The 144,179-nt window shown below is 41.7% G+C and overlaps 2 protein-coding genes and 1 long non-coding RNA gene across 5 annotated transcripts in view; all 3 read right to left on the bottom strand.

The window, feature by feature from the left end:
• grid1a (glutamate receptor, ionotropic, delta 1a) overlaps window positions 1–28,479 on the bottom strand; it is a 319,169-nt gene extending 290,690 nt beyond the window's left edge. For both annotated transcript variants that reach the window (XM_049599667.1, XM_049599668.1), the window contains exons 1-2: window positions 27,992–28,479; window positions 26,250–26,405 (exon numbers count right to left, since the gene is read on the bottom strand). In XM_049599667.1, the coding sequence (XP_049455624.1) occupies window positions 26,250–26,405; window positions 27,992–28,070 (235 nt within the window). In that variant the 5' untranslated portion in view covers window positions 28,071–28,479. The remainder of the gene's footprint in view (window positions 1–26,249; window positions 26,406–27,991) is intronic.
• Window positions 28,480–60,733: 32,254 nt separating this feature from the next.
• Window positions 60,734–92,877, bottom strand: LOC125903058 (uncharacterized). 2 transcript variants are annotated; one of them, XR_007451236.1, is made up of 3 exons: window positions 92,784–92,877; window positions 60,864–61,010; window positions 60,734–60,753 (listed from the first exon to the last, which is right to left on the bottom strand). It is a non-coding gene; the product is annotated as an uncharacterized LOC125903058 (long non-coding RNA). The 2 variants fall into 2 exon arrangements; XR_007451235.1 differs by lacking the exon at window positions 92,784–92,877 and adding an exon at window positions 91,627–91,855.
• A 26,748-nt stretch (window positions 92,878–119,625) lies between these two features.
• wapla (WAPL cohesin release factor a) lies at window positions 119,626–141,452 on the bottom strand. Its single transcript, XM_049600604.1, has 20 exons — window positions 141,171–141,452; window positions 140,099–140,512; window positions 139,199–139,913; window positions 137,684–137,991; window positions 137,285–137,415; window positions 136,106–136,201; window positions 135,339–135,500; window positions 133,621–133,757; window positions 132,594–132,705; window positions 130,863–131,093; window positions 129,621–129,732; window positions 129,375–129,472; window positions 128,981–129,057; window positions 128,269–128,444; window positions 127,173–127,288; window positions 126,821–127,051; window positions 125,805–126,021; window positions 122,842–122,930; window positions 122,621–122,716; window positions 119,626–121,642 (listed from the first exon to the last, which is right to left on the bottom strand). The coding sequence occupies exons 2-20, from the start codon at window positions 140,484–140,486 to the stop codon at window positions 121,577–121,579; spliced, it is 3,558 nt and encodes a 1,185-aa protein (XP_049456561.1). The 5' UTR covers window positions 140,487–140,512; window positions 141,171–141,452; the 3' UTR covers window positions 119,626–121,576.
• Between the last annotated feature and the right edge of the window lie 2,727 nt (window positions 141,453–144,179).

Here is a 144,179-nt window from a genome sequence, read left to right as displayed (position 1 = left end):
TGGCAGAACACCAGTACTTTATTCTCCCTCGTAAGCAGAGAGGGTTTTAGTTATTTACACAGGCTGTATATCTGCACCAGACAGAGCGAAAACTGCCAGCATCCCATGAATCAGAGGCAGCTCATGCACAAAGTATAACATGGTGGAATTAATTAGCATCAACTCAATTTCTGATCTATGCGATACAGGCAGAGCTAGCTTCCAGGTAAGACCTCTGACAGGCTTTAGCATTACCCACAACCCTCAGGGAAATCGACCCCAGAACTAATCCATACGAGCAGGGAGGTACATGATGAGAAAAAATGCAGAAACAGAGCACACCATTAGACAGAGGAACAGAGAGAGATATAAAAAACGTAATGAGAAAACAAGTGGAACTGGATCTTAACATTTAGTCTATAATGAGATCCCCCCTTGAGACCAAACATGGGCAAAGGAGAAGAAAATGTAAAAATAAACATGCATCAACAAGAAGCAAAGTGTAGCGCCACTCGCTCTCTCTTCTTGGCAGGGTCAACAGTGTTCAGCAGTGAAGAAGGAGAACCACAAATAGGTTGGCGCCTCAGAAGGCTGCTTTTACTAACTTTGTGCAGTACATGTTAGAAGCGGGGGGGGAAGTGCTGCCAGGCAACTAATCCATTTTTCCGTTGATGAAGGAAGGAGTCATCCACCTTTTTTTGGCACAATTACCAGGTGTGATGGAAAGGTCACGCTCGTCAGGTTATATCTTGTCGTTTGTAATGAAGCATGTGAAGTAAATACCAAAGAGGTTGTAGCGCCACTGACTGACTGTGATGATTGGACGCGGTGAGTGAAATGCTAAGCTGCTTCATTGTGGGTGGAGGGGCCATTTTTTTTAAACATCAGAATCCGCTTTATTTGCCAAGGGTGTTGACACGTACAATAAATTTGACTCTGGTTTTAAGTAGCTCTCAATGTGCCTCCACACTGCTGTGCCAAGAGCAACTTATACAGGAAGAAATGTGGACATAAGACAATAAGTTTAAACAGTACATATATATTTATACATACTTCTTCATTTGTCTTTCTGTCTATAGCAGAGATTTGTAGACAAAGCAAAGAACTGCTTGTCTTCGTTAAGTCTAAATAACAAGGTGCATTACTTCTTATTTTCTTTGATATGCACCAATCAGCCACAACAATAAAACCACTGACAGGTGTAGTGAATAACACTGTTCATCATCATGTTACAGTGCATTGGTCTACTGGGAAACCTTGGATCCTGGCATTCATGTGAATGACATTGATCCACGTGAATGCAGTGCAGACCAAGTACACCCCCTCATGACAACGGCACTCCCTGGTGGCAGAGGCCCCCCATCCCAGCAGGACAATGTGCTTGCCAAATGCAAAAACTGCTCAAGAATGGCCCAAGGGAAGTGAAGAAGAGCTCAAGGCGTCAATCTGGCCCCCAAATTCTCCAGATCCAGATCTGATCAAGCATCCGTGTGACAGGCCAGTACCCCACCTTGCAGCCCACAGGACTCAAACGATCCACCACGAATGCCCTGATGCCACACACAAGAGGTCCTGTGTCCATGCCTCAACAAGTCAGAGGCCCCAGCATGGACTGGATTTGACTCTGACCCATTGAGGTATGTACACAGGACCTCAGGGGTACCGGCATGCCCCATAGATGCTTGGTCGGATTGGAATCTGGGGACTTTGGAGGCCAGGTCAACACCTTGAGCTCTTTGTCACGTTCCTCAGGCAATTCCAAAGCAGTTCTTGCAGTGTGGCATGAAGCATTGATCTGCTGAGGGGGCCAATGCCATCAGGGAGTGCCACTACCATGAGGGGGTGTACTTGGTCTGCAACAGTGTTTGGGTGGGTGGTGCATGTCAAGTGACACCTACATGCAACATCATTGCAGACTCTCCCTGACTGCAGTGCCTCCCCCCAGCAGATCAATGCCTCATGCCACGCAAAGCTGCTCAGGAACTGCCTGAGGAGCATGGGCCATGCCCGTACCCCAGGGGTCCTGTGTCCATGATTTGACAGGGCAACACCGAGTCCAATTCACAGTGGGGCCTTCGACCAATTTAGGCCTGCACACAGGACCTCTGAGGATGTCCTATGGTGTCTGGCACAAGGGCGTCAGTGGCAGATCCTTTGAGTCCTGTGGGTTGCAAGGTGGGGTAGCGGCACATCTCATGGATGCTCAATGGGATTGGGATCTAGGGAATTCGGAGGCCTCAAGCTTTTTGTCACATTCCTCGGGCTAATTCTGAGCAGGTTTTACAGTGTGACACGACACATTGTTCTACTGATGGGGAGGCACAGTCACATGGGAGTGCCACTGTACTGTAGGAGGTGTACTTGGGCTGCTACGATGTTTGTGTGGGTGATGCTTGTCAAGTGACATCCACATGAGGACCAAAGGTTTCCCAGCACAACAACTGTAACAAGACGATAAATATTCACTTCATCTGTCATCATAACTGAAAGACCAGAGATATGTTTTCTTACATGAATGATCATAATTTTCCTACATAAATATAATGAATGAATTCCATTTCTAACCCTACATACATGTACAATTGCAATTTGAGGTTGAGGCCAGCATGACCACAAGGCTTTTTTCCTACACACAGAAACAAACAAAGAACACAGTTTAATTTATTATGCAATGTAATGTTAATGGCATCATAAAAAGCTCTTTATTGCAGCACAGAGCTGTCCAGTGTGAATGTTTTACACTGCCTGGCATGTACTGTGCATTCATGTTTCATAGAAGGCTATAATCTCCTCCTGAAATATCCCATATGTTATAAAAGGGAACTTCAAAGCTTCTTTATTAATTGTAGTGCCTGAACTGAGGAGTCCAGTGATTTGTGCTGAGTGGATAGAAAGACACCCCTTCCTTTGATCATTACAGCTTTTAGGGGAGGGAGGTGAGGTCATTTAGAAGCTGGAGCCCTTCGGGGAATTAAACGAGGGAATCATCAATTCAGACAGCACGGTCAAATCCTGTTGCTCAAACACTGCTGATCGGACTTAATCACAGGATCGTTACACTGTGAGCCTGTGATGAGTCCCGCAATGAGCCCAGCATTGACACCCAATCCTGATGAGGACAAGGCAGCTCCGGGGTAAGATGAACAGAACTTCACGCCCTATAGGCACAAACTCCTCTGCAGGGTCCACTGACCCTCTGTGTGAAGAGACCTACGCGTTAACCTACCCTGTCTACAATGAGCAAATGCACACATCATTAGAGAGACAGTGGTAGCCTCAAGGTTCAAGGAGTGAGTTCATGAGATGAAATCCTCAGGCAGAGAAAGTAGATGAAAGTGGATCTCTTTTACTCTGAAACTGCTGCTGTGACTTTTAGCACCTGGGTCTGAAAAGTGAACATTTTGTAAACCAGAAATCTCAGCCAGCTGTTGGGTCATCATTATTTTCTGAAGTATTGGACCCCCACAGATATATATGGTAACTTTGTGCTATGCTTTTAAATAAATAAAAAAAAGTATCAGATTATTTAAATGCCTAAAGGCCAAATGCTTTTATAGTTTCTGTTCAATTTTCACATATTTTATGACCTATGATTATGTGACTTTAGCATCCAGAACACTGTAAAAAATTCTGACATTGCTATGGTTGAGGTTTGGTTTAGTTTAAACACAAGTATGACTTGGTAAAGAGAAGACAAAGATCGAGGTTATGGGACCTCTGTCATCATGGTTAAACTACTTTGAGTTAAGGATCAACTGTGGTCATAGTAACTGGAAGTGAATGCCCTTTGTTGACCCGTCCAACCACCCACAGTTAACTGAAAAATCCCAAGCTAATTTTTGTCAATTCTGGAGGTCAACCACAAACAATGTTCTTTGCTTTTTTAACTTGGAGGTTATTGAAGTACTGATAAGCCTCGGAGCTTTTCAGATTGTTAATGGCTTCACAGTCCATAGCAACAGGATCAGTAAACTAGCTATCCATGCTAATGGACTTTGGCATAAGGCTAGGAATGACATGGGTAGCTAAGTAGGACCATTAATTTATACAGCAGAAACCTGTGTAAAGATAACATAAAAAGATCATACATATGATGATATGATGATATGATTCTGCTTAAACTTGATTAACGATTAAAATTATCAGTGTCTCTTTGCACCTGGGTGCGAATAGTCCCACTGCCACTATTCGGCTATTTACACCCATCCCTATGACGCGTTATCATGGATCCCTCTGCGTATTGTGATGGTTAGTGGTCATGTTGTCGAAGTTGAAACGAAAGAGGTCACAGTTAGGGCCAGTGCCAGCCAATCTCTGATATTCTCCGAGATTTAAGTGGTAAATTCAAGATAGACAAAACTCACAAATGTACTGCCAGAAAGTCAGGTGATGTGGTATAAAGAGCGACACAGTCCATACAGGAGGTAACATGTGGTGATTGAAAGGGTAAAGCATGGGACTTTCACACAGGTGGCTGGGGTTTGAGTCTTGTGGGAGTCAATGTTTGCTTCTTATTTTTTAGACTGAGGGTGCTTTCAGACCTCGAGTTGTTTTGCTTTGGTCCAAATCAGGGACTAATGTTGTTAAAAAGCTGTATTGATACCAAGAGTTGGTTCGTGTTCTCACGGCAGCATTTACAAGCGAACCAGATAAGATGCCTTGCACGAGGAAGCTGCTCTTGATTGGTCAAAATTACCATGTGGGAAAAAACCAGGAAGTTAACAAAACGTTGAAGAGTACACTTGCGAGAGAAATGTGACACTTTCTAATGTCTCAATGGAGGGACAACTACGCAGGTTGATTTTAGCGCTGGTCATCGTGGACTATATTGCTGTCATTGTTCATTTTAGTCAAACCATACAGTTTGAAAACGAGGCGCGGCTCCAACTAGAAAACAATGTTTTGATGCATTGGATGTGCTGAATGTGCATATTAAGGCAGTACAGGAGGAGGTGCGCATTAATAATCCTCCAGGACTGTAACATGCTCATGTTTAACCCAAACAATGTGTCATGTGACTGCAGTTGCTTCAGATCCAGGTCGGAACACGTTCTCACCATAAATGTTTGTTTCTAACCGGACCGAGACCACCTCTTTGAGAAGGTCTCAGTCCGTTTGTTTTGGAGCACATCCGAGTGTTCACATCTGCCCAAATGAACCACACTTAGTGGGCAAACAAACTTGAGTTTGATTGAGTTGCAGGTGTGAAAACACCCTTAGTTGACTTATTATTTTGCTGGTGAATGCACACTGTGCACATAAACATTGGCAAAATAGCTTCACAGACCAGTTCATTTTATCGTCATATTTTGACTTTGCTAGGATGCCCAGGACTATACACCCAGATTTAATTAGCCACATCGGCTATTTAAAACCTGTGTGCAATATGACTGGTGTCTTCAAACACCTGGGTGCTAATAGCAGCTGCCATAAAATAAATCATCACCCAGAATGAAAATGAATGTGCTCCAAAATTAAAAAACAAAGCACCATAATGTTGAGGTTTATATATAACTGTGGCCTGTATCCAAAGCAAACGTTGCACATTCTACATTATTTATTGAGCCATATTACTCCCGGCGCCACTTTTATTGAGGTACCTTTGATATTTAAGAACCTAATAACACCCCTCTTAAATTCGAGGTCCTTGGGTAAGTAATAGTCAACCAACTCTGATCAATAATCAACAATGCTCAGCTTGTCCAGGGTCAGAAAGCACCACAGGATCTTCAGAGCCCTGGTACTGTGGTATTGTTCTCCCTATTTCAAGCCCAACATCGATCCTAACCAAAACCAGTGCCAGGTGTAATCCATTTCTGCTGAGAGCAGCTCCTACAAAGTTTTTAAAGCCTCTTCCTCTTCAGCAGCACAGCAGCGGGATAAACTCTATTCATACTGCACATACAGTCAGAAATACTGCAATAGGGGGTGACATTAAGAGGCAATAAAAGAAGCTGAGATAGGCTGTGTTGGATTAGAAAGGGTGAGAACAGCTATGATATGGGTTAGTTTAAAGGGATAGCAAAAGCTAAAACGGCATTGACAGCACAGAAAATTGAGGATTGAAAGGCATTACAGGACTACTGAGATTATTGATGACACATTCCAAAAGCCTTTCCTATTCAGACCTCGTGCTCTGATACGTAATCAGAGATTTACGCTGTTTAAGGCAAAAATCCTAAAAGCTATGTGCCAGTTCCTCACTAAGGGGTGCGGGGAGGGGGTAGTGTGGGGTGGGGGAGATGCCACTGAGCCTCCACACCAGCACACACCCAGCCAAACACATGCATTACTATTTGCAAACACTTTAATGAACACCAACAGCAGCTCAATCCTGATCTGGCTCATAACAAAAGCTGCTATTAGCCCCTTAACAAATGGACTTGATGCCATGCAGGAATTTTCAACCTAAAAAAAAAAAAAAAAATCCTCTCCAAATGTTCTTAACCCAGCGAGAGCAGCTTGTCTCAATGCTCTCTGAAGGTAAAGCAAACAGAGCCAAACAATTAACCATCGCAAGCTGCCCCGAGAAATATTAAACATGGATAATGTGTTGATTTTGTGGCTATTGGGGTCGAGGTCGACTCTGATCCCGGTTGAATCACATTAATATTGTTCAGATCTATTTCAGGGAAGGCACACCAGCATTAAAAACAAATTTAGCTCAAGTACTTAATTCCACTTAACTAACCAGAAAAACTAAAACAGATGCGCGGTCTCAAGAGATATAGTCACGCAAATTCTGCTGAATTAATGACAAACTAAACCAAAGAGCAGTGAGCCCTTGAAATACTGACACACACTGAAATGTTTCCATCAAGAAAAGCAGAGGAAATCCCAGCAGTCACGGCCATGCAGCAGCTTTGACTTTCAGCCTGATGTATTTTCTCTCCTCTGGGCCAAGAAGGAAGAAAGGGTCATTACTGCTCCCTCGCTCTCTTCTTTTTTTTTTTTTTTTCCACGACACAACAATGCTGAATATTGCCGTCACTAATCTCTGATACCATCTCTGTTTCAGACACAACACAGGATCACATTATATCAAGCGTTTGTGAAATGAGCGTGGCTAATTTGAAGGTAAAGAGGGCACTGCTCAGTATGCGGTCATGATGACAAATAGAATATGAATTCCCTCGCGAGTCGGAATTGGCATTTCAAAAAAAAATAAAAAAAGAAGCTCCAAACATTCACCTCAAGTGACTGATTTTATCATGCAGTTCAGTTATCGAGAGGGAGAAAATCATTGCGCCTATAACGGATGTTTTAAATGATAATGCCTCTCTCGCGCTTCTGCATGCGCCTTGATTTTTATCTCGCCAGCAAATGCAACACATTTCCACATTTCCGTTCTTGTGTCTGTCGGCCCGGCTTCACCCTCGGCAACAGGTGGATGGGGGAAATTTGTTCTCTCGAGTATAGGGAGCAGTTGCCATATCAACCGATGTACTGGATCAAGGCTTTAGATTGCTCAGTCCAAGTGCAATCTGATATAAGACACATGGTTTAACAAGAAGACAGTGTGGTGCATCATCACCGGCAGCATAGTGGTATCTTGACATCTTGTTATGTGTTTTTTTTGAAGAATTGAAATTCATTAACATGCCGCCAATGCAGGAACAAGCTAGTCTGTTGTGCATTCACACCCACATCCTGTACACACACACACACACACACACACACACAGACAATGAACTCTCACCAGCAAGCTTGTTATAAAAGCACACACACTGTTGGTCCTGGAATGACTGCATTTGTGTCCAAGAGTTTCCATTTTTGTGTAGCTAAAAGCAGGCTTTGTTATGGCAGTGAGTGGGCATGCGGTGAGTCAGTGAGGGACAACTATACAATGGGGAGATGCCTCGTTTTCCGAGCCACTCTTCCTGGTTGCACGGCCTGCCAGGGCGTTGCTAGGAGGAAGCAGGCGCTGCCAGAAATGATGACATCGCCTTGATAGACATCCTCCTGCTGTCCAAGAGAAGAGGGAAAAGATAGAGAGATGATCTGAAATGCTGCCACCTCCTCCTCCACCGCTGTTCCTCTCCTTCGCCCCTCAAGGCAATCTGCTTCTCTTCTCTTCCTACTCATCTCTTTTGTATATTTCCATAGTGCCTTAAGGGCATCCTTTTTTGATTGTGATACTGTTGTTGTGCTGGAGAGATAAGCCTCTACATACTGAAAGTTTTTGTCCTGTTCCCCGTGTTTGACCTCATGAAAATGTAGCTCTTCGAAGCATTTCATTACGTTTTTTTTTGTTGTTGTTGTTGTTGCCCAGGACACAGTGTTTGCTGCTTTGCCAATGGTTAAGGCAACGAAAAACGAAGGCATTAAGTGGCTGAAAATCACCAGAGCCAATCTTATTTTAGCCCGGGGGCGGGCTGGTTGTTTGTTTTGCTGTGTATATATGTGTGTTGGTGTGTCTGCCATTGTCCAATTTCTACCTGGATGGAGTCTTAGACACCCTGTTACTAAGTGCACCATACCTAAGGGCCAACCACATCATCATTTGGAAGTGGGTGGGTGTTGCTTTTTCCAGTGTGAAATGTTCTTGTGCTCCTTTCCCTTATCTTTCTGCAAACTGACTGTATGTGAATAATTGCAAAGGAAAAATCTGCTGTTTGAACTGAAGCTATGATCCCATCTGGTCATTTAAAGGCCAATTTTTATGTTGTTTGGATAAGATGAAGCTAAATCCTCCTTCTCAAGGCATTAGAGAATAGACCTGCAGGTTTTTCCCTCTTATTGGAAAACAGAGGAAGATCCTCCTCAGGCGTGATGCTTGATATATTACTCTTTTTCAAGAAGCATGCAGAGAATCGGGACAGTGTGTCTAATATATACATGGAAGTCATATAATGGATGAGAAAATGCATTATGCAATTCCCTTATGTGGGTGTCTCGGCATATGCTTATAATATTTAAAGCCACTTGTCATGTACCCTCACATCCTGAGCTCATATTTGAAATGTATGCAGTTATCTGGAGGACATGACTAACCCAGGTCAGAGGATCACAGGAAGTTACCAGTTTCTAATAACTGACCTCCTTCTGTGGACACACTTAAAAAGGCTCTTTGCTCTGCATGGTATCTATCATCGAGTTATTTTAGGCCAGCATGGGGTCAGTTATTTATAAGTCCAGCGGGACCAGCCCTCTGAGGACGACAGCGGGTTTCAGTTTAAATATAGAATGGATGGAAATGATGAAATGATTAACAAGACTTCCAAATTAGTTTTAGTGGATAAAACGAGAGATTTCAACAGAACTGGTGTGACAACCTGGTGGTGAAGCTTCGACAACAACTGGCTTTGTCACAAAATCTAACAGTGACAACTTACAGTTACCATGGATTTTATTGTAGGGGACATATGACAGATGAATGCACTGGTCAATTTTAAGATTTTGGGCCATTATGCTTCCAAACATGTCTTCCTTTGGACTTGTGGAAAGGAAACATCCAAAATACAAATTATTTATTGTAATTCAGAGCTATGTTCTGGAAATGTATGCACATATTTCATTAGATGACACCTCATTTGCATATTTAAGCATAAAATTTGTCAAGAAATGTGTTGAATTTTGCAAAACATAAGGCCATTTTTCCCATTTTTTTGGCAAACTAAAAATCTCTCTACCAATACCTTCCAGTTTTATTCCTATCTATATTCTGCAGGTTTTCACAGGCGGGTTTGTTCATACATCATTTATAGCCTGATTTATATAACATTTTAGTCCTAAAAATGTGGCAAAAATTGATTTTTCTTTGCTGCTGGTGACAGTACTTTCTGATTCATGGAGTGATAAAAAGAGATATCCAAAATTCCCTCAGTAAAAACCTTTGACTTTGATGTGTCAACAAAATGAAACAAGAATTTTGAGCCTGACCTTATCCAATGTTCAGATTTCTGTTCAGGACATGTATGCAACATACATGACTTCAACGCAACGTCACTCACTGCTGTAACAACAGCCACGCCCCCTTTTGGGTGAAAGTTTAGAACTCGACCTGGGAGAGACGCGAGTCGCGGCTAGGAGTTCATAATGCCGAAAAGTTGCTGCGTCGTTCACTGCACAGCAAAAAAAAACAAACAAAAAAAACAGAATTGCGATTTTCTTTGCTCCCGGATAGAGTGAAGAATGGGGAAAGAAGAAATCTGTGGTTCACAGCCATCAAACGGCAGGGTACAGACGGAAAGCTGTGGGATCCAGCCAGTCACTACACCTAACGTTACGTCTGTGGCAGGCACTTCATCACAGGTTAGTTGGCTAACGTTAGCTAGCTAGCTAAAGTCAGTTGATCTCAACAATAACATGAGATGTTCAAAGCCAAGAAGTTAATTCTAATGAATGTTAAGTAATGAATCGATAGGACATGAATTGAATGAATGAATTGACGGGGTCATTCGTCCACACAGAGGCTGGCAGCTGAAAGGGCACACACCTCCTATCATTTTCACTTTCTTGTCGTACCGAAGGTGATCAGGACCTCTTAAACTCTCTCCATAGCATGTAGCCTGACTGGCCATTTCATCCAAAGGAGAAAGACTCAACTGATTTGTTTATATTTACACTTTATGTGTGTTTCTATAACCTATGACATCACTAGTGCATGACCCGTTGTAGTTCGTTGTAGTCCCATTGAAGTTGTGTATAGATTTGTTGTTTTTGTTTGTTTGTGTTTTGGTTTGACTTTGATTTGGAATCCATAAAATGAGCCAGACGTCTTCTGTGACTATAAAATCCAACATTATCTTTTTAAAGATATATTTTTTGGCTTTATATATTCGCCTTTGACCTTGCAAGGGTAACAACAATGTATACGTTAGACATTAGAGTACAGAGAGAGAAACATTAGAGTATACATTAGATTGGAGGATATGGTGATAAATAAATACACTCTCAGCGAGTTACATCGCTGGTCTAATCGTTCTGAAATAGCTGTGCCAATCAAAGTGATGCATGATGACAATAGCTTATCAAATATAGAAATGGCCTTTTCAGTTTCACTATAACTCCGTCTATGTCTGTCTGGACTTGTTAGTATTTGGAGGTAGTGTTAGTTGGAGCATGAGGCCAAGCTAGAAGCATGAACCTTTTGAGCCCCACAGTGACACACAAATATATGTCAACATTCAAGGAAAGGCACGCAAAGATCTACCAAACCTGCTTGGCACGCAAAAGATACTCAAACACACAATCAGTTACATAGAGAGTAAAGGATATGACATGTACACTGTTATTATTTACACAGTCCAAATGTGCTTTTCATCTGTTTGTGGGAAAAGTAAACATGCAGTGATTGAAGTGACAGCGGAAAACTGTGGCTCCAAAATGCTTTGGATGCATGTTGACTGAGGGAAACAAAATGACTGCATGTCTCAGGGTAACATGATAATGCGAGATGATGAACCTGCTGTCTCTTATTCAAGTGAAATAAAGAATCGTTTACATTGCCTTGGGTTTGAAAAGACTTTGAGAAGCAAACAGTGCTTCTCAAAGTGAAATAAAGAATCGTTTACATTGCCTTGGGTTTGAAAAGACTTTGAGAAGCAAACAGTGCATTAACACAGCTTCATCACCTCTTCCCCGCAGTAAAGTGATTTTCCTTAACATGTGCAACCTTCATCCAGCTGAGGTAAAGAAGAAAAAGTGTCTGTAGCCCAGTCGGCCTTACAGCTGCTTAAAGCTTCTTCTTTTATACTGTGACCATGGGTCAAGCTTTAAAAAACAACAACAAATGCTCAGATAGTGAAACGATTGTGAGTGTCAGCACACTTTCTACAAGGTACACAAAACAACTGACTGAAAATCTAGTTCAGCCTAATAAATGCTCTGCCATTTCTCCTCTAATCATCATGCTGTAACCTGTGACAGGCTGTTATGATACCACAACTATTGCACATTCGCATAAATGTAGTTATGTAGCAAGCGTCACGCAGGTTTACATTACCAAAGTTTACGATAAAAATCACTTGACAACACCGACTCCCGTGTGCGCATGGCAAGAGAGGAGAGGGAGACGCTGTGCTGCTGCCAGAGGAGCCGCTGAATGAGTTCCCTCTGAACGGTAAGTCACTAAAAGAGTCTGAGAAGTCCGGGGCTGTTCATGAAACATTCAGGACGCCACAGTTTATTCCACACTACTGAAGCTGCTCCTCTTTTTGGAACCAACGCGGAGTCGGTAATAATTTTGCTTTCAGTCATGCTTGTTGTTGCCATGGGTAACAGTATAACATCAACATGTCAACAAGTATCACAATATGAATTTTTCATATCATTAAAAATAATACCAGTATTATCGTGAACAAGATGATATGGCACACCCCTGTTATACAGAGTACGCCCCCTGTGTTCAACACAAGTGAAATGCATCTCTTTACAGATGAATAGAAACACTAAAGCAGTAATGGCAGAAAAGTTCATTTGAGAAGTATAAAAAATGTGTTTCCCGACATCCAATCATGTACGCATGGAGCAGCACAGAAACTCAAACAGAACCAATGCATAGCGACAAATAAGTGTGAAGGCTGGCCTGTCAACTGTGTTTTGTGAAATACGTAGTTACTTTGCATGCAACCTGCATTTCACACTGCTAGCATGCACCCAGTGTCAGCTAGCAAAACATGCTGTTGAACTTTTCACTTCAAAAAAATGTGTAAATAGAGCTGTATTATATTTATCAATCTGTTAGCTAATTTGTTTATGTTAAATTCCAGTGGCACAGTGCATACAGTCTGTCTGAAATCTGCAGCAAAAGTTAAATTTTTACAACATACTTGAGGCAAATTATGGACTGACAAAAAGAATGCAAGGAGGAGATCATGGAGGTTCTTGTGTAAATGAAATGAAATTAAGTGTAATGCTAATGGCAGCTGTTAGGCTACATATATATATATATATATATATATATACACACACACACTCATACTGCCGCAACACCATTACCCTACTGCATAGATACTGATTTTAAATGTGGATAACAAAAGTCATGTTTGCACAAATGGGTTAAATCTGTCTTTGCATGTTATGTTATGTGCTTTTATGTGCAAGAATTTTGTACTTCAAGTTCATGCATTTACAGCTGGATCCATTTTTATAAACAATAGTATTTTTCACATTGCACTGTTCTGTTTTGAACATTTCTTTTGGAAGTATGTATTAAATATCCTGTTGGATTAGTTTTTTCTACTGCTTATTTAAATCTTATTAAAATGGTCAATTAAAACCTAGCTGACACTGTGATACTGTTAAAGGGTCATTTCACCCAAACTCTCTTATGACATCTAGACCTGCAGACAATTTGTGCTCAGTTTTTGAGAAATCTCTTTACACTTTAATTTGACACATTAACACACACACTGATGAGGGTGACATATTAGTGTTCACACTTTGATTTATTTGTTATCTATATATTTTTAGTCACACCAGCGCTGTGGTTCTAAGGATGACAATGCTGGTCTCTCAGTCCATCACTTTGGCCAGACTGAAATATCTCAATAACTACAAGATTTGGAGCAAACATCCACCGTGCTCAGAGGATGAACTTCTATTATTTTGCTGATCCTCCAACTTTTCACCCAGCACCCCCACCAGGACAAATACTTTAATTATCCAGTGAAATATCTCGACATCTACTTGACAGATTGGCCCAAAATTTTGTACAGACATTTGTGGTCCTCAGAAGATGTATCCTACTGACTCTACTGATCCTGTGAAATTTCCTCTAACGCCACCATGACATTTGTGGGTTTTTTTTTTTTTTAGTAAAATATCTCCACAAGTATTGGATAGATTACCATGAAATTTAACAAAAGTTTAACTTATTTTAATGACATTTAATGAAATGACACTGTCAAAGAAAGAAGAGTCCAGGTTGTGCTCCTAGCTCAGTGCTTAAATGTCAGTGCACCGTGGAGTGCTTTTGTGGCTTCAGCTGACAGCAGCGGTGGCGGTCACAATGGACCATAGACCAAAGTAATTTGCAATATTCATATATGCATAGTATACTCCCTAGCTTAAGGTTAAGCATGTTTGTCATTATGAAGGGGTGTCATATTTTAATAAAGCACTTTTGTAAAGAAAGATGCTCGTCGTCAGTTGGAGGAACACAGCCCCTTTGCTTAATAAATAAACAGACCGTTCTTATCCCTGGTATTAGATGTGATAAGTTGGTCACGTTGGCACAGTGTTGGGTGTTTGTGCTGAATGAGGCCACCTAATTAAATACTCTTTACATTGAGATAATTAAAGCAAAAAGAGAGATTCATTGAATTCAGCGGCGTGGGATTTCAAAAGCTTGTTCCAGGGATGATTAAAATCCAACAATGACGGCTTGCTTTGATATGACCTACGGTGAACTCACGTATTTGTAACGGGTGAGTACAACAGGAATCAGGCCTACACATCCGACGAGTGCTCGCAGGATGATTTGTCTTGATGTGGTAATGTGATGGATGAGGTAACACAACAAAACGTGGCCAACTTACTGTAGTACTGAAATACGTACTCAGCTCATTTCCGAAACAATAGCAAATTAATTATCTGAGACTTATCTCTTTATTTTTGAGTGAGACAGATGATCTTCGGGGCTCTAGTCTGTTTTTCTTACTCTTGCAATAAACTGAAGAAGTGCCTCTCCACATTTACAGACAATAACATTTTAAACATCCCATGAAAAAGTACTGTTACAGTGAGAGGGAAAACAGTCGATGAATGAGCAGTGAGACGAGTGAGTCATGGAAGTAAGAGTGATACTGCTTGAGACGATTTTCACTGTAAAATGCTGTAAAAGACTTATTCATTAGCCAGACTGACTGAAGTGAAACTTAGGATGCATATTTGACCCAGTTTTCGGTGACGCCTGCATGTTTCGCCCTCTACACTCTTTTAGGCTTTCACTCATGAGGTTTAAGCTGGGTTTTGATTTCACTCAGAGAGGGCTTACACACTAGCTTAGCCTCATCTTTGGATAAAATCCATGTTGCCTGGGCATGGTAGAGGACCCATGGCAGTGAGAGAGAGTCAGAGACTCAGTGAGGAAGACTGAGGAGGGATTCTTGTGACAGATGGTCCCACTCGGTATCCGTGTCTGTGGGCAGTAATGCAAACAATGGCTCCCAAATACATTTTGGCATCTCTTCATCAATGAGGCTAGTGAGCCGAGTCCACGGTTTCGATTGACTTCGCCCCTCTTGTCTTCCATACGGCCCCGAAATTTCACAGCCTCTGCTCTTTTTTCTTCCTGCATTATCTTCCCCTCTGCCGTCTGCCATCTCCATCATCCCGCTTTCTCCCCCATCATCACGCTCGCTCACCAGTTCACTCTGCTTCACCCCTTTACCCTCACTAAGAAACTCCTGTTCCACCCCCTCTCCTCACCCCCTGCATCTTCCTCCTCCGTCTGTCTGAAAAGAGTGTGAAGTCGGAGATAGCCGCGCAGCATTTCTTTGGCTGACTCCTGTTTAGCCTCTAATAGGATTTACTTGGAGGCTGATTTTCTGCTCCTTGTCTTCCTTCCTGGAATGAAGTCTTCATGCCGCCAATGGTGCAGGTGGTGGGTAGTAAATTATACACACTTCCCTTTGAGCTAGTCAGCATCAGAAGTGAGTGGAAGGAGCCATCCCCAAACTATTACACACGCTACCTCTCACCAAACCGGCCCCGTTTTTCAAAAACATCCACAGACACGAACCCACGTCTATAAAACCACGACAAACGCTCACACACATATCACAGCATACACATGTAAAGGCATATATTCATACCTCCATGCACAAAGAAGCAAATCCTCTCCTGCCATTCATACACCCACTCTACCTCCGCCACCCTCATCTCAGCAGCTCAATAAAGTCGAAGCATAACAGTGTGCACAAAGAGAAATTATGCTACAAACGTGTGGGACTGCGATGTATAACAACGGACTGGGGCCGGGGGCCTCATCAGCATCAATCTGATTGGACAGGACATCTCTCTCTCTCTTTCTTTCTCCATATCTCAGTCTCACTCAGTCTCTCTCGCTCTAACAGGTAGAGTAGTATTGATGGCCAATCCCCAGCGGTGGTTGGGGGCTGTTTGGGGTCGTGGCAAAGCACTAACATCTGTCACAGTGTTCTCTACAGCTCGTTATAAATCTGTCACACCAGAGAAGACAGGAACATGAATAAGACATGGGGCTGGGAGACCTGTGAATGGGAAAACATATGCTGTGTGTTCATGTGTATGTACAACAGGCGGCATGTTGAGTTATGTGCGGCATGAGCGCAGGTGGTCTGATAGCCATACATTCTTTGCTCTTTTAGTCATTCATCGTTCATCAGATGCTGCTGTCATATTGTAAAAATCAATACAGGTGCTAAATGTCTTTCAAACAACAATTACGGGGACAAGCCAGGATGAATTTGGTTGCCTGCTAGTTTGATGTCATTGTCTGACAGTGCTAAATGACCCAAATAGTTCTTCTGATGCCAAATTTAGGAGTCCTGTGTGCACCATGGGAGGAACAAACAGTCAAAACATCAATCAAGATTCGTATTCAAAATGTATCCGCTTTTCAAATGTGTTTTTCCCGCATGTGTCCTTCAAAAACAGACAGCCATCATACCACACCAGAAGCCATTAGTCAGCCTTATACACAATGACCCCCCAGAACATCCTCAATCAAACGTGCCAGAGTGAAAAGCGATGAGAATACTTTGAAATCAGCCCTCAGCTGTCTGCCAGCGAGGCAGCATGGGGAGTGTGATGAATGCATAAACGCACAAAGGCCCAACGTGACTGCCACTCTCTCTAATTAGCTCAATACAGTAATTCTGTTTACATCACACGCCAAACACTACTTCCCCATTTCCTAAAAAACCTGCAGGAAAATCTGTTGAAATATTACAGCGAGCAAAGCAGCACATTACTCTCTCTCTCCATATTTATTTATTTATTCATTTTTGGGACTCTGTAAGAACTTGTCTCCACGCTTCTCAACAAGACTGGCCCTGTTTACTGAAATTAAAAGATTACTAAAATCCCTGCTCATGGTGACATTTAGCACGGTGCCGATGATTCCTTTGAATACAGATCAGACGTGGCATTTAAGTGAATTGACTTTTTTCTTGAAGTTAATCAGCGGACCAAGCCTTCTGACTCAAAAGCCAAAATCACTCTCAGTCTCCACTTTTTTTTTTTAAATAACTGGATGCTTGTCTTGAAATGTCTCTGTGCTCCTTTCAAGAGGAGTCTGAGAGCTGCCAAATGAGACATCTGTTACAGATGTTGAGACTATGTGACACAGAGGTATCCCCCTGCAGGAGAGGAAAACTGACCGGCTGTTCCTGTGCAGCACAGAGGACAAAACCTGTAGGCCTACTACGCAGATCCAGCATTTAACAGCCTTGACCTCTCTGTGTCTCTCCCCTTCTGTATTCATCTCTCTCTCTGCAGCAGCTGCCAGACATTGCTGACTCTGGCTATTCTAAAAGAAAAGCTGGAGGAATACATATTCTTTCGTGTGTCTGTCAGCTCACAGTGGACTCCAGGTCCCATAGGGCCTCCCCTATGTCATCCACACTGTATGGTGTCAATGGCACAGGTATAGAGGAACAAGTAGAGGTTTGTATAATCCATAGAGCTGCACTGGTAGTTACATAACAGTCTCAGTGTGACAAAAAAATGACCCATGCAACAACAAAAGTAGGTTTTTGCCTTTAAAATATCTTCCACGAGATAAAATGAGCAGTAAAGCAGCAGACTGAGCAGTGAATGAGTATATCTGTGGTGTACAGTACGCAATCAGCAGGGGACCAACACTAAACATACAGTAATGCGATAATATCCATATCACTTTGCAAAATACAATAGCAACACATCTGAGCCCTTTGATGTTCTGTTAATCACACATTCTTTGTTTCAGTTTTTCACAACGAATGCATGAACAGTCCACACGAGCCCAGCGGCAACGTGGGCATCTCTCACTGTGTTATCATAGGCTCAAACCAAGCGGGATGGCACAAATTCAAGACACAACTTCTCAGGTCATCAGGAGGCAGAACATCCATTTCAAGTGTGTATGTGTGTGTGTGTTCATGTGTCTCAGTGCTCATTCACCCGATTCAAAATCCGAACAAATTCTTATCTGCTGTATATTTGATATGGCAGATAAGATTTGCATTGCAATGCAACAGCAAAGCCAAAGGGAATGGCTCAGTGTGAGTGTATAGTTTTGAATGGTGGATGCTTACTTAATGGTTTGTATGTATTGAATATCGCAGTGCTTACCAACCTCAGATGAACTGGGACCTCTTTATCAACACTACCTGTTTCGTTCCAAATGTTTTTATTTGAACTGAGACTAAAATTGATGCAATTTAATACATTACTATACAAAAGTGGATTTTGTTAGAATATTTTTTACATACAAGGCAAAGTCCTCTGCCCTCAGTGTGCATGTGGGTGCAACCTAGTTCAGTCAGGAAAACTTTAGTCGAAGAAAACTTTATTTCCATTTGCAGTATTATATTTGGACTTATGGCTCTGTTCTGGGGCCTCTCTGCCTTTCCTCGGGCCTATGCAGAAAGCCTCTTCCATTGGCCTACGTGGAAAGCCTAAGGCGAAGAGAGCACACCTCTCTGCCCTCCCACGTGCAAAAATGAGGAAAGCCTATTGCGGAGACAGCAAACCTCTCTGCCCTTCCATGCGCCGACACGGACAGCCTAAGGCAAGAGAGCAGCAGCAAAGACCCCCTGGGAACAGAACAGAGCAGCATCAATGACAAACAGAGATGACATTGATAAGTCAGACACAGCATGAAAAGGAGGAGCTGGGGTGGAGGCTGGCTGCACAGCAGCTGGCAGTGGAAGCAGCAACAGTAGGCAGGTCAGAGCAGTTTAAATAGGGCGCCCTGAATGAGATTTGCCAATTGGTTGCATAGAAAGGAATCATGTGATCTATCAGCTGACTCCCTACCATCAGTCAGCTGCTCCATCAGTTGATTGGCCTGTTTGAGATCAGCTGATGTAGCTGAAATGTGAGCTGAGCTTGACATCATGTCCTGCCTGAACTAAGGCTATGCTCAATTTCTATGGGCACAGGAGGAGCCCTCTACTTGGTAATTCTTTCCTCCTAACAGCAAGCACATGATCAACCACTGAAATTTGCTGGCCGATCAGGATATGCCTACCCAAATATGTGGGGACCCCACAGTACAAAAGGCAGTACACAATGCGTCTGTCATCCTATACCTTCTTCAGCGAGCAGTGTAGGCCTTAAAGGACTGCTGATTTGCTAATAGAACAAGAGTTACAACATCGTAACCTTCATTCTATCTCACACAGACTCCGCCCTCTATTGGACTCTATGAGTACAGTAGGTGGAGCCTGATAAATGATTGCCATATTGTGACAAAACATTACCTAGCCACACTGATCCTGACTACTAAGCAAATAACCATTGCTCAAAGTAACAGGATGGGGACAGCATTGTGTATATACTGCCTTATATACTTGGGGGTAGGTATTCCGGAAGGCACGTCCTGATTGGCTGGCTATTTTATGCAAATTTCAGTTGGAAAATGCATGCTCATGATTGGAGGAGAGTGCTACCCATAGAGTCCAGTAGAGAATGGAGCCTGTGTGTGGTAGAACAGTAGACTTGTTGACTAATTCATATTATGAAAATGAATTAGTATAGTAACACATTTCACAAAAGTATAGACAAGCTGTTAGAGTAGTCACACTGTGCAACAAAGCTATCACAGGATTTACAACACAGTAATTCTTCAAGTAAACATACACAAGAGTAAAAGCCAGCCGAGTAAAAAACACAACAGTGATCCAAACTACTCAAAATGACAGCAGGCAGCTAGCACAGTGGCTAGCTTGGTTAGCAGTAAGATGAAAGACTAAATTCTACTAAACCACAAATCAACAATTTCAAAGGAGCTGCAATAAAAGGAATAGCTACAGATAATATTCCAACAAGGGCATTTGGGGAGTAGATAAAATGTGTCTGTCTGTCAATATTTGCCTGGACTCAGATCAGACAAAATGGTAGATGTAACAATGTCAGTTAAGCTGCTATGCAACTGTGCCAGTAGTGGTTGCTAGTAGCAACAATCATCTATTCTTGCTTGTTTTCATCTATTTATTTATTTGTTTTTCATGCCACTACTGAACCACTTGGAGTGACAGGTGCAAGACGTTTCAACCATTTTACATCACTTTTCATGTTAAACTGATAAGACAGGTGGGTAAACTGTCCAACTGGTAGGAGGCCCTGGGGCAGTACCAGAACACGCTGGGACACGAGGGATTATATGTCTCATCTGGCCTGGGAATGCCTTGGGGCCCCCCAGGAGGTGCTGGAAAGTATTACTGGGGAGACGGATGTTTGGAGTTTCTTGCACAGCCTGCTGCCCCCCCGGCCCGGCCCCTGATAGAGGATGAAAATGGATGGATGGATGGATTTTCATGTTAGTGGGGGGCATCTCCTGTAGAGTCAGCATATCACAGCTGGTAGCTGTGACAACATATATAATGAGGATCATTCCTCTTAAACACAATATGTATATATTCTAACCAAATCATATTTTTCAAACTGGCTGAGCTCATCTTTCCAGCTCCTCTTTGGCAGCTGCAGAGGTAGCCCCGCTAGTTTGGAAATTGCTTTTGTCATTATTATTTTGTAATGCCTGAAATTAGTAAGACTCCACCTTTCCAACCAATTGCTCCTAAATGGGAATTAAGAAAATTTCCTCGCAACACACTGGACCACCAGTGTGCAACCAACTAAAGGTTAACCCTACACGGATGCTGAGTAGTGGGCCTCACATTGTGGAGGGATTAAATGGTGAAGGGTATACCTCTGCTGCAACATCACTTAGCTGATTAAGGTACCAGCAGGCCTTTATACAGCCCATTGAGGAGCTTATGACGGATTAAAATAACCACAGGGTAATTAACAGGGCCCGGTAAAATGGCCTGATCATCCCCCCTCTGTGTAGAGCTGGTAAAAAGACATAAAAAAAACAAACAAATCCATTACCAAGATTTATGCAGCATTATTAAATTCACCGGGACAATAATAGTGAAAGGGCAGCATTCCATCACGTTTAGAGCACGACGAGTAATGAGTTGTCATAAGCAGAGAATCAGATGGAGGATATTACATTACCCATGCCAACACTTTCAAAGGAACCATTATTTCAACTTTTGTCATTACAGATTGAGCAAAAAGAGAGAGGGGGAAAAAAAAGTGCACTGCAAGTTCTCCTCAACGTCTATTGGCTTACAGGGAGAGAAAGAGCACAGAATTAAATCCTCCTTGACATTACCTTGGCAGGGGTTAGCTGAAAGTGGAGGGTCAGTAGTGGTGTGGTGTGTGAAGAGGACTCAGTGGGACAGAACACTCAACAAATGACTGCGCATTAGAGGAGCAGGAAGCTACTTCCCCTAACTGTGTCCAGATGGCTATGTTTTGTACCTGCGTCGTTCTAAATATATGTTTTAAAATGAAGTGGGAACCTGCAGGGCTTTGACAAAATGGCGTGAACATCTCATAAAAAGGGATTTTAAAATCACTGCTATGAAAGAAACTTTAACCCCCCTACATAATGCATGCCCAAATGCCTATATTGATTAGTTTCAACTTAACTTTGTCTCTGTTGGCTATAGATTGTGTCAGACTTTTGTCATATTGGTAGCCACACTAGCTAATGTCATTCAGGCCACCACTTTGGTTCTAACTAAAATGTCTGAACAACTGTTGCATGGAATGGCATGAAATTTGGTACAGATATTCATAGTACTCAGAGGATGAATCTTAATGACTTTGGGGATCCCCTGACTTTTCATTGACAGCTACCAGCAGGATTAACTCTTTGGTTTTGTGTGAACTATTCTCACAACTATTGGGTTGATTGATGTGTAACTTATGATATTCCAGTTCCCTAGAATATAAATTTTAATGACCTTGGTGATACTCTGACTTTTTATCAAGCACAATCCTCAGTTCAAAATTTCAAATTGCCCAATCATGGACAATGGATATATTACTGAATGGGCCTACCGGGCACAAGCCCAGAGGCCCAAAGTGTCAGGGGATTCCCGGGCCTCCACATGCAAAATGTCTCTCAAATTAACACGTACTGAACAGGAAGAGACTGAAAATGGCCACAATGAGACACAAAAAGACTACAAAGAGCAACAAAAAGACCAGGCAGGGATGCAAAGGGACTGCAAAGAAACACAAAACGGCCAAAACAGATATAAAATGACCTAAAAGAAACACAAAGTGTCCTTACTAAGACACACATTTATCTCAAAGAGACCGAAAAAACAACAAAAAGACATTCAACGACAGCTAGGAGACAGGAAATTACTACAAAGACACACAAAACCAGCACAAAGACTGTGTGTCTTGCACCTATGTAGGAGAGGTGGAGGGGCCCCTTTGCATATCTATGCCCAGAGGCCTGCTGTCTCATAATCCGCCCATGTGTCAAATACTTTGCTTTGCTGCACACTAATGACACTGCCAGCAGTGTTCTGCTGTACTTTGTGTTTAGTAATAATAAGCAAATGTTAGCATGATAACATGCTAAACTTAGACGGTAACCATGGTAACCATTATACCTGCTAAACATCAGCATGTTAGCAACCCTTATTGTTAGCACATTATCATTGAGCTCAAAGCACCACTGTGCCTATAAGCACAGCCTAAATAGAACTTCTAACATGGCTGCAGACTCTTGTTATAACTTGCTGTATTTCAAGCAACCATGCACCTGCAGTTGGTGCGGTGATTTGGCTCTGTGGCTTTCTGTAAGTTGTTTTATGGTGTGTTAGATCTTTTTATAGGTGTTTGCACTGTTTTGTCTGCCCCCTAAATGCTTTGATGCCAAGAAAACATTCCAAATGCTGCACAAACACCATATGGTCCAACCCCAACCCACCACAATCCTTTCCCCCCACTTGCTCTGAGAAATGGAATAACTCAGCCCTGGTGCAGTAGGGGGAATCCTTACATTTAGTAATCTATGTGAAATTGGAGAGTTCACATCCTGTGAGAAACTACGGCGAAAAAGAAAAAAAAGATATCCACCTCACAAGCTAAACTTCTCTTGAAAAATGCATACAGTAGGTTCGGATTTACATAATCACACAACAAAGTTGGCAGCTCTGCCGTCCCATCTCTGCCACTTCCTTTGAATAAAATGCAAGACAGAAATGGCTGTTAACGCTTTGTTTCTAGTGTATTCTTATCTGGCCTTGGGGACAAAAATCTACTTTTAAAATCAAGGTAGGAGGAAAATCTGGGGTGGCAAATCTCAAAATGAGCGAGAAACCAGCTCAATGCACACTACTTCTCTAGTAACAGTTGTCATAGCTTGATTCAGAGATGTCATCATTAGATGTATGATGCAGACACTGGTACCTTACTATATATGGGCTGTGGTCATGCTCTGAACATTCCCAGGTTATTACTGACTTGATGCTCACATCCTTATAAGACCCAGACTGACTCTCCTGAGTGATGACTGGCTGTTACTAGATAAGTGAGGCATTAACGCTAAAATTAATCACAATGGCAGCACATGCAGTTAAATCGTGCGTGGCCACATTATGGGGAGACATCTCAACCTTAGAGAAATGTGTATGATTTAGAAAGACAGGATTTTTATCCATTTTTATCATTCTCGCCGGTGCCTTATCTTAATCTCTGTAAAGTACAAGAACCGAAAGGGAAATGTGATAGATACGGGATGAAGCTGCTGCACAGACCACATGTTTGTTTGTTTGTTTCTGTGACAGTATTGCATGCTGATGTCATCTAAAAACCCCATGACAGGCATCAGATAAACTGCTACCAAGATAGATATTCTTCTGAGTTTTCGCTCCCGGTGTTGAAATCGCCCCTATTCATCCTCTCCAGGAGCTCCAGCCTATAAATAGGACAGCATCTGCCAGTTGCGTGGTCAAGCAGTATATCCAGCCAGCCTTGAGCTGTCATCTTTAAACGATAAGAGCGTGGGTGGACTGAATAGTTGAGTGTTTCTGTGTGCATTGTGTCTGTGTGACATAGTCGTTAATATAGGTTCCACAAGTGCAAGGACAAAGGGAGCCAAATAAGGACAAACATGACGCTGCAACTCCTCCTTTCACTAGGCAGGCAAATTTTCCTCATCACCTCACTCCTATCTTGTCCTGCTCTTCTTTTGTCCACTCATGTTTATTCAGGTCTTGATCATAAGTCTCTTCTTTTTCTCCAGTTTTTCCCCTGCTGGTCCTCATGGGTATTTTTATCCTCATTGCTCTTCTCACCCTTAATCTCCCTCCCTTCCTCTTTGCTACAGCCACCTCTATCATCTCATCCCCATTCCTCTCACTCACCTCCCCCTCCCTTCCCTGTTTATGCCCACCCTCCCTTCCTTCTCCACCACGCGATGGCAAGGTCCTGACTGCCACTCTCAGTGGGATGGCAGCGAACAAAAGAGCAAAGCAAAAGGTCAACTTATCCCGGTTGTCACTCAACACTCGCCACCCTGCCTCGTGTGTAGTGCAACAGTCCGGGGCCACCCATTGATCCTCACGTCAACGACTGCACATTACTCCCAACTCTCTCCAGAAACTGAATGCCCCCTAATCACCCACTTATGCGAATATTTGATTAAGAGGAGCCTAACCGTAAACAGTAATTAAGCATGTTAAAGGATACCCAATCAAGGCTAACAAAAGGCAGTTCAAGCGGAGGAAATACGCTCTGAATAATTTTCCATGAGCAATAACAAGCTCTGCAGTTACAAATTCTATTCACATCTTTCATGTTTTCTTTAAGAGCATCAACAACTTCTGTATGTCCCTTTAGGCTTCTGTACAGGCATGGCACTGTGCTGTATTATCATCTGGGGGATTGTCAAAATAAAACAACTTTAAGATAATTGGCATTCAGAGTTCAGTGTGTAGAACCTCCACCGAGTGTCGTTTTAAACACTCCATCTCTGACTGCGCTGCTAAAGTAATCAGAATCCTGCACGCATGGCAAATGATTTGCTGGCAAGTCTGTTTAATTACTACACTTTTGCATCTCAAGCAACAGCGACGGGTAAATATGCCACGTCACGTGTGTGTGTGTGTGTAATAATTCCTCCTTTATCTTATCTCTGCGGCAGCAACCTGGAATATCTTCTCTGTGTACTTCAGGTTTATTTAAAGAGCCTGAATGCCATTCTGCATCACGTGAGCCTCATTTGGAGGATTTAAGTTTACAAAAGCAAAGTGAATTAGAATAGCAGATATCTGTGTCATTGTTGAGAAACACAGCTAAATGGCAGGGGATAATTATGGCAAAAGGCAGGACATATTACCATCTTTCTGTGCCTGTCAGGGGCACTATGAATAGCAATGACTCATCAAGGCCTTTGTGCAACTGGGGACAAAAGTACAGGCTGGTAACTAAGTGCAGGGGACATAAACAGACTTTGAAGGTCCCTACGAACCTATTAAAGTCTTAATGATTCATTTTAGCAGAAGAATTTTTAATCACTGTTGCAGTCAACTGCACGGGACCACCTTTCAATGGCTGAGAGAGATAACCTTGACTAAAATAATTCCATTGCTAATTTCCTATCTGGCTTGTGGAGGCATGTGCATTCTGGCCACTTATGGGGAATCCAAATGAGGCAGACAAAAACATTTTCAAGGAAAAAAGCTGAAGGGTGATAAATGTGCATGAACAAGTCTGTGGTGCTCATCCTTCAAAGAGACATAAAAGCTTGAAATATTTTTCTCTCCTGCGATTAGAGAAGTGGAGTATTGGTGCTGGAATTACATTTGATCATCTTCAGATGATTTTTTACTTCACATAACATATCATCCTGAGCTGCTGAGCTCTAACTCAATGCTTCCACCTAGCTTTTCAACCACAGAAGACACCTTGCTTTAGTACAGTGGCACTTTGCAGATGGCAACACACACAAACACACACACACACACACACACACACACACACACACACACACACACACACACAAACAGAGCCAGTGCACTCACAGAGACATATGGAACATCATCAGTGACTGCTTCCTGAGCGACCACCCTCACTGACCAACATGTGGAGCTCACAGCCCCTCAAAAAACATGCAAGATCAAAGCAGTGGAGACTTCTATGCATGGGAGTAGCTGCTGAGTCAAGGAGACTGCCTTCCTGGCGTGACCTGCAAGCTCCAAGTAATCAAATAAAATAGCAGGGGCTATTTATTGCCGAAATAATCCAGGGGGAATCGCGCTTACCTTCCTGCACAGCCTGGAAGGGGTTGTTTGGCTCGATAAGTTTCACAGAGTGGGTGATTTTCTCGCTCTGCAGAATGTCATCGTTCAGACTCAGGTCTGAGATGGCGAGTTGGAAAATCTCGTCATCTCTCACAGCGTTTTCCTCGAATATGGCACCTGTTGAATAAAACAATCACAGGTTATTCAGAGAGGAAACGGCAGGAGATGAAGTGTGATTGCACAGCAGAGTTGTAGGTGGAGGAAGTAGTGAATGAGTTGTGCATTCATTGTTGGAGTACTGCTGTTGCAGACTGTGAGCTTTTTAATCTCCAGAAACACGTCGAAGTGATGCATTATTGATTATCAGGACTGGAAATGTATCTTTTTGTGGTGTTTGTAGCCTTGAAGTTGGGCAACACGTGCGCTGGGACAAGATTTCAGCACCACGGAGAGCGACACAGCCACATCACACAAACTATTATTGATGCATAAAGCAGCCAAACTTAGAAAAGAAACGGCTGTCATGTCTACTAGATCGATGGCACCCTACCCAATAAGCATTACAGGCCTAGTGTGGGAGGCATACTGAAGCTTAACTGTCTCTCTGTCTCTCTCTCTCCCCCCCTCCCCTCTTTCTTTCCCTGTTTATCAAAATGGCATCAGCTGCTTTTGGTAGATGCACATATATCACAGAAAAAGGTTTCGGGAAATGAGAAGTATAATTGGGGTACCCTAACGTTATGCGGGGCATCAGCCAATATTATCTGGATGGAGTCCCACCGCTGTATTAAGCCAGTGACTGAGCACCTGCTGCTTGCCAGACTGTTGCAGTAAACTGTGAACACCAGCAGCAGCAGCAGCAACAGCAGCGTAGGAGCACCGAGATGAAATTTGCTCACAGTGACATTGACATTTTTATCTGAGATTACAACGCCAGTCATTATAAATGGCTACGTGACGTGTGCGTAAAAAGGGGCACATGAACCAAGGCACTTACTCTGTGTGTGTGTCTGTGTGGAGTGTGTGTATGTGTGAGGGAAGATCATGTATGTATGTCAAAATGCAATGCGATGTTTGAGGAAAAAACAGATCAGAATCATTTGGACGTCGCGATGAGTTTAAAGCATCCCCCATCTGTGAATAAAAGAGCAGCTCTGGTTTGAAGTTTGGGAACAAAGAGGCTCTATGCGTTTTGCATCTCTAAAACGAAACTCCACTGACATTCCCTCTGTCTAGTTATTGACATTGCAGTCACGTTCCGGTGAAAGTTGAGGCTTGTCGGGTACAGACAATAGGCAGCTTGGTCTAAAAAAGCCTCAGCCGTTTGGCTGTTGGACATTAATTTCGCCAAAGCTTGCACGACACGGGCCTTCTTGGTATTTTGGATGCATAATTTGCAAATTACAGGCCGGCAGTGGTGAGGGTTTAGATGTGAAGCCAGCGTGATTGATTTGCCGTCGAAAAGTGTGAGAAACGTCAGCAGAAATAGGCAGATGAATAAATAACTGCGATAAATAATGAGAAAATAGCAGTGGCAGTAAAGGTCAGAGGCACGGCCGTTTACAAAACGCCAACTTTCCAACTCGCTTGAGAGTCAAAGTGTTGCTTAAACACAGGATGCAAGCTGAATAGACTATTTATCCCGCCCTCTCTCACCAAAATCCTGTGATCAACGCAGTATGCGCTGGCTGAGCTTTATCCCCGCACGCTTTGCCTTTACACCTGTCTAACCCAAACAGCATGTTGTGCCATCGGACGCTTACCGATATGTATGATGGAGTCCGCTTTGGCCGAATTGCATTGCAATATCCACAGGGAAAGGCAGATCAGCAGCAACTCCATCTCGGGATTTCAGCGATGCGGCTCATCCAAGCTCCGCTCGGCTGTCCTATACTGTCCAAATGGAGCACCCAAAGGAAAAAAGAAAAAAGGAAAAGATGATCAAAACCCAGCGCAAAACAGAACCGCGGTCCTCCTCCTGGCGCACCAGACCCGCATCAAACCCAGCAGAAATTCAGCTTCTTCTTCTTCTTCTATTTTTTAAAGCAACAAAAACAAGGCGACCGCAGGAAGGTGGGCTCAAAAAGACGAGGAAGAACCGACGGGGACCCGAGGTAAGACTGAAAAGACAGGTAGCCCGGTGAGAGAGACCGGCGTTACCTCTCTCACTCTCGCCTCTCTCCCTGCGCTCCGGCGTCTAAAGCATGGCAAGCAGCAAAAAATGCGGAGGAGGGACACCCCTCTAACTACACACGGAGAGACGCTCACATACACACTCCGAAAAAAAAAAGAAACCCACACACACTCTTCAGTCCTGTCTCGATCACGTGACTGCAGAGACTTCACGACTCGGCTGCTGTCCCGACAAGCCGGGTAGAAATGATTTGGACTAGCCGGAGAAAGACGCTTGGAGAGCCGATATCTAAGCACATGATTGGAAGGTATCAAAAACTCTATCAGTCTGTGTGTGTGCGTGTGTGTGTGTGTGTGTGTGTGTGTGTGTGTGTGTGAGCCTCTCTGCAAAGACCGACAAGTGCGTGACAAAAAGCTCACGCGTAAAAACCAAACGTATAGATTGGCTCCAGAGATGAAAAGTCGACGGCGGCGTAAACAGTTTACTTTTGGAGAAGTTGGCGTTATTTGTGTTTCCTCTCAGGGATGGTGTGAGGGCGCACAGCGGCTCAGAGACATTTTCAGCGTACTTCAGTGGCGACGGAGCGCAGCTGATGTGGCAGAGAAAAGGATTTACACACCATGTTCCTCGGCGAGGGCTGTGATGGATGAGAGACAGACGTGACAGAAGCCACAACGCCTGACTGAACCGGGGGAACAGCTGGATAGAGTTACCGCAGGAGCATTTTGCACAGGAGCAAACACAAAATAGCTCAGTGTTTTTTGGGTATATAGCGGCATGAGTTGTTCGATTAATTGATTGTTGCTTCAGAAAAATTGACGCCCTCGTTTTTTTATCGCGGGATTATGGCAGAAATTGGGGCTCATTTAAGGGATTTTTTTTTTTTTTTTTTTGTGCCAGTAATTCCTATTGGGTACCACATCCACGCCTCACAGTGTTTGAGCAACGCCAGGCGTGTGCAGAGCTGTGGAGAAGAGGAAGAAGTCCTGCAAGACACGGAGTTTCTCGGTAGGCATAATCTTACAATTAAAGGATATTTCTCGTGGCTGCAATCAAAACGGAAATATCTCTTAATTGTTTGGTTAAGTCTGTCAGAGGCGCAGAGCACAAACTTTCAGCACCACCGGCAGCGGACAGCTCCCTCTGTAAACTGCACGAGAACAGAGGCACCTGTAGAGCAAACACTCAGCGACCACAGCCTGCTCCATACCTCCATGTTTGTTTATGTGTTACTGTATTTCCAGGGACTAATTTCAATCTTGGAAGCAAATCAAATCTGGGAACATTTTACGCACACTGCAGTCCCCTTTATTTTTCTTTCTTTCAGAGACACTAAATAAATCCACATCATTCTCATGTTAAAGCCTCACATGTTCTGTATCATGGTAACCATTTGGTTTTCATTGCAGCAGAGGAATAAGCATCCATGCCTCTGAAGTTGTTGAAAAATCACACACTACCCCTACTGGCCATCTCTGGATACTGCAGCTGTGTTTGCGCAAAAACCATCCTTTCATAACGATTTATGGAATTTCTGTGTGATTTAGATAAGAAAATTAACTAAACAGAAGCTTCAAAAGCAGTTTACAAAACACTGCTTTTGAGAACAAGCTCTATCCATAACACTGATACCTAAAAAGTGGAACAAAACAGCAGATATTTATGTCTGCTAACCCACATATCAGTGCCACACATAAAAGCAAAGGAGTGAATTATTGCAGTTTGATCCCAATTACAGTTCCCATAACACAGTAGCTCAATTTAGCTTCACTCCAAGAGGATCAAAACAGAAAGATTAACCTTGAGATTTGGGTTTTAAGCTGACAGGCATCCACAATACCATAAACAATTCATCACTTCCCAGCAGGGGAATGCATCCCATAATTTCATTGATCTATGAAGCAATATGTTGCCGAGGTTTCATCAAAAAATACTTCATTTTAAGTGACGACTTAACTGGCAATTCACACGGGCTTTAAAAAGGCATAACTCTTTATGTGTGATGCAAATCTGCCATTTCTTTTTTCTCTCTCCTCGTCTGTGATACATGTGCATCTGGTCCAAAAATCTGCACAGGAATAACACATCTGACTGCCAGCTATAAGCTGCGCTGAAGCTGTCCAGTAACATTTATGTTTTATGTACCTAGGATGATGAATAATTAAAGAGAGAATAACATTTTTTGCACTCCAAGCTACCATAAAAATAAAGAATATACTGGATGTGACGCTGATTTTAAAGTTGTACCTGTATGTGAAATACATTATGTATCAAGTAAGTGTTTCTGGTTCACAGGTGATGTGTGATTGAACAAGCCGAGGCTCCATATTGTGAGGATATGTAAGTACAAATGGTATGTATTGCTATCTTATCCTATGTTAGCCATTACCATATATCAAACAGGCATATTGAAAATAATGTATGTCCTCTAATATTTATTCTCTGCATATAGAAAGGTATTTATGAGTTATCTGAATGAACAGCAGTGTGTTTTGTGCCCTGAGTAGGCGAGTTTCATGCATTAGAAAGTAGATTTAAAATGACAGAGGGAATACCTTTCCATGGAAAGTAGGCCATTCAATGGATAATCGCCCATTTTGGGGTTCATTATGCAGTTGGTTCATATCCGCTCTGTTTTTACTCCAAAAAACACCCCCCTAACAATTATTCACTAACTCTAAAAATCGTCAGCATCTGTCGGTGTTTTGCTCCTTCAGCCCCAGTTGTGAAGCGCACCCTCTTGCATCTCCATGGGTGTCAACATAAGTTAGTCTCAAAAGTGCTGCAGACAGTCACCGAGACATTGGCGGGTAGGTCACGCCTGCTCTCAGCGAGGAAGGTGGAATTTCATTGTCACACAAACCTGAGTCATTAATGTTTATGGCTGTGAGCAATGAAGTGAAACGGAAAGACAGAGTTTTCCCTCCTCCTTTTTGGAACGCGGCCAGAAAGTGAATTTAGATGAAGGGGAGCTGTCACATGCCGACGTATCAGAGCCAGAAAAACCCAAACTGTTATTCATGATTAGATAAGTACCACTGCTACACACTGACCTCTCACTAATGGCCTACTCTTCTGTGATAACCTAATTTTTCCTTTATCCAAGATAATAGCTTCTCTGATCAAAAGCCTGCAGCACAAGTCTCGGCATGATTAATTGTATATACTGTAGCGTCTTTGCGTTCTGGGTCCTCAGTTCTTTCAGATGAGTCCCATCTCTCAGTTTAATCTTACATTATTTTCCTATGCATAGCTTGGGGCAAACTGCTGCCTGTGTTTGCTGTTTACAGTGCGATACACATGCAGTGCTCCTGAGTAGCTGGTCTCTGTCATCATTGATTAGTAGCACTATTAGTGCTGCTATTGTATATTCACTGAATCAGCTTTTGACTCCATGAGGAGGAATTTATTATCGTCTTCACTCAGATACATCCATTCTTACACAGTGATGGGTAATTACTTGCTGTTCATTGTTTTACCCTTATGCTGGGCAATACATTGATACTGTATCGGTATCGCGATATGAGATTAGATATCATCTTTTCCTGGTTTTAAAGGGTGCATTTCTATTATTTGCCTTCACCCACTTAGTCATTATATCCACATTAGCCATGATTATTTATCAGAAATGTCAACCCTACAGTATCATTGCAATATTTGGTCAGAAATATTGTGTAATTAAATTTTTCTCCCTCTCAACTAACCCTGCCGTAGCTTGCCCTTACCCTTGCATATGGAGCTATGATTTGATATCCAGTGATGTGCTCTAAAAGAAGTCTGAGTTTAATCACTTCATTAGCCCTTAGCCAAACTAACACATCCGTGGTGTACAGAGAGAACTGGACAGGGCCAGCAGCATGCAGTCGAATGTACTGTGAGTCAACGTAATTAGACTAGTTACTGCAGCGGTTGCCTGGCATACATACAGTATGTTAATGTCACTCAGTATTACCAGTGAGGAAGGCACTGAGAGCAGCACCCACCAGCACTCCACAACTAGATGTAAGTGAGCATATTCTCAAAGTTTCTCAGTAGAATATGGCAAGAGATGACATTGTCATATCATGAGCCGACTCAAAGAGTCTGTCGGTGTGAAGTTGGCCCTGTCCATCCCACTGTGGCGCTGGATGTAGATACACAAGCCCCCTGCACAAATTTGGAGGAGGGTTAAAATCTCAGACAAGTTGAAAACCCATTCATGTCAAGCAGAGCTGTGCGGGGAATAGCAATAAGTGTCTGCAGCACTAGAGGTGAATAAGCAAGACTCTCTCTTCCAAATACACAGCCTGAGGTAACATTATAGATTAATCATGTTATGGGAGAATAAGCACAACCTCCATCACAGAGTCTGCATTTCAATGAGTGAATTGTTGACGACCCGCATCATTATGTATTTCAACATTACGCCGTATCGAACTCAGTGAAATATGTACTAGGTGATAGAATATATAAATTATTATATATTTGGAGGAATATACCGGCGGACAGCAGCTCTGAAACTGTGGGAAATGTCCGTCTTTCTATGTCAGCCCGGAGCAAAGAACTTTGACAGCTGCCAGAGGAGAGGTTTTGTATGTTTTCCAGCCAGGGACATGACTCTGGATTCAGTCTAATTCAAGTATGCAACCTTCAAACACGGTTTCGCTCAAGTACTGCAGGCTTGTTAGTATAGCAAGACCTATTTCAGACGTGACCAACAGTTTGTTAGTCTAGGAAAGACCCCGTTTCTATCAGAGCCACACCTATCATTAGAGAGGCAATCACACAGTGTGGTTTACATTCATGTCTCAGTCTCGCACAAAGAACAAATGTACAAAAAAAATATATGCACGAAATATCCTACGGAATAGATGGGCACTATATGTATGTGGTGTGAAAAATGCAAAAGCGTTCTGGTGGGATTTATTGCATGAGCCTGACTGAAGCAAGCTGCTAATGACAACTGGGAAAAAAAGAACCCTGCTCTTCTGCTCTTTTTCCCCTGTTCTCTAACCACGTGCCTCATCATCATGTCGGAGTCCGACTGGGAGTGGATTGTGGTTACTCCTATTAAAAATAAAAGAAGAGCGCACATACCAGATGTGGTCAGTGTTTTCTGTATTTTGGCTGTCCACATTGCATTGTTAACACTGATCTGTGGGGACATCACACAGCGAACTGACGGTATGTTTACCTATCCGCCCGTCAGTCTGTCTGCAGAAACATCTCACTGCATTAAACCAAAGCCACCAGCAAGCTTAGAATCATAAAGTTCCCATTTGTTTCAATAATGGTATTCATGTGGAGAAACTGTCCATGAATTCATAATGAAATAAAAACTTGTTGTTTGAGCCAATGCAGCCTCCTTATCATCCAGCATTAGCAGAATCTGAAAAGCACTAATTTCGCCTGCAGAGAAGTTTACAATTTATACGCCTAATAGCGACTGTTGAGCCATTTGTTTTGGATGCCCTGAGCGGCGCTATTGAACCCAGTGCCTGTGTCAGCTACATTTCACTCCAGCTGTGCCTGCAAGACAGTCATTAGTGGATGAGGTTGTTTAAAGGGGAGCCACTTAGCAGAAACACGCTTAGAAATCTACCTGCAAAGAGGTACACTTTGCAAATGAGCACGAAAACAAAATCCCTTGAATTCTGATTCTTTAAGAGCAGGTCGATTGGATTCATTATTGAATTCAGTATTAGAGGAAAACTCAAAGGTAACCAGAGAGCGCACGCAGTGGCGAGACACAGAGAGGCCCTGTCTGAAATTTAAAAAGCTCGCCTGCTTATTGGCAAACATCTATTATTCCAATTATCCACATTTTGTAGCTTGAGAGCACAGGAAAAAATCTCAAAATTATGTCTGCAGACAAATGCTTATGAAAGCTCTCCATGTCTGTGGCCATTATGCAAAACAAAAGAATCTAAAGGCGATGTACAAATTACTGGCTGCAGTCTAGGAGCCGGGTATATAAAATATTGCTATGCAAACCCGGCGTTCAATATACTGCAGCTCACTCCACACAGTGGTGTGATTCTGGAGCAGAGCCCTAGGTGATAGCCTATAGCTTGTGGTCGTTATCATTGTATACAAAACATAAATTATTACACAGATATATCAGAACAGAAGGAAGGAGAGAAGCAAGACGGACAGTTTTAATCTATTTATAATGAAGTCAAGGTTGAGTTTCAGTGCTCTGGAAAGTTGGCCCTGTGTAGTGAACTAACAAAGCGTCTGTCTTCCTCTGCCATTTTCCTCTCTCCCTTTTCACTCTCCCTCATGCTGTCCCAATCTCACTCTTTTCCTTTCTTGTCCCCTCACTGCCACCTTCACAGATGTGCTTGAAAGATCTTTCTCTCTCTCTCATACTGTGCGTAAGAGGGAGAGATGACAAGAGTCTTAGTATTCAGCTCAGTCCCTGGTCTTCTTTTAACTCTATGGGGTTCCTCCCTTCCCTTTGGCCCTCAAACCTACTTTTAAGAAGTAAAAGCCTTGGGCCTAATGACAAAATCTAACACAATAAGCGTTACTGATATGAAACCAAATTGGATTTCCTTGCAGTGCCTCCAAATGTATCCAAATGTATTCCCACTCCACTTCATGTGAAGCTCTTCCTGATAGTTACCTGGGTTCCTTTGCAGAAATGTCCCCCCCGCAGCCGGTTACCACACGCAGCCAAGATTTATTAACACCCTCGTAAATCTGTCACTTCCATACTGACTCTGTGTGGGAATATGCCTCATTTCCTTATTTAAAAGCAGATATTATTTAAAAAACCCTCTGCAGTTATATTACTGGCTTCCATTTGGGTAATTATGCTTCAAATTTGGGGTAAGTGACAGAGTATCCTGGTGGCATCTGATTAATTAGAATGGGATTTAATAGGCCTAGCCAGGCTCTATTGGATTAATTAATTGGCAGATGATATAGTCTAGTGTTGCGGGCCTATTACGTTAACTGTCACACTGCATTTGACGACAAGGTGCCAAGCGATCCATTCAGTGACACAAACATGATTGGAGTAGGATATTATCCCGCTTAGGGAGGCCTTAGATCATTTTAAATACACGCTGCAAATACTTAACAGTAATGACAAAGTCATGAATTGTCCGATAAATGTACATTACTTGGTGCAGCTGCCATTCAGAGTGAAACGGGGGCTCCCCTGCAGATAGGAGCGACCGCTCACTCAGAGGAGAAAAGCGCAGTACAGTAGCACCAGACTCCTTTCTGTCATTTGCATACAATTATCTTCTGTGCTCTCTGAACATGTGCGTCACTGAATGAGACCGAGTAGTGGCAGGTGGAGCCATTTTGGCTGTGGTGGATTTAAAGGGGCAGTCCAGCAATTTAGTGCTGCACTTCAACAAAGTTAGGAAACTTGTAAACAGTAATTAAAAATAGTAGTCAGAATTCAAGCAGCTGATAGATCTTGACCCAATGTAATATGCTTGTCTTTGCCTCCATGGAACGACACAAGTTTCTGAGCTGCTGCTCTATTAGTAGGACACAGGGTCTGTAATTAGCACCTGCCATCCATCATATGCTGTTAAATCAGTGGCAGCAGCAGGTTACAACTAGCCACTTCGGTAAACACTGAAAACTAACAACATAAAGAGATGTTAAGTAAAGTCAGCGTATGATTTGATAGTGCTACACATGAGAAAGTCACTCACAGCTGCTATATAAAAGCAATGACACCGACCTAAGAATCTTACTGTATATGTTTTAATTGACAGTCAAGTTACAGTATAGTGTTTAATATAATTATAGTTCTGTATAACAGAATAATGTTTCTCCTTTCAAAGTGTAATAATCTCTGTATGAACTGAATTGTATTGATAGTTATTTTCGCACATACTGTAGGTGGGCACATTCATGTACAGTATGCACATGCATAAGTACAGTGCCCTCCCGACCTTGCAAAGGGAAAGGAAAGCTAGCAAACACTGGAATTTACCATGCATGAAATGTTTTTTTTGTGTAAGTATACGAAACATTAAGGGACATCATTCTTTCCATTTAAATATGTAGAAATGATCTAAATGTTATTCCTGCATTTAGCACATAGATTTTTTAAGTGGCAGGTGAAATTTCTGAGTGGCAGACAAAAAAATGACTTGCCTGTTACAGTGGCAGGCAGTGAAAAAGTTCATTCTTCAGTGCTTATATCTGTTACAAATCACTATTGGAAAAAAATAAAATAATTTTCTGATGTGTCGACACTATGGTTAAGATTTGGTCAGTTCTAGAAACAATCCACCTGGTTATGACTTGATCAGGGTTAGAAAAACATGGTGCTTACTCCCTCCTTATGGTTAGGGGACCTGTGCCATCATGGTTACAATATTCAACGGGTAAAGGTTAGGGTACAATCATGATCATGATTGAAAGTCGCCAGTGTTAGAGAGGAAGTCCCACATTTTGTGTGACACATCCATCCAGGGTTGCTGTGTCTCAGGAGGTAGAGCGGTCGGCAACTAATCAGATGGTCAGTGGTTCAATCTCTGGTCCCTGCAGTCTCCACGTCATAGTGTCCTTGTGCAAGATACTGCTGTGTGTGTGTGAACTGTTATCGCTCCTGATGAGCATTGTATGAATGTGCGTATGCATGAATCGGTGAATGCTGGTCTGTATTGCAAACCAATCTAATTGGTCACAATAAGACTGGGAAAGCACAATATAAATACAGTCCATTTACCATTGACCGGACCTCCTCCCTCTATGGTCTCCATAACAACATCATGCTACTTCCTCCTCTGTTCCCAACAGACTAGACTACTACAGCAAACATATTACTTTTTGTGCATTTGCTTTGGAGGACAGTCTCCTTGACCAATATAGTAGGAACAACAAGTCCGGAGGTTATATCCTAGAGTTCCTACGATGCAGCTCAACAACGTCGCTCAATAGACTCTCTCTATCTGGTAAATGCTCATTCAATAAGACTGCTGAAACAAATGTGTTGTCTAAAAGCCCAGTTTCAAGAGAATGGTTATAATACAACAATAAAACTTGACGTGGAGAAAACTGAACCTGTATTCATTCAGGAGTAAGATCATCCATCTGAGACCTGTTCATTATTAACATTAACAATAGGCTCGTTCGAGATGAACTGCACCTCGTCTGGAAAGCGAACGAGATCAGGCCGCCGCAGCGGTGGGTGGTTACACAAAGCCAAGGTCAAGTGAGACAGATGCAGCAGCCTTCAGTCTGTACAGAAAGTCATAGAAACACTCACATCCTGTTAAAACTGATTCCAATTTATTAAAAAGTTAATCACAATCTGACTGGCATGCATCGTGGAGCAAGTGGAGGTGATGCAATTCTGGCGTGGGCCTGGCTCACCTTGAACAAACCTAACTGTGGTGGTGTCAACACAGACAGCGAGGAACCTGGGTGTAGACATAGATGATGTACTCTCTGCAAGCAAGCGTGCAGGAGCTCCAGTAGATGCCTCCTGTACAACATCAGGATGATCCTCATGCTTCTCACTAGGAAGAGCAGACCAGGTGCTCACCCTGGTGCTTGCCTTCTCCCACTCGGACTACTGCAACTCCCTCCACGCCACAGCCCCTGCGCCTGCGAGCAGTCATAAAGGCTGCTCCACACCGGTGGTTCAACACACACCGACTTCCTCTTGCCATTTGCATCTAGTTAAAAGACTCTGGGGCTGGCCTACAGGAAACTGTAGCACAACCATCATGCTCCTTTGCCTCTGGGCGATCGTCTGCACCATCGCTCTGAGGACTCTATGGTGGGGGCTCTAACTTGCTCCTGCCCTGCAGTGGTGGAATAAACTTTGTCAGACATCACCTAGACACCCCACGCTCGCACTTAGCCCACACACTTGCACTGCAACACACTGAACACACTTTGATCTTGCGCTTATTGAGCTTGAATGCATGTATTGCAAGTCTGTGTGCAAAGCTCCTGCAGAGCCACAAAAGACATACAACTGTGTACAAAACTGTTTTCACAGCCAGAGTAGTACTGCCTGTGACTAGCAAACAGATTTTGGTGTGTGAAGTTGGTGGAGTATCCCTTTAACTTTGGCTGAAGACACATGCTCATTTTCCAGCAAAAGTAACACATAACGCCGAACTGAATACAGCTTCAAAGTGCATGTTTTAGTTCATTTTAAACTTTAAAGCAACACAGCAGATGCAAAAGACAGAATTCAGAAATGAAAACAAAAAGAACTGCAGAGCAAATATGCATATTTTTGGTTATAACATCTGCTTATTCTGCCTCTCTATCATTTTGTCATGAGACACCTTCTTGTAAGACACCGGTCTGTATGCAGGACAGCAGAAGCATGGGCATGATTGTGAATGTATTGCGGTTAATAAAAAAGATTTAAACACTGGGTGTGACCACGGGTGTCTTGTGTTTTTGGCCTGCCCCGGGCTTTTTGTGGGAGGATATTTTATTTTGTCTCCGTGTCTAGTTTAGCTGCAGGCAACTTGCCTCTTGCTGACAGATGATAACAGCTTTATTCACAATGACTGTGACAGGGAAATTGCGTGTGTATGGTTAGGGGAAACTGTGTGTTTGTGTGCGTCTGTGCAGCCTTGTGCATTTTTTCATTTATGCTTTTGCCCGGGGGAATATTTGATTCTAAAAGGCTTCTGTGTTGTCGATTAAATTTGTTTAAAGCGCGGTTTAACTGGAGTGCTGTGACAACTGTTTGATCACCATTCTGAATAAATACTTTGGTGAGATCTGAGCATTCAGTTTAAGCCACACAGTGGCACATAATCAATGGCATAAATGGGTTTTCAATTTGCTTTAAAATGGCCAAATTAGCCTAAGCCTAACTGTGAAGGCTCCTGGAGAGACCTGATTAAAAATATGTTTATTCTGGATATTTCAATGTAACCTGGACTCTGTCATCATTAGGCTACAGATTAAAATATCTATGAAATGTAGATATAGAAAGAAAAAGAAAAACTAATATCCTGATCTATGCAGTAAGGATTTGTGTGCAAAATATTTCACCGATGCAGTGTTATTTCATTATTTAGTAGTTTGAAGCAAGCAGTGTGTGGATGTTGCTAAGCAGCAAGAGAAATGGTCCAAAGGGTCTACCTTTTCCAACACCTTGAAGAGTTTTAACCCTTAGTTGTCACAGTGTCAGAGCCTCCACCTGCATTTCTGTTTGGGGTGGTAATTCTGTGTATGTTTGTGTGTGTGTGTGTGTGTGTGTGTGTGAGTGTGAGAGAGAGAGAAAGAGAGACAGAAAGAGGTTGTCAGGGTTGCAGCATCTTTAACCAGCTCAGTCACCGTCTTGCCTCAGTGCTCCAACACTTCTGAGTATATTCTCAAAATGTTATGGACCCCAGATGTTTCCTATTTGTGTGTGTGTGTGTGTGAGAAGGCACCAGTCTGAACCCTGGCAGTTTCACACGCTCGCGCACACACACACACACACACTCCCTCCAGACAGAGATTGTCTCCCGGCAGCTGAATCACAATACAGCCCGCTGAGGCCGATAATACAAACAGGTGAATCGCTGGCAGAATCTTGAATGCGCAGACATTCACACCTTGTTCTGTTTAATTGGTACACTGAGGGATAAAGGGGGTTCTATGACAGCTGCATGTAGAGAAGTTGCTTATTACTCCTGCATGTGAAGACCTTCTGACTCCAATTTTAGTAATTTTTTATATTGCAGTTAAAAGATGATAACCACCAGCTTCTTAGTCAGAGAAGACTATTAAACATTTAAAACTGAAGAGCGCAGAAAATGAATAAGTCTTTCAAATCCCATTAAATACACTCAGTGACGAATGACAAGCTACAACTGCAAAGATGTTTTTCCTCCTCCCTGAAAATGTCATATTGACAGTCAAGGGTTCCACAAACATTTAAACCAACCACACCTTGACATGCGTGCAATCTGTAAATACACACAGCAGATGGTGGAATGTATTTGTTGTCTGCAGTCACTGTATTTAATTCTTGGTACCTGATCTGATTATTGCTAATGATTGCCTGTCCACATCCAGTCTGCTTGTGTTTTGTAGACAAGGAGAGGACTCATGACTGTGTCCCCCAGGGTGTCTAGACAGAGGATGGGGTCATCACGAGCCATTTGATTCGTATCGAACTAAAGTGAGAGCTGTAGCTGTATCCTTGGCCTGTCAAACATGTTTTCAGTGGGTGTTGGACTTCAGGGTTGTCCCTTTTAACTGATTCTATATGATATTCACGGACGGGATCTCGAGGCACAGCTGGGGAGAGGAGAGTGTCCGGTATGGGGAGCTCACTTCACTGACAATGTGGTTCTCCTGGCTTCATCAGGCCGTGACCTTCAGCATGCACTAGATCCAGAGTTGGGTTGATTTCCAGTTTTGCCAGGCCAATGTACAAGCTTAAACTGGTTTGATGTTAGGCAAACTGGCTGAAATGGCATTTGTCATTATGACATGATATGGAAAATAAAAAGCCACCCACAAGAGCAACCTGTGCCGTTAGTGTCACGGTGCTAAATCCAGCTTGTATTGCATTAGTAATAAGCAATATGGCAACGTGATTAACATGTTATTACTCAGATCCACCCCTCGCTCCTCCACAGCTCTAACCTCTTGGTCCATAGGAACTTGGGTTGGGAACTGGAGAGTCGCTGGTTCAAGTCCCTGTCTCAACCAAATATGGAGTGGGGACTGACAGCTGGAGAGGTGCCAGTTTGCCACCTGGGCACTGCTAAGGTGCCCTTGATCAAGGCACCATACACCAAACTGCTCGGGGCACCTGTCCATGGGCAGCCCCCTCACACTGACATCTCTCACATTTAATGCATGTATAGGTCTTGTTTGTTCACGTGTGGATCCAAATATAGTTACTGCTGGTTTTAAAAAACCAAGATGCCAACTCAAAACCAACTCAAGATCGTTTGCCCCCTAAGTGCAGTTCGTTTGGGCAGGTGTGAACACAGCAATCGCACTCCAGTGTGCACCAAAAGAACCGGAATGAGACCTTCTTGAAGAGGTGGTCTCAGTCCAGTTACAAACTAACTCTGGTGCGGTTCGTTTGTGGCGAGAACGTGTTCCGACCTCGACACATTACGCATTGCTTGTGTTAAACATGAGCATGTTACAGTCCTTGAGGATTATTAATGTGCACCTCCTCCTGTGCTGCCTTAATATGCACATTCAGCACATCCAATGCATCAAAACATTGTTTTCTAGTTGGAGCCGCGCCTCGTTTTCAAACTGTATGGTTTGACTAAAATGAACAATGACAGCAATATAGTCCACGATGAGCAGCGCTAAAATCAACCTGCGTAGTTGTCCCTCCATTGTGACATTAGAAAGTGTCACATTTCTCTCGCAAGTGTACTCTTCTTCAACGTTTTGTTAACTTCCTGGAGTTTTCAAGCATGGAAATTCTGACCAATAACAAACAGCGTTCTCACGCAACACATTTTATCTGGTCTGCTTGTAAATGCTGCCATGAGGACATGAACCAACTCCAGGCAATTATGTAACTGTGTAACAAAATTAGTCCCTGATTCAGACCAAAGCAAGCGAACTCTAGATCTGAAAGCACCCTTAGTTCCATTACTTTCTCCTCTGGATCAACTGCTGGGTCAAGTGCAACACCTGGTGGAAAAATCTAGCATACTGGCCCATGTTTGACTAATATAAACCAGTTTGAAAATTTGTTTAAAGTCACGTAAAGAGGTCTGGATGAAAACCAGTGCCTCCAATTTTGATGCCAATGATTGATCGCTCTCTCCAAGCTGTGAGTGAGTTGCTGCCCCAAGGGAAGGCCTTGTCTTGTGTACCACTGAGAATAAAGTAAGGACTGGCAGGCAGATTGGAGAGGCCTAAATGGTAATGCAGGCATTGTATTGGACCATTGCAGTGAAGAGGGAACTGAGCCTGAAGGCGAAGCTCTCAATTTACCAGTCGCTCTACGTTCCAACCTTCACCTATGGTCACGAGCTTTGGGTGGTGATCAAAAGAACACGATTGCAGATACAAGCGGCTGAAATGAGTTTCCTCTGTAGGATAGCTTGGCTCAGTCTTAGAGATAGGGTAAAGAGCTCAGACATCCGGTGGGAGATCAGAGTAGAACTGCTGCAGAACCAACTGGTGGGAGTGCCTGGGGATCTCTCAGGAGGAGATGAAAGACATTGCCAGAGTGAGGGACTAACTCGCTGAGCCTGCTGCCACTGTGATCTGGCCACAGATAAGCTGCAGGAATTGGATGTATGGACGGATTTCATGAGTTTCATGAGCCAGTAATATGCATTGGAACATGAAGCGTCTTTGCATTCTTCAAAGCTATTTATATCTAACACATCTTTTTACAGAGACATGCATTGTAGGAGTTTTTGAACTGAAAGTTTGTGACCAGGCAAAAAGTCTTAATGAAAGTGAAATGGCCTGAAAAAGTTTGATACATAATGCATGGTATATTGGAGAAGAGCTGTTCGATGTGTTTTTATTTTAATGTGTTTGCACTGAAGCTCAATCTGGTCTGCACCTCACTGGCTTTCTGCTTCAAAGTAGAAGTTGCCAAATAATCTGAACGCCTAGAAACACCCCAAAATAAGCAGTCAAAGCCTAAAAACACAAAGATTTTCAATCTTCAAGTAAAAATTCTCTTTTTTAAAAAAGTGTGAATAATCTTCCTAAGCTACCAAAATGTCTGAAGTCAATTCCCATCCCAAATTGATTTCTCTAACAGCTGGTGTGCATCAGTGCACTGAATGATTTACAGCTAGATCGAAGTCTGATTATGGTTCTTTGTCTGATTTCTGAAGACAAAGAAAAATACCAACTGAGCCACCACAACAGCAAAGAAAAAGGACCAATTCCTGTCAGTCACCGCCCTGCTGTGTGTGGAGTTGTTAAGTCTTTAAAGAAAAGAAGCTAGTTTGAAGAGGTCCAAAGGTGCAGATAACCAACAAGACCGCCAGTTTATTTTCTCCAATGATCAATTTGTGGATGTAGGTGTGGCGTGGAGTGGTTTGTGTTTGTGTGTGTGCTCTCAACCAGTGCTCTTTGTTATGTTATACTGTGCTTCATTTGTTTTCTAAGTTGAAAATCCCCCTGAGACTTAATGCAAATGAGTTGACTTTTTAAAAGAAATCATGTTGTGTGTTCAGACAGCTAACAGCCACTCTGCTGCTGAGCTACTGCGAGGTGGCTGAGGCGAGCTCGCCGAGTGAATGGCGCTAAAGCAATTAGCATGTCCACTGCCTCCTGACATTCTGTGTGTTGTGTGAGGAGTATTTAATTAAGAGGGAAAAAACAAAACATTGTGCAATATCTCTGGCGTTAACGCAGCTGTGTGAAGCGAGCCAAAAAGAAATCTAGCAAAGTCCCAGTTTTCATCTGAATTTTAAATCTGTGTGAGATGAGATCAGTTTCAAACACATCTAACATCTAATATAAAAGAGCCCCCTTTGTGTTATTATCTCAAATGATTGACAATTAGGCATTGATTTATGCACTGATGAACTGTGCGATGAGCAGTAGAATAATATTATTTCCTCCATGACTAATATTCCAAGAAACCTTAGTTTACACACTTCCTCTAGAGCACACAGTGAAAGTGTAGATATCCTGTACTGGGTGAAAATCTGTTACAGTTCATTTAAAAGCAAAAGAGCACTATCAAGATCAGATCGTTTATCAGATGTTCTGTGAAAAAGTGGCCACGACACATGTGATCTAGCAGTCCATTGGAAAAAAAGATCAAGAGGACACAGATAAAAAAGAGTTTCTCCATGCAGCGATGAGTCTGGTGAGAGCCAAAGATTGACTGTGGAGGTGTTTGATGAACCAGCGGTGAAATTACTCTCACTATTCCACTCCCCCCTGCAGCAGAAGCACAACTACCATTGCCACCTCCACACCTGGCAATTGAGAGAGAAAAGCTGATCAGTCATGGAACAGTTGTGAGTGAGTGTGTTGGTGCGACTGTGTCTTTCTGGCAGCCCGCGCTTTCTTGTGGGCGTGCATGTCCGCGTGCTCGTCTGCAGGAGGGTTTCATTATCCATTGGCTGATCCCCTACAGTAGCCAGATAGCCTGATCTCAGCATCAGTCTCTCTGACTCTTAAGGGCCACAGCTAAGAGATTCCTTCTGTGGCACCGAGCTCAGGCAATCAGAACTGGGATATCCATCAAAGAGCTGGCCACACTGTCGTGTGCAGCTCACTGAGCCGATTTTGAGCCTCATAATACTTTCCAAATCATCACTCCATTAGCAGGAGAGAGGTAAATAGGGAGGGGGCAGAAAGATGAGGTGAGGAGGAGGGAGAAGAAGTGACAAACGAGACAAAGCTCATTGATTTTTCCCTTTAGAAGAGATCATTCAGCGCAGCCGAGCGTGTTTGGTGTTTTTTTTTTTTGTTTTTTTTTAGAGCTCTTGAATGACGGGACAATAGAAGAAAGACCCCGAGGGCAGGTGTCTAACAGGCCAGCCTTCAACAGAAAAGTCAATTATGCTCAGAATATCATAAGAAAAAGAACATTTATAGAGACCTTTAAATGCAAAAATTTTTCCGAATACAGCCAACCTTATTAATTACAAGCCTCACTACTTTGTGACAACACCAAGATGCCAAGTTGCAACACATTAACTGTGACAGATGCTTTCTTTACAACACCCTCATTGCTGGCCAATAAGCATTTACAAGCTAGTTTGGGATTTTATGATCTCTGTTTATTCAGATACATTAAGTCATTACATGCGATATTCCATACTTCATAAACCTACGAAATTACAGCGTCGAGGAGGTCACTCTACCGTTTGAGACGTTAACCCCGAGATCACTCTTACTTGAAGTTTTATCTTGAGTCATGATAGGAAAGAGCTCACTAAGCAGATTACACCATTCTGTAAAGTTTTACAGACGTTTAAAATCCAGCATTACCAGACATATACTACATTATGATAAGCCTTATCGCCGTAGATAGATACAATGTATGTTGCATTTGTAATTTTCCAGAGAGAGATTTTGCTCTGCGTTGCTAATTAGAAAAAGAAAACACTATAGAAATGCTGTCGCACCATAAGATTAACGCTACATCCATTTAAAATCTGACTTCCCTTGTCAAGGCCATCCTGGCAGTTACAAATTGGGTACCAGGTGTCTTGTGGGCAGCAGACAGAACGTGGAGGAGATAAGCACAGCCTCGCCTCCCTGCCAAAGGACACGGCAGATTATGAAAAAAAACTCATGCATATTCTGCAAAACCCATTGCTGAGGAGACAGCTACTCCACACTGACTTTCTGTAGAAGACTCCAGACCACAGCCCACACCCCCAACCCCCCACAGCTCCGGATACGTGGTCATAAAATAGAATTTCATGGCTTCGGGGGTTATGCAGAGGGCTAGTAATTGTTCTGCTAGTGTCAACCCATCATGCACACGCACACACAAATGCATAAATACGCACAATTAACCCTGCAGAACGTCCATATCCTCATTAACATGCCTGTCTGCACTCATATATGTGCACACACATGCATCTTATGCATTCGTGTGGCAACACTACTAGTACATTAGCCGCTTTTAATCCTTATATAATTACACTTGCAAACATTCTGCAACCAACAAACTTCACTTTATAAATAAGATTAAAGGTCCCACATTGTATAAAAAAAAAAATCTGATTTCCACGTTTTTTATGTTACAAAGCAGGTATTGGTGCTATATAAATACTGTGAAAGTATCAAAACAACCCAATCCACAGAGAAATGCACACAGCCCGTATTCAGAAACTGTGCCTTTAAACAAGCTGTCTGGACTTCTGTGAAGTTGTGATGTCACAACTATTATATATAGACCATTTCAACCTTGAAAACATGAACAAAACATGTTCCTTTGAATTTCCTGTTGGACTTTTTGTTATTGCAGTAGCTGACAAGGGAAATATAAAAGAAGGAGAGGTCATGACGTCAGTGACAGTGTTGGAATTTTGCATTGGAACCAGACTCTGGTGCCAGTTCTCTGCAAATTAATGGGGCAGGCACAGCAAATCACAGTATAACCCATCATGTCTTTGTTTATTTCCTTGCCTGTGTGTCCTTGTATTAGTTTGTGTGCCCTCTCTAAACTCAGAGATTTTTGCAAGTCCTTGCTTGTGTGGGCAGAATTTAGGTTTTTTTCCTCCAGCAGCAGTTTGTGGAGTTTTCAGTCACAGGGTGAATAACTGATCAGTCGATCTGACCAGAGATGATCGGATCACATCCATAGATGAGAGGAGCAGCTGTTTGTGAGTGAAATCAAACTTAAGAACCAGCGCGCTGAAGGTAAAGTTTTACTTTTACTGCATCTGATGTTCGGTTGCTCCCTCTGGGCCCTTTGTCTGTGGAGCAAATAATTACCAAATAACCAAATGATACATATATTCTAAGGGCACTACTAATGAACGGGCCAGCTCAAAAAGTAGAAAATCAAAACATGGCGGCAGATGTTTTAATCGTGGCTGTCTGCCGTTAATATATGTGTTGGAAACTAGAGTGTGGATACCCGGACATCGGAACCCAGGCCGGGTTCGGATAACAAATCAGAAAATTTGCTCAATTCAGATCAGGTTTGGCCCACTTGACATGCTGCTGTGTTGTGCTATGGCCTATTCAAGTGCTGGAATTTGTTATTTACATGACAAGGCCTGAATGCAACACAGGCCAATTGAGTGTGTGTGCTGCTCTGCTGTGTTGCACTGCTGTGCATGTGGTGTGTGTGACTGTGCATAACAACAGCCTTTTGATGGTCATTTACACACTGTCCATGTGGGATCACGGTAAACAGACAAGCTGTAACCATGATAACAATAACAATGTCGGATAACAAACTGCATCTGGCTTGGGTCGGGTTCGGACTTAAAAATCATCTGTCAGGGTCGGGCCGGGCTCGCTTATGACTGTCTTGAATTTGGGACGGGTTTGGTCAGAGAAATACGGCCCATGCCGATTGCGCAGGTTTGTTTTGCGTGTTGGAAATTCGAATGCCATCCCCGACGTCATGACCTTTCCCTCTTTTATAGTTTCCTTGGCAGCTGACAGGAAGTAAACAGGGGCCAAAGCTGCTGCCCTAGCAACAGTTTAGCAATAAAACGATCTACAAAGGTAGAAAGTGCCGGTATAGTGACATTCCAGTCAATAAGTCCCTGCAACGAAGGGGGAGAGACCCAGAGAGCACAGATTTGGAAGACCCCGAAACACTGACCAATCAGAGCAGACTGGAGAGACCGGCGCTACAATTGAGCGTTTAATGTCAAACTGTTGTCCAAGACAATTCTGTTCCTTGCATGTTTATAAATTATTGATTTCTGTATCTGTTTTCAAGTTGTATTAAAAATGATAACTACCCATTGTAGATATTTCTACTCTTATTAATGTACTGTGGTATTACTGGATTCAAAATGGATGTGCAGGTATTAATCACTGCAATAGCTGAAATCAGTACAGTCTATCACTGTATTTCTTGTTAGTAGAATGAAGGGAAGATAATAGTGATGTCTTAGTTTAGCATGTTAGCACGCTATCATTGCTAATTAAGCACAGCTGAAAGCTGAGGCTGATGGGAAAGTCAGTTTTGCAGCAAGTGCAGACTATATACACTTTTAAGAGTTGATAATGAACTGACATATAAATGCAAATACACATACACAGTCGCCTCATCACACAAACACACACACACACACACACACACACACACACAAACACACACACAAACACATGCACATACACACACACACACACAACCTCCACCATCTGCCGAAGGCTCATATGATAGGAGTTTCTCACAGTAATTCGATATTTATGTACATAGTTAACCTTTTCATCCTGGGAGAGTTAGAGAGGCTTAAATAAGCAACTTGCTCTTGTTGTTTCAATAACTGCTGCTACATGACCTGTCTAATGGAGCAAACTATCTGCTGTGCATGCTTCCGTTCGCCCGACAGCAATTACTTTAATGCAGGTAGGAGCAGAAGCAAAAAATCGATACACATGAATCTATTTTATATTAATGCTCACCACTAAATGTCCTGCAGTCTGACCAGCGACTCACAAGAGTAGATATTAAACACGTGACACTGTGCATATAGGAGATACATTAAAAAATATATGTACCTCCTCGACGCATGATTAGTATGCCTTTGCATCATTTTGTATTCCCCTGAAACTAACAACGCGTAAAGATAAACTGCCATTTGTGATGTATTGCCTAATTTTGACATTCATTTTATATAATCTAATAATAAATCCTATCTTTAAGAAGACTGCACATTATTCACACATTCACAGATTGGAATATGCAAAACTGCCAGTTGACTCCAGGAAATATTATTGCTTCCTTGCCTTTCATTTTCATCATGAAAGCAGATGATAAGGTCATTTTTATCATCAATATATATATTTGAATATGTCAAACTCTTTGATATACAGCACATACAAAATGTCACACTTTTTTTATGCCTCTTTTGGGCATAGAGATGCATCATCAGTATTTAAATATCTGTAAAAACGGCTATCATGAAGACAGTGACTGGGAAGAAACGCAGGAATGTTCACTTTTCATCTTTTTTTAAAGCTGACCTGCTTATCAGTCACAGCTGTACTGAAATGTAATGAAGTCACATCAGGTGGTAGAAAAGGTGTAAGATGAATATGTATTATTAATATGACAGAAATATGTCTTTACCACAGTGTAACATATCTGCCGTTAGATATTCTAACAAGGTATAACTTTCAAGTAAACTGACCACAAGCAAATGCCTCACACAGAAGTTTTTCAGCCGTTAAAGATGAAATGAAAACTGAGTGATTGTGACTTTCTTCATGAGTCAAAAGTATGACAGAAAGAGGAAAAGATGAAAAGATAGGTGCACGTCTGATAGCAACATTAATGAGCATCACTTTCAGCGTGTGTGGAGCTGCATTTGCTGTGTTCGTACACACACTGATGAATTGCCAAGGGTCTAAAAATAAACATGAGGGTGGGGAATTAAAATCGATAGAGTAAAGGCATATAACAGTGACGAGGTTAATGCAACATGACTTGCCGGGGTGAGAGGAGAGGAGGGTGGGCGCTCACCTCTGAGTCAACGACTACACATCAATCGCTCATTCACATTTTTGACCGCAGCTGCGACTCTGGAGGGCCACAACTCCGAGGCAACAAGAAACAAGAGGTCAGCGGATTCTACAGAGGCAGAGAGAAGACAGGTCATGCAAGAGTAAAGATGACAGCAGTCGTTTATGGTGACAGGTTTGGAGGTTAAAACATCTAAAACATCTCAGGACTTACATAACTCGCTCTGTGTTCTGAAAACACATCCACAAAAGCTGTGTCTACCAGCTTAAGTGATGGAAAACAACCTTTGAACATGCTGGAAATACTGTACAAGCTTCACGCTGGGGAAATAGAAGCAACAGAGGTTGCTGACAAGCGAGTCCCCTCAGAGCCTCCATTTCCAAAATGTCTCAGCAGAGAACAGGGATTCAGTTGATCCTGTGCTGTTCATGACATACTTGCTTGAATGTCAGCTGTGCAGTAGTCGGTGAATAAAATGTATGGTGTTTTCATTTCGCTTTCACCATCTGCAGCTTGATATGCGACTTGGGAGAGGAGATTAAAGACTATGAACTGAGTGCATCAGAAAACCTGTCATTGAATCATAGGGGAGAAATAAGATCTGACTTTCACTGGGGGGACATTTCCAGAGCCCAGCTAAGCTTTAGCTCACAACGAATATTTAAAAAGTATAACCTTGATATATAAATGCAATAAAAATGGATCCCTGCAGTGGGTAAATGTTGAGGTCTTTGCAGGCTAGTCATCAGTAGTGCTGAACGACACTGAAACAACATAATCAACAGCTTCTGAAGCTAATTTTGCTTATTAAAAAAAAATCCCATGAAAAAACCAAAACCAACAATACACTGAATGATCTAACAAGTATTGCCTGCGAATCCAAAGCCTGATAAAGGATAAAGGATAAAGGTTTTCTTTGTGCAACAGACCTCCATTGTTGTACATATATAACTGTGTAAAGGTCATGGTCACATAATATAGCACCTTTCATACAATAACACAGCCCAAAGTGCTTTACAGATAAAATAAAAAATAAAAAAATAAATAAATAAAATAGAATAAATAAAGATATAATATAATATAATAAAACAAAATAAAAATAATAAAATAAAATAAATAAAGATATAATATAATATAATATAATATAATATAATATAATATAATATAATAAAAAATAAAACAAATTAAAAAAAAAAAGGTTTTGCATGACTCAAAAAAAATGTCAGTCGAGTAGACACAAAGGATAAAAAATAGAAAAGGCCAAAGATCAGACTTGGGCAACAAATAACGAGGCACCTTCAGTAAAAGTCAAGCTAAAAATATGTCTAATGCTTCCTTTGAACAATTTCTGAGGTCTGATTTTTTTGTTGAAATCAAGACTCTGTGGCCAGCTGCCTGCCTTGGGTTGTAGTGACTGGCTACTGGGCCATAAACCAAACAGGCTAAGTGACATGTTGCTTGTTTGAAAAATTGCTAGCCCTGGCTCTATTTTTGAGAGGCTTCACACACCTTCAATCTATTTTCAGAGCAAAAGCAAACTGTTGCTTTGGCTTGATCATGGCTTGATAGACTCCCTGAATGTTGTTGTCACTCGTAGTGTAGATGGACAACTTTTGGGGCTCCATCCACCAGAGTTTGCTTGCATGCTGTATGTTAGAAAGAGGTTTAAAAGTAGTCATACTGAGGGTCTGCTTCAGCCCCCAGCAGTAAACTGGGGGATTGGGAAGTGACATTACCATCCTCCTGCTTCTGACACAGGGTGAAATGGTAACTAAGAAGATGCCGCAGGGTCCGGAGTAGTCTCACTCACCAGACCTTTCTCAAGAAAAGAAAGGTCTGGCTGGGCCGACTCTCACTTTAAGACTGGAGAAAAAAAAACGCCCCAGCTGCTTGTATTTCTTTCAACCAATCACAATCGTTCTGGGCGGTGCCACAGCAACGGTGCACTTGCAAAAATATTGCTGGGGGGAAACAGGTTTTGGTGTAACACGCCCACAAAAATATCGCCTACAGGACGCGAACCATGGCAGAAAAATGGCTACATCCCCGCAAGATCAAACACCGCAAAGGTTAGTAAAGGACGTGTTGAAAACTGCTACACAACCGGAGGTGGTAGGGCAGGACTTCAGCGGGTGGCTCATTCCGCCCAATGAGAGGCTGATCTATGCAGCGAATTTCCACCCACTCAGGCTAAGTCCGGAGTGATCAGAATCAGATTTAAGTCATCTCAGGTGAGACACTGAAAAGTTTCCCTCTAGGTGCTAAATGCTAACTTCAGTATGCTAACATATTGATGTTTACCAGGTTTAATGTTTACCATGTTTAGCTTCATGTTAGCATGGTAACATTTGCTATAGATGAGGCCGGTGTCATTAGCTGACCTGATGATGACTCATCAGACCACAGCAGCTATTCTGGTGGAGAACATGAACGTGTGTAATTTCATGGAAACCTCCACGTAGTTGTCATGTTAAACCAGAAATAGAGAAAAAAAAAAAAACAAATTGGTATTTTAGTAGAAAAGTAAAAACTTTGGCCTGCTGATGGTGCTGGAGGACAAGTCAGGGGATCGGGAAAGTCATTAGGGTTCATCCTCTGGGCACCATGAATGTCATTAACAAATTTCAGAGCCATAGTTCTTGAGAGATTTGAGTCTTGACTAAAGTGTTTGACCATATTGTTGGTTTTGTTCTTGTCAGAAAATACACAATATTGCCAGCGGTATCCTCACTCCAAAAGCCAACCAGGACAGCAAGGCTCCAAATCTGGAGCTACTCCACCACCAATAAACATGAGCCATCTTCTTCCTTATCAAGCCTGCATTGCAGCAGAAGTACGCATAACCAAAGTGATAAATGCAGAGCAGAACTGAAGTTAAATGAATCTGCTTCATGAGGGAACAATAAACAGACAATTCAATGTGACTCGTTTTGCTGCTAATTGCCTAAACATTGTTAGCGGTTCATAAAAGTAAATGGGTTTACAGTTGTTGGGTTTTTTCTCTGCTTCCAAAGGGTAGGACGACAGAAAGTTTGAAAGTGACTGCTACAAGTCCCTCTAAAGACTTGTCACTTTCTTTAGTGATTTTAATCTGTTTTTACATTTTTAGGTTTATTTTTCTGTTACAGGCACAACTACAGGCTAAACCGTCTTAACTTGTCGCACCATCTGGGGAACGGAAACTCGCTGTAACACCAGTCTACAGAAAATGCAGTGATGATATTTTGTTCTGAGGGCCAATAAATATGCCTCCCCCTCTTGTCAGTGTTTCAACCTCATTCAAGTTCAGTCAGAGGCTCAACTGAGGTCAACCATGCTGTGGGATCTAAATGTATGCATGCATGCGTGTGCGTGTGTGTGTGTGCACGTGCGCGTTTGAGCCACGCTATCTCCGTTGTGCAGCCCTGCACCCTGGGCTCCGCTTGAGTTGACAGCCTTGCACTGCCACCCGCCCAGATGCCACCAACAGAGAACCTCTCCTGGCTCTAGTGGCTGCGTATCTGTGTGCAGACGTGTGTGACTGTGTGTGTGCGTGAGTGTGCGTGGACATGTTTGTGTAAAAAAAAAAAAAAAAAGAGAGAGAGAGAATATATAAAAAAAGAGATAAATGAAAATGACGGTTCTTAAATATAGTTACAATGATGTACAGCGACTGACTGGATCAAGATTGAAAATGTTACGCATGGAAGTCATGAAGGCAATTATGTCGACATCCATGCTCAACATCATCATCTTGCTTATGTCGGCCTTACACCGAACGACTCTTCAAACAATTTCACTGTCGCAGACAAATTTCCATGTCAAAATAAAAGACAGTTTTACCTCAGTAGGTGTGCACTTCCGTGATCCTGACTGTCAGTCTTTTTCAAGTCTTGATGTTCCAACAGAATCAAAAATGTTTTTAGTCTTGGCTAAGGAAAACAATAAAGAATAGGTTCGTTCTTTCCAGCACCAAACATGCAGCAAGAAACTAGGTAGACGGTAAACATGGAGGGGATTGCAGAGAGGCAAGAACACTGACAAATCTCGGTTCTTTTGGACTGTGGAAAAAGAGGAGAAACTGGTGGAGTTGTGGCTTGAAGAAGGGTCGGTGTTTGATTCGGCATGCATCTGATCAACCAGAGGCCTTTACTACGAAGCCAGCTCAACTTACCCAGGATATCTTTTCGTTATTATGTGGTTTGAATAACCCTAACACTGGCCGTCTGGATAACAGGAACTACAAAGCTGGTTATCAACTAGTTCAGTCAACTCTGGGTTTTCCTATGACATCATCAGAAGCATGAATGAAGTAGGCTGCTTTATGTCATACGAGATGAAACTGTACCACAAGTACCTGGGACTGCAAGTCAGTAAAATGTCAACTGTTCATCATAGGTTGCCAATGGTTATTTAAAAAGAGAAGCAGCCTCATAGGACTGAAAACCCTGAGTTAAGCCCGAAGTTACCTCGCTAACTCCAAATCGTGCTTCATAGCACAAGGCCTCAGCCAGGAATTATTTGAGTGAGAAATCTTCTTGCCTCTCATTCCCAGAGTCACCTCCTACAAATAGGGCTCAGATGACCAGTAAAGGCTGGTAGCCAGTTGAGGTGACAAAATCCAAAATGAAAAGTTTGCACACACACACACACACACACACACACACACACACACACACACACACACACACACACACACACACTTTATCTTTACGGATTGTATTGATGCCAAATAAAAAGAATACTGCTGACATATGATGCTACTTCTCTTGTGTTTCTAGACTTGTGTGTTTTTGCAGACACAAATGGAGTTATTAATATGTCATATACCTTTTTTTAAATTAATATTATTGGTGCAAAATTAACACAGTGGTGACTTTACAGGTACAAAACAGACATATAAACGTAAAACAGACGTATAAATGTAAAAAACATGGCAAACCAAATAAGGATAATTCCACAGAAATAAATAATAGATATTAATAAGTAATGAATATGTGATGAAAAGGGAGTAATGAAAAATGAAAGGAAATGAAGTAAATAAATGAATATTCAGCTGCTGTAGTATGAGGATGGGTGAGGTCTGGCTACTCTATAGTTGAGGCATGTGTAGGTGTGTGTAGGTGTGTGTAGGTGGGGGCATCTGTGTCACCGGCAGTAGGAGGAGAAGGTAGTTACCAGGGTCAGAGTGTGCATGTGTCTGCATGTATGTGTTGCAGGGGTAGATAGGTGGTGTTAATGAATGTTGGTTGTTTTTTAAAGCGATCTGTCTTTCTATTGAAATGTACTGAGAGAGTAGATGATGTCACTGGGGTGTTGACAAGCTGTGTCTGTCTTTCCAGTTAAGTAAAATTGTCTTTTTAGCGACTGTTAGGGTGACCAGTATGGGTTGTCCGTGTTTCAGTGGTGGTTTAACTGGTGGGAGATCACCTAGTAGATATACAGAGGGAAAGACTGGAATGCTGTGGCCTGTGGTTAAGGATGTTTTGTGTGTTTTAAAAACCGTATAGTGTGTGATTAAAAAAATCACATCATCCTTAGATAAGAGGGGTCACACTTAAGTCTTTAAAAGTCCTCCAGTGTACGGTAGGTATTACTTGCAGCGCCCTCAGCTTATTGGCTAAAGAGGCGGCTGTTAACTGAATCCCTGTGCTGCTTGAGAGACTCACATCCATCCATCCATCATCTATACCTGCATACAGGGCTGGAGTCTATGCCAGCACACACTGGGAGAGAGGGCACCACCTGGGCACGTCTATCACATATATAACCATTCACACTCACATTCACACCCACAGGCGGTTTTTAGACGCCAATTCACATAACCTGCATGTCTCTGGAAATTGGAGAACCTGGGAAAAAACCCACGCAGATACAGGGAGAACAAGAAAACTCCAAGAACAGACTGGCGGATTCAAACCTAGGACCTAGAGCCAACCAGTTCAGGACAAAAAAAAATCTGCTTTTCCGTGTTTCTCGGTGCTGGCTGCCAGTAAGTCAAGTACAGGAAGACAGATCATAGCAGCAAGCAGCAGAGGGAAGACTGAAACCCTGATGCCTTAAAATAAGAAAAAAAGGGAGAGAGATGGAAGAAATATGATGTTTGGAGACCAGAGATAGCAGAAACAAAAAAGTGAACACTAGCGTGGCCTTGTCAGGATGTAAAGCTCTGCAGATGGACGAGGAGTTTTGGAGTGAAGATGCTGTTTCAGTCAGGAACACTTACACCAGGAGTCGACTATTTATAGCAAATAGTTCCACAGTTAGTGGTAGAAACAGCTCTGCTCTTTGAGGCAGCTCTCAAAGAATCTGAGCAGAAACAAGAGTTTTGGCCAGGAACACTAATCTTCCAATAACAGAGTACTCCACTGATTTAACATTGCACTCCTGTCAGACTCAACACTGACAGTTTTTTAGAAGGTATCAATTCAGTAAAACCAGATATATCATCTTTTTTCTATTCCATGCATTCTTCTTCATTGTAAAAACCTGGCGCCTATATTACCCACAGTCAGAGGTGGAGCAGGGTGGTGGTTTCCGGTGCTCCAGCCCCAAGTGTTTCCTCAAAAGCCCTGAATTTGAAGGCTTTTAAAATGCCTTCAACTTTGTGTCATTCAGATATGTCTATGTTGTTCATCCTACCATTCTGTTCCCCCAAGAAATCTAATATAATGTTCTTCTGTATGCTCAGTACTAGGGCTGTCAATTGCTTACATTATTCAATCACGATTAATTGCATAATTGTAGTTAACTTGCACTTAATCGCAAATTAATCGCACATATCTTATCTGTTCTAAATGTACCTTGAAGAGATATTTTCCAAGTTTTCATTACTCTTATCAACATGGGAGTGGACAAATATGATTTAACACAATATAGCGTCCAACTAAACATCCCGTTTTTTAAGCAGCTTAACGTACACCAGCAGTAACTTAGTTCACATTGACAGTAAATGCAAATAACCTTGGTCTTGCCAAGAGAACCATGTGGTGGGGCTTTGAGGCTTAACTTGCCATTCAAAAGATCCCTTTCTCTATTGATTTCTGCTCAAGGAGGTTTGCTTCTGCTTGTCATCCATAACGTTACAGGTAGGTCAAGGGTAATAATTACAGATGTGTCAAAAAAATGTAGTGGCGTTAAAAGGAATTTGCTTTAACTTGTTATTAGGGTGTTAACTTTGACAGCCCTACTTAATATTCAATTCAGAGTATCAAAGACCACACTCATAGAGGTCCTATCAAAGCAGCCCAGGTTATTATGGCATAGAGTCAAATGTAGCAGATTTTTCAGTTTAATATTCATTCTGTGAATTCCAGCATAGTATAACAAAAATAGGTTTCAAGATTAGTAATGCTGCTCATGCCAAATGAGTGAAAATTAATCATCCTCAACATTTATTGTGCAATTGATTCATTTACGTAACCACTTATGGTGGGGGTTGCGGGGGGGCTGCAGCCTATCCCAGCTGTCGTTGGGCAAAAGGTGGGGTGTGCCAGATTATCACAGGGCTGACACATAGAGACAGACAACCATTAAGACTCACATTCACACCTACAGAAAATTTAGAGTCACCGGTTAACCTAATCTGCATGTTTTGGCAACAATTAAATCGTAGGCAACTGGACTTTGATTTTGTCTAGAAGACGTTTCGCCTCTTATCCAAGCGGCTTCATCAGTTCTCAATGCATCGGTCTGACTAGTCCTCACTAGTCTGACAAACAGTGGAGTAAGTCTCAGGTTTTTAACCTCTGTGGAGGTGTACACCCACCACCCTCATAAGACAATACTTCGTTAGTGGAGTTTCACTGGACCATTGTTTGGGTCAGGTGAGTCACACTAGTGAACGACAGTCGTTAGGAGTGAGTGGGGCCACTGGTGAGCAACTTCCCTTAGAGAAGCCCCTATTTAGAGATGGCTTCTCTAAGAGAAGCCATCTCTAAATAGGGGAGGTGGCCTGAGACACCACCTATCCCCCATTTACAATGCGGCCCTTGCTGCTGTACCTAAGAAATTGAACAACAAAGACTGCCCGAAACTAACCTCAAGTGGCTCAAAGAAACACAACGACAGTCGTTCACTGGTAACCACACATTATGCCTAACGACTGTTGCTCACCAGTGGCCCCACTCACTCCTAACGACTGTCGTTCACTAGTGTGACTCACCTGACCCAAACAATGGTCCAGTGAAACTCCACTAACAAAGTATTGTCTTATGAGGGTGGTGGGTGTACACCTCCACAGAGGTTAAAAACCTGAGTCTTACTCCACTGTTTGTCAGACTAGTGAGGACTAGTCAGACCGATGCATTGAGAACTGATGAAGCCGCTTGGATAAGAGGCGAAACGTCTTCTAGACAAAATCAAAGTCCAGTTGCCTACGATTTAATTGTTGCCAAAATGGAATTGACCTGGATAAATGAGAATATCCACAGACTAATCTGCATGACTTTGGACTGTGGGAGGAAGCTGGAGTACCTGGATAAAGCCCACACTGACATGGAGAGAACATGCAGACTCCACACAGGAGGGCTCCCCTTAACCCAGGTTACAACTAGGAACCCTCTTAATGTGAGGCGACAATGATACCCACTGTACAACTGTGCCGCCCTTTATTGTGCATTGGTTTTTTTTAAATCATGAAGACCAGGCTCTACAGGGTGTTTTTTTCCAAAGGATGTGCAGATTTTCAGGAATTCTATCTCAAATGGCAGGGAAAATAGCGCATAAGCTTATAGCTGCAGTAAATGAAAAAAAAAACTCCCCATGGAAGCATGACCCTCGACCCCCTCCAATGTTTATTTCTAGCTCTGCCCTGCCCACTACGGATGTACTCTAAACCCAAAAGCGTTATCGTGGAAAGCACAAATAATGAAATGGAAACAGATATTCTCTCTACTTGAAGCTGCTCTTTACTATTCAGAAAAAAAATCATGACTGACGAGCTCTGAGTTCACTTCACATCATCGTGAATGACCACAAGATAAAAAATGCCACGTAGGACTTTGACTCTACTAACACTGATCCGTATTAGTCACTACACATAAAAGCCATCGCTATATTGTGGAGTTGCCCCTGCACAGCAGAGAGCAGGCAGAGAGCTGAATGTTAATGCATATGCGGGTCAAGGATCTTTAATACCCCACCGAACGCCTCTTTAAAAGCCAGCTTTATGCATTATAGTGCTAAAAGTGTCATGACTGAGAACTGAGACAAGGACAGAGACATGACTGAGCACTGCAGCACCCTCCAAAGTGTGTGTCTGTTTGAAAGAGTGGAAAAAGACAGAGAGAGGGTGGAAAAAGGTGAAAGGTGGACTATTGTATGTAATGTTTTTGTTAGTCATTACTCAGAGCGCTGCTTTTTAACTTGTAGTTTTTTAAACTTAAAGAGTTTTTGTCTCACTACAGATCTACAATTAACAATATTTTCCATAACATCTACTAGTGTATTAGCTGCCTAAATAATAGTTTATCTACCATAACTACGATTTTTACAATACCTTACCCATACCACAGCTGCAATGCTCAGATAACTTAGAATTTTTTTAAAAAAATGTTGGCATTTCGAGCTTTTTACTGAATCAAATCAACATTTTCATTTGTTTGGTGAAGTAACTGGATAAATCATCTCTAACAACTAATCTAATTCATCCTTCTGTAATTAATCCTCCATTATTTCATGCTGATTTGTGGAACTCTAATGGTTGTGGCACCTGTGTAGTATGGTATAGTATAAAGCTATCCGTGTACAGCATACATGTAAGAAGCACACATGTAGATGAGGAGACTGAACCTGCTGCAGGGAGAGGCTTCAGTGCAGAAAGGTGTTGGCCTTGGATATTTTCTTTTTCATCATCCTTGAAGAAGGACTTGGAGGCATTTGCTGCATGAACAAATGCATATGAGCTACCTCATGGGCCAGTTGGTTATCCAGTTGTAATAACTGCAGAACCCCCTAGACGACTGTGCATGAATTATCAACAAGTGTATTAATATATAATGTCTGTAAGTGTGAAAACACTCGCCCCCACCCACACAGTCAGGAGATTTCACACCTCCCTCCTATCCATCCAGTCATTACTGGCTGTCATTCAGTTGCTGCAGTGAAGAGATATTCTCTCTGCTACTTAATTACACGCAAAAACATGTGGTGTTTGTTAGGTTTGCATCACCCCGGCGATGATGCCAAAGCTAGCAGACTGACAGGCTTAATGTGATTATTACTCGTTCTAGATAAGAGGTCATTACGGCAGAGGGAAAAAATAACCTGTCGATTCAGCACCGATGGAGATGTAACTAGATTAAAGGTTTCATGTGATGTTTGCACTGCAGTTGTGTCACTACAGATCAAAAAATTGAAAATCAATATGTCTCATGATATAGCATTTTGTAACAAGTGACTAGTCTGATTACATTTTGCAACCCAGTAAAAATAGTAGGCGAGAATAAGTATGAAATAAGCTTATTTTTGTCTGCTGTTGACTGGTTGATTTTTAAAAGTTTTGCAGTCAAAGCAAATGAAGTGAAAATTATGTGTTCCTTCATCTCCTTTTCATGAGCCAGATCAAAATGTGATCAAACACTGTCTGCAGTAAACTTTGAACCTTTGAAGAAAGGTCCTTCATGGGAGAAGAATATATATATATATATATACACACACACACACTTCTGCACACACACACACACACACACGCACACACACGTGTGTGTGAGACAGATATGGAAATAAAGACAGCGAGAGAACTGTTCTTCTTAAAAGTGTTGCCCGGGGCTTTTTATGCTACAAAGTCTATCCTCAGATCAAATACACGATGGGTTAGGTCTTCATCAGTCAGAGGAATCGTGCACACAACACCCCCACAACAGATAATAAGCTATATTTGTGCAGACGTTCTCAGCATTTCACTCACGGAGCTTCTTTGAACATACATGCATTACACATGTAATACATGAGTAAGACTGTTCAAGATCTTGACACAGCTCTCAGTAAATTCCATCAACATCCATCCACATGAAGGTGGCACTAACTACTGGAAACAAATCTTTTCTTAAAATGCTCTCAGAAATGTGCAAGCAGCAGTGTTTATGCTATCTGAAAACCTGAGTTCTTAAACCATTTTTGAGAATCTTGACTTGCTGCTGCCTCCTGCCCTGTAAATGAATAACAATTTTGAAAACAGCAGACAGTCACTTGGCAGGAACGATAATAATCTGTTTTGATTTCACAGAGCTGCATGTTCTTTTCAGCAAAGATTTAAAGGTGTACTGCACAAGATTTGTCACTTACTGTTTGCAAACACAACGTTCAAACATGGACCCTCCTCCTCCTCCTCCTCCTCAGCTCAGCAGTGATCAAGACAGCTAGAGTGAATGAAGAGAAGGAGCTATGTTAATGAGAACAAAGCAGTGAATCAGAGAAATAAAAATCTACTTTCTGATTGTTTCATGGCAGATACATTCTATGCACACACCCAAACCTCCGCACAACACTGCAGGAAGCTGCTGTGTTACCAAATTCTGTGTGAATTTAGCTCAAACGCGTGCTTCATCCTGTCCGCTGCTGTGTGTGTCACAACTTTGCCCTTGATCAAACAGACGCACAGACACGCAGCTCACATCTAGAGAGCAGAGGAGAGAGACAAAGACAGTGTGGTCGCTACTTTTTTAATAATAATAATAATACTAATAATACATTTTATTTCAGGGTGCCTTTCATGACACTCAAGGTCGCCTTACAGAGTAAAATACAATAAAATACAAAGTACAAGATAATTCAACATTTAACAACAAACAAACAAATATCAGTTTAAAAAGCAAACAAAACAAACATAAACAAAACATGTGTTCAGGCGTACCCACTCAGAGAGTAGGAAAGCCTGAACAGGTGAGTTTTCAGCCTGGATTTAAATTGTGGTAGTGAATCAATATTTCGGAGGTCAGGGGGGAGTGAATTCCAGAGTTGGGGAGCAGAGCGGTTGAATGCTCTGCCCCCCATGGTAGTGAGGCGAACGGAGGGGACAGTGAGGTGAATAGAATAAGAGGATCTGAGGGTGCGAGCAGGTATGGGGATAGGAAGGAGGTCAGAGAGGTATGGAGGGCCGAGGTTGTGGATTTATAAAAGTCCTGAACTTGTGCAGCTATTGGCTCGGGGCTACACACCACTACTCAAAAGCAAACAGCCAGAAGTGTCCCAACAAACCAAAATAAGGAGAAAATTAGAAAATAGGTGCAGTGGGCAGGTCCTCTGCAGATACAGAGACCTTCACGCACTGCTAGTGGGTCATAAGTCATGACTGGGAGGGATTACTATTAGTTTGTCTATTTGGGCTGCCCCCTAATAGTCTTTCAAACATTAGTCGACCATTGACTTGACCATTTCATTGGTCGCGTAGTCACAGAAAAAAAAAGAAAAACAATCAAACAAACAAATGTGAAACTCTATTAGGAGCTGCGCCTTGTCTAAATAAATCCAAACCTATATGACTGGACCATGTGGGAATTTAATTTGAAAGGACAGATACAGGAAGTGGTCACACTCAGCAGTCAGACAGGAGTCACGTTACAAACCAATCACAGCCGACAGATATCTTTCCATTCTTCTGTAAATATTCAGTCTATTAAGACTGCTTAACAACAGCGTCATTAACAGGCGGCTCACTCAGTGTGTGACGTGCACTTGTAGATAAAATATAGGCCTATATTAATGAAGGTTCATTAGTACAGTTTTGTATTTCTCTGTAATGTAGCACAGTGTTAACAATGTTACTGATACTATTCTTTCTCACACCTTCAACTCAAACCATTGTGTTGCCCCGCCCAAAATATATCATTTAATAATTACATTAATATTGTAAACATGTGGGTGACTAGTCAACTAATGGCCATAAATGACAACTATTGGTCAACTAGGAAAATTTTTAATTGGCAGCAGCCCTAGTGTCTATATATAGTTTGTTGTTGTTGTTTTTTTTAGGGAAAATCCTGCATAGCATGCCTTTAAAGATGTTTTTTCTTTGGCTTTTAACACATTGGAACATTGAGAAAAAAAATAGAAACAGAACATTGACATATTATCACCATAAGTTGTTAAGGCTTAAATGAAGTTGTGTTCTTGCTCACTGATGAAAATAAGTCCAATATTCACCCTCTTTCAACTCTATTTTTGTTCTCAACCATGTCCTAAGGGAAATATTTTTCTCTTAAGCTGCTTAATGCCACACATTCCTCCACAGCTACTCCCTAACTGTGTCTGTCATGCATACATTTTGGTGCTGGGCAGGTACTATGCAGTTTTTAGAGCCTCTTTTCTGAAAGGAAAGAATGCTGATGAGAGCAGAGCCGCGGGCAAGAGAACTAAAATAATGTTTTAAAATAGCATAAAAGCCTCCGCAGAGCTGTGTGGAGTCATAGTCGTGTAATTCTTTAACATAGCAATTATTGATTAGTGCAGTTTTAAAGTTTTTGTTTCAGTTATTTTAGTCTCAATGTGGATGATAAGCTTTTAGGAGGAATTCTCAAACTGCAGAATGGAGAGGCCATTTTGAGCTGTGAATTGCTCTTTAAAATTTTTCCACATTAGTGTGGACATAGCCTGGGAGTGTGGTCTCAGGAGCTTATGGAGGCTCTGCAGGCATCTTAAGCACAGGGATGTGAACCAGCTGTGGCACACATAAAGGACATCAAAGGGCACTACAATTCTCATTTAAGAAATGGTTCGCTGTTTTTCAATCTCTTTAACATAAAAAAATAATGCTTGCAGGGCTATGGTGGATTTGGAAACCCAAAAAAATGAGCTGAAAAGAGGCCAAGAGATGGAGAAAATATAAACCGGGAGAGAAGTGAGAGCAAACAGAGGAACAGTGTGTGGGATAAGAACTATCGGCCAAATGATGTTGGGAATTAATGCATAACAGCTGGACATGCTAGCAGGTTTAAATGAGGACCCCAGGTCAGCTCTTCTTAAGCGATGCTACAAGCCTGTCAATTTTCTTCTATTGCTACAAATGAAACAGCCATAGTGAGAAGGCTCTAACAAAACCCTACTGAACACTACCTGCCCAACACCAAACAGCAGACAGACTAAAGTCTGCAGTCAGCGACTAGATGTTCAACATAGTGGAGCATTTAGCAGCCAAAGATTCAGACTTGATAGAAACCAAAAACACACAGTTGAAAGTGAGTGAATACAGAACTTGCATTCGGCAGGTGGCCAGCAACACGCCTCCAAATGCACGTTTCATGAGTCATATCATCATAAAAAGGTGATTATTAGGGTTGGAATTTTTCCTATAACAATGTTAAAATTATACTTTCAAAATGGCATTGATGCCTAAACTGTGCCTTAACTGATACTTTTAAAAAGTAAAGCACAAAGCGACAGTCAACGACATTAAAGAACACCTTTTTTTTTAAATTGCAAAAGCAAATATGAACTTTAAATTGAACAATATATCAACTCTTAACAGTTTAAAGTATACTTAAATATATAAATGTGAATAAATACAAATCTCTGCCAACACATTCACATAATAAATAAAATCTAACCTAATTACAGTACTAATAACAGCAGAATTAATTTTGAGTTGGGACAAATAATCAAGATACTCAGCATCCAGACATCTGTTTAAGAGTGACTGTGATGGGTAATACAATGAGAGTCAGATTCCAGTGGGAGGCTAACTTTGCTCGCTAACGGTTGAGCTAACTCCCTTCACTTTAATCAGCAGGTGGCAAGCAAGACAGGGGAACTTGTCTTGGGTCTTGAGGAGCTGTAGCATTTATTCACTGACCAAAAGCCTACAGTGTTCACACATTTAAGGTAACAGTCTACTCTCTGCTCCGGTCGCTGCAGCCTCACTGTTACCATCACCATCATCGGCACACACATGTTCTCTCTCTCGAGCGCACACTCACTACACACATAATTTGACACCAATAATGAGACACTGGAATCTGTGTCATGATTTGGTCCGATTTGGTTCAGTACCCAACCCCAGTGATGATATGTTAATGTTGTGCTCACCACTTGTTTCTGCTGCCCCCAAGTGGCCAAAAAATATTACGACAACTTCTGCTTCACAAAGGACACGGTGCAGCTCCAACCACTGTCAAACTTTATTGCCATTTAGTTGATGAACAACAGAGTCAAAACTCAGTAGGGAAAATAGCTGGGGTCATGAAAAGGGATAGCAAACTCACTAATGGTGCAAACTACAAATTAACACACAAGTGACAATAACATAAACCATCATGCTCTGAACAGGCAAACCACAGACAAGATGACATTTGCGTTATCAGCTTTAAATTAAGCTTAGACTAGAGTGCAAGTTTAAAACATGACCATGTAAGGCTGGAGGTTCAAATCATCAGTCGGAGATCCCTCAGTTGACTGAGATTCCTTTAGGTTGAGCGGTATTTGGGTTTTTTTTTTTGTTTGTCAGTGTGTCTCATACTTCTGGTGACGTTTTGGTCCCCAAATTTAGCTGCAGAGCGAGCGCTTTTCACTTTCATGCTGCTCCTCAGTACAAGCAGGAGGTACATGGAGGCAGCTGCTCCGAGATAACATTATCTTCCGCCTTCTGCTTAGAAGTGGTGAATTTACAGCTCACAGCAACTAAATACAATACAATCCCTGGTTTTTGTTTGATATCCAGCATTGGCAAATAATTGCACATTTTCAATCTGTCCTTAGCCAAGTTACTGCAGTACATAAATGTCACTGTCACACTGAATGTCCTGCTGAATCCTGTTCAAACTCTATATGGAAAAAAGGAGCAGATACTGTAGTACACTACAGTCGTACAGTACAGTACAGTAGTCCAATAGTACACTGTACTATAGTCAAATCTGATTTAACTGACATATTTCTGAGTTGGCTGCAGCCCTTTAAACATTTAGTAATTTCATCCACTCATTGTAAACATATCTCTCTGATCGCCAGCTACACCCCCATTCACACAAGGCCATATTCATATCTGACTACTATCACTGCTGCCAACACAAGACCAGTGGCCACCCACACCTCCAGCCTTCAGCCATATGTTATTTGATTAAGCTGACTCATTTACTGTTGTTTAATCTTCAGATAAAAACACATCAGACATTTGGACCTGTATTTCATCCAGATATTGTGATTACATTTGTGTGGAGATTTACTCAGTTCCCAGCAGAAGGTTGTGTTTTTGTCCTGTGTGAAATGGCTTATCAGGAAAAGAAGCTGCTTCTTGATAAAACATGACCAAAGTGTTCATGAATTAAATCTCTCAATTTGGGAGAACAACATATCTGCCATGTGCAGGTACTCCAAGCGCAGGCTGTTGTGACCTCCAATTTTTCTTTCTAATAAGGGTCTATTGAATGGTTGAAATGTCGCAACCAGTCTCCACGACAACCTCCACAGTGATGAAGAAAAGAGAGTGCACTAAATTACTGACGCATGCATTCAAAGAGGGCAAGTATAATCTGAGAACATTGGAATTAATTAGAGCCACAAACGCTTACTGTTACTCACTGGACCTAATTTATATTCAGACCAGATGGACACAGTGTGTTTGAAGGTGTGTATCTGTTCTGGCTAACCTGATCGATGTCCATATGATGGAGGGAAAAAAGAAAAGCCATTAGAAGAGCCAGATCCTGCAAGCTCATTAAATGGCCTGTTGTGCGCTCAGCCACAGGTCAGTATTCAAGTCAAGTTAAAATTGTAAAAAGTGAGCTACATTCTGCGAACTGTCGCACAATAGTATAAATGCACGGTTAAATATTTTACTCAGCTACACCACATGAGCACTAATAAATATCCTTTGATTTCCTGTCAGGCCTGATATGTAGCCTCCAATAAAAAGCATTTCATTGAGAGAGTGAATTTGTGTGCAGTATGTAACACGAGGGTCATATTATTGACATGTCCACCTTTTCAAATATAAAACACAAACTAAATGAGTTTCTTAAAAAAAAAAAAAAATTGAAAACCACATCAGTGTTAGTTTAAAGTGCACATGTGTGACCAGAGAACAGATCAAGCAGCAAGTTTATTGATTTTACAGCTATAATCTGTGTGTGTTTAATTTAGGCTACCTTTAGGGGCACATTTCTGACTACAGACCAGCTCATTGGGGACGACTCGTGCAAGTGGGGACAATAGTGGGGTCACTAGTTGGGAAAAAACTTGTTTTGGGGTCAGTGGTTATGGTTATGGTTAGAGTAATGCCCAGTCACATTTCTTATTATGCCTCTGCACCCAGGCATTATGTTTTTGGGTTGTCTGTCCGTCCATCTGTATGTATATCCATACGTCCGTCAGCATATCCCATTCACATGAACACAATATCTCAATATCTAAAGAATTTGGCACAAACGTCTACTTGGACTTACCAATAAACTGTGACCTGGTCCGTCCCATTCTCATGAATGCAATATCTCAAGAACACCTTGGGAGAATTTCTTCGAATTTGGCACAAACGTCTACTTGGACTTACCAATAAACTGTGACCTGGTCTGTCCCATTCTCATGAATGCAATATCTCAAGAACACCTTGGGAGAATTTCTTCGAATTTGGCACAAACGTTCACTCACTCAGCGATGAAGAAATTAGATTTTAGTGGTCAAAGGTCAAGGTCACTGTGGCCTTATGTCTCATTCTCATAAACGCAATATCTCAAGAATGGTTTGAGGGAATTTCCTTAAATTTGGCACAAACGTCAACTTGGACTGAAGGATAAATTGATTTGATTTTGGTTGTAAAAAGGTCAAGTTCAATGTGACCTTGCATCCATCTCAATCTCGTGAAAGCAATATCTCAAGAAGGCTTTCAGAGAATTTCCTCAAATTTGGCACAAACGTTCATCTCTGAAAAACCTACGCTGGTAGGGACATGTAGCCCTAACATATAGCAATCCATTCATTATCAAACATTATCCGGTCAGGTCACAGGGGCAGGTCGAGCAAGGCATTGCAAACATTCCCTTTCCCCACACTTTTTAGCTCCTCCTGGGGGACCACAAGGCATTCCCAGGCCAGACGAGATATATAATCCCTCCATGTATTCTGGGTCCTCCCTGGGGCCTCCTACCAGTGGGATGTACCTGCAATACCTCTAAGGGAAGGCGCCCAGGAGGCAGCCTGATCAGATGCCTGTATCACCTCAACTGGCACCTTTCGACGCGAAGAAGCAGCAGCTCTACTTCGAGCTCCCTCCAGATGTCTGAGCTCCTTACCCTATCTCTAAGGCTCAGCTCAGCCATCCTTCTCACGAAACTCATTTTGGCCACTTGTAACCACAACCTCATGGCCCCAGACTTGGAGGTGCTGACTCTCATCCCAACTACTTCACACTTGGCTGTAAACTACCCCAGTGCATGCTGGAGGTCATGGTGTGATGAAGCCAACAGAATCACATCATCTGCGAAAAGCAGAGATGCAATTAACACTTAGCCCTTCCCCTACCCCTAAATCCCAACAAGAATCAGGAAACCCTACCCCAAGGCATGAATGTGCAAAATGGAGGGGTAAGGCTAAGTGGTAGGGGCAAAGGGTGCATCAGGATTGAGTCTAAGTCTCCAGGAAATTAATTTAAATCTATAATTTTCCCAAAACTGACCTAGGTAAATGTGCGTGTGTGTATGAGAGGGAGTGTGTGTGAGAGAGAAAAGAGACATTCTTTAATCCAGATCTATTTTCAGTTTGAACTTCCACACATCTAAGTATCTAAGTAGACCAAATACCATCTCTGCTCCACTTTTCTGTTTGAAGACAAATTTAAAAATAACCAAGCCAACAACTGACTGACACAGCAATCAGGGTGCTATTGATAGATCACCAAGAATCGTCTATTAATAAATCATGTCTGCAACACGATGCAAAATGTATCACTTGTACTTTCTGTTGTGCAGCAAAGTGAAATGTTACTCCTAGAAAAGCTACATGTTTTAAGAGAAGGCTTAGATACGGCTACAATCCATAAAATCGTAAAGGCTCAGTGTGTGTCACTCTTCCCTGAAACAGTGTGAGGTATCTGAGGCAATCGCTTCTGAAAAGAAGAGCGTGCTGCAAAAGTTTTTTTTTTCTGTCTTTTTTTTTTTTGCAAGCTACTAGCTAATGGGCACATCTGTCTTTTAGGGTGAGTTCTGTCAGGTCTAATAGAGTCTGATTATTATGATATCAAGTGACCAGCAAACATACTGGTTACTGTCACAGATGGATGACATGAGCATTCAAACTGAATGGGACTCTGAATACTAAACACCAGAATGTTCCTAACGACATATTTCAGACAACAACCCTGCCTTGAAATTACAATTTATTACTCTACTTTGTTTGGCCATTAATAATTAGAAGGAAATGTAATTGCTGCCTAGATTATGTTCACAGGCTACAGTGCAGAACTTTGACACTAGAGTCCCACATCTGGTTAGCCTTAGGCAACAAAAGCACTTTGGTAATATCTATGACTATGATTATACAAGTTCTTTCTTTCCAACTGATTAGCAAGCAGTTGCTTATTCACACAACAAGAAGTTACGGAGCAACATTATCTTTTATTTAGACTTGGAGTGTTCCAACTCCCTGTTAGCTCTAATTTTGATCTCCACAAACTCCTGAAAAAAAGAAGCGGCCTCTTTAGCTTCTAAAATATCAGGTATGTTCCCCAGACTGGCAGCACTGAGCGAGTAGTGTACAGCAGAGCACATGTGAGCAGAGTGGAGTGGTGAGAATTTCCACTCCTCGCTTACGGAGCTCACAGCTGCTCCGCTCAATATTGTTCCTTGCCCAACTCAGATTTCACCCCACTCCACTCAAATGGTTCACCGCTTGTTCAGTTTTCTATTGAAAATACTTTCTAAACTATATTGTCGAACTCACGGCAGCGGATTTTTGACAAAAAAAAATGTGTGTGTGCACAACACATATGCATTTCTAGGTGGGGCATGCCTTGAATTCATGGTGTGAGCGGTACCAAAGCAAAATAGGAGCAGGATGGAGCGGGAGATATGGCAACTCTCTCCAACTTAAAAAAAAATCAGTTCTGTCTGCATCCAAAATCCTTCCACTCCTGCTACCTGCTCAATCACACTCCACTCACATGTCCCGGTGTGCAGAGCGTTTTTAGAGCTTTTTCACCGAAAGCAGCTGCAGCCAAAAACAACAATACAAGAGTGGTGAGAATGTAGCAAAGAGGTAAAGTTGTGAGTCAGACAGCTTTTGTCAGTGGTTATATGCTTGCTCTGTGCTTATGTGCCCCTCTATGGACATGCAATCAATCTGCTTTTATCCATGTTTATGTGCTTTTATGTTATTTTTAATGTCTTTTTCTTATCATCAACCTGCCAGGGACTGCAGATGAAAATTAGCCTGTGTGGCTAAATCTGGCACATTTACATGACTTAAGTGATCATGTTAATTAATGTGCACAGTTCCTTTCTAAACAAAATAAACATAAACATAAGCTAAAGCTCACATATAAGCGCTGTAAAGCTGAGGAGAGCTGCACATTCCAGGTATATTCCAGGATAATTCTCTGTAGGTTCATCACAATGAGCAAAGTTAGGAGAAGCGAATGAACTAAACGTGTCTAGTCTCATGCTTCAAGCCTCTTTTTCAATATTACCAGCACCACAATTTTTCCATAACCTTAACTGAGTGCTTTTGAGTGCCTAAACACGAGCATATATGCAAGATGAACAAATGAAAGGCACTGTCATGAACATTTTGCAACAAGATAGATATTAGGGGTGAATTACCAGAAGATCCACAATACGATATTATCACGATACTTAAGTCATGATACATTATTATCGCAATTCTAAATATGTTGTGATATGCTAAGTATTGCGATAAAATACATATTGTGATTCATTACCTTTTTTCAACTGTAAATTATGTCCCTAAAGAAAAACTGTCAACAGCTGTTTTATCTAATAAGATAAAGTGTTCAGTCTGTTCATGTCACTTCAGCCATTTTTGCAGCAACAAAATGTATCCAATGGTCTGAAAAAGCAATTGATTCAATTCAGGGCTGGACTGGGACAAAAATTCAGCCCTGGGCTTTTTGGTCCAGACTGGCCCACCACAACAATCCGCGTGCATATACTGTGCCAACTCGCCCCCTGTTGAAGTACATATAAACACACAAGCCCTTAATAACACTACTAATGTAATCAGTGTTTTATTAGTTTTAACTGTATAATGTGAAATTGCTGAAAGGACAATAAACCATAAACACTGACTGAAAAAAATATGTAAAGCATACATATTTGTTATGTTGTTAGGTCAATGTCCTTCATGAATAAATTGGACTTTGGGCACAAAGAAAGGTGCATGCTGACACTTTAAACACTTTATCTCTGGTGACCTGATTTGGGGGATGTCATTATAGGTAGAAATGATCACACATTGTGAAAATAGCAGATCTACATGCTCAAACCACATCACATTGCAACATGTAAGTTGTAAGCTTGTAGATCTGCAATTATGTGTGGCATCCTTTGATGAAAGTATAAAATAGTGGTTAAGTGGTTATTAATAAAAGCAACTAATCAGTTAATCAGGATATGAATGTGGTTATTGTTTTCCAATACTTTACTAAATTTAGTTGTAACACACCACAATGTGCAGAGTTTGCTATTTATTATGTCAAGTAAAGTTCATAGACAGTTAAGCAACCCTTCTGAGCATTTATTAGCCTTGGAGGTAAGTACATTACATGTTTGATTTGAACGTTTATGGAGACGTAAATCTCTTTAGACCCGTAGGTGCAACCGGAAAAGGGGGGGGCCATTTTCAAGACGTTCATGCAATGAACGTCTTGGTCCAAGGCTAAACAGTTATATGAATGAGTGTTTATCCACACCATGCTGGCACACTCCTGCTATCACCACCACCACCAATCTCCTCCTGCTTCTGTACCACCTCCATGGCAGCGGGAGCCTCACCTCCACTTTCACTATCCACTCTGACATGCGTGGGTGGGACTCCTGGGCCCATCATAGGGCCACATTGGGTCAGGTATTCTTTTGACAGACAAGCCACTGGGCCTATGCTGTGTCTGCAGGCTGCAGCTGAGCTCTGTGGGCTGGTGCATGTCTCTTTCCCTGGGCCGGGAGAGTTACCATGGCAAGGCACAGCAACAAAAAAAACAACGGGCAGCCATCGGCCCATTATTGATCGGCCCACCGGGAAAAATCCCAATGTACTCCCAATGGCCAATCCACCCCTGATTAAATTATTTTAGTAAGCTACCTAAAGTTTAATTTGTATTTGTCATATTAATAATTCATATAGTTAAAAAAAAAAAAAAAAAAAAAAAAAAAAAATCGATACTTGGCACAGCGTGAAGAGCCGATATTGCTGCGCAGAAATATTGCGATACTGTGCTGTATCGATTTTCCCCCACCCCTGGGTAACATGGCCATTATGTCAATAAGAAATGCAACCTGGAAGGCATTTTATTTCCATCACAATTTATTTGCTGTTATAAATGAGTAGCAAATAAATGTACTGTAGTTTTGAAGGCCATGAAATATCTGTATCAACCTCAAAAGTCCAGTATTGGCTGAGTTTTACCAACATCCACTCAATGGTCGGTTAAAATCTATTTTAGCAGGGTACACAGGTGGCAAAAAAACACTGATGCTGAAGAGGGAATTGGATAATTGGCCAAAGTGCAATACTCTAAATGCTTTGATGAGAAAGCTGTGTTTATTTGAGTAATTGATCTTTGATCTGTGCGGTAGTATATCCCAGAAACCTCTATCCATCTCTGCCAGATACACATTGCCACAGGGAAAACAGTGTAACGATGGGCGCCAGACTATGCATACGTTTCCCTTTCCCTATACCTGATATAAAGCCTAAAGCAAGACCTGGCTGAGACATTGTCTCCCCATAGGCCAGCCAGAGTTATTGAGCAACTCTTGCTCATGTTATATATCTGCTTAGGTGATATTTATTACTGCTATAACCAAAGAAAGGGACCAGAGCCAATAACCTTCATTTCCCCCCTTTGTCCAACAAAGAGGACCCATTAGCTATGCCATTCCATGCTGTGCTTACAGTATATTTTACAGGACCAGACCGCATTGTTCAATTGCCAGTTACTTCATTTGGTCACATTAATGCACTAAGAACAGCCTTGGAGAAATATAAATCGCCACTTACTTGGTATCTATTAGTCTTTCTGGGCGAAATAAAAGAGTTTATTTGAAAATGTGGTTTTCAGTTTAGAGACCTGCTTTCCTCTGCAGGGGATGTTGCTTTGAATAGCTAAAGGAGTTTGGGACTTTGGGAACTCCTCATAGCTCATCACTTTTGAGCCCATAGATCACGGACATTGGAGTCCTTTTCTGGCCAAGCTTCCCTGTTGGCTGGCTGCGCACATGAATGGCATGAAAACAATTTACTAATAAAGCTCTTTGATACTGTTTTATTATTGGACCTTTGACTCAAGTTTTGATAATACAAACAGTTCATATTACAGACATTTGTTATGTAATGATTGTGTCTGTGATGTAAAACAGCTGCAGTACAGATAATAAACTCTTTGATTCATCATAACAATTTGCCCTTTGCTTCGGTGCCATCCTCAGGCCGAACTTTACCTTTTTTTTTGCCCGACTGGTGTTCAGGATCTAACATTAGCAAAACTGTCTTTCCATCTTTCATCCATCCAACAATTGTTATCTGATGTGTGGGTAATATCACAGCCTCGGGAGGCTTTGATACTCTGAACTACGTCTAATCTAAAGGTCTACATGTGTGAAAACCCTGTATGGCTGCTGGTTATTTATGGGTTAAACAGGTGGGTGAGTGCGGTTGAAAGTGCAGATATAGATGAAACTGTGAGGAGAATAAGTGTGTGACTAGACTGCCCCGTTCCCCTCCGTCATCGCTCGCTGCACGTTGCACGCTGCCGCCTTTGGCCTTTTAAGCAGATGCTTTGAATCCAGAGCCATACTGTCACAGCATATCTCCACCTCAAGAGGCGTTAGTTTGCACAAGCAAGTTTGCATGTGCATATGGGGCACAGTGTGCATGCATTGGTGAGTGAATGTGCATAATACATAGAGTGTGCATTTGTGCCGTTCCTCTGTCTGAATGCATAAACATATATATAATCTCTATACACAGATCTCTTCATATGAATGCAGCATCTGAGGCAACAGGGCAAGATTTTGGTATCAGAAGCAATCTGATTTTTCTTTTGTTGTCCGTCGGTAGTCCGAGTAGCTTTGACTTATCACGTTTGAGCGAGCTTTGGTTGCATGCACGTAAACAGTCTGTGTGGGGAGCAAAAGAGCCATATCGCATTGGCCGAAATGCATTCTGAGAAGCCAGCAGCTATCATCTGATGACATTTTGCTTTTTATTAGCTTTTTTGTAATTTATCTTCATTCATATGCAGATACCTGTGTATGGAGATTAGCCAAAATGCCGTCTGGTGTTCTCTCAAGTTGCTAATCAAACGCTAAACAATGACTGGTGCAGGGAAGAGGCGGATTTGGCCAGGCTATCCATTAACCAGATATCTGCTGGCTACACCACAACCCTTGATATATTGGCTGTTGCCCCCAGAGGCTAAATGGTAGTCAGTACCAAAGCATGGAACTTAATAATAAAGACGGATGACATGACAGCTTCCCACAAGTGAAGCTAAAACATCTTAATCATTGGCTGGTTGCAGTATAGGTCATAAACCCCACCCCTCCATGTTAGCTGATGGGATGTAGGCCATCTAAAAATAAATGAAATCTATAAATTTTCCCCAAAGATGTTTTCTGTCATTTTAGGCCCTGATCTCACAGATGGCGTTTTAGCAGCTGGAGGTGCCTTTTTGTATCTGTTTTAATGAGAATGAAGCTTTTCGTTTATGGTTTTTACGTTGCAATGCGCCTCACGTTTCTGTGCTCTATGCACCTGCCGTTTTTGCAGGAGCGCTCTGAACTCCTCCAATTAAAAAAACTTCAACTCAAAGCGGAAAAACGGCCCATGTCATCTCTTTTTTGTTGTCATCTTGTTGCCCATTGTCCAATAGGTTGATTTAAGAGGTGGCGGGTCTACTGTGGTAGTCACGACAACAAGTTTATAGTTGGTAAATAATGGAGGAGAAAGTGGTGGTTGCCATTTCTGGATACCCAGAGCTATGCAGCCCACTGATAGACAGCAGGTTGTCAAACTGCCCAAGAGTCATCCTAAAATATGCCAGTAAACGGCCATCATCGAGGCGAAGCTCCTGGACCAACTGGTGGTGCTCCCAATGATCCGCCCTCTTTTTTAGGGTGTCACACATATCTCCATTTCCCTGTGCCTAAAATTCTTATCACGCTGATGTATGTTCAAGTGTTTATTTCTCTGATAAGTTTGGTTTTAACTATTATTTGATGCTATAAAAAGGGGTGTTAATGTCATGAATGACAGCTGTGCGTGCCAATTGGTGTGCTTGCGATCAATACTGCGGCTTGTGATTGGTTGGATGGGTGTAAGGGTGGAAACTCAATACCGCAGAAATCGCTACAGCACAGACTCTGGCTCCAAATGACATCACAAGCTCAAGATGGCACCGACAGTATTAGGGATATTTTAGCTTCATTTTTGTACCGTGTGAGTAAGTGGAGATGCATTGTGGGTCTTTATATACAGTCTATGGTTCTGAGAGAGTAATTGCTGCATTTACCTGACTTATCCACACATTTATTTATTCATATCTATTCAGGCATAAATGTGTGACTACATCACCTTCTTGCATGTACTACTGTATACTGTATGTATCTATTTGTTCAAGTGCGTGGGCAGACATGTTGAAAATATCACTTACAGGGTAAAGTGAAATATAATAAGCCATTCAACCGTTCACTTCACCTTCTGTACCTTCAGCTCATTTTGAGCTCAAGTATGATATAGTCGAGAAATGGTAGTGATCGTCCTCTTTATGTTTGCACAGCAGAGAATTTCCAACAGGAACGCATTACTTGAAAGCAGTTGCATGTGCATGAGGATTTAATTATATGTATATGTCATCTAGATTTCCCAAATGGGCTTGAAGGTACAAAAGCAAGAGCAGATTAACAGCACAATAAAATAGATTTACCTTGGCTTATACAGTAGGTGTCCTTGTATAGATGTGCACTCGTGAGTGTCTGCGGTGCATATGTGTGTGGATGCTTTTGGACGTCTATCTCTATGAGGACCAGATGTCCACACAACAATAGGATTAAAATTTGGTTTTGGATTAAGGATAGGCGTGAAGTTGGGCATTCAAATTGGTTTCAGCTTTAGGCTTTTGGGTTATCCAAAGGTTTAATGTTTGGGTTGGCTGCAGTGTTTGGGGTTAGAAAAATAGGATCTGACTGTAAAATATAAATGTCAGTGCCTATAAAGACAGAAAATATGTGTTGACACAAAAAAGGCGGAGATGTCTGAGTGGGTAGTTACATGTTTTGATGTTTTAAAACGCCTTGTTTCCATATGTTCTGATAAATGTATGCGTCAGCTTCAATGCACTTATATGTTTATGTTGGGTTTATGCATAATGCAGCATGTGGGGGATTTAAAAAGTAACATTGCATATGAAATGCTTCCATGTGTCAGAGGACTAACGCACAATTAACACTTTATCAAAAAAGATGGTGTTAAGCAATACGCTAGGGGGTGTGGGGTTATGTTCAATGGCTGCCGTATTTCGGATGATAATCACATTAGTAGAGAGGTGAATGACAATCATGTCCCTTCTATCATCCGCATCGAGATGCTCCTCTTATCTCAACTAAACCACATTTCCTCTCTGTTTGGTCTCCATAGGTAAGCACCCCATGCAACTTGTTTAGTAACCTTTCATCCTTTAATCAGTCTCAAGTCACCTTGTTGCCCTCAGATGTGGCCTCATTGTTGATGAGGTTAAAACTGTCTAACAGTTCACCGCTCTTTGTCTCCGTCTCCCCCCTCAGGCCAGTCATTATGCCCATTTTGTCGCCTGTCTTCTCTAGTGTGCTGCCCTGCAGAGTCCCAGTGGCAAATTGCTGAAAAAACACCAAAGAAATTGGACAGGAGGAGAGGGAGTCTGTTGCCTCGAGTATTCTATTCAGGGTTATGATAACACTGCATGGGGTTATTATTAACATCCTCATCACTCCTGGTCAGAAATGAGATCTTCAAAAGCAAGAGCACGACAAGAGGATTCGACAAAACGACGTGCTGGGGAGCAAAGATGTGTGCTGAATAAAACACTGAAGGCTTTGTAGAGCAAGTGTGTGCATGTGTGTGTAAGGAAAGGTTATGGGGATCTATGTCTGTTGCTCAGTGGGGTGCAATACAGCTACTAGGGAGGCGAGTCAGGGAGAGTGTGTCAGAGTGTCCCCTGTTGCTGTGATGGTAGTGTGGCTGCATGGACAGTGTAAGGTCCTGTTGTCACTAACTGGTCTCTGAGGTGCAGCAGAATGGTGTGGTCCATTAAAGGTCACTGCAGTCGGATCAGTGCGACAGTGTGGGAGCTAGGCAGGCTGTGACCCTTAAAAGTGACCACTGGGTTTACACACGGGCCCTGCTGGATGCTAAAAAAGTCTGGGAGGCCCTCTTGTCTTTTAACTCATATTTTGTAATAATGCACTGTTATAAGACTAAGGGCCCGATCTTGCACGTGCCAAAAAATGGCGCACAACAAAGCGCTGTCATTTTCACAGCCAGTCTTACAATGAGGTGTGTTCAGGCGTATTGTTGGCGTATTGCTATTATAAGGGCTGCAGAAAGCAACTGTGTCATTGACCAACAAAAACCTGGTCTAACATCAGAATGGTGCAGTGTTTTCCTGCTTCTTAAAGGGCCCATTATATAGATAATACATGTGCTTACATACACAGGGTCACAAAGCTTTTACAATCAATTTCACACACAGGTGAAATGAAAGCACAAAAGAAATTGTAAGGGAGGAGAGGGAAAATTATAGGCCTATACATAAATATATAAAAGGAAATCTTAATTACATTCTCCAAATGTAAACAGAGCTGTTGTCTGCTGCTGTTTCGCTGCAGACTCCCCATTAAGAGAGGCGCAGTGTGCATTTACCCACGAGGAGCAGCGTAACTTCATTGATTATTTCAGAAGCTAAAAGTTTAGTTCTGTTTCCACTGTCAAGGTTATAACAACAGTTTTTAATTTTGCTGCTTAAATGTCCCACAATATTTGTAGCAGTGACATTACCTTTGCCTCTTGTGCCATGCGCCCTGTGCTATGCGCTTTAGACCAGTGGTTCCCAAGTGGTGGGTCATGGTCTAAAAGTGGGTCCATTCTGATTGGACTGCAAGTAACTCACAAACATGTCAAGTTTGTAAAAAACACACATTATTTTTAAGTACAGTGAATTTCCAATACAGAGCTTTTATTTCGAAGTGCTGTTTCCTGCTGTAGAGTGAGTGACTAACGCACAGCTACTTGACAGAGACAGCAAACTAGTGTAGTGTATTATCATTTGCTCTGAAGTTTTGGAACAGATGACCAGTAAGGGGCCCAGGGTCAAAAGCATATATGGTCAGGGTCAAGAAGATATTTATGGCCCAAGGTGTAGGTTTGGTGAAGTCCAACTAGGGTGACTCTCTGTTGTCTGTTTGACTTTGTCTCACATTTCACAGAAACAGCGAGTCTATATAATGGGAGTAATTTGGGACTGTGTTTCAGAGCAGTTCATATTGGCTTCGAACCCTCTCCAAGCATTCTAGATGCTTGATACATGCTGTACTTCTTCTAATAAACCTTTTCTTTATGCAAGCAAGATGGTGTCATCGGAGTCTTCTTCATCACCTTCACATCATCGCTATTTAAGAAACAACACTAGCTCCATGACATGGCCAAACGCAAGTATGATGCTGAATTCATTAAACTGTGTGGACCTTTAACTAATGACTACAGAGAAATCTGGACCAGTAGGGGACCACTGCTGTAGATCATGGACTATAGGTCATTTGGGCCCCAAGAGAGTACATGCTAATGGCTTTCTGAGGCCTTACTGAGACGCAGCAATGCTTTGAGCTAAATGCTAACATCAGCATGGTAGCACACTCACAGTGACAATGCTCCATCACCATATTTAAGCATGCTAACATTTGCTAATTAGCATTAAACCCAAAGTCAGACCGATATTGCCAACTATAGAGCTATGCTGCTAGCTTGGCTAAAAGCAACAAACAACATCATCGTCTCACTGGACCAACATAAAACATTAGATTTGTTTCATAAATCATGTTGTGCACAGTAATGCAGCAGATATCTGGAGTTTTATTTTAACAAGCTTTATGTCTTCTTCATTTTTCTTTTCTTGCCACGTCCTACTTTTATGTGCTAATGAGCTTCATTACTTTATATTTCCACTTTTATTCAAGGTGAATCATCTCACACGTTTCTACCGTCTGATCCTCTACACGACTCCGTTTTAGTTTTTGATTTGACATTTAAAAAGATTACACAAAGCAGACTGAGGCTGCAAGCAGCAGTTCACTGCAGAACTTCAACATCTGAAAGCTTGGACTACTTTTTTCAGAATATGCACCCTCGAATGTTTATGAATTGTTTACTCGAGTTACTAATTTCTTAGTGGCCCTGCATGTGATACCTTACCAAGTACTAGTGTTTACTGAATATTAAGGTACATAAAAATGATTAAACTATGACCTCTAAACAACAGCCTACAATGCTGCAGGGGAAATCTGACAAGATATGTAGATTTGTTTAAATGTGTATCTGAAATGCAAATTGTATGGCTGATATTTTTTTAGCTAAAGTGTAAAAAAAAGTTTTTAAAATTATCATTATTCTAATAAAAACTATGTGTCTTTAAATGTGATAGTCCATAGATGTTTTTAATTCATTTAGATATCATGTATTTCTGGTGCAGACACTTGTGCAATTTAATTAGCGCAGGCAAAGTCTCATATTAAAATGCACCACCACGCTGTTCTTATTCACATAATTAGAATATGCAAGCAAAGCCTCCATCAGATCTCTCTGTAACTGCATTAGGAGGCTGCTACAAATATTTGATTAGGATGTGGGAGTCCATTTTCAAACATACAAGGGAGTGAAGAAGCTTATTAGCAGCACAGTGGGAAAGTTGTAAACAATCGTTTAACTTTGAGGTCGAATAACTGCAACAATAAAACAAAAGATAGCCTGGTGTAGTATCTCTGACAAAATTCAAATAGAGTATTAAAAATTTCAGCTATGTCCAGGACTTATTTCCATCATGATCCCTGACGTTTCATCAGTCCTTCCTCGTCACAACAAGATGAAGACAGCCATTCAGTGTCCAAAGCAGAGGACATACATGCCACATCCCATAACAACAATCCACTTGCACAGATAAATGCCAGTAAATAAATAATAATATAAGTATTTTCTTTAAAAGAAAAACAAACAAAAAAATCTACAGTGACCTTATTTGAAGATGTTATCTGCAGCCTCTCTTAAACCATTTTCTCAGAGGCTTGTGGGTTCTGCATATCAATTATTGACGACAAACAAACAGGATAATGCACAGAGGGTCATAAGGTTATCTAGTGCAGTGATTCCCAGTGATACCCTCTTGTAACATGGGGAGGACGTCTGCAGTTGCCACAGCTAATTTGTAAAAATAGAAATTATGATTCATATCATAACAAACCTCCCACTGCTCTGAGTCAGTTGCCACTAGAGCAAAAAAAGAATCCATTATTCAATCAGTTCAGAGATTAATCTGCAACTATTTTGATAATTGATTAATTTTCAAGCAAAAATCCCAAATCTTCAGAAGTTTCGTCTCCAGCTGAGCATTTGCTGCGTTTCTTTGACAGTGAACTGGTTTGAACTCGTTGGGTTTTGAACTGTCAATCTGACAAAATCAGAAATCTCTTAATTGTAATTTTTTTTTAACATTTGATAGACTGAAGGATCAATGAGTCAAGATAATAATGTGTAGATCAATCAGTGATGATAATCATTGTTGGTTTTAGACCTAGTAGTAAGACCTTAACATCACATGCTATGACAGAGTAAATGAAAACTAGTTAACAAGCAGGCAGAGAAGATGACAGAGGTAACTGTAATGATGACATGTTGGGAACTACCAGCTGCTACACAAGTGGAAGTAGACCGAGCCCAATCTTGACCGAACCTACTGAAAAAAACAGAGGCCAGGGATACTCATTTACGCACAATTCCAGGATCACTATATTTTTTTAAAAAAAAAAACCTGTAACAATATCCACTTTTTATGAATAAAGAGGTAACTTGTTGCCTGGGTTAAGATCTTTAAATCCATTCACTCCAACGATTTCAAGTTGAGGGATTCAGGGACCCATCTAGCATCAGCAGTTTCTCAGTTGAAATAAAAAGCAACCAATGAGTGCCATGGTTGGACTTAATTAGCCAATTAGCGCCAGAGGCGGGACTAACGCCATTGTCAAGTCGTTGTCAAGGTGTACGATGTAACAACTGAGAACTACATAACAATGGAAAGCGCTATAGACGAGATAAATGCTGCTATCAAGTAGGGATGGAGGGAAAAATTGATGCAGCATAGCATCACGATATTTTGCATGGCGATTTTGTATCGATACACGGACACCAAGTATTGATCTTTTTATTATATACATCATTCATTTTTGCACATACACATTTTAATACAACTTTTGGTACGAGCATAATAAAATCAATTGCTTTTTCAGTCCACTAGATGGTGATGATTTTTTTTCCTGATGAGGTCAGCAGAGGTCACAGTCAGCAGCATCTGGCAGAAAGTTTACCAAAACCAAGATGGAGGCAGCGGAGAAAGAAAATCAGAAATGAGCCATCAACGTTTAAATCAAACGTCTGCACTTATTTGGGATTTTTTAAGACAGAAGTTAAGGAGGACTTGGATATGACACATGGGATTTGCAAGCGGCATCATATGAGAATAAAATATTCTGGGAATAACACGAACATGAACTTTGTTTCACTCCACTTTTAAAACCCAGGCAAAACAAGTATGTTGCCATGGCTACGCATCAGAGTGGACTCAAAATGACAAAATGTTGAAGTTGATATGTTGGTGTCTGGTTTGGGAAAATTGAATTCCCCCTCCCCACAAATATCAGTTAGAGTGGACGCACTGTCAAACTGAAGATGGAAAGCGAATATAACAAGTAGACAAGTCTGTCTTACATCACGCAGGGCAACCTGAGCTCATGTGAAGGTGCTGTGGGGGTCGAAAAAGACCGGACACCACTGACCTGGTGAGTAGAGAAATAAATAAAAAAGTGTTGGCAAGAAACTGAATTTCTCCTCCCTCAAGTGTTGATCCTCCGACGCTGGTCTTGATCCCTGACCTCCTCATGGAGGAGAGACATGTGAAAAGAGCATTCTCCCTTTCAGGCACCAACACATTGCAGAAACACATCCCATCACCCTGTACGGTTTGTAAATGCCCTCTGCACGGGAGCACACATCAGTCACACGGTGCTTGTTTCAGTACTCCGCCTGCAGGGAGGGGATCTGTTTCATCATGAGCCACGTACACCATCCACACCTCAAGTAGATGTTTTCCCTTTGTCTTATTTCCTCGTCTGTCTTCTATAAATGATATTCGAACCAAGCTGCCGATTTATATTTAGTCATGCAACGTGCTATGATGCTTTCAGTTCTCGTTCCTACAAGCTTCGTTAATACAGATTCTGGCTCTACTGTAAATGCCCGCAGAGAGGGGGGATTGCTTTCTAGATTTAGTTTGGCCCTCACCTAATCTTCTCCTCTGCGCTGTTGCACCGTTTCATCCCATCTCATCACTCTCGCTCTATTTCTCTTCATCTCCCTCTTCCTGTCTGTCTCTCTTTCTGTTTCTCTGACTGTGACTCCCTATCTCTTTTTGTGTGTGTGTGTGTGTGTGTGTGTGTGTGTGTGTGTGTGTGTTTCTCAGAAGCTGCCAACAGAGGAGGAGTGTGGCAGGACTGTATGATTATTCATCCAGGAAAAAAGGTAGAGAGTGTTTTCCACTTATTCACTCACCTACTCAGCCCACATCCAGTTTGCCTATATGTGATTAAATTCATCAACACCCTTCTTCTCTCTCTCTCTCTCTACACACACACACACACACACACACACACACACACACACATATACAATACTCCTCAGAGAGCAGGAGACCTCTGATGGCAACTCTGTTAGAAAAAAGCTTCACACGCAGAAACTTCCTTCACATCAAGTTCAGTCAAAGTCTACACTTTGCCCAGTTAAGAATGAATTCCCTCACCACCTCCACTGTAAGAGGAGAATATTTAGTTCTGTTCTTTGACCATAAACATCACTTGAATGAGGCATATGCATTTTTTTTCTCCTCTTATTTATGCAAACTTGCAGACTGTGTTCCCCAATAGGCCATTACAAACCAAATTGATATTATGCAAATACAGACAGAAATGAGCGCAAGGGATGAGAGTTGTACTATTGGGACGGACCAAGGCTGCCAGCAGTATGAATTAATTGTGTCCTGGCATGTGGGGCCGGAGGAAGCAAGAGCAGGAGGGGGTTTTATCCCTCTCGGTGCGGCCTGGAGCTCTGCTGGAGTTTTAGATCTGGTGATTAGGCTGTGAGGTCGAGCTACTCAGCGGAAATCTCCTCTGAATTCTGAGGAAGCGCTGAAGGCATGTTCTTCACTGCATCAGAAGAGGAGGAGAAAAAAAAAGGCGTCTTTTTTTTTTTTTTTTTTTTCTTTTAGAGATGCAGGCTCAGATAGAGCTGGCCAGTACACAAAAGATGAGAGGACTTTGAGATCCTTTGATTTGAATCCAGTCTCTCATTGTGAGGCTTCTGATTGAACCATTTTAGGGCAGGCCTGATGCTTTTCAAACAGGAGCAGAGAGTTTTCTTGCCTCGACTGAACTTTAAAATCTATGTTTCAGCTTGTGTATAGCACCTTGAGTGTCCCACTCTGCCATCACTATTCAGCGCCGCGTGTGCAATTATTTGTGTAATTTAAAAAGACTATGAATGCCATTATAGAACACCCAACAAGGCACACTGGAGTACTCCAATTTGTAGTATTACTCGCAATCCACATGAAAAACAACTGGCTGAAATGCAAATTCTCTGGAGATTCAAACTGCATGGGAAATAAAAATGCCCAAGGCTGTATTTCCACCTAAGGCACTGCATTATTCACGAGGTAGTCTACTGTGGGTTTTGGTGAACAGCATGAAAACACCCTCCCATCCCTGATAGACGAGGTATAAATCTGACATGATACACCTACACCTATCCCTCATCTACTGCATTTCTATAAAGAGAACCTGCTTCCTTGAGCAGTGTTACAGGCAGGCAGTCATGTGTGAAAACACGTCTTGTGCAAATGTCTACAGCATTAGCATGCAGGTAATGAGATCAATAAAATGTACAGAACAGCAGAGACAATTGTGTCAAGAAGTGAAACCCTTAAAGACAACATATTTAATCAACAACACTAGATAGAAACCTACAAAGAATTATTTTTTTCTTTTGTCAGCACGGCAGCTTTTATAATGAGATAATGAATTGAACATTGAAGCAATTGCTTTGTGAAAGAAGAGGCAATGCGTATTGACAGGGGACACACTTTTAAGATCCATATACTGCTATACATCAAACACAATGCCATGCTCTCAACAGCAATGTGAGAGGAGAAGTGTCTATCATATACCTTGAATAAATCACATGGCTGCGTTTGCAAGACCCCAAACAAGAAACCAAATGCCGTACACGCTGCATCAACAATATACGACTAGTGCTAAAGGAGAGCAGGACATTTTAATATATTCTCTCTAAAACGTTCTTTTCTTATTCTCCAGACAGTCACTGTCACTTTGTGTGCACAGAAGAGTCGACACCATCAATGCCTTCAAGGAGAGACGGCCTTAAAGTGTGTATCATCATTTTAAGATTTTCACCCCGCCTTTGTACAGGTCTGAATGCTTATTTTTCCTCCACGTGCTTTTAACAGCTCTTTGTACAATCGACTTCATACCAAGCGTACCCTGACCTTAAAGCTTTAGTCTTCTGTGTTAAAGGGTAACTTTAGTATTTTCAGTCTGGACACTATTTTCCCATGTTTTTCTGTCTGAGTGACTAACAGAGAAAATTATTTTTGCAATAGGCACAGTATTGAGCGAGAGTTCTGCAGTCAGCAGCAGAGAAACAGGCTGCAGTGTAACCACGCGGGGCATTTCGGCACCATCAACTTACGTCCACCAAAAGTGTTTGTTTATGCTGCTAACAGGCTCGGATTGTTTTCTCTGACATTATGGAAAGGATCCCTACAGACAAAGACCATTTTCTTAAAGACTAAGATCCTTTTTGTTTAACCCAAAATGGCCTTAAAAGCACCATCAGCAAACCCACCAAACTCTATTTAAATAAACAGTTATTTTAGTGTGTACAGAGCCAACGTATTTTCACATCTAACTGTGTAAATTAAGGGTTTATTTTAACTAAACCAGCGCTGGTGGTTGTTGGAAAAGTGGAAAGACGAATCAAGATGGCTTTAGTGAGTTTTATTTTGTTTCTGCCAACTTTAAATGAAGTTTTACAATGATAAAATAACTGTTAATTTAAATAGAATCTGGTAGGTTTGGTGATTTTGGGGCTGTTTCTGGTTAAACAAAAAGGAGTTTTCTCTTCAACACAATGGTCTGTCTCTGTAGTATGGCTGCCCCCTAATAGTCAACAAAACATTAGTCGACCACAAAGGTCATTAGTCTGCAAGGTTTCATTGATCCGCTTACTCGCAGAAAAAAATAAACAAACATGAAACTCTATTAGGAGTTGTGCTTAGTCAAAATAAATCAAAACCTATGTGACTGGACCATGTGTGAATTTAATTTGAAAGGACAGACACAGGAAGAGGCCATGCAGTCAGACAGGAGTCACGTTACAAACCAATCACAGCTGACAGATATCTTTCCCTTCTTCTATAAACATTCAGTCTGATAAATACGGAAAAGTTGATCATGTTATAGTGCAGGGCTACCCAGAGCTTTACATCTGTCCCACAGATGATAGGCCTACACACTTATAAACAGCGCCTGGAAGAAGTTAAGCTCTGCACTCAGGATTTCAGGTAAATAGGGAATGTGGTGCCAGACGCAACCTGCCGCCACACCGAGTAGGACCCGACCTTGTTTTCCAGGTGGGTAAGGACATGGCATGTGTACAGCCTCTCATTTCCAGGGCTGGTACCTGCGGTTATTCCACAGGCTAGTTAATAACATGTCAGCCGGGAAATCCAAAGTGTGGGATCATTTTGAGAAGGTGAAGGACGAACCCAAGGTGATATGTAAACTCATCTTCATTGGTTGACTACAAACATGACGTATCATCTGAAACATGTCAGTAGCTACATGCCCATTAGCCCACAGCATCATTAACAGGCGGCTCGCTCAGTGTGTAACGTGCACTTGTAGATAAAATATAGGCCTATATTGATGAAGGTTCATTAGTACGGTTTGTATTTCTCTGTAATGTAGCACAGTGTTAACAATGTGACTGATACTATTCTTTTTCACACCTTCAACTCAAACCATTGTGTTGCCCCGCCCAAAATATATCATTTAAAAATCAAATTATTATCATTAACACCCTGTAGGGATCCTTTCCATAATGTTGTCAGACACTAAAATTAACACTCTCAACCTGTCAATGGTAAAAACAAGCACTTTGAGTGGACGTATATTAACAATGCACAATTAACATTACACTCCAGCCTGGTTTTGCCGCTGCCAGCACCAGACCAATTTCTAAAACAGTTGTCTCGATTAGTCACTTAGACACAAAAACATGGGAAAATAATATCCAGGTTGATAAATACCAATGTTAGCCTCTAGGTGGCCCTGGCCCTCAAAAGCTCCCCTGCAGGCTGCACTGTAGCTGAACTGTAACATTATCAATATAAAATGCTCCACAGTGCAATACAGGTTGGTAACCCACAGATAATTAATCACTAAATTATTGACAAAAAACTGTTAGTCACAGCTCTGTTAATAAAACAGATTTCTTCCGTGTCGCAGCCCAGTCTTCTGAATAATTACCGCCATCAAGTGGATCTTAATATTGAACAACCCAAGTACTTGCTAATCGTTTTTCTCTTTCTCTGTTGCCACAAGGCAAAGTAACAGTGAGGTACAGTAAACTGGAACGACACACTGTCATGAGAATGTGAAGCTGTGTATGTTGGCTACTGCATCTTTAATCAGACACCACCCTGTGGTTTGTGCTCGATGGAATCTGACTGGCTGCACCTGTTGACCCCCCAACTACCCCTCCACATGCACAATTAGATATTTATTAAGGTATTAGGCTTGTCAGTATTAAAGATGCAGGTACTTTACCAAACAAACAGCTTGAGGCTAACATGTTAGAGCACCTGCGCCTGCCATCTGATTCTTCTATGTGTAATGAAAATGTCTTTTCTTCATGCCTCTGCCTGCTATATAAACACTGTGCGTGCCTTCGACATCCCCAGGTCTATTTCCAGTTATGACAGGCAGGCTGTATGACATCCATGACATGAAAATGAGCTGCTTCTAATCCGCCATTTCCTTGGAGGTGCTGCTCCTGAAGCGGCTCCTGTAAAGTGCCTCCAGCACAGCAGTTAAGTCCTCTGCTGGGAATCCTTTAATTGCATCACTCGGCAATCATGACACACTCTGATCCCCTCGGGAAGATGAGTGTTTCTTTCCATTTGTGTCAATCAAATTTGCTGTGCTTAACCTCTGTCACCTGTCACTCATCTGATTAAACACTGCAAGTAATGAGGGATGCTGACAGGGGAGCTCTTGGTGGGTGTCATGGGCCAGCTGGAGCGATTTCCAATAATGATTAATTATTCGCTGCATTCTCACCAGCGTGTATACAGTTAGCTTTTATGTTTTATGTTTGTGATATGTGATCACCGAAACACGAACACAATCAATATGGGTTTCTTCATTGAAGTTGATGATTCACATCCTCAGCTGACTTACACCACGCTCAGTTGAGTTTTCATTCTTTTCTAGCTTTAATGTTTTGTATTCTATTATACAGTTCGTAAAGCCCTTTGAACTGCCACTATGTATGAAATGTTCTATTTAAAGAAATCACCTTGTTTTACAAAGAATAAACAACTAGTCCATACCCATTGGTAGCTTTGTCACCTTCTACCTATGCCAATCCGCAATGCCTATGTGCAGTTTCACATAGATTGACCACGTCAGTGAGTAGAAAAACGTGGGACAGACAGAATGACTGACTGACAGAATGACACACTGACAGTTTCTGTGATTATGTACAGCATACCATACCATGACTTAGTCATACCAAAAATTAGAAAAAACAACAACACTGGTCCACAGGGGGAGCCACAGCGATTGGTCGCATTTTAGCCATTTTTAAGCATTTTTCTGTTGTTATAGCGCCACCCAGTTGCCAATTAGAGTTAAATTTCTCCAGTCACCTTGAGGCGTCCTGTTCTACATATCTACCAAGTTTAGTAAAAATCAATATGGCGGTTAGGCCTAGATAAGACATTAGCTCTCTAGCGCCCCCATTTTGTTTGATGGGGTCAATAATGGAGGGTCCCCTCAGATTATGTGTGGTCATATGCCTACAAAGTTGTATGGTGATGGGTGAAACCCTTGAGATGTTATACACCTTTATGTGATGAGCCACGCCCTCTGCAATATTCATTGCCTTATAGAAGCTCAGTTTTAGTAAGTTTTCCAACTTTTGCCAAGAGGGAACTTTAGATATTGGTCTCAAGATTATGTTCACAGAGTTTCATGCAGATCGCTCAAACTTCCTAGGAAGAGATCGATTTTAAGTGTTTTTAAAAAAAATTCAAAATGACAGAAAATCTATATAACCGGAAGTTATGGGTTCTTGAGACAAATTTGTTCCTCATGAGGAGAGGCATCTCTGTGCAAAGTTTCATGTTTCTACGACATACGGGGCATGAGATATGCCCAATCAAAGTTTGCAATTTCAATCAGTTGCTACAGCGCCCCCCTTTGGCCAATTGATGTAATATTGCTTCATTCACATCCTCCCATGACCGTCTACCACTGTGCCAAATTTCACATGGATTGACCAAGTCAGTGAGGAAAAAAACATGGAACAGAGACACCCACAGACAGTTTTCGTCATTATATAGTGAAAAGATTCTTCAATAAATAATGGGATCTCTTTTCTCTGATATGTGATTTCATTTTGTGCTTCAACAAGAATAGTTACAATCTCCTGAAGTTGAGATTCTTATTCATGGTCAATATAATACATAGTCAGGCCTGCCATCAGAGGGGTCAAAGGGTACAGATGGCCCCAGCCCAAGGCAAGAGGGGGCCCATGAAAAGGTATATGATTGACCCTTAAATTGGATCAATTGGATCAAGTACAACAATTTACTTACTGACTTAAATCACTAACAACAAATTTATCATTAAAACACATTTCATTTTGTGAATTTCACGAAATGGTGCAGCCCATCTGACATGGGTCAGGTACACCATGTGCAAAACTCACAAGTGCCTGTAAAACACGTGAGGCAGACTGCTGCCTGATTAACTCCAGGGTGCAGAGAGAACATGAAAATGAAAGAAGCAGAGAGGCAATGACCAAATGTCTGGGACCAAAAAACAATATGAAGACACAGCAGGTGTGAAAGACAGAGCTGAAGGTAAGAAGTGAGGCAGACTAATTTTACTAAAAAAAAACCTGCTCAGTGTTAAAGCTACAGTGAAGACATATAAATCATATTAAACCAGAGGACTGGGCTGTCTTGTGAGAAAGGCTCTAAATGATGCGCCAAAGTTAAAAAGGAACATTGCCAATGTCAAAATAGTTTATTTGATGTTATGATTTAATACCTTGCAGTAATTTCTTCAATTTATGTTTGATTTTACTTTTCTCTAGTCATTCATTGGAGGGCAGGACACACATGTGACTACCTCTGCTTTCCAAAATAAGAAAATAAGGTCTTAGCACAGAGTTGATACAAAATACATGCAGACATATGATTAATTGTATCATATTCGCAGGAAGTGTATAGTTTTGCATAGTGATATGTATTATATTTTGTCTCCCTGTGCATATTTCCTTATGACTGGCCTGCATACAGTAGATGTCAGTCAGTAGGCCCCCAGATTATAGAAGCAGGCTGGAGTACTGACAATAAAGCTAAGCAATGTCCTGGTATGTATGGGGGCAGCAGCAAAATGTATCTAAGCCATCTAAACAAATCCCAACTAAGAAAAAAACAATATAATTTTACACCATTTAAAATATTTTCACCACTTTACCCTGCCATCAGTTATATCAATCTGTATTGAGAAAAACATCAATTTAATATCACTGATTACAGAAGTCTGTCGCTGCCTCGATCAGTTTGATTGTTTGTGCTATTGTGTGACTAGCCATTTAAAAGGGTTTGTTCAGACTCACCAAAGTCACACAATAACACAAACAAACTCACTGATCAAGGCAGCAATAGACCAGCAGCTCCCGTGTTCAGTGAGCTAAAATGACTGTCTTTCTCAATGCAGTCTGGTGGCTTCACACAAGCATTGACAGGGAACATTAATGAAGCCATTAACGGCTTCCCCATCAAAAAGGTCTGTCTGCAGGAAGGTGAGGCAGTGAAAACATTCTCAGTACAGCGTACACTCAAACTGATATAGATTGTTTGTGTAGGTGGCTAAAACACATTTTGCTTCTGCCCCCGTCCACAGCACTACATTGCTTGGCTTCCCTGGCGGCATTCCTGCCTGCCTCTCTAAACTGGGGGTGTGCCAACCGACATCTACTGTACATAATACACTGACTATGGAGAAGCACCTCATACAACCCAGCTTCAAGAGATCGAAATAGTCCCTTTAACTACATTAGAAAACCAGCAGAAAAACATGAGCGAGAAGTCAGTCACAAAGAGAAAAGGTTTGCTCACAGTATGTATTTCAGGGTTGAACAAGAAGTCCTCAATATGCTCAGAAACAAAGGGAATTTGCGCATTTACATTTCCATGAAACTAACACTGCATTTTCAAGAAAGTAAATCACTGCAAAGTCAGTAGAAAGTCAGACTGTATAAATAGTATGTGCATATCGTTGCCCGCGTACAGAGCAAACACTGACTCAAACTACTGCCTCAAACTCAGACATCTCAATGAAGTATATTAAGTTCACAGCTAAGAACCGCCACGAGACTTCCTGACATGGAAATAGCTTACAGCTAACTTCCAGCTCAAATTATTGTCTCTCTAGGAAGTCAATTCAAAATAATGAGCGTCTCTCCACATTTGGAAGCACCCAATATCCTCTGCCATTCTTAAACTTCCAGCTCCAACTTCAGCATCTGTCCTCCCCTCACTCATCTGTCTTCACCCACTTACAGCGGCTGTTGCTAGGTAACAGCTCACGCCTGCATGTGCATATTAAGTGTAATTTCAAAACAATGTTCAGCGTGCAATGAATCGGCGATTAAATAAAGACATCCTATATGTAAGGCAAGTTGCTTCAGCTAGTCCAGGACTTTAATACGATTACCAAAAATTAAACTATAATGCTTTACACTACTTTATTAGTAAGGAGGGTAATATAATCACACTAATGTGTTACTTAGGCCGGTAATGAATTAGTGATGTTAAGCCTCAATCTTTAGGCGGATCAGCCTCCCTTTCTCCTTACGTGACCCAGAAACCCATGGCTGAACTGCTCACAGTAAATATTCTGCTTTGTAACCAAAACCTACAGGGGATTCCTAATTAGGTAAGGAAACAGGCACAACACTGCGAGTGGAAGATGGGATGAGAGGGAGGAAGTGTGGAGGAGAGGGCTGATTGGGGAATGAAGAGAGAGGAAGCAAATAACAGGAGAGAGGTGGGAAGAGGGAGAAGACGGAAGGAAGGAACAGCATTAGATGACAGGAAGACTGGGGACTTATCAATTAATTATAACGCCACAGCAGCTAGAGACAGTCGGAGGAACAGCACAGAGCAAAGGAGCCGCAGCGATGGGGAGAGTGGCACAGACGCTCAGAAAGAAACCAGAGGTATATGGAGATTTGGACATGGATAGAGATTTGCACAAGAAGAGATTGGAAGCAGAATTTTGCACATGGAAAAGAGCAGCAATGAGACTGGATTGAGGGAATGATGCAGGGGAATAAAACCCCCCACACAGGCCTCTTAAACATGATACGAGAAGGCAGCGGGGCAGCCTTCCAGCCACCTTGTGCTTACATACCTGCCCGTCAACTGGCCAGCTCTGCATATCCCACGGATGATGTTCCAGAGGGGCCAGGCTCCGTGGCGGCACATTCCCACACAGAGGCCCTTTGAGTAGGCATGAGACTGTGGTTATGTGGCCAGGGACCAGTCTGGGTCAGCCAGCACTGCAGAGCTAATACGTGCCTAGACTTTTACCACAAACCCCCTCAGGCCCCACAGTCAATGAGCCCAGAGATTGCTGTGCCGCTTTCACTTTGGGAGCTCGGGATCTGAGAGTGAGAGTGGAGGGGCGAAGCCACGGTGCCTTGGAATGAGAAGTAAAACAAACAGACGTTTTGGAAGAGGATACAGCTGGCTGCTTCTACATCTTAGCTCGCCCCTGATGTGTATTCAACATTAGCAGCAACACAACAACTGAGCAACACACTGTACCCTCTCTACTGTCAACCACGGCTGAAAAAGAAAAATTTAAATACGAAGCTGAAATCAGAGTTTCCACAGGATTTCTCTCTTTGTACTTATTTGCAATTCACCAAGGCAGCATAGGCCTTCTCAAAAATCATACTTGCAAATGATGCATGGGAGTATTGGTGAGCGTGTGCACGGGGGTGTTGGAAGGTAAGCAAGAATCACATCACCAACCAAATCAAAACCAATATTTTAGGAAATACCCCCACTGAGAAAAGGCACTGCAGACTGAGTTCAGTCAAGGCAGTTTAGACACTTCCTTGAAGCCAACAACAAGCTGCAGCGACAGTGACAGATAAAGATGTGTGTGAATCTCTGTTCAGCAGAGAAGCTCTGGATGGTAGAGAGAGCATGAAACACCTTCAGAATAAAAACACAGAGCTCAAGTTGTGCTCTCTATTTCACTTGGCCAGATTTTGTAGATGATACCCTGTCCCTTTTTACAATGCCTAGTTTTGGATAAAAACTTTTTAAAGATAAGAACACTTAAAGTGAAACTAGATAAGCACACATGCTATGCTTAACATCCTTTAAAGGAGGTGCATATTACAGTCTCACAGGTGTTTCCACTTAACCTAACAGCAGTCTGCACAGCCAGGGGAAATAAAAACACCTGTGCGTGTGCAAGAGCTTAAAATGTAGCAGCAAACCACTAAAACAAAAATGTCATTATTTGTTTACCTTAAAATAAAACATACAACTCACCTGTGTGTGTGGCATTGCAGGATTTCCTGTAACTAATAGCATTTTAAATCTTATGCCAGGAGTTAATTGGACACATGCTGTAACTCAAGCAGACACACAACAACTGATGCACCCATAATTCAATGCTCTCTTAAAGTGACAGACACACTCTGTAATGAGCCCATGTTAGCACAAGAGTTATTTACCTCATTAAAAGAGAGCACCCATGGTGTAAATAAGAAATGTCTAATCCCAGAATTTAACATGACCATGAATGGATTACTGACATGGCCTGCCAGTTACAGGCCCAGGGGCCCAAAGTGTTACTGTGTGTTCACACCAAAAGCTGCCAGAGCTGCAAAGGCATCAGGTCTAATTCATTTTCAATAGACAGTGGCGACCAGAGGCGTTTTGAGCTGCAAAAGCGATGAGTGGCAGCATTCAGCGAATTGAGCTGCAAATGAAAGCTGAAGACTGGTTGACTTTATGCAAATTAGCAATGAGGCGTTTGAACTGTAAATGACCAGGCACCAATCGAAAAGTAGATGTCCATCACTTGTGTTGAACCCAGAGAACATCCTCGGAAACTTTTAGTTCCTACCACACATCCGTTCCTACTTCAAAACAAGCAGCAAGCTGTCAAACTGATATGTTCAGCCTGAAGTAGCGCTGGAACAACGCACAAATTACAAAAGTGTCTTCTTCCATATTGAATCGATACACAAGTGTGGACAAGCGCACGTACTTATACAATTTCTTTGTGTTCTGGAACGCTTCTTATCAGCAGGAATGCAATTCATTTACTCTCCTTACCACCAGTTTAACTAATCGCACTGTAGGCACTCTAACCCAAACCATGGACCGTGTTTTGCCAAGGTTTACAGCTTTGGGGGGGATAACAAATTAAAAAATGTTGCTCATATTCAGCTGGGGTTCGGCCCACTTAACATGCTGCTGTGTTGTGCTATGGTGTATTCAAGTACTGGAATTTGTTATTTACATGACAACGCCTGAACGCAACACAGGCTGTGTGTGTTTAATGTTTAATGTCAGACCTATTTAGACTTTTTATCCTGTCCAAACGTCAAAGTTTCTGTACTCAGGCAAATACACAAAGTCACATTTCTGTGCTCCAGCCAGTAACCTGCTTTGCAGCTCCTTTCAATTGAGAAGCATGATCGAACATTCAGAATTTGACATCATGAGCAACTTGAGCTGCTTTCGCTGCCACAAATATTTTACCAGCGGTGCTGCTGGAGTGAATTCAGCTATTTTGCAGCCCTGGCAGCTTTTGGTGTGAACATACAGTTTGGGGGCTCTCTGGCCTTCACCTACAAAATGTCACTCAAATTGACACGTGACACAAAATGACCAAAAAATACACAAATACACCTTAAAGGGCCAGTGTGTAATATTTGGCATGGTTTATTGTCAAATCTGAATCTGAATATTCTACCCATTAATATGTTTATGTAAGTGTATAATCACTATGAAATAAAATTCGTTTGGTTTTTGTAGCCTTATAATTATGCTTTTATATATATATATATATATAGCAAGGGCCTTGCTTTAGAGAGGTCGCCATCTTGTGCCGCCATGTATGTACGGCAGCCTGAGCGGACAATCCAGCCAGCCGCGTGTATAAATAAACCAACGAAGACAGCGGACGGAAGAAGGAGGAAACAGCAGAGAGTGTTAGTAGTTTGTCAGTAGAGAGTAGTGAAAAGTTTTTTTAGTTATAAAGTTTGCGAATGGACCACACTTACCACGCAACAGGAGAGAATGAACCCGAACCGTCATCTGCGAGGAAAAGAAGACGCATCTTCGCTCCTTGTGATGCACTCTCTGCGGCGCTTTCCCTCCTGATGATATATCTCCCCAACAATGGTAGCACCGAATCCCATTCTGTGCAGCAAAATGGGAGCGGAGGATTCAGCCTCTCTTCTCGCCCGCTCAGCATCTAAGTTCCTCATCTGTATGCTCCGGCTCAAACAGGTATGGCTGTGGGACTGTGTCCGCTACAAGAAACTCTTCAAAATCGCGTTCAAAGTCATCCATTGCAGCTACTATAGTCCAGAGATATTGCTAGGCTAAATAAACAGATGAGCGCTGTTTACCGGCTACGCTGTCAGTCATTACACCAGAAGAGTCAGAGTTTGGGACGGAGTCTTTTACCCCCTGGAGTGTTACTGGAGTTTTTGGAGTGCTCAAATAAACTGGCATTTTTCCCGAACACTACTCTGGTCTCCTGTGCGTGAGGGATCCATTACAATATCGTAACATGGCTTAGATTTCTAAATAAACATTCACCTCGTTGCTAGATAGACCTACTCCTGAAAAACTTGTGTCTGCGCGAGGCTTTTTGTCCCTACGAGGCCACCGTCATTTATCCGATGGGAGGGGTGAGTGAGTGAGCCCTGCAATCTAGAATTTAATAATCAAAGTGTTTTTATTGATTTTCATATTCAAACATCAAACATCCCATTCAAAACAAGATAATGGGACTCAATATATACATCACAAATACAGGTCTAAACTACAGACAAAACAGTGACAAGACAAATCATACTAATACCAGAGAAGAGAAATAAAGAAATAAACGGCTGCCAGACCTTAAAGAATCTCTTAGTGTTGCCCTGCAACGTAAATCTAAGGTGCTCTAATTTAAGGTGTGCCATCACCTCCTCCATCCATCGTTTGTGAGATGGCGGTGTTGCCTTTATCCAGTTGCCGTGCAATCTAGAATTTGACCACTGATGTCACTGTTTTCAACCCATTTTACACACTGGCCCTTTAAAAAAGACTGACTTTTTGAAACAAAAAAGGACAGCAGAGAGACACAAAGTGGCAAGATAAGATGCAAATATACATTAAATAGACACAAATTTACCTATAAAGAGACACAAAACTACAACAAAGACATGCAAAGAAATTAAAACGAGACACAAAGTGACCACAGAGAGATGCAAAAATACAGAAAAAGACACAATTTTACCTTAAATAGACACAAACTGACTTTTAGAAAGACACAAAACAACAACAAAGATATGGGAAGGACCTACAAAGAAACAAAAAACAACCATAAAAACATACAAAATGAACATGAAGACAAAGGAACTACAAAGACACACAAAATGACTACAAAGAGACACAAAACCAAAAAAAAAAAAAGAATGCTGACAGCTACAAAGAGATGCAAAACAACAGAAGCAAAAAGAGGCAAACCCAGCACAGAGTCTGTGTGCCTTGCTCCTGTGTAGGGGAGGTGGTGGGGTCTTTTGCATGTCTTTGCCCAGGGGCCCAATGTCTCATAATCTGCCCATGAATTTGACCTCCACTTATTTTTTTCAAGTGTGGGTTTTTGACCTCTTTTCAAGATAAAACAAATATCCACTAAAACTGCCTGCACCAGTCACAGGATCTGAACACCTGATATTTTACAAATCACGAGTCACTAGTCGTAGCAGATTCCCATTAAGCATAGATTACGGACAGAAATATATTTCAGGTCTTCTGAAAAACTCAAACTGAAAAATGAAACTATGTCACAGTGAGAATGAGACATAGCAGTGTTAGACTTTATAAAAAATCTCTTTGGAATAAAACACATTTCACATTTTGTTTTTCAATAAAATTCCACACCCTTTGGTTAACTGTTTTATTCTTTCACAGCAGGTGAGCCTCTAATTCATTTAGCAAAAGTAGGAGCTCAAACAGCAGTGAGGCAGGTGCTTGTGTCTAACTATGCAAAGATTTCCTGCAATCACAGTATCAAAGAATCCAACATATCCAGGTCAATTTCATGATAGATTCACTGGAGTACAGTCAGTGTTGATTAAACATCCGAAAGCACCTCGATTGCTGCATGCACCCGTAAACTCTGATTCTCCACTCCAACATTAAGTGAGTCTAGGTTTTTTCCTATCTCCCTCCTCAATCAAATCTGAGTTTACCGCAGGGTGGAAATTATCATCACTGCCTCTGAAGCCTCAACATGAAAGCTCAAGGTTTTTTTTCTCCATCACTGATGGCCATTGGATTTTTCACAATATATTTCGAAGGCCCTGTGAGGTTGAACATTATTTTGGTCTTATAGTGTGGGATGGCTTCAGGTGAGGCCCAGACTGAGCGTCGGTGTGAGCAGCATACCGAGCGGCGGCTCAAGCAATAAAACAGGAGGAGACAGAGAGAAGGAGAGCGAGCGAAAAATTAATGAGAGGTTTAGAATTAAATTATGAAACACGAGAGAAGAAAAAAGGCATGCAGCCAAAAATAACAATCACACAGACAAATCCAGCAATTCATCTTGATAGGGAGCCTGTTAGTGTTGAACTCTGCTCACATGAAAATACACAAAATCCAGAGCAGTCACGAGAAAGAAAAAACAATCAGAAACTAATTTGTCAGTTTGGTAGAATGAGTGGAAACAGAACTGTTTAGTAATGGTGAGGTAACCATAGAGTAATGATGCGTTCTTAGAAACTCAGCATGATGCATCGCTTTATTTGAGGAGGCTCGAAAATAGAAATTATTTGTGCGTGATAAGGAAGTGATGATTGATTATTGCATTGGGTGCCACTAAGCAGCTGATTCAGAGCTAATTAGGAATGATTAATTAAGAAAGTGCTCTAAAGATTTTGGATTTAAAAATTGGTTCATTAACGCAGTGCCTAACAGTCTCTTTTTAAGTACCTCATTGTTATCTACAGCACACATCTTGACACCTATTGGTGAGTTTAGAGTCACCACTTCATGCTCAAGCTCAAGGTCTTCACACTGTGGGGGAAAACCAGGGCACCCAGAGGAAACCAACACATATATCGAGATCCCTCCTCTTTTTTACTGAACAGAGGGGCTTGGTTTAGTCTGACTTTGAAAACTTTGGTGCATTCCAATGCCCATACTACCATACTATGCCTGAAAAACATTTAGTTTGTCCCAATACATAGCATGTCAAATGCAGTATGCCAAAAATACCAGGATGTCCTACTGCATCCAGTTGCATTTTGGGGTATGCAAGCCAGCATGCTTTTCTGGCTGCTCTGACCCACAATCCTCTGCACAGCGGAAGATGTGTCACAAGGACTGACAGAGGCCGCGATGGTGCCACAATAGTGTAGAACAATTTGTTAATGGGGCGGCTGTGCCTCAGAAGATGGAGCGGGCCGTCCACTGATTAGAAAATGAGCAGTTCGATCCCCGGCTCCTCCTCCTCCACAGAACTCCCAATTTCTCCCAATGGCTGTTCAATCAGTGTGTGAGTGTGTTACAAACTGAGAAACACTTTATATGGTAGCCTCGGCCACCAGTGTGTGAATGGGTGAATGTGACTTGTAGTGTAAAAAGCACTTTGAGTGGTTGGAAGACGAGGAAGGTGCTATACAAGAACAGGTCCATTTACCATTTACCGTCATTGTCTACAGTTAGTACAAAATGCAGTCTTCCAACTGGAAAAAGAAATCATAACTCCATAACACCAGGTATGGCCTCTTTCCACTGACTTCCTGTCCGTTTTAGGATTGATTTTAAAATTGTATTGCTTGTTTTTAAGGTTTTAAATGATCTGGCACTACCTTATCGAGCAAGACTTTTGTTTCTTCATAATACAGCTGGAACACTAAGGTTGACCGATCAGATGCTCCTCGATGTTCCCAGAAGAGAACACAAAAACAGTTGCATAGAGCCCTTGTGGTGGCTGCAACTTGAATCTAAAACAGCCTGCCTACTTATATCAACAGAAACATTTAAGTTTAACGTTTAAGCTGCTGCCGATCCACCTCTTCTTGTTCGTGTACGACTGAATTGATCCTAGAACCTCAATTGACTTCTTCTTTTCTTGTGCTGCAATTTGTTCTCGATCTATGTTTATTGTTTCTTCTGCTCTCGTTGATGGCCTCATCTGCTGCTGCTGCTGCTGCTGCTGCTGGCAAAGCTTTACCTCCTCCACCCCAGCCTTCACCTTTCTGATTCAGACCCCTAACATGGATTAAAGGTTGAAAGGATATTCTATGCCTTGCTTTGGGCCGACTCTTGTACATCCTGTGCTCCCTGTATTGGTTTAGCATACTGCTTGTCTGACCCAGGGAGCATCTTAAGAGTGGAGCCATCAGCCAAGTCTAACTGGAATTAATACATTAATATGCTATTGCTCCATGAAGCTAATGTAAGTGACGTGGGTGTGAGACGGAATATAACAGTCCAACAAGTTCTGGCTTTTCTCGTAACTTCAGTGAAGTCCAAACACAGATCAGACAAACCGTTACACCTGCTCAAACCCCGCAACCTTGACCCTTTCCTCTTCTACCTCCTCTCTCTTGTTCTTAACCACAATAACTGCCAGCTGCCTGAACTAATGGACTGCGACAGATATATGAGCAAGAAGGTCAAAGTTCAAGGGGCAGTGGTATGTCCCAGCTGTGTACATACTCCATACAACAGTACATCCTTTGTAAGGGAAGCTGCAGTACATACTTAAAGTGTAAAGAAAAAGTATGCAGTTCACTCTCTGCCTTCCCAACCGTACTCCTCAGCCATTCCACCTGATTACCACCTGCCTGCACACCTGCTCCCAATTTCCTCACCAGCTTCCCAGTACATACACCTGCTCACAAAGACTGACTGGCCCCCTGCCAGATTGTCTGTTTTCTCACTGCCGCCATAGTGGTCCAGCCTCTGCTCTCATTTACCTGTCTGCCTTTGCTCCGAAAGTACGCTCACATACAACTAATTTGAAACAGCAAATATGTTTTTTAGGGAAACATAATTACAAATTACTCTTTCTATTAACATAATGTTGCTAATTAATGAACCAGGCCAGTCACAAAAATGTTGATACTGAACCTATCAGCAAAATCTTCACTAAAAATGTTCCACCAAAATAGGCAACCTTGCAATATAGTATCCTCTGTGACAACAGCATTATCATTTTAATTGTTACCTTTTTATTACCATTTAACTGAAATTACAATGTTTCCCTAAACAAGCTGCTAAGACAGGAGTCTAAACACAAACCTGAGACTTTGACCCACCTCTCTGTGAATCCAGCGCAGTGCATAAATGTACTGTTTCATTAAGTCATACAGTGATTATGTTGTCACCACCATGTAATTATGAATGCAATTGACCCTTCGCTAAGCCCCGCCCCTTTGTGATGGTCCGACAAGCTGTCGGAGTAAGCATGGAGCCCACACTCCAACTAACTGCACTCCCTGAAGAAATATTATCATATTTTTGGAAAACTGAAACGGTGATTCCAGAGAGAAGCAGACAGAGGGGTCTACAGTCTGTGTTTGAAGGATATATCCAGGATGTCAAACTGACTCAGCAGCAACAACAGGTTAAAAAGACAAAGATAGTTAGAAGCTAAAGCCGAACTATAGGCTACAGATCTCAGTGTAAAAGTGAACCACCACATCACTGCTGATCGCCACAGAAGACAATGAATATAAAGGGAAACTTTGCTGATATTGAACCAGCTGTGTGGCATCACAGTGTGTGCAGATAAACAGTGTTTGGCTTTGCCCCTGTGCTGCAGCCAGCACCCGGATATCCGCCACCAGATGGGCAAAGTCAGGGAAGGGAAATCAAACAGTGCTCATCTGTGCATAATGTGACGACACACAGCTGGTTGAATATCAGCAAAGTTTCCCTGCTTCCCTTCACTGGTTCCTGTCCAGCAGGGTCGGTCTTTGTTTCACTGTTATAATCATTAAAAAGCAAAAGCAGCATGTGTATACATTCAGTAGGCTATATGTTCAGTAGCTAGCTAGCTAACCCTACACTTTTCAGGGTTTGATTTTGGGTCAATTCAGCAATATACAAGGGTAATTTCTAAAAGACAGGGTTGGCCTTTGTTGGCTGCCTGCACGATGGTGAACTTTGCCTGAATTTCAATCAAATAAACCTGCTCTGTTTCCTGACTCTTGCTTTTGTGCGCAGGCATCTTTTAACAGAAACATTACAAGTGATAGGTGCTTTTGAACGCTTGTACAGCATGACAACAGCGACCAGTACTTTTACAACCCCTAGGCATCAACTCTGTCAGGAGTCAGGTCAATAGGTTTAAGTGTGGCAGTTCCTCAAAACCACTCTTGTATTGCAGTGCCTGTCTTTCAGGCAGCTCTGCATCGCAATCTGCAAAACAGCTTCAAAGGAAAATGTGTTTGTCTCAAAGGAACTGTTTATGCATTTTGCTGCATTAGCAATGCATGGTGCCTATTGATTAGGACTGGCCTCCACGTTGCTTTTGTATGAAGGTAACACCTGTCAAGTGTTTTTAACACCTTTAAAAAAGCTTTGCATAATTGTTCATATTTACTATTTCATCAGTCCATCAGTGCTCACATTTGAGTCAAGTAAATCAGATCTAATTATGTTTTAATTCACGGGGATGATTATGACATTCCTGAGGCGACCTTAATGAAATTAGCTGTTTGATTAGTGATTTCACGCAGTGCAGTGTACATTCTGTTTCTGTCTCGTTAAAAAAGCTAATGAATCGACTGCCTCACCAAAACCAGAGGACTCATGCATATCCTCCCCAGGTGTTACTCCCATATTTAAAATCCAAATCGCTTTTTGCCCTTCACACCACAAGATAACCTCTGCTATCTGATCCACAGGGCTCACAGCACCATCCATTGGTCATCAGCATTGCTGTCATTATCACTGTCACAGTGTGAGTCTATACACTGCGCGCAGTCGTCATTGTCACCCCCCAACAACCGAGCAACCCAGCAGGTCTGGAATTAAGTGCAGCATGCCAGCAGGAGGCCGAGGCCGGTGAGCCCCTGAGGCATGTGGTCCCTTGGCTGATTGCTGAACTGAAGCTCTGATGGAGAGGGTAATTAAAAGAGATGAGAGCATTAATAGTGCATGAGACAGTGTGTGTGTGTGTGTGTGTGTGTGTGTGTGTGTGTGTGTGTGTGTGTGTGCAGGTTAACAGGAGGGATAGATCTCATGTTTAACACATTATGTCTCTCTGTCAGGATACATGTGACAGTAAGAACATACAAAAGGCTTCAGACTTGAAGCACATTCACACAACCTTTCATAAAGCATACTTGTGAAGAGGAAGGGTCTGTCTCTCTGTCATGCTGGGGTCTGCCTCTTACATTAACATCCTCTACTGCAGCTGCTTCCATGGCTACCACCAATAACCAATGAAACACACAGAGTGCATTCACATGAAAACACACAGAGATGACACACAACAAAAGGGGCTCACTTCAATAGGAAGACATGCACGTGTAATTTCATACACAGCGGGTAACAATATATGTGCAAAAGCAAGTGTTTTCTCTGTCCAATATGTTTCATGGATTCTTGTTTCTGCAGCCTATGGCTATACTTTCTCTGTCTGTGTGCTGTCAGAGTCTGAGCTAGAACAGAATATGAGAAAAGAGACTGGAAACACTGCGGACATAGTGATTGTGAGAATGAATAAGAAAGTGTGAAGCAGTCAGAATCGGCGGTAGAGAGACAGAGGGGAGTTTAAAAAAAATGGATATGTATTCTTTCCCCCGGCGCATAATTTGTTCTTAAGGACAGATTTGGATTTTTTTTGGGTTCAGGTGTAGCTCTGCCTGGACAAGCGAGGATAATCAGAGCAGAGATGCAGAAACTCTAAGTGAACTTTGCAAAGTCTACCAGGCTCTTTTAATACGAGCGAGAGCTTAGGGAGAGCAAGGGAGGCACACATTGTTGTTCTGGATTTACCATGCAAATGTTTTTAGTCACGCATGGATAAGAACAACAAAGCCACTTTAACACTGGCAACCTCAGTTTAAAATGTTTTCACGCCTGGCGGGCTCACCTCAGCTCTTAAAAAGGTACGGCAAAGTGTCAGCAACCATCGTGTTGCCCTGTGTTGATCAATGATGGAATAACTCTGAGGGAAAATGGACAGCTTTACCCTTACAAGCAGATAAGACCTCTTCCTAGTTGATATTCACTGTGAGACAGGAGTGAGTGAGAGTTGTAGTTGCATATGCAAGTTTTCCTCCACATTAATGATTCACCAAAGGCAACATCTTTTCTGATATTTTTATCCAGAGATGTGATCTGGATGATAAGTCGACTCATTTGTCATTCTCTCCGTCCCTCGAGGTCTTATGGCTCAGACCCAGATCATATCAATCAAAAGTTTCAATGCAAAGGTTCAAGATCCCCAGAGCTGTTGTCTGTATGGAGAGATGCAACAGCGGAGCAGAGCAAGTTAATACTTATATGTATGTATGTTCATTTCTTGGTGGTAAATGGAAACTCTCCACTCAGCCTAATTGGTAGTCACTTCTAGACTTTCAGGCTTCTTTTAATGTACATATGTAAAGAAAACCATGAAGATGTAATGCAAAGAATCTATCAATATGTACTGGAAATGAGCATCACAGATTAAAAAAGGAGAGGCCAGTATACGACACTCCTATAGCTGGTTGGTTGTTCATCACTGCATACTTTTAAACGGCTCAGCAGCAACCAGAAACAAATGTGTTTCAGGCTTCACCATTTTTCAGGTTTTCCAAACACATTTGTTTCTTTGCCTGCTGCTGCGCATTAGGAACACATTATAATATGTTTTCTTGTAAGGGCTGACCATGCCATCCTTATTCAGTGTGACCATTCATCAGATCCCAGTAGCATAAAGGTCACTTCCAAACTATTTTAGCCGCACTGGCAGCATGCCTGTAGGGGTGGCACCAGTCGGTCCACAACTTTGGCCCAGACTGAAATATCTCAACAGCTATTGGGATGGACTGCCATGAAATTTTGTACAAACATCCATGTTCCTTAATGACTTTGGACCCCCTGACCTTTGAGGTTCATGTTTGTGGATTTGAGTGAAATGTCTCAACAAGAAATGGATGGATTGCCAAATTTGGACATGGATAATCACACAACATCAGGAGGATTTCAGTTTGTATACTTTTAAGTTAACAACCAAATACCTGCAAAAATAACCAAGCAACATATCATCATAGAACGGTTCGTATGATATCCTATGATATTGCGCCCCATCAATGATGTTGTGCCCTTGACATACAGTTACGTCATTAATAGTGATGTTAGGTGCTGTGCTGATGATTCGAAGCGTGCGTTGAGTAATCCAGGAAGTGTTTCTGTGATGCGCGTATCGAGGCTTGTATCGTTTCAGACGAGTGACGTCATTGATGACGTCTGAAGCCTCGCTGCCCGGCTGTACTACATGACTGGCTCAGGAAGTGGTTCAGATCTTGGCGCGAGGTTTGCACAGAAATGACACAGAACACGAATAGCACCCCTCTTTCCATTATTGTATTATATGACACTACACCACAATACAGTTTTTGCCTAAATGATTGGTTTACACACACAGGATGCATTCACAAAACAATTACAGTTTATTATACATGTAAGTGATACAGTATAGTCATAATAGAAAATACACTATATTGATATACAGCCTATATATGTACATATATATGTGGTATACATTTTTTGTATCATATTTTAGTATATATTATCATTATTATTGTTGTTGTTATTATTATTATTATATCTTATTATTTATAGTCATTCCCAACAGCTGTTACTGACACAAAATACCATGTATCACAGATTACATGGTTAAGATCACAGCTGCCTGTTTTACACACTTTGGCCAGCAGGTGGTTTCGTGTGCACATGAAGCCTCGAGTAATGAACCCTTTTCTGAACCAATCTGCTGGAAAGCTTCAATGCTTCATGAAGCTTCATTTCACCATCACTTGCCCAGTCAGCAGTTAAAAGCACAGAATGACAATCTGGCAGGCTTGTAGCAGAAAGCTATTGAATGGCTAGTCTAAGCTAGTTTAATGTTCACATGTAGATCAACTAAACATTTAAATGCAAATAATGCCCTACAGAATACAAACATGGTGCTTATAATTAACTCTCTACATGAACTTTACTTACAAGTGGGGCTTTCCAAGGCACAACAGAGGAAGGAAAAGACAGGGTAGCTGTAGCTGTAAGCTGACCACGTCACAAATGAAGCATTTCCCTGATGAAGTCTCGAAATGATCACCTGTCTGTGTCATGTGACTCAAACAACCAATGAAAACTGTAGCAGCAAATAACATGAGGATATGAGTGAATTACTCACAAACAACCACTACGGGGAGGAAATACTTTCAGTATATAAATGCAAAGGTCTTAGAGAACAATGGCAACTTCATACCTGCTTAACATGCATGTCAGCATAGTCATGGTGAGCGTGTTAGTATGCTTAAGTTAGCATTACGCGTCAAGTTGTGTGCAGCCTCACAAAGCAGCTCATGTGGCTGTGATCTTGAATGCATATTTTCAGTATGCCTTTTAGTCTACAATATACTATATTAATGCAGTACAAATATCCTCTAAAAGGTACACCCCTGGATCTTCTAATAGCTGGTGTCAGTTCTGGTAAATATAAATTTATCTCCATGGTTGAGTAATAAAAAACACAGCCACCAGCACATTAACCACAGCTGCAATGGCCCATTAAACTTATGATGCCAATAAAGTGTGTTTGGTACAGTCGACAAACTGGAAATAACAAGTTTCACACCGCGTTTGTATTTTCGCTCATCGAAAATGACAACCCTCTCCTCGGCCATCCAAAACAATGCCTCCATTTTTGGTGTAGTGTGAACATTATTTCAATTATCTTTTACCACTGCAGAGGATGACAGTGTGCAGAGAGCACCACATGCCACAAATCTGTGACGCTCAGTATATTCTAGGATGAACTTCACTTTTTTTTTTTTTTTTTACCACTTTTCCAAAACCAAATTCATGTCTACATTCTTTACTTCAGACAGCGACTTCCAACATCTCCTACAGCGACTTTCAACTCGTGGAAAAAAATTGTGTGAAATTGTTGAATTTAGTTGAAGAGCGAACTAGTGCACAGATAGGTACAGTAATGGCATAATGAGACCAGTGAGAAAAGTGTAGTTTGTTTTACTCCAACACTGCATGTCTTCTCAATTGCATCATGGTCTGTTAAAGTTGCTGCTGGAGGAGAAACTGGCATCTCTGCTGCTGTTATGATCTATTATATACAGTCAGTGGTGGTGATAGATTTCTCTCGGCATTATTGTTGACTGTTGGTAAAACTGTTGAGTCTAAAAAGAAAATTGTGTTTAAATAACCTTTAAACCTTCTGATTATGTTGCTTTAGATGACTGAAAATGCATTTTCATCGGTGTGACAGCAGCAAACAAAATGTCTCGCATTCAAAATCAAGTTAAAACACAATACAAATGGATTCAGAATAGTTTTGTTTTTGCAAAAATAAGATGATTATGCTGTGAGTACACATTTGGTGCCATTATTTTTCTTTTTGCTATTATCCACTCATGAGCTGCTCATGTATCTGGTGTGGCCGCCATTAGTCTCATGCAGTGAGACACATCTCCTTTGCATGGAGATGATCATGTTGTTGATTGTGGTCTGTACAATGTTGGCTCATTCCTCTTCAATGGCTGTGTGAAGTTGTTGGCAGGAATTGGAACATGCTGTCATGGCATCCCAAACATGCTCAGTGGGTGATATGTCTGGTGAGTGTGCAGGCCATGTAAGAACTGGGATGTTTTCGGCTTCCAGGAATTGTGTACAGATCCTTGCGACACGGGGCCGTGCACTATCACGCTGCAACATTGGGTCATGGTGGTGGAATAATGGCATGTCAATGGGTCCCAGGATCTCATCATGGTGTCTCTGTGTTTTCAAATTCCCTTCAACAAAACGCACTGTTGTCCGTAGCTTATGCCAGCCCATACCATAATCCCCTCGCCACCATGGGGCATTCTGTTCATAACATTTGCCTGCACGACGCTATACATGCTGTCTGCCATCTGCCCGGTGCAGTGTAAAGCGGGATTTATCTGTGCCAGAAGATGCCTTCGACAGTGAGTATTTGCCCACCCAAGTTGGTCACAATGAAGAACTGCTGTCAGGTCAAGACCCTGCTGAGAACAACGAGCACACAGAGTAGCGTCACTGAGCCGGTGTCTTATAGTTTGTGCAGAAATTCAAAACAATTGATGCATCAGCTGTTAGCGTGGGAGGTCCAAGACGATCTTGCAGGTGAAGACACAGGATGTGGAGGTCCTGAGCTGGTGTGGTTAACAGGCTGGTTGGATGTACTGCCAAATTCAATGAAACGACATTGGAGGCAGCTTATGGTAGTGAAATGAACATTCAGTTTCAAGACAAAAGCTCTGCTTAGCATTGTGTTGTGTGATGAAACTGCACATTTTGTTGTGACCATCTCAAGGCACACCTATGTAGCACTAAAACAGATTAAAACAAAATTGTGACCAGTGTTGGATCTATAACTTATACATATGAACACGTTAAAACTTAAAGCTACCATGGCTTAAAAATATAAATAATTAGGCATTAAAGTATAAATCTATACACCAATACTTTCCTGAATTGAGGAGATTCATGATTTTGTCTCTTGCTAAATTACATCACAAATTAAAATCTTGAATGTTTGATTGGTAGCCTTGAGGGTAGTCAGTCATGTTTACAAATTTGAATTACAGCTGCCCAAGGTCTTAAAATAAACATGAGAGTGAGACCTTCTTATTTATAATGGATCTGTGCTTTAATTGTAATGGCGGGGGAGCTCTCACCAGCAAATGGTGAATTTCAAATTTCCTCATAATGTGCCCCTGACCGCGCAGCCGAGAATGGAAAATGAGTTACCTGAAAATACAGAAGGTAACAATGCTGAACTGAGGAGCATAACATGCCCACAGGGTGTTCATCATCCCCTCACTCCATTCAGGCTCTGGTGAACACACCAATCTTCGACTGGTATTCAAGTTTTTATGTGCTGTCAGTGTACAATGTGCACAACAACAAATTTGTGCTGATTAAAAAACTGCGCCTTTTCCCTGGATTCCTTATTATACGTCTGAAAGACATGATGAATGCAAAGAGAAAAAAAGTTGCCTGCATGACCTGAAATGGAGTAACAGGGAGCGGGGTTAGATGTACTCCCATGCTGTAGAAATCTGAATAAGTTCTAGTGTTGTCATGAAGCTAGAAGTTGTAATCAGCAAGGCTAGAAGCAAAATACCACACTTGGGAGATGCCGGCCTGAAAGTTTGCCTCACTCTAAACTGTTAACACTCTCACAGGGAATTAACTGCTTGTGTGCAAGTGTCATCAGCTTAAAGGGAAATCCAAAATCCAAAACAGGGTCCAAAAAGAAAAAGTTTCTCAGAGTAAAAGCTCTCTGCAGGTTAGTTCAGTATAGAGTGTTAAGAAAATCCTAAGCACTCCAGCAGCGAATCCATTCAGGCAAAATAAAATGCAAAACATATTCCACTTAGCGACAGAGGAGACAAAATACTCCCAGATTGATGCTTTCCTTTGTTGAAAGCATAACCACAAACTTTTCCTCACCCCCGGGGGCTAAACTGTTTTTATTTTATTTCCTAACTCAAAGTTTCACAACTCCTTTCTTCCTTATTTCCCCCTCTTTCTTATTTCTCTACCTTTGTAGCCAAGAATATGCATCTCAGGAGTATTGCTGTCCCCCACCAACAAGGAATCGGTTTATCTATATTTCCACATTCAATAAGGTTAAGAAATTTCTCATAAACATATTGAAAGCTTCATTCAGTGTACTGCGGCACTGATTCACCATTAATCCACCTCCATCCATTCATGCAGGTATTTTTCAAACCTGTAAAACTTTATTTTAATCTACTTAAACACTAAGTGGAAACAAACAAGCTTTTTTGCTTTAATTATCATTATGAGTTTAATGTTTATTGCACAATGTAATGACCATGGAATAATGACACCATCTGTGCTTAGATTGATGAGCCTCGCTTTCATTATGCAGTTCTGCCTGCCACTGCAGCCCATTGGTAAAATGCTGGCATTGTGTGTTTTTGCAAATCATGGATATGTTACATTTGTGTACTGGTTGTTCTTAGCGAGACATTGGCGGCATTGCAAGCTGTGATTGTGCCACGAAAAAATTGAGCATAGCGTTAGTTCAGGCAGGACACGATGTCAAGCTCAGCTCACATCCCAGCTACATCAGCTGATCTCAAACAGCCCAATCAACTGATGGAGCAGCTGACTGATGGAAGGGAGTCAGCTGATAGATCACGTGATTCCTTTCTATGCAACCAACTGGCGAATCTCATTCAAACTGCTCTGGCCTGCCGACTGTTGCTGCTTCCTCTGCAAGCAGCTTTGCAACCTGCCTCCACCCCAGCTCCTCCTTTTTTATGTTGTGTCTGATTTATCAATGTCATTTCTCTTTGTCACTGATGCTTGCTCTGTTCCTGGGGGGGTCTTTGCTGCTGCTCTTTCTGCCTTAGACTTTTCATGTAGGCGCATGGAAGGGCAGGGAGAGAGGTTTGCCTCTCTGCCTCAGGCTTTCCTCGTTTGCACGTGGAAGGGCAGACAGGTGTGCTCTCTCTGCCTTAAGGCTTTCCATGTAGGCGCATGGAAGAGCAGGGAGGTGTGCTTTCTCTGCCTCAGGCTTTCCACAAGACAGAGAGGCCCCAGAGCAGAGCCGTACCGCCAAATATAATACTGCAAAAGGAAATAAAGTTTTCTTTGATTAAAGTGTTCCTGACTGAACTGGGTATTTTAGGCCAAAACATGATCTTCTCCAAACTATAACCAAGTATTTTTTGTGCCTATAACGTAATCTAAAGACAACTAAAGCTGTAGCATATCTGCTTCTTCATAACTCAAAGTGTGACATATTTGTGGTTTGTAGAAACACAAAATGCCAACATTTATTCTGGTTGGGCCACTGGCACCAATCTCCTGTTGTTGGTAGTTGCTATGCTCTGAGGTAAACAGAAAGCCATCTGGTTGTCTTTGTGACAGCAGCTTCAACAATACTACCACTTAAACAAAAGGTATGTCGAGTAGTTGATGCAGTGTTTGAGTGCTAAATGTATTTCTCAACCACTAACTCCCCCTGTAAAGCATCTGTAAGTGATATAAACAGATATTGACTATTTGTCAATGTAAGGCTTTTGTAACTGCATTAAATATGACCTCAAATTTTAAATGAATGTGAAACATCTTCACTCTTTATGACAACTGAGTGAACTCCATCTGCTGATGAAGGTCATAAGGTGCTAATAGAAGCTCAAGGAAAACTCTACTAAGTGGATTTAAAAAAACAAACAAAAAAGAAAAGAAAAAGCATTTTTGTCAAACTTCATTATCCAAGCTCTAAAATTAACCCTCAAGCTCAACATGTCTGCATGAGTTTTAAATACATTTGTAAACAGTTACAAACCTTCTTCCTCTGAAGCTGGAGCATAAATATAGACAGTGCAGGCAGTGTGATTGCACTGGGGCCCCTGGTCAGAAGGGGCCCATAGAGAGAGCGGGCGAATTGCAAGGGATTCAGATTGCCACCTTGGAAATTTACCTGTGTTCAAAGATCAGTGACAAAAAAGAGAATATTATTAATTTAAAAATAGTGCTATTTGCTATATATGTCATCACAAAGGCAAACCCATCTGCATCATGGCTTTATTTTTATTTTTTTTAAATGGTCAATAACAAAATGATATGCTTTTTCTACATAAGCTATAAAACCTATTCAGTTAAATATTTAATTTCCTCTTGTCTTAGATGTTTTTGTCAGATATGCAATGATGATTGCTGGATAGTATGTTGATGTTGTCCAATGTCAAATCTCTATTTGTGTCAAGACAACACATGCACGATAGCGTGAACTAGGGCCAGTCATATTTGTGTACACTGGGGCCTGTCATAACTTCCTTACACCACTGCTCTGAAGTATTGGTACATAAATGAACAATTAAAAAATGCTTTAAGGATGTATTCATTTGTGTAATCTTATATTAGTTAACATGATTACAGCCGTTGTACTGTGTTATCAAACATTCATTAACCTTACACACCAGTTATTTTATAAGAAAAGTTATAGTTATGGACAAAAAACATCAATGAACAAAATAATTTCTGTTTAAACTACATTAGAGTGTATCAAAAACGATTTATTAAGTGTTCATACATTGTTTGAAAAGGATAAATAGCAGGGTTTAACTGAAGGGTTACCTGTAAAGCTTTATAAACTGATATGAAATAGAAAGTAAGTATCAAAAAAGAAAAAGTCTTTAGGTGTGAGCATCCTGGCTTGTGATATTGGCTCCCTCTCATTCCCTTTACACATTTTACATTGAAAGGATTCAGCAAATCCTCCAGGAAATGTTATTCCCTCTGCAGACTACAGTGCAAAGTGTTGCGGTATCCCAAGAGTGTAGTGTTCACAAAATTGGCTAACAAAACAGAATCTGTAGCCTACATTTCACAGCACATATATAAGCGTTTCCCTGTCCTGTGGCAGCTTACCGCTGCTGTTTTCTTCTACAAATGTGCACGTTTAACCTAACGGTGCTCCAGATCTGGAGGATGGTGTGAAGTGAAGCTTTATTACACCTCCCTCCCATCAAGCCCAGACTCTTGAGGGCTTTTTAAGTCAAACCCCTGCATAGCACCATTTAGACACCATCCCTATGATGCTGAATGTTTCACTTGAAGAGGATCTTGGCATGTTCTTCCCAGTGTGTCTCTGTTCTCCCTCAGGCGCTACAGCCTTTCAGGGCACCCTGCCACAGGAAAGGATTAATATTAATTCCTTCCAAATTACTCAGAGATTCAATTATGCAAGATAAAGCAAATACTAAGTCTTTCAATTCTGATTTACTTCCTACACACACAAAAGAAAAAATCTGCCAGTTGGAGCAGCATTGTCTGACACAGCTGTTTTTTTTTCCTTTCTACGTGCGTGTAGCTTCAGTGAGCTGGCCTCCTCTGTGTGTTGGTGAAATATTTGAGTGTAGGGGAAATGATATCTGGGAAATGTTGCCACTGCTAATGTATAATGCAACCAAAACTTTGCCGTCAAATACAGCTTCAGTATCAAAAGGACTTTTCGCCCTGTCATCTCTCAGTGCTGCATTGAAAGTTTTTTGCCTAGCTGAACGCCAGCCTCGGGGGAAGTATCACAGGGGCCATTAGATCGGAAAAAAAGAGGTCTTCAAACTCCGTTTAGAGGCTTGTGCTGCTGATGTTTTGGTTTGCTTTTCTGAAGCCACAGGGGTCTCTGCTAGTTGGGCTGGCATGCCCTCAAATGCTTCACACTGGCAGTTAATCACTTGGATCTGCAGAAACAAAAAAAAAAAAAAAAAAAGAAGCAGCCAGGCCAAGTAAGAAAGAAATATATAAAAGAGGAAAGACCATGACAGAGAAAAGTGGGGAGAGACAGACAGCCGAGAGGGGAGGAAAAAGGTGAAGAAAGTGATGTAGTGCAACATGACAAACTTTAATTGTGAGTTTTATCGATATATATGTATTTTTCAACATCAAAAATGACATTTTCTAGGCTATTGCAGCACTCCCTCAGTAGGAAAGCGGCCGACAAGACGTGACCTGGTTTTGCTGGCAAATAGCACTTCATTAATTAAAGGTATATTCAGGAATTGCTGGCTGCTGTTCATAAACAGTATCTTAAAAGTGTAACGTGAAAGCCAACCCCAGATTCACACTCGTGTTGGAACAAGCTTTGTCCACTTGCTGTTTCGCCTCGCTGGACCCTAACAGGATAGCAGTTACGGAACATGAATGAACAACACGAGCACTTTATAAAACACTACTTAAAGTACAAACTGATTCTACTTAAGGTTCAGTGTGTGCGCTGCCATGTTGCCGTGACATTTGACCTGTTTATGTTGGTGAACTCGGGCTTCATGGGTCTTGAGTTTCCAATTCCAACTCTTCCATCGCACTTTTCCGTGTCGGAGGTAATTTTTTTCTATAGTTACCACATTACAAAACTTCAAAAACGACATATTTTCCAGAGACACATTTTGCTGCACACTGTGGTGCGGGCAGGCTTTTAATCAAGTCATGGGGAGGACTACTCAACCTGTGAAAATGTAGTTGTGCAATGTCTTTTGTGGTTCTGGAACAGGACTGTCAAGTCTGTGAAATTTCTATACATCACTTCAGTCCTGTCTGCTTGCACTCGCTATTGCACTATGGTAAGTGTGTTATTTAGTGTTTCTGGAGCCTGACACATGGGGACTAAAGGTCAGGATATCTCGGCCTCTGCTGCATCGATTTTTACAAGTCCTTTTAAAAACCATGTCTCCTGTGAGTCTCTTGACTTTATAGAAGTGAAATTCTATATCACTGGAGTGCCCCTTTTAAAAAACGATAGCCACAGCAGACAGAAATAATCTTCCACCGAAGAGAACCTGGGACTGTGCTGTACCCTATTATCTACCATCTACTGTGAAAATAAATGTGCTTCAGTAGTTAAACATGGCAGGAAATTATGAGTTCAGGCAGGCACCGTGGAGGGTTAGGGATCGAAAATACAGAGAGGATAATCATATCTAAGATAAGATACACCAAAACAGCCTGATTAAAATCGGAGCAGCCGGGGACCTGTGTCGCATGTCTTCAACCTCTCTCTCTATGTACGTCTCCACTATCGACATAAAGGCCAAGTAATAAGTACAGGCAAACATTCTGCATGCATGGCCTGGTTGGCTCCGCTTTGCAGCATGGAACAGTTATGTTGTTCACAGCAGGAGAAATCTTCACGTCTCGTTAATTGCCGTTAATTTATTCCCTCTGTTGAACAACTTTCTCTTCATCTCCCCCTTGATCTTATGAACTCGGGACCGACGCACAGGCACAGATGCTGTGAATGAGCAAGCGTCCCCATGCTCCTCATAACGTTCTTGCAACCCAACCCACACACTTATCCTACTTTCACACAGCAACCAGCCGCAGACTCAGCTGTGGCAGGAAAAAAACAGAAAACTCAAAACACTAAAGAAAATCAGAGATAGATTATTATTTAGCTGCTGATTTGTGAATGTGTATTCTGATGGTGCTCGGGTATGCTGTGGGAATATATGCAGTGTATGTGTGTGAGTGATTTCTCCAATGCATTGAAATGAAACACTTTCTTTCCAGTTGACCCCAAGAACTTCCAAGCGGGACCAGCTGAAAGGAGCCTGCAATGATGTCTCAAATGAGTCCCTTAACACACACACAAACAAGCACACACACACTGCTCCCAGCTCTAATGCATACACACAGATGGACAGAAAGACTCTCACGCACACAAACAGCAACCCAACCGACTCCACACAACACTCATCAGCCTCCACCCCGCCGCCACAGACAGAGAGACGGCAGACTGAGCCTGGAGGTGGAGAATAGCAAAAGGCAGAGGCAGTGTGGGGTAGCAGTACTACCACTCTGCTCTGCTCCTCATCTGGCTCGCCCGTGGACAAAGCCTATCCGTTAGAGTGCAGGTCACGCACACCCAGGAATACAGATGGGCTGCTGAGTCTTTCTGTCCTGCCACTCAATGATTTAAGGGGCAAGATTAAACAAGAGGAGTGCCCTGCACGTGCATGAGCAGAGATGGATGTGTACCAGCTTTGTTTTGTTAGGGTGTGAATGTATTTGTGGCAGTGTGTTTACACATTCGACGCGGCGCACGTGTAGCCCACTGTTGTGCCTTTGTTTGCCGCTTTTATTGTGAGGTGTTTGCAGGCCTGTGTGTGCTTTTTCATACGCCTGAATGCCTGCGTGTATACCTGCAAATGTGTACGTGTGTGTGAGTAAACACGACACCAGCACAAACATCCATTTAGGCTGCAGAGGCACAGTGATGCTGTGGCAGCAGAATAGGGCAACACTGCTGGACAAATTGTTTGAATAAAGCCCTTTTAGTAAAAGCGAAATAATCCAAGACCTGTACACAAATCAGTACATCCATCACCCGCTCGGGAGTGTGGTCAAGTGCAAAGATCCTCATTTGGTTGTCAGTGTGACGCTCAGGGTTGGCTCTAGGTTCTCCTGCAGTTTCAAGATAATACGCTCAGTTCAGCCTCGCTGTTTACTCCCTGACTTAATCTGTCCTGACGTACAAATTGAAGAGCAGGAGTTGGAGGGAAAAGAGTTGTTCTTGGTTTTAACAGCAGCGGTGGAAAGTAACCAAGTACAATTACTCCCCAACTGTCGTTAAGTACCGATCACGTCTCCTTAATGCCACTTCATACTTACACGTCACTACCTGACTACATGTAAGAGGTACATGTTGCACTATTTATTACAGTACAATCATTTGACAGCTGTTATATAAAAATAGTCATACATGCCAAAACAGAATACGGTTTGCTTGATTAGCTTCAAACCAACCAGCTACAATATAAAAATAGGCCTACTGCTTGCTAATTATACGGCACTGTTGAATACTCGTCAGTATCGCATCCTGTGGTCTGCTTTTTCTGAATAGCAGTCGTTGCTATGAGCAACAGACCATTGCTGTGGATGCAGCTCTCATTATAGACACATACCAAAGCAATAGAATCATCTTTGAATCAATAGTTTGCTTTAAATAATTGATTTCTTTAATAAGAAGCCGTGTAATATTGTTAAACTTTAATTAAAAGCCTGGTCCCAATTAGCGCCCAGTCCCTTTTACTAGCCTCATAATTACCCAGTGAGTTTTTCATTATCCTTTAGTCTGTAAGGGTCCTCAGATCAAAAAAGTCAAGAGGGTTTTTCATTTTTCATAAAAATTAACTCAAGTTGTGAGCATTGTTTGAACAGGATGAAGGAACTCTCTCTGATGCGTTGTGCTTTTCGTTATTACACATCCATTTTTTCCTTTTTTAAGATTTCATTGGCGCTCTTTTAGTTACCTCAACTTGTTGCGCCCTCTTCTTCTGTAGTGGCTCCTGACTGGAGAATGCATTCCCAATATTTGCATTAACAGTAGTGGGTAGAAAAGCGCATACATTTGCATTTTCTTTTTCCAAATGGTCTTAAATTTGTGCAACATTTAGATGGAAATCCAACTACTTAAGTGTATAAGTTGTCAGGTTTTTGACAGGGGCATGAGCAAGTAACAAAATGTGTAGCTCAGCATGTGACGTAAACAGTGACGTGGGAGGGAAGCCTCGACTGGTCAGTCCTTTGGCGATTCGTCATTTGATGTTAATGGCCTCTTTGTTTGCGAGGGCAAGGAGGGCGCACAATTCCTTGTCTCCCCAGTTGCTTGTCTTTACAGTGTCTGTCAGGTTTGCATTTCCCTCTTGCTACTAGTACTAGCTGCTCATTCCTACTATCAACTGTTTCCTGTTTATCCACCGCCAGTGGGTCACACGTGCGATGTCATCAACAGCACCTCCCATTGCGGAAGGCCGCCTCTGTCTTTTTAAACTTAAAGGGCTCTGCCAATACATCTACCCCACAAGGCGGAAAATTGGGCGCCTCGGATCACCTCACCAATACGGCTCTGTGTGTCTAAACGCTCGCAGCTTGCCGGCAAAACTGCCCAACATTCGTGGAAAATCTGGCAGTGTAAAAGGGACTAATGACTCTACCAGGGTGTCTACAGGTTCTTATAGTCTTACAATGTCTCAAATGTTACAACAATAAGCCCTTAACAGTCATTAAACTTGACATGTTTGTGCGTCACTTGCGTTCCACCCACGACCCACTTTTGGATGGTGACCCACCAGTTGGGAACCACTGATTTAAGCAAACAATAGCCCGGGCTATTCATTAAAGTTTTGTGGTGAGCAGGATAATGTACAGCAAGTGGGTCAATACTACAAAATGGACTCCAACAGGGTGATTCAGGACCTGTGTCACCTGTACACCAGGGGGTCCAGGACCAGGGCTCTTATTATTATTATTATCTCTTACATGTTGCATGATGCATCAGTATTCATACTCCAATGAGATAACAGTATAGCACTGAAAGAAGACAGTCTTCTGCATAATGAGAACGTTCACTTTTTATAGTAAAGGTCAAGTCTGGTGACCATGAGCTGATCCTGGTACTGCCTGATAGTTACATGTCTCTGTCCCATAGACCTGCATTGTTGTCAGAACTATTAAAAACACACCAGTAAGTCACGCTGTGTCCCTTCATTACGTTGAACATGGGTTCTGTAATTTGTTATGACTGAGTCCTTCACACGCTGCCTCATCACGAGCGCACCAACTCCACACCATAAAGCAGTCGCCAACAACTGCAATGTAACGTTTGAGAAAACCCAGAGTGCCAAGGTTGATTAGGAAATAAATTACCCTTTTAAAAAATGTTATTTGTGAGCAGTCCCTAAATATCTAATGGCCCCAATGGGCTTGGTGTTTATGCTGTGTTCACGCCCTATTGGAATTCTTGTAATTAGGAGCTTTGAAATTATAAATAACATTCATGCTAATTTAGAAGTTGTAATTATGAATGGGAAACATTTCTTTTAAGAGAGCTCCAGTATCTGACTTGGATCTGACTAATATGGGCTAGCCCAAAAAAGCAGCAAACGTCAGCCAAAGTGCTGTCACTATTTTAACTCTCCCATGACCATCTCTGCAGCCACAAAACTGTCATGAGTTGTCCTGTGAGGTGAGCACTCACAAGTCATTACCATAGGAACCTTCGCCATCCATCCGACATGACGTGAATGTGGCTGTGGAGCCACAGACAGACTGAGGGAAGTCTGAAAGTATTGAGACAGACTGACACACTGTTGGGTTTGGCCTGTTTGTGGGATCTGTTGGTGATGTGATGAATGTACATGCTGCCAGTCTTATCCTTTATTTACATTTGTTGCCAATACTTTTGTACATTTCCTGGAGTAAAATTCTGAATGCGGGAATTTTACTTGTAAAGGAGTATTTTTACATTTTGGTTTTGCTACTTTTGCATTAGCAATAGATCTGAATGCTTCTCTCAGTGCTGTTTTAAAACCTGCTTTTCTCTACGCCTAAAGGCTCCTGTTGATTTTCTAAGAGGTATCCTTGAAGAATTACATCTGTTAAACACCCATTAGATATGCTGTGATATGAATAAAACTTCTCTGAAAGAATAAAAAAAAAAGCCAAATTGAAGGAAAAAAAAAAAATCTTCACCCACACAACTGTCATCAAAAGCACTCAGAGCGCTGCAGATTTAACAGATGAATGCTTGTGCACGTTCCCATCTGAGTTTCATGTGTTGGTACACAGCCAGGAAAATGTTTCCAACGTGTGACAGCTTGATTTAAATTTACTGAATAAAGGGTGTCGATGGTCAGCAAAGTAACTATTGAGCCTCTTCATAAATGTTTCACCACTCTGCGGGGCGTGCGCGAGCGTGCGTGTGACTGCATCACCGAGGCGAGGGCGTTTATCTCTCCAAAGACAGCAGAGTTCTTACAGCTTGAGGGGAAATCAGTAGGCAACAGCACTGATGAGAAGATACTTGTGTGTGTGCGCGTGCGTGTGTGTGCTAGTACACAATAATATGCGTGGGTGTGTGCACTTCACTTCAGCTGTTCAGGCACTGCGGTCAGAGGCTGAGTACTCACTCCACCTAGTGGCACTGAGGCCCCTGTATCATCCTGACTACACAGGAAACAGCAAGAAGATGAAAAGACAAACAAAACAATATTTACACCTGTCGACTAATCAAACTTGTCATTCACAAAAAGCAGCCATGGGATAGGACATCAGAAAGGATTCACATGGAGTTAAAGGGATAATTTGTGCTGGATCACATCTTGCAATAAACAACGCCACAGAAACGGGAAGACAACAGGTTATGAAAAAGTAAAACAGCATGTGCATGGGGGAGAGGCAAGGCTGCAAAGACAAATGAGTCGAGTGAGGGAGAAACGCATCCAGAGACAGAGGGAGATGAAAGCACGACTGCTGGGGAAGCTGCAACATTCAGCTGTAGCTCTCCCCCTCAGGCTGCGCTGCTTCACCGAGAGGCTTTTGATTGGCAGGTGGAAACCGTTAATCCCATGTTCTGCATCCTTTTCTCCCTCATTCTTTCCCTCTGCCCTCCCTCGCATTCTGTCTCAGCTGAGGACATCTTATCAATCTTGTATACCTATAGAGGAAGCGCTGCGGTTCGCTCTCCACCTCGTGTTTAGCCTCATCCACCTCCTTGTCACTGATCATCACAGGGGGAATGCTCCCTCTGCCTTTGACTTCCTACAACTGAAGAACCGTCATGTATAATGTATAGAGGCGGATGAAAGGCAGAGGTGCTTGTCATCTACATAACAGCTCTTTGGAATTTAAATCTGCACCACCACCACCACCACCTCTGTCTAATCATATATTTGCATATGGCGCGACGAGACATAAAGGTATAATTACATGTTATTTGTGCAATGTTTACCAGACGCGTTACCCCCGTTATGACAATTCCCAACGTTTCAGATTCAAAGACTGCGTTTGTCCCAACCGCTTGTTGTATCACGGTTGACACAGCTGTCGGCTGCACGGAATCAGCGTTGCCAGATAGTATTTCACTACATTCCCCAGGCTCCCCGAGCTATTTGTAAGTTTGACTCTCGGCTAGCAACTGCAACAAGAATCTTTTGTTTCCATTATGCAGCAGTCAGTCAAGCTGAGGGGCCGTGTCCACAAACTGTCACCACTGAGTGCTGTTAAGTATACCGACCACGCTTTGGACTCTCACTCCATCCCAGCCAGTTTGTCAGGGATGAGAGAGAAACGGGTTGCGCGCACACACACTCACACAGGCCTCCCTCACCACACACACTTTCACTTAAAGCCTTGAAGGGTTACAGGCACAGAGGCAGGCGAGAATACAAAGTTAAGCATTCAGTGGCTGCCACATGCATGAATACTAAAAGGAAACTAAGCATCACTTCTGTTTGGGAAAGTGTTTACCTCCTGTATCACTGAACGCATGGACAAAAAGCCTAAACATGACTAAAAAAAAATGAAAGACAGCATTGCTGTTGTTGAAGCATTTCAAAGGAAGAAAACACATCGTGAGTGTACTGAAAGTAGCAACTTTTTTTTTTCCATTTTCGAGATACAACTATTTACATGTAACCAAAGACAATGTCCTTGAAACGGGTACAAACATTTTTTTTGCCTCTTCCTGCAATTTTTTGTTTTTCCAAATGACAACTCAGAAATATTGTATAAAATAAAAATATCAGCTTCAGGGAAAAAAAGTAGTCTAAGCATTTTTTTTAAATGTCCATTAACCGCTATGTACAGGAGTATTTACATTCTAAAATTCCATTCAGACCAGAACTTTGCAAAGTAATTAAACGGCAAACACAGTTGCGACTATGTTCACTGCAGCCCTACAAACCAGGTAATCTGCGTATACAGGTATGGCTGTCGTTCAAATCAGTGATCGTACATGTGAGCAGTACAAGACGGAGGAGTTTTCGAAGGTTCATGTGCATCATTACAGGTACAAATGACACCACAAAAGAATAAATAAATGGGAGCTTAATGAGTGTCGTGCGATGCAGACACATGATGATACAAGGAGAATAAAAACATGAAGCTACATGTGGCTGGACATACAGAGACATGAAGCCATCACGAAATTCCCACGTTCATAAACATGAGACTTTCTATTTTAATAAATGCAGCAAATTTTGATGAAATGTTGCGTGTTTAAGATGAAACAATAATTCAGCTAAATCTGTCACATACGTGTAATGATGTCCAGCCACTGAGCTGTGTCACATGGGATATACTTCTATGAAACATGATCTCACTATGTGGGGACTTAACATTTACAAAGGAGGAGAAAGCATTAAATTAAATACATTTTTAAAAATTAACTTCATTACAAATTCAAAAAAGGAAGCACAACCATCGTTTTTTTGAGTAATTCATCACATCTGTTATAGCTGTGAGTTTCAATGCATACTGTAATTACATACTCTTGAATTAATTAAAATTTAAATAAGCTAAACAAAGTAAAATATGACCAAATTGATAATGGGTGAGAAGGAAATCTAAAATTCATAATAGCATGTCATTTCCAAGTGCCATTATCAGTCAAATAAAGGACATCCCATCAAAGCCGGCATGTCGTGCAGTCCTGATGCACAACATGCCTCTTTAAAAGAGCAATTCATAATTTGGGTGAGAAAAGAAAAAAAAATGCCCTCAAGGATAAAAGAAATATCTAAAAACAAAGAGAACGCCTACATGATGTGCTATCTCGCACAGTTTATAAAATGAAACGGGCATGACGAGAACATAAAAATCAAAGATTAAAAATACTCTCCTTCCCTTAAACATTCAAGCCAACTGCAAACATTTAGGTAAATGGATGTACGCATTCAAAATCATTCCACACGAGTTTACACATAGAGACATCATTCTAACATCCATGAGAATGATTGTTTTTCATGCTAATCAATGATTTCACCCTTGGCTTTGATGTGGATGAGTAGAGATTAAAATGTAATGATCCATAAAATTTAATTCAGTGGTTCACACTCCAGCTGAGCGGCCAGAAATCAAGACCAGGCAGCGGGAACGGGGGACTCCACCTCGGCGGCTGGTTGCTCTCATATCATTTGGGACGTTTCAGGAAGAGGTCTGCTTCCAGCCCGTCCTTATAGTTGACATTCCACGGAGTATTTTTAAACTTTTCCCAGTAACCTGAGGATGAATCTTGATCTGACTCTGCAGCGCTAGTTGAGTGGAACTGGAGGAATCTGCATGTCTGTCGGCTCGCAGGGCTTTGGTTCAGGCTGTGCTCCAGAGAGAGGGAGTGAAACTTTTATATCTGTGTGTTCACGTGCCTTTAACGGTAACAATTCAGGGTGATCACAGCATCGGGTGATCCGGTGAAGTCAGAGGAATGCTGTCTCCAATGACCCCTGGTGGCTCCTGTCGGACAGGGGGGCACCAGAATAGCCTGGGTTCCCTTTAATGTGCAGAGTGTGAGTTCCCTGTCTGGCTGTCTGTTAACAGTGTTCCAGGTAGTCGATGACCCGCGAGATGGACTTCTGTCCTGTGGTGCCCATCGCACACTGTGTGTGGAGACAAGAAAAACAAAGAGTGTGAGGGTGCCGAAATGTACTACTGTACTTGTGAGGTCTCGAGGCACAGACAGTGAGAATCTTTGAGGCTGTTTGAGCTTCTGTTCACTTGAAAAGGCGATATTTATGAAACAGATGGTTCCAGTCTTCGGCTCTGACAGGATGAGTCACTTTCAAAGCTGCTGCAAAATGCACATCTGTGGCTGTGTAACTGTTCAGTTTAATATTAATGCTTGACTTATTCGTAAATTACCCTTCATATCACTATTTGAATTATGCTGCTTGGATACACAAGAATCATATTTAATTGATAACAATATATTGGTCACATTTTGTATTATAATGGCACATTACTGCCACAAAAGCTTTATAAAAGCTGAGTGCCACTAGAGGCTATGCAAGTGATTTTAGGCTGGCTAAGAAGCTATTGAGATATTTTAAATGAGAGACAATCAGGGAGCCTTTTTGCATATCGGTTTTTACAGCCGTTTCAGACATTATGCATTCTTCAATCTCCACCTTACTGAAATAAACAAAAATAAAAGCTTCCATTTTCATCCAAATTGTGGTATTTTCTCAGAGAGGAGCTAAATAAAGGTGCAGAAAAAGAGAGCAAGAACTGCGATTATATTTGAATCTAAAAGGAAATGTGGAATAAGTGGCCCTCAAAGATGTGATCCAGGCCCCAACACCGCACAAAATGTTCTTTTCCCTCGGTGAGTCCAATTAAAAAAGCTTTTTGTAACTTCAATACAATTTGCCTGGAGCTATGATCGCATAAACATTCTTAGGTGTTTATTAAAAAAAGAAAAATCTCTGATCTCAGCATGAAAATGATGGCTTATCTCTTAGGAAGGAAATCAATTTAGGTATAAGCGTTTAATTTAATTCTAATGTATATGTTTCTTTCATCATAATGGTGACGGTATCATCATGCAGTGCTGTTAAAAGAAGCGCTGTCATACTCACAGTGAGGTTCATGAAACTCAAGAACTTCTTCAGCATTTCTGTCATGATGGAGAAATCCCCTTTAGGTAGATGCTTTCTCACAGTAGTCACGTTTATCTGAGAGGCACAGAAAGGAGGGTGAGCATCGACATGAATATCTTGGATTCAAAAAAAAAAAAAAAAATTAAAAATAAAAAAAAATCGTAAATCATACTGCGTTTGTGTGTGTCTGATATTCTCACCTGGCTGCCCTGGCAGAGGCAGCCCAGCAGCAGAGCAGTGTAGGAGGCAACAATACTGTCCTCCATATGCTTGCCTGCGTGCTGCAGAGCTACAGTGATCACAAGGGAGAAAGAAAAAGATTCACGATTACAGATACATACTGCCTCTTTCAGAGGAGAAACTCTGGTGGCATTTAGTTTCTGAATAGAAACATTGGCTGGAAACATTCCTGTGAGAAGGACTTTGTAGCTGTAATTCACTGCTCAGTTACCCAACAGACTGCACTGTGGCTACTGGCTGAAACACTCAGGGAGATTCACTAACAGTGCCAATAAGTCCTTAATGTTTTCTGGGCTTGTTGGTGCCACAAAGAACGGAGCAGCAAAAACATGAAGAACAGACTGGCATTTCTGAACTTGTATTCAACCATTGGAACGACACAGCTATTCAGTGAATGATTCATTTTAGGGTGCTTTCATACCTGCCCTGTTTGGTTTGGTTCAATCTAACTCAAGTTTGTTTGCCCCCTAAGTGCGGTTTGTTTGTGGTGAGAAGGTGTTCCGACCTGGATCTGAACCAACTGCAGTCACATGACCCATTGTTTGGGTTAAACATGAGCATGTTACAGTCCTGGAGGATTATTAATGTGTACCTCCTCCTGTACTGCCTTAATATGCACATTCAGCACATCCAATGCATCAAAACATTGTTTTCTAGTTGGAGCCGCGCCTCGTTTTCAAACTGTATGGTTTGACTAAAATGAACAATGACAGCAATATAGTCCACGATGAGCAGCGCTAAAATCAACCTGCGTAGTTGTCCCCCCATTGTGACATTAGAAAGTGTCACATTTATCTTGCAAGTGTACTCTTCTTCAACGTTTTGTTTACTTCCTGGATTTTTCCCGCATGGAAATTCTGACCAATCAAGAGCAGCTTTCTCGTGCAAGGCATCATATCTGGTCCGCTTGTAAATGCTGCCGTGAGAACACGAACCAACTCTCGGCAATTATGCAACTTTGGAACAAAATTAGTCCCTGATCCGGACCAAAGCGAACTCTAGGTCTGAAAGCACCCTTACTGTGAACTCATTATTTTATCCAGGGTTCCCAAATGTTCATGGACAAAATTGCAAAACCATTCCGTGACTTTTCAAGGACTAATGGAAATGCCCATGACCATCAACACCCTATAACAGAAGTGTAAGGTTTAATTCACTACAAAATGTAGTAATAGACGGTTATGTTCATATTCGCTTCAAATAGTTCAAACTATGGGCAGGAGTCAATACACTGTCATTTATCTGGGGAAAAAAAAAAAAAAAAAACTAGCTTTACAAGCTCTTACATCAGTCTGGCACTGGCTTTCAAGCATGAGGGGAAACAGGATGGCTCGTACGATCAGTGTGGTCTTAATGTATTTGATCATAAACTCATTTCTGGATGCAAGTCTGAAAAACAATGCAGCACCTTATGTATACAGGCAGTGTTTGAATTTCACTGTGGCTTTCAGGGGAGCCCTAATTTGGGGGGCTGGGAGGTGGGGGGTTACTGTACACATGCACGTTTGTACATATGTTCAACTGTTCACCAGTGCAACTTTTTTTTTTTTTTTTTTTTTTTTTTTTTAAATCGCTCTCCATTGAGACACAAGAAAAATGCTAATACACTGTGGACAGGTGATGGTTTGAGTTAGGGATAGAACACAGGGAGAAAATTAAGAAATGTTATAGTAAAGAAAAAGTTGACACCCTTCAACACATTAGAGCTTCGTTACATCAGCAGCCACACAAATTTGCTGTTATGTTACACTATGAAGGTTATCCATGGAAGGTAACTGCAACCGTACATTCACTTAACCAAAAAAAGAAAAATTCCATGACTTTCCCAAAGCTGTAAGGATTTTGACTAATAGTACGACTTTTCCATTCCTGAAAAAATGAGATGAGAGCTTGCACAGTATCAAATTGTCACTGCATAATTATTGAGGCCAGAAGAATTCAGGGTAACAATAATATCGCAATATCTACTGAAAAATCAAATTAGTCTTTAACTTTAGTTATAGTGCATTTTGTCTCTTTTTTAGTATTGCCAGTGCACCCAAATGTGTGTGTAGTTGTGTATAGGGGGGAGAAAAAGCCGGGACCGAATGAAACAGAAATGATTTAGGAAGTGCTGGATTATTTACACAATATAACCATATGTGTATTATTAACATTAAATCAATATTTCATTTCTTAAAATATCTACGTTATTGTCTATATAAGTATATCACAACACAGCAAAATTAGACTTTGAAAAACAATGACTTTTCCAGTTTTTCCAGGACTGTGGGAACCCTGTTTATCACTATACATACAAATACAAATGATGACCATTTATTAGTTGCAGGCTTAGGCAACAGGACAAACACACATTCACAACAGGCTGAAGCTATGGTCAACTGACTTTTACAGCCGATTAAATTCACAAAAACACAATATAAGAACAGCTCAATTGCAGTACTCTGCAGTGATCTAGGGAAATAAACAGTTTGGCTATTAGGGCTGTAAATAATGATTTTCACTAATTAATCTGCCGATTACTTTCTTGATCATCTTTTGATCTTCACAATATCACAAAATGGTGGAAAATATCAGTTTAGAAACTAGAACTAATGCTGGGTAAATTTTGCTTGACAAATAGCAATCAACTGAATTTATGTCCATCACTAATTCGACTATTCGCTTTAGCTCTGGGGGGTTAATACGCTGCTTTGTAATTCAGAGACATACTGCAGTTTTGTGGAGGAGAAAGAAACCCCACCCTGCTGATAGTTTTCCCTGCTCCAATCTTAATTAGTTAAGCAAAAGAGGTAATGAAGTCGTTGCCACACAATAATCATGACCGTAAACACATTTATCCAGATTATGATTTTAGCCAGAGCTAAAAACAGCTTCTCTTACGTGCACACACACACAACTTCAAACACACACAAACGTCTACCTTTATTTAGATCCAACTCTTCATCCTCCTCCTCTTTCTTCTCATTCTCTTTCTTCTCGGTTTGGCTGTCGTTGGTTTCGGCTGCCACCCACTGGATCTCTCCCGACGTCTCCTGCCACTCTCCGCTTTGGTCCAGTGCCGGCTTGGGCGCCTCGCTGATGAGGTCGTCAGTCTTAGCCTCAGCCAGGATAGCAGCACGCTCCCTCTCCAGGAAAAGCTACGGTTAGAGAAAAATAAACAGATGTGAACTACAAGCGCAAACTTTTTAATTGGAGCCAAGTAACACAGTAGATTTTTTTATAATTTAACAGGAATAAAGGGATAGCAGTTAAGCTTGATAGCCAAGGTACTTCCTTCATGGCAAGGTCAGACAGCAGCGGGGATGCCAAAACCTCACTTGACAGCGAGAGGTAATTTTAAAGTTAATCACTACTTCACTCTCAAAGGTTCATTTCAAGCTTTCAGAAAACTTCATGCTAATGAGTCAGTTGGGCAAGGAGTTTGGTTAAAGTAATATCAATAATACAGCAGAATATTAATAAAATGACATTTTTATCTTAAAATTCAGATCCACAAATGGGCGTGAATCGATGCACTTGTTTATTACTTAGTATTCAGGCTGTCAAATGTATGCAACTTCAGGCTTTACTTAAAATGCACTCTGGGGTGCAGCTTATGGTTGTGTGGTAGAGCATGTAGCACTGAGGAGAAATGTGAAATGATGATTCAGCAATATAGCATCATCCATATTCATGAACGCATCAGGGTGATGTTTCAACTCTCAACTGTCTCCCAGAAAAAGAAGAACAGGTGAAACACTCTCTCACCTGTTTATATATTACAAAGAGTCCTCTGAACAGTAAAACATTGATTTCTCCTCATGACTGCTCATCACTAACCGATTCTGCTCACGGTCTTATTTCAAAAGAAATCATGGAAAAAAACCAAAAAAAAAACAGCAGCCAAACCAAAAGACTGCTAAATTATTTATTAATGAGTCCTAGCACAATTCCTACCTGCACCAGGGCAGCCAAAGCACCAGAGGGCTTGGGCTTGACAGCGCCGTCTTCCTGAGTCTCAGCTGTGCTTGGTGGTGCTGACGCTGCCACTGTGTCTGATTGTGTTGGGTCAGCAGGCTGCATCAGGCTGTCTTCCAGACAGGTGTCCTCGACTTTGTACTCCATCTCCACCAGACAGTGGCGGTTTCTGGAGCTATACTCCACAAGGTTAATTAGTAGACCCAGACCCTGGTATACACAACAAAACACACAAGTAAGACACATGCGGGCACAGATATGCACAGAGCGCCCATAGGCTATGACAGTATCTTTTTTAAAATGATGATGCGTTTCATTGTGTTCGCCTTACCAGTACTCGCACATCAAAGCGCTGCTCCTGGGGGATGTAGCGTGGAACTCGGAGGACGCAATTCAGAGCTGTTAGGGTTAGCTGTTCCTGCTCACCTGTCTTAGTGCTTCCCCACTCTGCAGACAAGAAGATCATCATTAACCTCTGCTCATACTCGTCAATACTCTGCTAAGCACCTGATGTCTGAATGACATGATTGAAGTCTATATGAGCACATTAATAAGAGTATATTGACTAATACTGGCACTATATACATCACAAAATTGAAGAAGTATATGTATAACTCCATTTGCTGTTTATAACTGTAGCTGGTAACTTTTATAAAAATTTATTTTTGTCATATGTAATGAAGCTGTCACTATATGCACACAGCACTAAATGAGACAGGTAGTCATATTTCTCTGCCAACTCTATTGCCTTGTAGTATTTCCAAAGGCCTTACTGCACGAGAACAAAAAGGAGTCTCTAACACATCTGTCAATCATGTCAATCACTGCTCCTGAGCTGCGGTCAAACTGTCAAGCTGCTGCCTATTTTTTACTTTGAATGTTGAAAACATATTTTAGTGTGCTGTTTAGCCCACCAGCATTCACAATTTTTTTATTATTCTACAGCTAAAGGGTGCACTAAAATGGTTCTGAAAACATTTGAAATGAGAAATAGTTAATACATTAACAGAATCTTAATGCATATTTTTCCAGCGCTGCCTAGTTTGACAGTTTGGCTGCAGTTCACAAGCAGTGGCTCTGATTGGTTGTTTCACAGTGAGCCGTGGAACTTTCTATCAGATGCCATAAGATGCAGCAGAAAAAGGAGGAGGGACATGACTTTCTTCACGACTATGTGTCTCTTCTTTCAGAATACAGAAATAGTCTCAGCTATTATGACAAAGATATTTTCATAAGTTACCAGCTGTAGCTTTAATGCAATGAACTGTGCGTCATTGTTATGCATCACATCAGACAAACAATAAGCCGCAACAATGAGTCACTGCCCAGCTCTTAATATCCAGAAATGCCAGATAAAAGCATCAAACGCAGAACAAAAGCAAAACAAAAGCAAATGCAGAAAAACATAAAGCAGTAAATGGGAATACCATTGTCGTGGGTAAGGTTGAGCAGCACTCCTATGATGGCCCTCATGCAGTCCTCCACAGCCTTGCCCACGTTGCTGAAGCTGCAGTGGGGCAGCGTTGCACCCGACAATGACAAAGAGCTGTTGTTTAACGCCCTGCTGTATCGCTGAATCATATCCTCACAGTATCGCAAAGCTCTGGTGAAAGTAAGAAAAACACACTGATGAGAGAGAGTAAAGAGCAAATGGCAGAAACAAGGCACAGTTTGAGAAATGAAAAAACAAGCACGAGGGTGAAGGACAAAGAAGGAGGAGATGAACATAAACAGAGACGAAGAGCAAGAGATTTAAATACACTCATTACCTTCACTTGACACAACCTTGAGTGCCATTGTGTCTCAAACAATACAGAAATACTAATTAGATCCAAATGTGCTGATAAATCTCAACTTGCTGTGATGCTAGCATTTATGGTAATCAGGGAGCTAGTTATGTTACGGTTTATTACTGTAAGGTCTGTGCTTCACTAATTATCCCTGTGCTTCAATAAGGGGAAGATGTTTTCATTAGCAGACAACCAAGTAAAAAGAAGGACCCCCTGAGGACACTGTTTAATGTGATAGGCACAACAGAGTTACAAAAAGTATAAAGGTAAACTGTTGTTATATCAGTCAGTGTCTCAGTATGTGTCTGTGTCCAGTCAATAATAGCTCTGAGCTGTATCTGGCGCTCACCTGGCAGAGGAGACGATGAGCTGTGAGTCTTTGTAGGCAATCAAGTAACCCTGGTTTTCTGGGTTTTGCACTGTCACCTGTACGCAGAAGATGAAAGAGAAATAAAATCAGTGGAGAGGAAGGTACATTGAAAGGCTTGAAAAGAAATCAAGAAACAGAAAATGAGGGGAGACACTTTTGTTTGGTTCAGACTTTTGATCAGTGACATTTTGGAAGATAGTTGATAAGACACATTGTGCGTTTTCTGTTTTAAACAAAGCCTTTTATAAAATGCAACAGTAAAAAGTTACCATCCCCTTCAAAGCTCTCGTTTCTCAATTACTCTTGTCCTGGAGTGTCACTCTTGTATGACTTTGGTGAAAGAGGAAACCCAACTTGACAGCGCAGTACTTACACTTTCGAGCACTCTCAGACACCTCTCAGCCCCCCATAAAGACGCCACAAGGTTCTCCTTGTCGTCCTCTTGGCTCAGGTTCTGCACACACTCTTTAACTGTGGCAACACAAAATACACAAGGCACATGACTGTTACACATCCTGACAGACACATGAAAGTCAACAGCTGTGACACTTTGCACATATACATAAGTATAGAGACTTGCAAACCGCCCATCGACGTGCTATGCATCTGACACACCTACCTTTATCTACAATGTGGTCCAGACCTCCCAGTAGTCGCAGTTCTTCTTTGAACCAATCCCCGGCTCTCTTGGAGGTTAGCGAGAGCAATGTCTCCATGGCAAGGTGGCCCGTCTACAACAGAGAAAACAGCATGTCAAATCTGCAATATTCTGAACACATTTTGTAATTTGGCACGACACCTTTTTCCCACTGGGAAACCAGAAATCCGACAGTGTAATCAGGACATGAGCACATTTTTAATAAATATTTGATTACATTGCCCTGGATGCCTGCATTACAAGTTGACTGTTACATAATTATGTCCTCTACTCAAAATATAATCTAACCTTTCTATTCATTTAAGGTGCATAATAAGGAATATAAAACAAAATTTCACACTTTAACGCTGCCTTGCCACTCGTTATAATAGGTACAACCGCAGAATGGGGGGACAAAGTGGTGTCACCTTTAAGCCAACATCCAAGGCAGTAATAGTGCCAAAATGACAGCTGGTAGGACGGGATCATGGCCAGCACAAGTGTTAAGTTTTGACCATGTTATGCATGAACAGCTGCCGAAAATGACCGCAAATTGGCAAAAAAACATGAGGTCCAGGAGCTTCTTATCCTCTGAGCAGAGGACAAGATCAGCCGCCATACAACAGAGATGGTTAACAACTGTCATTGCAAGGTTATGCCATTATTTTTGTTTTTCAAGCGCTGCTGATGCATATGTCACTCTAGAGGCTGACGCTGTTATGTTACATGTCACACCAATCACGCCTCTTTTGATTCCTCAATGTCAGTATACTGTCTAAAATCACACACTGGAGCAACGTGATGCTGCCGTCATTTGGTTCTGTGTAAAGATGTAAAGGCAGCATGAAGAAGGGACTTTGTAGCGGCCCTACAGTGCAACCTCTGTGTAAACATAATTAAAGACACTAATACCTTTACAGGTAACATAATATATCTTCCACAAACAGGTGCTTTGTAAATTCTTTAAATAAGGTTTGGAACAAGAGAGGAGGAGAGAGTGAGGTGCATTAAAAACGAATTAGACAGCATTAACATTTCATGCGAAATTGACAGACTAGGCTTTTACTAAAACATTTCCAATGAACCCATTTAAGTATTTATAAAGTTTTGCTTGTTAAGGAAAGAATCATTACAGAGCGGTGGTTACTTATTACACGCTACAAGGTGAAGGCACATCCGGGGGGGAAGTTTTTGCTATGTATTTAAAATTTAAGGACAACCAACCGTGATGTTTTCCAAGTCGAGATGCTTGTTGTGCACGGTCTCACACAGCTTCCTGATCTTCTCCTTGACCTTTTCCACCTCCTTCGCCGTGAGCTGATCCTGGTGGGCAGAATAGTCCTGGTCCAGTTCCAGCAGCTTGATCATAAGCTCCAGACAGGCCCTGTCCAGATCCATATTAAGACGATCCCGGCTCAAAATGTACATCAGGGCAGCCGTGCACAGAGCAAGGTTCTGATGGAACGACAGAGAAAGGCTTTTACAGAGCGCTGGAGGTGATGAGAAGCATACAGAGGTGAAACATGATGGCCGATGGTTCTGATGCCCTGGACCAGCTGGACAAATCTGAATACCTGCACATTATCACGACAGCATTCTCCAAGTTAGGAAACTTAGCTTGGAGGCTAACAAACAGATGTGTGTGCATCTGTGCATCCAAGAAAATTGCTCACTAGAAATACTGCTCACTAAGAAAAGGTTACACTTGAAGGAAAACTGAAACTGTACTGAAGACCTCAAGGCTTTGACTTGAATGTAATAATTAAATAGAAATTATGGCTTTTAAATAACTGCAGGCATGTAGAGTAGTTATTAAACATCATCTTGATTAGCAAATATTGCGGAGGTGTGGATCTAGACATAAAACAAACATCACCCTCTTCAGATTAATGCAGCATTTTTATGAAGCTGCTCTGTAATGTACATATCTCACTGCAATTGTGAGGTACTTAAAGCCAGTTAAGTAAAGATACTATTTAGAAAAAATTGACAGTACAGACTACAAATGCAGATCTGCATGGTGATGATATGTGTTGAACAACACATTAAATGTTAATCTGAAGCAATCATTTGCACATCTCAAGGAAAACACTGAATTAAAGACAAGCACACTGGGCATTAGCTTCTGAGATAAATGTATGTGTAGTGTTGAACAGATTGGGTCTGTCTATTCTCGTCCAGTTTTTGGAGTAAGTGTGGGGGTCTCCCTGCACTTTTGTTACTTTCGAGTTATCAAGAAGTTAATTGCACCAGGTAATGCTGTGATGATAACTGAACTGCCGTGATACCAAGGTCATGTGACGCTACTGCAGCGGTCTAGTCATCACCGTCATCAACATCACCAATGCAATTTTTTGTCAGAGAAGAGAAATGTTTTACTTTGGCTCTGATGCAGCCCCTCTATCTGCAGTCAACTCGATCAATGTCCTCTCCACAGCATTATCTTCAAGTCAAAAGTAATTGCCTTTCAACACTGAAGGCTGTCGTGCCACAGACGGCAAAGACGGAAACTGGAGCTGCCCCAATGAGCACGCAAACTCATAACATACAGCAGATACTACTGAAGTTGTAAACATCACAATTTCTAACAAAAAAAACTGCAAAAACTGACCAGTGTTCACACTAGGTAACGTTCTGCTATTAGTAAAAGTAGTTACTGGATGTAACTTCAGTTGTCTAAGTACTACAAGGAGAGGAAGTGAGACAGTGCCTGGACGCAGGTGAGAGATGTGGCCAGATTACCATATTTTATAAAAATGGTGATAAACTGTCAACAAAATGAGAAGAAATCCATCCGTTCACAGCCCTAGTATCGACTAAGGTGCACTGTTCAAACTCTGATACAAGGCCTTGACTCAATAACATTTCCATCGGGGACAAAGTAAACAACAAAAGCAGTAATTATTCCCAACTGGCAAGCATTTTGAGGGAGATGACTTAGTGAGTTTTACTGACCGGATGTTGCGGAGCATCACTGAGCATTTTGAAGACCTGCGCCACTTTCCCTCTGGCCCGCAGGTGCATCCTGAAACTGGGCATGGCACACTTTGTGGCCAGGCTGATTATACTGGAGGGAGTGAAAGAGGAAGAGAAACAAAGGGAGTGACAGGAAAGATTACAGGAATGATGAGTCAAATATTTATCAGTCTTGTGCTGAAAACTAAAATAAATAAGACAGAACGGGGTACAGCCTACTTCCAAATCAGTATCAACATTTGCGATTTCCATCATGTTCTGTTTTTTGACTCTCGTCTGTTCACTCTCTTCTCTCTGCATGTGTTAAACTAAAAACAGGCTAAAGGAGGCTGGACTCCATGCGGCTTTTTCTGAAGTCAAGGTTGTCTCTCTTGAGTGGATTTCATTTTCACAACAGAATGGCTACGTGCTTTATCAGACTGCACAAAAACACAAGCTTTATCTCAGCATATTACTCCAACAGATGGTGGGAATAAAATTGAGACACATAAGCAGAAAAGGACAGAGAGGAAAGCTCAATAAAAAGACAGTCACAATGCCTCTCTAGGGCTCATTATTTTGCATTAATTATAAAATATATATTCATTTAAAAAAAAAAAAGAAAACCACAAGAATACTGGAAGTGTTCATCACAAATTACAAAAGCTGTCACTGTTAGTGCATTGTATGTAAACATAGCAATTGAGAGCATCTCTACATCCTGCAGCTCTCTGTAAAAATAATAATTTTTTTATTTAATTAAAGATCAAATTTCAAAGCTTTGATTAACTTGAGCAGCTGTTCGTCTAATTCCTGTATAAACAGGCGACAATATGAACAAACATGAGGTGACAGGTGCCTGTATCATTCAATCAACTTAGTGACGTACTTGGTACTCATATAAATCAGTACCACCAGCGAACCACTAGAAAAAAACCCACCAATTTCTGAGCAGACTTAGAGCATCTAAGTGCTCCTCTGCAGACCTGTACAAAAAAGGCAACACTAAGTGTTTTATTTCACTTACCTAAGGCATCTTGTGTTAAGTGGCTGACTGCTTTTCAGCCCCGTCTCCAGGTACTCAAAATCATCTGTGAACTCCTGATTCTCTCCGAACTCCACGACATCATTGAAGTGCTTCACATGCTGCACCACCGTGTACAGCTGGTGGAAGGGGAATGGGGTTAATTACAGCTAATTGGGAAGCAGTGCATCTGTCCAGAGTCACAATCAACTCACACGAACACAAACACAGTGAGAGCTGAGCGCTTATTGTTAAACCACTCTCTCTTGGTTCCATTACCAGCAATAGCTGACTGCGCTAATACCCCTCATCAATAAAAGCTCAGCATGTAGAGTTAGGGCCTGATCAGCAGTTAGCTCGGTATGTTTACCCATATCAACAGTCATGCTGTGTGTGCACTCAGCACGACACAGGAAGGAGGACCCAGGTTTAAGATAACACCAGTGTGTAGTGACAGCTTAGCCGAAGCCATTTTTACCTCAGGGGATCTGTGACTAACAGCCTGATCTGGGGCCAGAAGGGCCATCTGTAAATGACACGAGGCTGTAGGGGAGTTTAAATTAACAGCTACATTCCTCATTGTTACCTCCAATCCACACAGAGGTTCTAATAAACAAAAGTGAGCTTTAGGCCAGTCACAATAACTATTTTTGTTGGACAACATATTGTCCCAGAAATAACTGAGACAAACAATATCATTATAGCCACTGTGTGACCATTTAATGCCACTGATGATTAGAATATAATAGCATAATAATGCAAATACACCCTTTCCAGTGACAGTGACCTTTAAGTCTTACAAATATCCAGACATTGGAATTAGAATATAAATACATTTCTAAAAAATACTAAAGTAACACATAATATATACAAGAATATATACAATATATGCAAGAATGCATGCATACAATTATTGTACCTTTATATGAGTAGCCCCAAATTATTCAGTTTGAGACTAAATACGAAATCCGGCCAACAAAAAAAAAACAAAACTAAGATATGACGCTTGCGACTAATACACAAACTTAGCGAAGCTCCAGGTACACTGCATTTACCTCCATAACCCTGCTGGTTTGCTGATGGATTTACAGAGTGGTGGATGAAGTTGTTGAAGGTTAGAACTACATACGACAGACTTCTGGCTCATTGCCAGCAGCTGGGAAGCTCACAACTATCAGGACTATGCGGCTTCCATTCCAAAAGTGCAGATGCAGGCTACCTGTAAGCTATGCTGTGTCGTCACTGAAGTGTGTTTTTTTTCCCCTTCAAACCAGCACAAGTAGGCAAAGGTATAAAGAAATACATAGCGTCTTATAGCGGTCAGAAAAACCCTGCTGTTTATGCTAATATCATGTTGGCCAAAATGTTCAGGACATCCTAATGTAAATAGGCATGCACGTTAACACCACAGGCAAAAGAGGTCTGCAAAATGATCCCGGTCATGTCCACGTATCGGACGACAAGTCAATAACGTTATTATCATGGCGGGCCTAGTGAGCTTGTCATGCATCAATGAATGCCATCCCTTTACTGCAAACCCTGCATTTAATGGGTAACGGCAGCTTGACTGAATTCTAAAAAAGAGAAATTCAATTCATAGCAGCATGCACACAATGTAGTAAAAACTGAGCACAAATAAGCCTATAGCTGCAAACAGCAGTGCCTCCTCCCCTCTATTTCTCAGCAGACATCTCAAACATCTCAGTGTGCTCCAGACTCACCTCCTTGTGCTCTTTCCTGCATTTGAGCGCAGTGACAATATCCTGGTTGAGTCGCGTGGGGATGGTCTCTGACTTGATGACTTTGGGCGGCGGTGGAGGGGCTTTAAACAAGCCATCATCTTTATGGGAGTTGCTGTCCTTGCTGCTGCTCGATAAAATGGCCTGAGGAAGAAAAGAGGCGGAGAAACAGGGCTCATACCAAAGTAACAAAATCTGTTTAACGACGTGTCCGCAAGATTTACCACAGCTGAACAGTCTGTTAAGCACACAAGTCTTTAATAAGTGTTGTTAACAGATGTCAGATGAGGTAGTGCAAAGTTAAAAACAACTTTTAAATCCCGGTTGCCAGAGTCTGATTAGCTTGTCTCTGTACAAGCACTTATTTCCATGGGGGGAATTCAACACAGAATATACAAATGAACCCAGGTTCACTTGTCTGGGAAAATTACTATGTGAATAGAGAGAGACTAATTAGAGCAATTAAATGAAACTGTTGAGCACTAAGAGACCAATAAACAATATTCTGGGTCTGGACAGCAGGAAATGGGGAATTGTGTAAACAAATGGTGCTAGTCATTAGCATTCGCTTAACATAATATCCTGTAATATTGTTTGCCTGCTTTGTGCGCAAAATGAATGCATACGTTTAAAATGAGAATTTAAAAGATTACAAATTCACACTTTTAGTTCAATGACAGTTGTTTTTATTGTGCTAGTAAAGCAATGAAGTCACACACACAATAACCACTAAAACAGCAATATCTTACCGGAGCAGTTTGAGATCGAGGGAGCGGAGGCACAGGCACCTCTTCAGGCTCAGGTTGGTTCCAGTGGCGGGCGTTGTACACAGCTTTAGCAGGGGACTGGCACCCAATAAGAATTTAAGAATTAGTTACTTAGTTTGAGAGCAACAAAGCATAATACCTGACATGATATCAGTGTACCAGTTACATTTGTTCATTCATTTACTGATGGATAACTGCCATAACTGCAAAAATATTCACACACGCAAAGCTCAAAATGCCAAAAGCATTGTCACGCATACACAAACAAAGACAATGTAGAAATATTTGCATGTTAATCTCCATAAACCATTCTAGCACAAAGCTTACGTTATTACTGTGAATTAGCACGACTGAGCACATAAATATTGCATGCTGCAATCATGATGATAGACTGAGACAACAGCAGCCCCAGCGTGGAGCATAACAGTCCCAAAGCAGCACAAAACATTTTACTGAAAACGACACATTGTGTGACTCAATTATATATTGCAAAGACAATAGGAGTACGGAGTTTTGTCGATGATGTAGAAACAGTAAACACAAAGAATTAAGAAGACAGACCACAAATAACCCAAAGCCACTGCAAAACATGATCTAGATTCACAGAGTAAATGTGGGCACAAAACACCACAAATCAAAGCTGAGTTGTTCAGATAAATATGACCCTGACCAAGAGGTAATATTCAAAGCCCCTTCATGCTGAAGAGAACATAGGGTGCGTACTACTGGACACACATTTAACTCATTCATGCGAGACTGCTGTCACAAGTTAATCCCTGGGCATCTCAATTCAGAGCCTCTGCAAGTCTGCAACTTCTAGCACACATTACTGCTGAATCACAGAATTACTCCATAAAATGGCAACTGAATAAATGTAGATTTCAGTTAAGCTTCTGTTTGCCCCTTTGCTCAGTTTCCCTCTGGTGCTCCCCTCTCTCCCATTATCTCAGTCTGTCTTAAATGAGCTGGGTATACTTTTATGTAAATGCCATTTAAACATCAATAACGTTAAAAGAAATTCCTTTTCAAAGTTAAGCAGCGTCAGAACCGAGACCAACCCTGGCCAGGAGGAAGGTTATGAAGAAAGGTTAGATGACAAAATTGGTTTGGAGTAAAAGCAGGCAGAGAGAGACAATATTTCTGCCGTACTCTGTCATATACCTTTTTGGGACCACTGAAGATCTTTTTGGGTCCACTGCCAATGTCCTTGGATTTGTCAGCTGGCTTCCCTGAGCGTCCTCTCTGCCCCTCAGCGCCGCCAGGACTGGAGTCATCGGAGAAGTCAAAAGCATCTGTTGGATAAAACACATTGTTGATGGCTAGAAACGAGCACAAATTCGTGAATGGACCCGAATGATGTGTTTTATCTTTTGTTTGGTCACTATACTGTAATAAATCCAACCTCTCCCAGGTTTTGAAACAATGTGCATGTTTTAAAAGCTAAGTAAACAACAAGTAAACAAATATCTTGATCACATTATCAACAAAACTGCACAGAAGTTAACTCTTAATTATGAGTATTAAGGTTACCATGTCTTTACAAGTTAAGAATCAGCTCACCTGTATTGCTGCTGGCCTGACTGTCCTGAGAGTCACTGGTATGAGGGCTGTCCACACTGGAGCTCAGAGCAGCTAAGGCTGCAGCCGCCTTCTTGGCCTTCTTGTCTTTAGCATGAGAGCTCTCGTCATCGCTATCACTCTCGCTCAGGTCGTCGAAACCGAAGTACTTGATCTTGTAGCTACTCTTGCCTGCCATGCCAGCTTCTTGGCCCTCCTCGTCCCCCTGGTCCTCTTTGTCCTCAAAGCCAAAAAACTCTAGCTTGGTCTCAGTCTTGGTCTTCTTGGTCTTTGTCTGGGTGGGTCTGAACCTGGGGAGATAAAGTGAGAGGATTTGTTTCTTATTTGTTTGTGATGTTTTTTACTGAGATTGTAGGAAAGAGGGGAGATTTGGAGCAGGACAAGCAAAACCCATTGAAGCTAAACATATCAAAAGAAAACAGGATTCAGAAATAGGGGCTCAGAATTTGGTACAACTCAATGAACAGAAAACCTCTTAAAGTTGAACACAAAGAAGACACCACAGTGTTATCTTCACTAGAAACCACTAAAACATAATGCATGATAAAACTGTAAGAGACCACACATGCTACACAAATGACTGTGTGTCCAAAGAGCTGGCCTAGACAGTCAAACTGAAAATGATTATTTGTAATTATTTCCGTAAATTCAGTCAGGGTGGGTGATGTGACATTGTATGCAATGATACTGATTTTAAGATATCCATCTAGACATATGGAGTATACATTTGTGCTATATTCTGCAACTTGAGTATCGTTTTAGATTTAGGTCTTGGTCATAGGCTGTTAATGGGTCTCACACAAAAAAACCCATGCACTTAAAAACGGTTACAGATCTCAAACTTGCATTCAATTTCAAATTACCATGAAGTAACAACTTAGACTTCAGCAGCTAGTAACACCTCCAAGTACATGACGGGCCTTTGGAATAAAAAGCCTTGCAGCACTGTAATATTACTTAAATACCACTTCAAGTTCAACTTCATTTTGTCCATGCAAAGACTGTATGAAATTGCGATGCTTGATTATGTAGCTTATAGTCAGAATGTTTCCTTTTCAGACATCGATATTAAGGCCTATTCCTATTATACAGTCAGTGTGCATTTCACTACTCAGCGGCTGAAAACATTATATTTCACACAATTCAGTCCTACTGGTGAATCCAGTCAAGATGAAGACAGCGTGTTCAAAGCCACACTGCTGTAAAGTGTGTGTGAAGAGCAATCCAGAAGTGATGTTAATTATTTGTGGCTGACTCATTTCACTTTGTATGCAAGGTACAAATCTCAATACTTCACAAATGCAAAATCCTGAATGACTCACACATGACACGACATTTATGGAAGCTGAATAGCACTAATTAATTAACTAACAAATCAGTGTTGTCAAACTGTAAGAAAATGTTGGGATATTATTTTTGCTCACATCACCCATTCCGATAATTACGAAAGCATGAGTGACTACAGTCTTTGATGAAGAGATTCTGAAGCCAACTTACCTTGTAGGTTTGGGTGGGGGAGCGTCTGACTTCTTCTTCATCTGGCCTGCTTCTCCAAGGTCAGCAGGGGCAGCTGGGGTGACCAGTTCATCAATGCTCCGCTCGATTGAGTCCTGGATGGTGACATTGCACACTGACAGACAGGAAGGGTGCAGAACTGTGTAGTCCCGTACCCTCCCGCCACCCCTGCCTGCGGGCTTGGCTGCGGGCTTGGCATTGGCAGCAGTACTACTTGCGCTAGCAGAAAGGACACTGTTGGGTTTATCTTGGGCACTCACTGTTTCAGTGGGCTTGTTGCTGTCGTTTTCAGCAGGTTCAGAGGACGTTTTGTTAGACCTGGAGGGTCGCACGTATTTCTTGCAGTTTGAGGCCCTTAGGGTAAATGGGGAAGGGGGAATGTTGTCCACTGGTTCTGGTGGAGGCTCTGTGGGAGGCTCCAGATCAGTACTTGTCATTTCTTCTGACGGCAGTCCATCATAAGAGGAAGAGGTTTGGAAGTCTCTGCTACCACCTGGTGCATCAGTGGACAGTTTAAGGGAGGTGGCTATATTAGGAGAGGAGAAGATGGGCTTCTGGGGCACTGAGAAGTTCTGATTATTAGAGGGGGCTGTATTTGACAAAGATGGCTTGCATGCAGGTTTCTGGTCGCTATCTGATGTACTTTTGTACCAGGACTGGTTATTCTTAACAGCCATCTCTTCTGATGTTTGCTTAGCTGTGAATGGAGAAGAAAATGACAGACGGTTACACAGTCAGCTGACACTGCAACAAAAGGGCTGGCAGACTCTATCAATTAAATAAACAGATGGAAATAAATAATGGGATGACATGTACACTGCAGACAATTGATTCTCAAGACAATCTGAGTAGGTTGCTGTGGTTTATGTTTTGATTACTTACTTGTGAAAGTGGCTGTTGAGCTTGCAGAGGCTGGAGCAGAAGTAACAACAGTGGCTGTCCCACCACCTTGCACTGCAGCTGTCTTTGCCACAGCCCCTTCATTGACTGTTGATGGGGACACGCTGTGAGAGGCTTCTGTCTTCAACTCATCATCACTGTCAAACCCAAAAGGGTCTTCGTCACTGTCACTGTCCTCAAGCCTTGGCCTTTTGGACAGCTCAGACACATCAGGTTTTAAAACAGGCCTTTTGCCCCCCAGCTGAGCCTTGTAGGTGGTCTCCCCCCATTTGGTGGTCAATGTGGGCTTTTTATTGGAGAAGACCTCGTCAAATTTCGAATTAGCCTCCCCTCCCTTGCGGTTGTATGTTTTACCGAACCTGGATGTCATGTCGGTGGCTTTATGTTACATATTCCCTGTGAATAGAAGGAGACAACATTTAGGCTAACACATCACTCAAGCGTCAAGTAAATTGTGCAAACGTCAGGCAACACATAGCTCAACTACTGCCTGACAGATAATGGTAAATATAAGGCTCAAGGCGCAGCATAGTACAGCATTTCAGTAGAAGTATTCCCCCACAATCACACCGGCAAGAGTGCATTAATTAGCTTGGCACTAGCTCATAAATTATGTGTGAACTATTGGTTGATAGCACACCAAGTTCGCATAGCTAGCTTGTTAGCTCGAGCAGCAAAGCGTACAAATAACATTATCGGTGGTATATGTGCAATGCTGTAAGAAGCTAGAGCAACTTGCATTAACTTTAGTAAAACTTTGACTCAATTGCATTACCTAAAGTCCAACTTACAGGACGGTTAACTTACCTACGTTTGTTAACCCTAGCTAGGCCTGCTCCTGCTTGTAAAGTTACTATAAAGTTAGCCGTTAGCTTCAACACTGCTAAACTATGCTAACGCTAGTCCCCCTGTTTACATTTCACACTTACTGCATCAAATGCTAACAATTTCGCGTTTTAAAAGGGGTTAAGTAATTTAACACAAACATGTGAATACATACATTGAGGTTTAAAAATCGTCGTGAGTACAAAAGAATAGCAGCACACACTGTTACCTTTCAACTCCGGCGACTAGCTAAACGTCCGCTTGTTTTTTAGCCAGCCGGCTAGGCCTGATCTCCCACTCGCGCACAAATCAAGCGGGTAAAGTCCTTTTAGCGCAGAAGAAACAACACTATTAACACATTATATGTCCAAAGAGCAACGCTGCTTATCAACGAAAAGAATCAAAAACGCACCAGTAGCTAGTATAGTCTAAATATAGCGGATAATCCGGACTTTATGCATTTTGTAGTGCTACTGACGGCCATTAAAATATCCCCTCCCTCCTCGTTCCCTGGCAAGACCCCCTTGTAGTGCGCTGCAAGAAGGGGAATAGCCAATCAGCGGCGAGAATATCCACATGTGCTTTAAGAGTCCGTCAGCAAACGTGACTCTGATTGGTTAAAAAGTGAAACCATAACAAGAGATAGGGGGCGCTGGAGGACCACGTTAGTTAGTACAAACTTGAAGACGTGCCAAAGAGAAAGCAAACGGTGCAGATGGTGTCGTCTGCTTCTCGTGTTTATCTCACACCCTCTGGTTTTTAGGCAACTTTAGCAGCAAATAGGCCCAACTGAATTCATCCAGATAAACCATTTAAAAAATCCTGTACTTTAAAATGCTTTCATTATTCTTCAAATTATAATTTAGATATTGTTTAAAACAAGGGAGCTAAATAGATGGCTTCATAATATTCATTAATATTTACCCTGTAATCAGTAAATAACACGATCAGAATCAGTTTAAAGGGTCGGTTCACTCAAATTAGCAGTTTTCATAGGGACTATGAGTTGGTTTCAAACTGTTCATATTATAGCAGGGGTGTAAATATAGACAGTGCAGGCAGTGTGACTGCATTGGGGTGGAGGGGCCCGTAGAGTGAGCGGACTCTTGCAAGTGATTCAGACTGCCACCTTGGAAATATACCTGTGTTCAAAGATAAATGATTTTAAAAAGAAAGAATATCATTAATTTAAAAACGGCGCCACTTGCTGTATATGTCCTCAAAAAAGGCAAACCGGCTTCATGGTTTTCTTTTTCTTTTTTGAAATAGTCAGTAGCTATCTAAAACAAAATTCTATGCTTTTTCTATACAAGCTATAAAATCTATAAATGTACTATGCAAACTATTCAATTAAATGATTCATGTCTTACTTTCTTTGACATTTTTGTCAGATATGCAATGATGATTGCTGAGTCATATGTATGTTAATGTCCTTCAATGTCAAGTCTCTATTTGTGTCAAGATAATACATGCATGATAGCGTGCCACTGCATTATGCCATCTATGCATCTAGCCTAACCAGGTCATTTCCGGTTTATTTTATTATGTTTTTTTATACAATTTTTTTTTTAAGTGTTGTGTGTTCCACAAACACATTTTGCTGCTATTGTATTGTGAGTTTCTATATCTCAAAACCATAGGAAAATAAAATCGGAACAGTGCATGGCTAGATACCACAAGATGTTAGTAAGAAAATAGGTGTGTTTGTTTTTTTATTTTCTGTCATTTGGATGAACCAACCCTTTAAACCCCTACAGCACATAAGCAGCATTTAGGGGTTGACTTGGTCTGCAAAAGGGAAAAAAAGGATCTTGTTTTACCTCTTCAAGTTACTTAAGCTATTTCATGCTCAATTCACTTTAACCACATCATTAGGTGCTTCTGTTCATTCTGTTCACCACATTATTACTATCTTGATTGCCCCATCAAAAACACGACAGAACATTAAACAAATTAAGTGTACTGTTTTAACAAATGATCTACCTGTGGTTGTAATAAAATATAATAAACTATACCTTATACAATCAATAGAAATATAATTCTATACAGCCACATTTGGTCATTTTGTGCTTACTGGACTGAACGTTCAGACACCTGCAGCATGCTGGAAACAGAAAGCATAGATCACCAACCCTGGCACTGGTCCGGGGCACAGATGGTGTCAAATGAATGAATAGTGTGTTATAAACAGCTCGGGTCTGCAGGGCAAAGTGGTCCCAACTGTATCAACAGTGAAATGACCATTACTCAGCCGAGACAGACATCACAACATCCCCTTCAAAGCATGGAAGTCCTTATAAAGAAGTGGCAATGGGTCAGCTGTGTGGAAATAGCTGCTCTGAGTCCAGGAACAGAGGGATGCTAATTTCCCACGGGAGGTACTGAAATGTTTTGAGGTATATTTATTTTTATTTTTCCATCTGACCCACAGAAAATAGAATAACTCCCACTGTATAGCTCTGTACTTTTATCCATGCTTCAGATGAGGAGGAGCCTTTGCTTGGATCACAGTTAATCAAACACCCAAAGGTTTTCTCAGTCACTCAGTGTCAATCATCATTAGGCAACATTTGGACAGTGAAAAGTATGAAAAACACACATTATATTCAGTCAGTGTTTAACATACAGATTGTTTTGGCATCGGCATGTATTTGGGCTGACAGTGAGACTGTCACTTCACATCAAGGCTCAGGGGTGGTGAGGTAATATGGCCAAGCCCTCGATGACTGATGGCTTTGAGCTCAGGTTTTGGCAGTTTTGCAGTCATTACTTCATTCGACAGGCAAACTTTATGCTACACATACTGTAATCTCTCTGAATGTTTTGCAGTCTTGGAATAAATGAGTCAGGAATCGGTGCCAGTGCCAAGTGAAATAAAAACAAAGAATTTTAACTCTGTGTGGAACATCTGCCTGAGATGTTTGCAACATGGTCGGATGGGTAAATTAGGACGAGAGACTGCAACACTGATACAGAGCCATGAGATGGCAGCAACACTTGCTGTCATGCTTCTGTCTCAGTGCTTTTTTTGTTTATTTGTTTTTCAAAATTACACCTTTGGCCTTTGAATGAAAACATCTATCAACTGGGTGTCCAGTATGTGATAATATTTAACCTAAACAAGTCAAAATATTTCCTAATATTTAATATGTGTGATTATGGTGCATGCCTGTGGGTTGCTTAGCATCATGGGAAAGCATCTGTAATGTAGCTTCCATGTGGTGGGAATGGAAAATGG

Source organism: Epinephelus fuscoguttatus, linkage group LG16 (genome assembly GCF_011397635.1).
Source record: "Epinephelus fuscoguttatus linkage group LG16, E.fuscoguttatus.final_Chr_v1".
Taxonomy (NCBI): Eukaryota; Metazoa; Chordata; class Actinopteri; order Perciformes; family Serranidae; genus Epinephelus; species Epinephelus fuscoguttatus.
Note: the sequence above shows the minus strand (reverse complement) of the source record. Positions and strands in the feature narration are given on the sequence as shown.

Bases quoted from the DNA above. Each gene is read 5' to 3' on its own strand.
- wapla (XM_049600604.1), bottom strand. From the start codon at position 140,486: ATGACATCCAGGTTCGGTAAAACATACAACCGCAAGGGAGGGGAGGCT. The intron at 139,914-140,098 runs GTAAGTAATCAA...CTCCATTCACAG, and splicing joins CTCAACAGCCACTTTCACAA to CTAAGCAAACATCAGAAGAG. The intron at 137,992-139,198 runs GTAAGTTGGCTT...TTATCTCCCCAG, and splicing joins CCCCCACCCAAACCTACAAG to GTTCAGACCCACCCAGACAA.